The sequence below is a fragment of the Gracilinanus agilis genome, chromosome 1 (genome assembly GCF_016433145.1).
Source record: "Gracilinanus agilis isolate LMUSP501 chromosome 1, AgileGrace, whole genome shotgun sequence".
NCBI lineage: Eukaryota > Metazoa > Chordata > Mammalia > Didelphimorphia > Didelphidae > Gracilinanus > Gracilinanus agilis.
This window is the reverse complement of record NC_058130.1, coordinates 423,362,863-423,484,758: the sequence shown is the minus strand read 5'-3', so window position 1 is coordinate 423,484,758 and position 121,896 is coordinate 423,362,863. Positions and strand designations below refer to the sequence as shown.

The window sequence follows — 121,896 nt, the reverse complement described above, 5'->3', positions numbered from 1 at the left end:
CGATAAAATAAGGATAATAATACCTACCCTACCCACCTCCCAGGGGAGTTTGAGTTTTTATTATATAATGAGAGTGACAATTCATTGAAAAATCTAAAGAATTATTATGGAATCTACTCTCTCCAGGGTAGCATCAATGTGACATCTCAAATTCCATTCCCTACCTTGACCACTTGTTCAGTCATTTTCAACTATGTACAGCTCTTTATGACTACATTTGGGGTTTTCTTGGGGATACTGGAGTGGTTTACCAATTTCCTTCTCCAGTCCACTTTACAGATGAGGAAACTGAGGCAAAAAAAGGTTAAGTCACCTGCCCAGGATCACACAGCTAGAAAATGTCTGAGGCAAGATCTGAACTCATGAAAATTCAGGTCTGGCACTCTCGTCACTGTACTATCTTGCTACCCCTTGATCACTACAGGCTGCAAATCTCCCCTTCTCTGAATACTTATAGTGTGTAGCATTTTATTTTGGTACTTAATCATATAATCTATGTTCTCTAATTATTAATTCATAGCTTTTTGTAGTGTATCATTCCACGTGAATTATCTAGAATCACCTTCTTTAAATCAATAGCAAGTACTCTACCTAGGAGACCTGAGGGATTTAGCATTTTTATAATATTTAATCTATAGAAAATTTACCCACTTAAACACTGTGGACAGCCTAGGTCCAGGCTCCTCTAAGGCTGGGTTTAAACACAGGCAAAGTAAAGAGAAGAACTAAGGGAAATAACCATTTCAGTAATAATGGAAAAGGCACTGCATTCAGATCCTTACCACCAAGGTTCAAATCCCAAATCTACTAGTCACTACCTGGGTTACCCTGGCCAAGCAACATCAAGGTTGGACCAATTCCTTCACTTCGTAAGTAATGAAACTGAGTCTGCTAGATATTAACTGATTTGCCCACAATTAAACAGGTCAGGGTAAGAAGAATCAAGGAGCCCAATCGAATTCCTACCATTAATCCTGTTGCAGTGTTGATGTCACATTGATGCTACCCCAGAGAGAGTAGATTCCATAATAATTCTTTAGATTTTTCAACGAATTGTCACTCTCATTATATAATAAAAACTCAAACTCCCCTGGGAGGTGGGTAGGGTAGGTATTATTATCTTTATTTTATCGCTGAGGAAACAGACTCCAAGAGATTAGATAATTGCCCAGTCATTTGACAGTTTCGGAGTTAGCCACAGAATTAAGCTCCCTTGACTTCTTGCCCAGTGCTCTTTCCGTTATATTAAGATAGCCATTGATTCTATAACCACTATTCTCTTTTCCCAGATTAACTGTGGAGAGAAGACAATGATAACTAAATTGCATAGTTAAATAGCCAATTATTGTGAATTTCAGAAACACAGAATTTGAAAGGCTACCTGAGTTTGTGAATTCATTTTTTAATGTTTTTTTTAAAACCCCTACCTTCCATCTTGGAATCAATTCTGGGTATTGGTTCCAAGGCATAAGAGTGGTAAAGGCTAGGCAATGGGGGGTCAAGTGACTTGCCCAGGGTCACACAGCTGGGAAGTGTCTGAGGCCAGATTTGAACCTAGGACCTCCTGTCTCTAGGTCTGGCTCTCAATCCACTGAGCTACCCAGCTGCCCCCTCCATTTTTTAATGTTTTGATGACCAAATTTCAATATAATCAGTTTTCTTCCCAAACTTATGTGATTTTATGCATTTAAAAACCTATTCTAAGGCACCTAAAGATTTCACTTGACTGACAAAGAGGTCCATGACACACACACACACACACACACACACACACACACACACACACACACACACATGATAAGAAATCCTGCTCTACTCCAACCCAAATCTGATCAAGAATCCCTCTATACTCTCCCTAACAAGTGGTCATCCAGCCCTCACTCCATTAGCAGCCCATTCCATTTCTGAATAGCTCAAATTTTCAATTCCCCCTACATTGAGTTTTGTTTTGCCTTTCTGCAATTTCTATCCACTCTTCCTAGTTCTGCCTTCTAGGGCCAAAGAGAATCCTTTCCACATACAGCCCTTCAAATATCTGAAGACAGCTATCATGTCATCACTAAGTCTTCTGCTCTCCAGACTAAATAACTCCAGATGCTTCAACATATGGCAAAGTCTCTAGGGGCCTTTACTGTTCTGGTCCCACCCCCATGGGCTCCCAGCTCATCAATGCCTTTAGTGACAGCACTTCTGAAGTTACTACATATGCTATTTAGTACTTGGAGGCTATTTTGGTCCTTCAATCACTCAACAAACGCTTTTAAAAAAAGAAACTAAATGGATCTTTTTGAAAAATTATTTATATATTTCCATTTTAGGTAAACATATTAACAAAAGTTTTATTTTACATTGGCATTAAGAATTAAATGCAAATCAGTTTCAGAAATACAATTGGAAGCTTTTTCTAAAGGCAGTGGCAAATACTACAAAAAGTTACATTATAGTGCACCAGTTTTAAAAAAATTGAGCAAAAAATAATAGCCTTTATCATAAAACTGCTTTCCTTCTAAAGAAACTGATAAAACAGAAAATACACATTAGTGATCTCCTTTCTTCATCTCATTGCCTCATTACTATTACTATTGATTATAATTCTATTTTTTTAGCCATGTGTTGTAAAAATGATATAAAACAGGAAAAGAAAAACCTGTAACTGGCACCATAGAAAATACATTTTTGAAAGCAGAAATGACCAATTTTTATCTTCCAGATTCCAGTCTTTAAAGCTGGGCTGTAGTTCATAGAACAAAGTGCATTAAACTGAAAATGTCAGCTTCCTTTGAGAGAGGCTTTTCTCAGTGAGCATCTTCTTTGGTTGCCCTGGCCAAGAGGGTTGATTATTACCTAGGCTGCAGAAACATATGTTTCACTCAATAGCAAACTTTTTGTTCTGGGGTTAAGATTTCAGATGTTTTGAAGTACCTTGTTGCAGCCTAAAAATTTGAAATGAATTTTCTGAAAGTAATTCCACTTCCCCTGCTAAGTACAGCATATTGTGGTTCACATTATTCCTAAGTATTCCAAAGCACTAATAATACTTTGTACTTTTGCTCTATTTTTTACTTTTCAAAGAGCTTTCATATCTGTTAGCTCATTTGTGTCAGATTACAACTATGAAGGAAGGCTTATAGCCTTACATTGCATGGACAGGAGAATCATTAGATAAATCATGTAAGAACTGTGGCAGCCAGGAACAAGGAGAGGAAAATCCAGGTGGTAGGTAAATATAGGATATTCAAGTTCAAATACCATTTTGAAAAGAAAGTGTAGTTATGATTTGGGCCTAGCCAACTGGAAAGATCCAGAACTAGGTTCTGTATGCAAAAGAATGTGAATTAGAACACAGGATCATCAAATCCTAGAGCTGGAAGGAAGCTTAGAGACCATCTAGATTAATTCATATCAAAAAAGGATTTATTCCTCACAAATGACCATCTGGCCTTCACTTGAAGTCTCTTAAATGGAAGGAAAATTTCTGCTTCTAGGGACCTCCTATTCCACTTTTGGAGAGTTCTAATTGTTAGAAAGTTCTTCAAATCCAAAAATGGAGTCTCTGCCACTTAAACCCAAACTATTTTTTGCCACTCAGCACCCCGAGTACCATTCTGACTATACTCTATGTATGGGATCAAAAGATTTCCAGGACAGTCTAATTTGTAATCACAATAAGTAAAGAAAGAGGGGAATGCAAGACTGACCTTAGGTAAAGTGTTAGACTAGGAAGCTTCTCTTTTTATCCCATTTCTGTTCCCTTTTCTTTTCATCTCCACCTAAGCCCTCACTTGAGCATTTCTTCCTCTCCCCAGGTTCCTAATACTTCATGGCTGCCTTGGTCTGTGAGATACAAAGGAAAGTAATATGATATGTACATTAAAATTAAGATATATGGGATTTTCTGTGCTACTCCTCCTAGGATCATTTTCATTTGAAAATACCAAAAGGAGAAAATAAGACCCAAAAGGAAGATGTTAGATATGATATTAAGACAAGTAATCATAGGAGAAATTTATGGTAGAGAGCCTTTCCTCAATACACTCTGTTGGCCTTGGGGACCTGAATTAACAAAACTGTCAGAACGGTGCTAGGAAGACCTTTGGCAAACAAGAGGAAGAATAGCCATCAGCACTCACTCATAGCTTCTGCTGTCCTACAGTCTGGTGTCACTAGTAACAGGGGAAAGAAATTCTCTTTCTCATAGCCTACATCCCTGAGAGAAGCTTAATATTCCCATTAGGGGCAAAACTTCCCTGAAAAAAAGGAGATTGTGATATAGTAGGAAATGTACTGATGTGGGCTCAAAGAACCTATTTAAAATCTATTTGAACGTTATAAGGACCTTTCACATTCAAAATCTCTGATCCAATGATCTGGGAATAGGAAGGGGCCAGTGCAGACCTAAATTTGGCCTTTCAGAGGCTACCGCAACATAAAAGCTCATGAAGTTAGTCTGTGGGACTGATTTTGCAAAAGCTTGTAAAAGCAAAGGATAATTTTTTAAATTATGCTAGAAGATACATTCAGATAAATATCATCACCATCAAAATGGTAGCCAAGCACTAAAAGTAATCTGAGGGAACAAAAAAAAATGAATAGAAGCTGATTTGGATTTGATTGGCATTCTAGACCACTTTCCTTCCCTGGTTTTGAAACTTGTCCCAGTTTCAGTTACGTAAAGGGGTTTTATGCAATCTCAAAATAAAATTAATCATAAAAGTGCTATATCCCCTATATTTTTATGAAGGGTAAATGTTACATGTTCAAGAATAGGGTGTTCCAACTACATAAAGTTGAGGAATTCAGACCCCAATGGAAGACTGAACAAGAGAAACAAAAGATTCTAGAACTATGATCCATGATCAATAATATTTAAAAAATGAAAACATGAACACATCGCATTTTTTGGTTATCTCTTCATGCTGAATATTTTCCATCTTTGTTTTTCACACATTAGGCCTACTATTTGGTGGCAGGAGTCCTTGGTATGCACTCTGAACTCACAAGCAAATATGGAGCCTGGTGAGAATCTTTTAGTATTGAAAAATGAGCATACTACCCCATAGATTTCATTATCTTATCCCATCTCTAACAGCCCTTCTTTGGATTAGGATTAGACTCCTAAAAGATTAGGCAACCGATATATCCAACAACACTTTGGATATTTATGATATTAAGGATTTTCTGTGCTCTTCCTCCTAAGATCATTTTCATTTGAAAATATCAAAAGGAGAGGATTAAATAAGGAACTCTCTCCATTGATGCAAATCTTCAACTTGCTTATAATTTATAGTCTTAAGGGAGTTTACTAGAGAAACGCAAAGATTCAAATGGCTTACTGAGGGTTGGATTGACAGTATGGGTCAGGAGTAGAACTTAAACCCGGGTCTTCCTGACTCTTAGGCTGGTCCTTTATCCACTATGCTGTGCAGTCTATGCAAAATTTTAGCATTCCATAATAGATTCTATTAGTAAACACAATCAAATTCCATATGCCCATATACCTCCCCCCAAACTATTATGAATAAAAGCAAAAGCACCTCACTATTTCATACCTTTTAAAGCTATTCACTAAAAGCCCTTGATTTCTTGAAGCAACATTTAGTCTTGGTTGTCTTTCTTTAGTCACAAAACATATAGGCTTTAAACAATCAGAAAGCTTAAAGTGACTGTGTACCAACTACTCATTAATATCTTTTTACCTAGTGCTGATCCTTCCACATATCACAAATCATTTCTGAGAATAGGGCTGTTATTTTTTTATTATATTATAGTAAACTATACTTCAGGGTCTCACCACCTAGTTAGTCTTAACCATCCAAATCTTTTACTTCTCTCTGTGCTCACTTTTTCTTGGTACTAAACTGATGTTGCTGCCAGGAGATGGGTAGAAAAAAAACAAAGGAAAACAGAATCAGTGAACTCAATGAAATGTTCTTATGTCTTAGAAAAGGTTAGTGGGGGAAGAGTTCAAATCTAATTCAATTTTCCATGCTGCCATTGTTCGATCATCAGAGGTAACTCGGAGTTGGCTTTGTTGCATGTGTGCAGAAGAGACCAAGGCCATGTAGAAGATATCCAGCTCTTAATCATTTTAGAACTAATTCTAATACTTCAAAGGAAACAGAGATATAATTGGACATATTTTGTGCTTAAGACCACACAGATTTAGGAATTCCATAACACCTAGCATCCTGACATCAAACAGAGCTGAAATCGTGCAACACTACAAAGAAGACCACATTTTTAAAATGGCTTCAAATATAATCTGACAACCTAAGCATGTTGTATAAAGGAAATTCACTCTTTGGCAGGCCTCCAAACTCAGAACAAACATTTCAAGCCAACCCATGAGTTGGAGGGAATACATTTGAAAATGTTGGACACCACTTTGGAAAATAGGCAGAGCTTTTAAAAAATATATTAGAAATGACTATGAGGCTATTGTAAGAATGTGCATTCTGTAGTTTTATGAGGCATCAGGGTTGATAAGGCATTTTTAGGAAAAATCACTTGCACACCACTTTGGCCATGACTAGCCCACGGAGGAGAATCCAAAGGTTCACGTTTGATCATCTGGACCATTCCCGGAGCTTTAAAATCACACTGTAGCTTATAAGGCTGATGCTCGCTATGTCCCTTCATATTTGTTGAACTGGGACTATACAGGTGGTTGTAGTATTCTGGGTCTTGTAGGCCATGCATGCGTTCCAGATAGGCACAGTTGGGTGAGTAAAACGGTGTGATCTCTTTACCAGATCTACCGATGGCTCTATTGTTGGCATGAGCGTTCACAACACACTGTCCATGGTGAGGGGGGTAAGCATAGTGCTTGGGGTTTTCACAAGGTGACAAGTGCTCGGTGAAATCTGGTTCTGTTTTAAAATGCACTCTGTTGGGGAAACTAAGAAGATGTCTCTTGACCATACTGCTTTCCCCTAGCCACACCTGGTTTTGTGACATGGGGTAGCCATCCACTCCATTATCAGAATCAGAATCATTTTCCATTTTGATGGGTATATCTAGAGGCAACATTTGATTGTACAGAGTTTCTGGGGGTATCAATGCACTTTGCAATTTAACATTTTCTGAAGCATAGCTTCCCACAGCGAGATGCTGAAAGCTTGGACAAGACTGGCAATTCTCGATCCCACCTTGATGGGGATGGCAACTGGAAGGAGGGTTTAAATGACCTTGATCTCCATTATAGAAAGGCCTGATTATTCGGTTGGGGTAGGCACTTAGGGGCGTATTCATAGGTTGAGAATTGGATGAACTTCTGAAGGCAGAAATACTGTTTGTATTACATGTGTTTTGGACACCTGGGTAGGGCATGCAAGAACTTAGGGCCTCTTCTTGTAAAAAACATTTGTCAGTTTTATTTGGTTCAAGCTTCAGTTTTACACCATCCTGATCATGTTTTTCTGCCATCCAATTCAGATGCTTCATGGGTCCCAGTGTTTCAATGGAACAATTATACATTAGTGCTTCTCTTCGTCCTTTTCCACTGGTTGTGCTGCCTGCCATCTTCAGATGTTCTTCCTCTTCCCTATTGCTAAAAATGGAAAGAAATAAGCCATTAGATGATAGAAAGGAATTCAGTTAATGCTGTGATTCTACTGATTTTAAAACTGTTTTTAAGTGCAGGTATCGAATACCAAGCACCAAAGTGTGCTATATAATTGCCCCAATATTAATCAATTAATCTTTGGAAGTTTATCTGGCACTTCTTTTGTTCGATCCACTCTAGGATCATAAAGAAATGCTACACAAAGCACTTACCTACAGAAAACTTACAGTCAAATTAGGAATAAAACTTTATGACGTACAACTGAAACAATTTATAGATAAGGCACTGTTTTCTACTACTTTTTTGTTCCTTTTAGAATCTGTGATTTCACTGACTCCCAAGAATGCAACATCCCTCTGCAGTGTACCCTGGCAACTCTTCTATAATTTATAGTCTTAGAGAGTTTCCTAGGACCCTCTCTAGGAAGAGTAACCCAGGGAAGAGATTAAACCAATTGTCTATCCCAAATCTCTTATATATCAGAGGCAGGAACTGAATTCAGTCTTCCTGATTCCAAGACCAGTGTCCTTTCCAATAGTCAATGTTGCCTTTCATTAACATTACCACATTATATTCTAGTGTAATTAAGTATTAAACCAAGTACTGTCTTCATCCCATACTTCATCAACTTTTAAATGTCACTTTGATCCTTTTTTCTAAGGTTAACTTCCTTCTAAGGAGGTGGCACAGTGAATAGAGAACCAAGCCTGGAGTCAGGAAAATCTGGATTCAAAGCCAGCCTCTTACTAACTGTGTGATCCTGGACAAGTCACTTAATCCTGTCTACCTCAGTTTCCTCATCTGTCAAATGAGCCGGAGAAGGAAATTATAAGACCAGTCTAGTAGCTTTGCAAGAAAACCTCAAAAAAGGTCACAGAGTCAGACATGACTGAAACAACTGAATGATATCATAAACAATTCAGTCTACATTACATACATACCTATTTATTTGCTGAGTTTTTCCCCTTTTTTGCATCCCCAGTGCTTAGCTTAACACTTGCTACATAGTTAGCAATTAATAACTGCTTATGGATTGATTCTAAATCAGTTACAAAGTTGGCTCCTGTATTATAATGCCTCATTTGTAGTTGACAAATTTGTTGCTGAATCACTGATTTTGAAATCAATAAATAATAAATATTCATCTTGTCAAATGCTAGAACTAGGCCTGATAACTCCAATTCCATCATCACAATTAAAATGCACATTTTCATATTATCAATCTAGCTGAAAAATAGCATGTTGCAGATGGTGCTCAAACATTCTGGGTGCTATTAAAAGGGATAGTGCTCACATTGGGGTCCCATTTGAAGGATTCACAGAAAATATGACAACAATGGAAAAATGAGATTGGGTAAGAAAAAAAGGGGTCCTTGCTTCAACCCAGGTTCTTAGTATATTTTTCCAATGACTTTTAGTTGGTTTGCTGGTAGCTGGTTCTAGGAATTGGAAAAACAATTGCAGTTTTAATAGAAATATAAGTGACTATTTCTTTCCTGAATTTAAATTCATTACCAGACATAAAAGGATAGTGTTCTTATCCTTTTTGTTATTGCTATTGTTTGTCATTGGTCAACAATATTCATGTGTTCATCAGTGAGTTAGCAGAGAATTCTGTTCTATATGGGAAGCTAATAGCATAGTCAGTGCCACTTGGCAAAATATGCAAGCACTTGTCATTTATTAGATCCAGAATTAGTGGTAAGAAGCTAGAAGAGGGGAAATTCTCAGAACACTGACCAAAAAACAGTGTTATTCTAAAATCAAAAGTTGTTAATAGCTAAGACAATTTCAGAAAGGCTATTTTTCAGTGTGGAATATTTTGATACCTGAAACTGATAACTTATCTCATATGATATTTAGGATGCAAAAGTAATTTGAAATAAAAACAAAATATACTCCAAAATCAAATGAAATATGTAAAAAGGAGTAAATGAAGATGTGTTTGTCTTCCTGCAAATACACCCAAATTTCACTCTAGGGATATAATCTATTCATTTTCCAAGGGCAGTAATGAAGGCAGAAAGTTTTTGTTAAATAAACAAAAATCTTCCTTTGGGAAGACAAGTGAATGTATTAATCATTCTACATTTTCCTGACTTAGTCAAACTCAGAGATCACTCATTCATTCATCCATTAACGATTTTTTTGGCTCTGAAATATAAATGTATGTGTAGCTATTCAGAGCAGAGGAAGCCCACTGAGATAATCATGGAAACACCTACCAGTTCTAATTAGTCTACTTAAAGAGACCTGAACATACTTACTTTGTCCCTGGCTGTGAGGTTAGGAGATAGTCAGAACAACCACTCCTGTAGAGGAGTTGAGTGTTGGCTTGTACCCAGACCCAGTGATCATCATTTGCTTGTACTTTGAACACAGAAACACCGTTTTCTCCATTATTCTTTACTATAAAAGTTCAGAGGAAAGAAAATATCATTGCATGCACTCTTTTCTTAATTGCAATCCCTATTCTCCCACACACATATACATATAATCTAGGCAATCACAAATACACTTAATTTCTAATATTAATTGACTTTACAAGCTATTCAAAAATACGAAGGCCACTTTGTATAGCAGTAAAAATTAATTGTCCACTTCAAAGACTGGGAAGGAAATCTCTCTGCCCCTTAGAAATTTAAATAGAACCATTGTCTTTTCACCCCTCCCCCTCAAAAAAATCCAGTTCTGTGCAATTATTACCCAATGGTAAAAAAATGATTATAGAAAACTATAGCATAAATGTCCTCGGTAAAGGAGCCTCCACAGCTACAAAAAAGGTCAAGGTAAATATATTTAAAACATATTTGCTCTCTTTCCTAGAATAAAATAATGGATTTGTAAAAACTATACCTCCTTGGAAATGTGTTCTTCCCTGTAATTCAGATTCACATAGTGCTGTAGTTTTTGCTCTGTGAAAAATAGAAAATATTGAAGCAACTTGTTAATAAAGTAAATATCAAATGCAGACATTCACAGCGGGACAATTAAAACTAAAAGAGCCTTTTTTTGGTTACTTTTTTGAAAGTGATTTAAAAAGTTGGACAATTGGTCATGGGAAAAAAGAAGGGGGGATTCATCTTTTCTGATCTCAAGAGTAGAATGTTCTAGACAAGTCAGCTAATTTGGGTCACATAAAGGAGGAGACAATAATGGTCGTAAGGGTACACACTGCCTTGCACATAGTAGAATACTATTTGTTGAATATGATGGAGAATGAGGGCTGGAATTGTGATTTCATTGGTATAGGGAACCCCGATGTGAGGAAATCCCTCCTTTTCCAACGTAGGTTGGCACCTTTTCTGTAACTTGCAATCTAAAATGGCCATCTAAAGCACTGAAAAGGTCAGTATCTTGTAACTTATTACTATGTGTCACAGCTGGCACATGAACCCTGGTTTTCCTGATTTTGTCCACTAGGCCTACACGGTTTTTCTCTAAAATGGTCTTATTTTATCCAGTTCTATCCACTGGAGGGCAGTGAAGTTCAATTTTTTGTTTCTTAAGTGGAAGTTTTTTGGAGAATTTCCTTTATTTTGTTTATGAAGAATGGAAAAAAACGTAAAGGGAGAATAATTTCAATTTCTAATTGAAAAAAAATTAAAGAGCAAGGAGGATAGAAGGTAAGATAAAATCAGCAATAAAGAATTTAAAAACATATCAAAATTGGGAGTGGGAAGGAAAATATTGGTGAAAGATACGAAAAAAGATATTAACCATTTGTTGAGCACTTTTTTATTAGGAATTCCTTGTTGTTCTTCCTAACCATATTTCTGCAAAACATGTAGAGAGGAATTAACCCTGACCTATGGAGAGATTAAGAAGGATAAGGGAGGCAGAAAAGGGAGTGCTTAGGCTATACAAGTTCACACAAAAAGCCATAGAAGGGAACCAAAAGCAAAGACAGAAATTAAAGGGAAAGGATGAATTAAATGTCCAAAAGCATAAAATATAAACATAATAAGCAAATTGAAAATTAATGCCTTGCATTTATATATTGACATAAAATGTGTATATATTTGAGATATATAAATATCTATATATAATACATGCATAAGCATATTCCTCCCCCACATCTTGTGATTCCATCAACTCAAGCAACTCACAGTGTGGAAACTCCCTCTACCAATGCACATTGACACATATAATGCACACATGTATATACATTTTTTCGTGCACAAATTTATGTGGACTTTTTAGCGTGTTTTCACAGCCATAATTTCATTTGATCATCACAACAGCCTTCACATGTTAGGACAGAAAAATGAAATGTTAGTAACCAGGTCAAATAATAACCAGCCAAATTAGGAAAAGAAGTAGGAAAAAAAATAAGGAAAAGTATTTTAAAAGGTAAAAAAAAAATAATAGCTTAGTGAAGTATATTAAGAAGAGGGAAAGAATAGAAGCAAAAGAAAGTCAGAAAGGACTTTCTTGGAATCATAATGCCTTAAGTGTTCTCAGAAAATGATACATGATTGAGGGGTTCGTCTGTATGTTAGTATAACACACAGTGTTTTTCCAGGGGATAGCAACTAAAAGGCCACTCCACTGTCCTGTGCTATAATGCTATATCTTCGGGTAAAACTAATCAGTGAAGTGTGAGCTCTACTTTAGAATGACTTTGCATTCTTGAGCTTATTCTCTGAGAGTCTCAGAACTGGAAGGTCACTTGCAAAACAGACAAAAGGGGAAACCCTGACAGCATTCCAGAATAAAAGTTGACATGCTCAACACTTTGGAAGATATTAGCACACCATGAAAACTATCCTTCCAGGCTTAAAATGGCAGGACTTTGGCTTTGACAGTGTCCCCAGTTTTGACCATATAACAATGGCAATGTCAAGGAAGATGGTCAGAAGGAACTGGAAATTGAGGGGTCAACCATTATTGGGGAATGGCTGAACAAGCTGTGATATGTGATTGTCATGTAATACTAGGTGTTATAAAAAATGATGTGCAGGACTGTCTCAGAAAAACTTGGAAAGTCTTATATGAACTGATACAAAGTGAAGTGAGCAGAACCAAGAGACCACTGTATATATTAACAGAAATAATGTACAGTTATTAAATGTGAATGACTTAGCAATCCTAATCAATACAATGATACAAGAAAACTCCAAAGGATTCATGATGAAAAATGCTATCTACCTCTAGAGAGAGAGAACTGATGAACTCTGGGTGCAGATTGAAGCATATTTTTTTCATTTTCTTTATTTTCCTTACTTTTTTTGCAACAAGGCTAATATGGAAATATGTTTTGCATGACTTTACATGTATAATTGATATCATATTGCTTTCCTTCACAATGGCTGGGAGAGGGGGGCCTGGAGACAAGAAAATTTGGGACACAATTTTTTAAAAGAGAAAATGCAAAGAAAAAGAAAGATGACCAGATTCACCCGGGTATATAAAGTCTGAAAAACAATGTCAGTGATTTCCAAACTATAAATATGACTCAAGAGTCTAGGTACAATAAATGCAGATGTGCTTGAAATGGGTGAGCTGCCTGAAGGCAAAAACCAAATAATCACCAAGGTTTTAACTTTGATTATTGGTTTCAGATTCTTCCAAGTTTCCAAATTAGTGGTTCTGGAAAATAGTTTCACGGAGGAAGGAGAGCTAATAATGCAAATAGAAAATTACTGGGGTGAAAACTGAGAAACTGAAAGGTACTAAAGAAAAAACTCAGAAAACGAGCATACAGAAGAAACCAGAGAGCTAGCACACTGAGTCATCTCTTGAAACACTTAGTGAAGTGGGTAGCAGGATTCACATTTATGATAGGAATATCAAAATTAGCTCATATTTATAGCATACTATGATTTGGATTTTTTTTGTTCTTTATTTTTCATCACAACAGCTTTCTGTTGGTGTGGCTAGTGCAAGATGACTACTACAAGATACATGCTGGCTGTGTGAGACTGGGCAAATCTCAGAACTCTAGGAATCCAAAATTATAAACTGAAGAGAAGTTGACTTCCATTGGTAGAGGGAATTTTTCTCACCTGTACATTCCCCATGCCAATGAAATTACTGGTGTAGGCCCTATTCCATAAAACATCAGGGTCCAACCCTCTCATTTTACAGATGGGGAAACTAAGGCATAAACAGGCAAAACAGTTTGCACAAAACTAATTAGTGGCAGGGCCAGGGCTAGAACTCTGGCTTCTTTACTTTCAGGCTAATTTTATTTCTACTTTACTATGTAGAAAGAGTATCACCAAAGAAAATACCTGGCCAGTGAAATCATGTTATAAACAAAAATCACCCATACCTATAAACTCTACAAAGTGAATGTTTAAAAGCTGAAAATTGGCTTAGGATGCCTGACTGGGAGAAAAGGCCTACAGTAAATTCCTGTGGAATACAAAAAGGGGAAATGTACTCAGAATGGAGGAGAATCAGAAGAAGATATTCCAGATTTTTAAATTTGGTGTCAGAAGCATGAAGCTTTCCATGATCTGTATTCTAGCTGGCCAAGTCTGTGCAAAATTTCCAAAAGATCCTATAGAACTACTACTTTGCCCTGGATTACACTGCAGTACAACCCATATAAGGAATGACTTCAGGTTCTGAGCACTGTCCTTGACTGCATTGCCATCAGAAAGAAAAAAATTGATTGTAGATTAGGGTTGTTTTTACTTTAAAAAAAAAACAAACCTTTTTTTTTTTTTTTTTTAAACCCTTAACTTTGTATTGGCTTCTAGGTGGAAGAGTGGTAAGGGTGGGCAACGGGGGTCAAGTGACTTGCCCAGGGTCACACAGCTGGGAAGTGTCTGAGGCCAGATTTGAACCTAGGACCTCCTATCTCTAGGTCTGACTCTCAATCCACTGAGCTACCCAGCTGCCCCTTGATTGTAGATTAGGAAAAAAAAGGAAAACAAGGTGTTCAAGGAAAAGGAGGATGAGGAACCCTGAGATTTATATTCATGTTTTTAGAAGCAATTTGCTCAACCAAATTATCACTTTTTTGTAAATGATATGATAAATTACTCAATCAACTTAAAAATTAATCGAACTGAGAACTTTAGCAAAATTGCAGGATATAAAATAAAGCTACACAAATCTTGAACATTCTGTATATTACTCACCAAATTCAGCAGGAAAATAGAGAAAAAGAAATTCTACTTTAAACAACTACAGAATGTGGAAAACACTTGGGAGTAGACCTACCAAGATACAACCAGGAACTCTATGAATTTTGTTTTTAAAGGGAAATACATCAATAGTTGGGGAAACACTTCCCCCCCAATAGCTCAGTGAGGTTGTTATTAAAAATTTTATTTTCATTCTACAGATAAAGAAATTAAGATTCAAGAGGGTTTGAATGATTTTCCCACAGACACAATGGTTATGAACTGAGTGTCTAGGACTTGAACCTAGGTTTTCATATTCTAAATTATGTGCCCTTTCTATCATATTCCACTGTATTTTTTTTTTAAGAATCAATACTGTTTATTGATTCTGAGGCAAAAGAACAATAGGGGCTAGGCAATGAGAGTTAAGTGACTTGCCCAGGATTACACAGCTAGGAAGCGTCTGAGACCAGATTTGAACCCAGGATCTCTCATCTCTGGGTCTGACTGCCCCCTCCACTGTATATTTTAAGGGAAAAGTCATTATGTATATGTACATGCATAAACACAAGCCAGTTTATGTATAAACAAAAGTGTATATGTATATATTTGCATGGGTATATACACACATATGCTTATATATGATATACATGTTTATACACATAAATATATGTGTTTATATACATATACACATGTTTATATACACAAGTATATGAATATATATCAACACATTCATATATATTAATTTATATACACAAAATATAATAATCAACACAGTCTTGTATGGTAGGATTAGAAAGTCCTAATGGTGAAATTAGGTAAAACGAATTTCCGACTCTGACCCCCTTTGAGCTTCTCAGGTCCATGTTCTGAATTCAACCTGGGTTTTTCCTAACCTCCCACTTTTAATTTATATACAGACAGGGGCTACAGAAAAAAAATTAAGGTAGATTTTCCTAATCAAAGTACCCAGGTTCACAGTTGGGTTCTTTTTGGTTATTGTTCTGAATTTGTGATTTTATCTGGGACCTGGAACTCCTGGTGAGGAAATTCCCTCCATCAAAGCAGATCAGCCAGCATTGTGCTTGCCTGAAGCTCTAAGGGATTAAGTGATTTATCTAGCCAGGGTCACGGAATTAGTATAGTTCAGAAACATGATTTGAACCCACTTCTTAGTAGGCTTGCCCAGTTAACATCTTGTGCTGCCTCTCTTTGTTATTGCTATATGGAAATCCTCATGAAACAAAAGGAAGAAGAGGTTGAGAGATTAAAAAACCTTTTTGTAATCTGTAGCTGCAAACGGTAAAGGGAAAGCGTTTGGCCCAATATGCTTTAGAGCTCTGAATTCATAATACAATAAAAAGTGTGAGCCAAACCTCAAATATGTCTGGGTTCATCCTGTCTTACTATTTGCCTCTCTACATAGTAGGGAAATACTACTTTGACGAATAAGTACTATATTTCAAATATCAGCCTGGAAATACTTATCCATGTAATGCAGAATTAACCCACAGCCATTTAATTTATGGGCTTGACCAGACTTTTTTTTTTTTTATAAAGAAAAAAATGAGGCCATTCTGTCAAAGCTCTCCCCTTCCCCTTCTTCAGCTTCCATCCCTGGGAGACCTTCTACCACTTTCTTCTCCCCATTCCTGTTGCACATGATGAAATGACCTTATTCCTTACCATGACTAAGCCCTCTACTTATTCAGGTGATTCCATTCCATCCCATTTCCTCCAACAGATTTTCCACTCTGCCATTCCCACTATTTTCAAACTCCCTGCCTATTGGCTCATTCTCTACTGCTCTCAAACATACCAATGTCTCCCCTACCTTGAAAAAAAAGCCATTCCACAATATATACACCCCGCCACACGCATCTTTCTATCTCTTCTGCCTTGTGTAGATAATCTCTTTGAAATGTCCAAAATGTCCATCTACAATAGGGGCCTCCACTTTTCCTTTTCTCACTCTCTTCTCAGTCCCTTACAATCTGGCTTCCAATTTTATCATTCTACTGATTGTGCTCTCTTCATCTACTAATAACCTCCTCATTGTCAAATCCAATAGCTTTTTCTCAGTCTTAATTTTCCTATATTTCTCTGCAGTCTTTAAGACTGTTAATTCCTCTGTCCTCCTCCTTGATACTCTCTTCTCTCCAGATTTGAAGGGCATCACTTTTTCCTGGTTCTTTTCCCATCTGACTACTCCTCTGTCTCCTTCACTGGATCCTCCTCTAGGTCATGTCCTCTGACTGCAGGTGCCCTCAGGGTTCAGACCTAGGGCTTCTCTCTATACTCCTTCATTCAATCATCTCATCAACTCCCCTGGATTTAGTTACCCTCTCATGCTGATGACTCTCAAACCTACCTATTCTGCCCCAATCTCTCCTAATCTCCAATCCTGCATCCCCAACTACCTCTCAAACATCTCAAATCGGGTCCAATAGAGATCTTAAATTCAATATGTCCAAAACAGGACTCATCTTTCCCCTTAAGCCTACCCCAACCTTCCCAGTTACCACTAAGGGTGACATAATCCTCTCAGTCCTCAGGCTTACACCTTAAGAGTCATCCTAAACTCCTCACAGCCTCTCACAGCCCATATCCAAGCTTTTTCCAAGACCCATCTAGTTCGCCTTTGCCAGCTCCCCCAAATATTACCCTTTCTTTTCTTTCCTCTCACACTTGTTATAGGGAAATCAGAGAGAAAGCAGGAAGTACCAAGGCAGAGACAGAGAAAGAATTCCAGAACTGTGGAGACAGTGGCTCTGCTAGGACAGTTGGGTGCTGGACTTGCTCTCTGGAGGAAGAGACATTGTATGTGGACTTCTCCTTCAAGCCTTTTACCTTCTAGGAAGTGGTTGAATTTGGTTTAAACTCCACAGGTGGACTGTGTGAGTAAAATTCTTACTCTCCTTCCTTTTGGATCTATACCTGCTACTGTTGTGATTCTACTGGACTCCTGCCAACCCCAAAGGACAACTGTTTGTGAGCCATCTCCCTTGTTGACCCAGTGTACCTGTGTACCTTTCAGCTTATTAGATAGATATTTAGTGTAATTAACATCTATTTCAATCCTATTGGACTTTGGTGGGAGGAATTAGTTTAAGAGCCAGTTAGATCATCCCATTCCCCTTCCCCTACCTGTCCTAGTTTAAATAAAACTCTGATTTACAACACGATGGTAACTTGTCAGTTTCTCCCTGGAAGTCTTCCCAAACCAAAGGACTTTAGATAACTGGCTCTAAGGACTATTTCATCTAAGTATCTAGAAAACCACCTACAACCATATCTACTATATTTATTTTTTATTTCACACTGCCACCACCCTAATACAGGCCCCTACCCCCTCACACCTGGATTACTGTAATAGATAGGTGGTTGGTCTGTTTTCCTCAAGTCTCTCCCCATCCTCCATTCAGCCACTAAAGTGATTTTCCTAAAGTGCAGATACAACCATGTCACACCCCTATGCAAACTCCAGTGGTCTCCCTATTGCCACCAGGAATAATACAATACAAAATGCACTGTTTGGCATTCATAGACCTTTGTAATTTAGCCCCCACTCTGACCTTTCCAGTCTTTTTTCACTTTACTCCCCAGTAATCCCCATCATACTGGCTTCCTGGCTATTCCATGAACAAGATATTCCATCTCTCAGCTTTTGACATTCTCTCTGGCTGTCCCCCATCTGGAATGTTCTCCTTCCTCGGCTCCTACTGCTGACCTCCTTGGCTTCCTTTAAGTATCAACTAAAACCTCACTTTTTTCCAGGAAGTCTTCCATAATCCTTCTCAATTCTAATGCTTTACCTCTCTTATTTACTTCCTATTGCATAGTATATGCTTGTTTACATGTTGCTTCCCTCATTAGATTGTAAACTTCTTGAGGGTAGGGTCTATGTTTTGCTTCTTTTAGTATCCCCAGAGCTTAGCACAATGCCTGGCACATAATAGATAATAAATGTTCACATAATAGATACTTAATAAATGTTTGTCAATTAAACACTGATTAATTGATTGTTGATTAAATGATTGACTAAACAATTAAACATTAAACATTTATTGTTGATTAAAAGAGTCAATTTGCACTAATAAGAATTATTTGAACATGGCAATGGCTATAAGAAATTAATTCTGCTACTGACTACAAAGATAACTACATATAGTTAAAAAGATTTTCCTAAGATAATCTGACAATATTCAGAAATAAATGGGGGCAAAGAAACTCTATGGAGCCTGCCAATTTTGTATCAGCTCCTCTGAATATGGCTGGAACCACATTTATTAGTGTCAGATTTTGATGCCAGGCCCTACCCTTTTGGGTGGGAAGGATATGTTGTTAATGTGAAATGTCTACTTCAAAATGTTTTCTGATTGTTTCTAATTACTGCAAGCTAGTAAAATGCACCCTGGGGAGGGTAAGAGAGGGGATGTGAACCATATGAAGTATAATGGGGGTAGTGAAGTGGTTGTATTCAACATGAGGAGAAAAGGGACAGGTATTCAATATCTATTAATTTTAAGGGAAATTTCCCTTCTCAGCTTCCCATTCTAGGGTGGGCCACTTACAAGGGATGGGGCAATACAAGAAGAAATCTGACTTGACAGGTCTTCTGTTGGAAGAACAACATAATAAAATCAGGGTTCACCACTTAGCCAGGGAGATCTATTCCCAGGTCCTGAGCCACATGGTTGATTTTAGCCTATGGCAGCAGGAAAAGCTGGGAGCTAGCATGGGCCAAGTAAGCCACTACTTTCTGGCCAAGTGAATTTGGCTTGAAGCAAATCATACAGAAAGGAGGAAGAGACAGATGAGCAAGAAAGGGAGAAGAAAGAGAGAGAGAGAGAGAGAGAGAGAGAGAGAGAGAGAGAATGGTTATTTTCAGATGTGAGGTGAGAGAATTAAAAGGCCTAAAACATAGGGAGGAGATAACTTGGAAGGCTAGAGCAGGAAGAGCTTTCTTTTCTAAGAGCTAATAGGAAGGAAAAGAGAGAACTTTTCCAGGCCCATAGCCAACTAGTTGAGGAGGAAGGAGGCAAAGACCTGAAGTTCACAAGAAAAAATAGAAGTGGGGGGATTTTAGAATATAGGTACCCTTCCATAGCTCATCCAAGGTCCTGTATTCCTCAATATAGACCCAAGGGGGTGAAAGAAATAAATTCTGGAAGGTGGAGAAATCAACAACCTTATCAAAGGATATCTACCAACTCGAGGAAATCAGGTTTAAAAAGAAAATGGGGAGAGAACAAGGATCATAAAATGTCAGAAAATGAGTGTTGAAAATTGTATCAACATAAAATGTGAGGAAAAATTAAGTATTTTAAAGAAGAAAATGGAGAGATATGCATCAAATAGCATGTATCATTGGTAGAAAAGTCTTTAACATAACACCTGGCACACAGGAAGTATTTAATAAATATTTATTAAGGCAATTGGAGTTTTGTTCCAGAACACCTACATTTAGAGGGCATAAAATTGTTTAAATTTGGTTTTTCAACAGATAAAAATAACTGGCTTAGCACCTAGTTACCAAAAATAATTTAATTAAAATAGAGAACTACCAGATGTTCCCATCTGTGAACTGCAGTAACTAATTTCTTTTCTAGTTCAACTGAATTCATGTGAAGTTGATTTTAGGATGCATTCAATGTTATGTGTCCCCAAGAAACACAGTAACTAATGTGCAAGTGATACATGCCAACCTTGTACCTAAACTCTGAACATAGAAGATAGCATGATACTATGGAAAGAACACTGACTCCAGAGTCAGAACCTATGATTCAAATCTTGCTCTAATGTTTACCGCCTGTGTGACCTCAGACAAGTCATGTAAGCTCTGTTATGCTGTTAGGGTTGTAATAAGAAGTCAGTTCTTTCTAGCTCTCAGATTATGATCCTATCATCTTGGTTTGTTATTTTGTTTTTTCATTTGTCCTTAATTTTTGGCCAGTAAAAAAATTTTTTTATTCTCTCATGTCTTAAATTACTGATTAGAAGTGGGCAAAAGAAGTGGGCACTCCATGGGAGATATGTGCTCCTTTCTACAGCATGGGCAGCACATGCCTTCTCCCCACCAATCTACTTCACTCTCATCTGATATCCCCTCTCCCCAAGCCAAAAGAGTTTCCTTACAGCCATGGATTTCCTTTAGAACTAAACACAGGACTTCCAAGCTAAGATGGCCTCAGAGTAGAAGCAAGGGTCTTCTCCTCACCACCAAGCAATATAAAGTGCCTCAAAAGGACAAAAATCAAAACCAGATAAACAAAGGGGCTCTGCTGTAGGGTGCAGCCTTGAAAGTAGGCAGGGTTTGGGCATTTCCATGCTATAAGGGGGTAAAATTAAACCTACCAAAGCCAAGCTGATCACCCCTCCCCCACTCTACCTATGGCACCAGAGTCAGAGGGAGACTGAAAAATAGCCTCAGGGCAAAAACCACTCTGTAGCTCAATACACAGAGACCTGCCTACCATCTTCACTCAGACTTCTGACTGGAAAGGGAAGAAAAAACTAACACAGCAATGGCCACCAACACCCAAGAACCACAATCTACAACTACAAAAAACAAAACAAAACAACTCTGACCCTGAATAACTTCTATAGCAAAAAACAGCAGACTACAGAGGAGACAGAAGGACAGCAGAGAGTGACAAACAAGCAAACACATCCAAACTTTTCCCCCGCAAAAATGAAAATTGGTTATAAGCGCTCCAGAAACTCAAATTGGAATTTGAGAATGAAGTAAGAAAGATAGAAAAAAATGGCAAGAAAAATGGGAAATAATTCAAAAAGAAAATAACAGTTTGAAAGACAGAATCTCCCACTTGGAAAAAGAAGCCCAGAAATCAAATGAAATGATAAGCTAATTAGAGACCAGATTTGACCTACTGGAAGCCATGAAACCAGGATAGAACAAACTGGAAAAGAAAATCAAAAGATCATAGCTGAAAACCAGTCTTTAAAGACTAGACTTGGGCAAGTAGAAGCTAATGATCTCACAAGACAGCAAAAATTAATAAAGCAAAGTCAAAAGAACTAAACATAATGGTACTAGAAGAAAGAGGAAGAGTATGGAAGATTTCTTTCACTACCTCATTCCTATTATGTCCTCCTCCATGAATTCTTTTTGGGTATCTGGCTACTTTCATGATTGGTAAGGAATCCAAAAAAGGCTTTGAGGAAATGAGAATGGATTGTGACTAGTTCTATTCACTTTAATAGAAAAATTCCTTGTAGGATTAGTGTGGGGTCGATGAGGTTGGGGATTCCAAGCCTAGTGCTTTACCTCTATAACTGCTCCCTCCACATTCATATCAAGCTTCAGAGTTAGTAGACAATCTAACTTTTGGACTCAGTTCCCCAAATTTGAAAATCACCACAAAGGGAAAGTTCAATCAAAATTAAGTTGGATTTAGAGCCTGTAGGAAGAAAACTCAGGGAGTGACCCACAAGGGCCTGAGGAATTCTACACTCAGCCCAAGGCATATCTCCTGAGAGGTGCTATAACTAGATTAAAATGTAATTGGGAAATATTTAACAAAATACATACAGGTTCAATAAAACATAGAGGGCAGACTGCAGTGATCCTTATATACAAATTCCTGCCCCTATTTCTAAGTTTGACATCAACTGCAATAGAAGGCCATAATTCAAAACGATTTCTGTCATTTTCATTGCTGCAGAATTTCATTTTTTTAAATGAATTGAGCATTTCTTTAGGCAGCACTCTATGAAAAGCAGGGGAAACTGTTGGCCACAGACTTTCCATGAGCAAAACGGTTTATTAAATAACACAATCTCTAACAGTCTTGAACCAAACATGGAGTGATCGTTTTCTTTTTCCCAACTTACTTATTTACTTCACAACTACTCAAATTTATCTTTTGACTTCTTGTTGAAAATGAGAAAGGGATATACCCAAAATCTTGAGAAAGACTGAAGAAATAGGTTAATAGGTCAAAATATTTCTTCATAGGACCATAAAAAATGCATTCTTCCACATATTTCAGGACTTAAACACCATTTACTGCTATTGATGATAATAAAGAATAAATTGTGTGGGGCTCTAGGTGGCTCAATGGATTGAGAGTCAGACCTAGAGCTGGGAGATCCCAGGTTGAAATCTGGCTTCAGATACTTCCTAGGGGTATTCTTGGGCAAGTCCCTTAACTTCAATTGCCTAGTCTTCACTGCTTTTTCACCTTGGCACTGAAACTTGGTATTGATTCTAAGATGAAAGGCACAAGTTTAAAAAATAAAAGGGAGAATAAATTGGCATTTACTTGGCATCTGTGGAGGCTGCCACATCAGCTTTCTGCTTGGCTCTCAGAAGCACATTTTTCATTTTCATTTCTGTCACAGAAGGGAGAAGGATTGGCACCACCACACAAAACAACGAAAGCTGAGGAGGCAGGAGTGTTCCTGATGGCGTCTTTTTCTTTTGTCCAAACAGAAACTTGAGTTTTCCTTGAAACTGCATTGTCTAGTATATGGGAAAGAAATAAGAAACAGTCAGGCAACATTCAATATAGAGATTGCTACAAGACTGAATTACAGAACACACTCATTTGATATTAAGTTACTGGTTAAATGGTTATCTTTAAACAGAGAATGGAAAGGAAGCTCATTGAATTAACTCTGTTTCCCTTCAGAGATCCACAGGAAATGCTAGTGGCAATATGTTCAGCCAATATGCTCAAACTACATTCATTCAGGATTGTTTTGCCAGGGATATGTAGTTTTTGTAATACATACTGGATGGTTTCACAGACTTCTCTGCAGATGTCCTTAATGCTTTCAGCTCACAGGGATAAGTATCTGTACCTCCCTGCTCTTTAAGTATGACTTGAGATAAGGACTAACTTCTCCATAGCATATAGGATAATAGGCACAGAAGTAGAAAAGGCCATTAAATTCAAGCCCCTCATTTTATAGATCAGGAACCTGAGGCAGAGAAGTTAAGTCAAAAAGTATTTTTAGTAAGTGCAACATATGTGCCAAGTACTGCATTAAGTGCCAGAGGATATGAAGAAAAGGCAAAAGATAATCTCTGCTCTCAAGAGGTTCATACTCTAATGAGAGGAATAACACACAAACAACAATCTACACACAAGATAAATGTATGTGTCTGTATGTATGTAAAGATATACATATATCTTATATATAGTGTGTATATATATCTTGCATGTGCATAAATATTTAATTTTTGTTAACATGTATGTAGGTATATATAGGAATTAAATGACTTGCCCAAGGTCACATAGATAATAAGTATCCTAGGTGAGATTTGAACTTGGGTCTTCTTAACTCCAAGTCTAGTATCCTATCCATTATGCAACAATGCCTCTTTATGAAGCCAGAGATCTGAGCCTGAATCCCTAGTCAGGGATTTTCATTTTTTAATCCCTAGCACTTAGCATAGGATTTTGAATATAGTAAGTGCTTCCTAAATATTTGTTGAATTGACATAACTTTACAAATGGCCATCAATTCAAACATCTCTTTCTTTTAAAACATTTTTTTTAATCCTTACATTCTGTCTTGGAATCAATGCTAAGGATCAATTCACAGGCAGAAGAGTGGTAAGGACTAGGCAATTACAGTTAAACAACTTGCCTGGGGTTACACAGGTAAGAAGTATCTGAGTCCAGATTTGAACCCTGATGCTCCCAAATCCAGACCTGGCACTCTATTCACCTAGCTGCCCCTTCCTATGAGCTATTAACTGTTAAAGAATATGAATACAAGATCATCACTTTTGGCAATTGGTGAAGCTAGACTCTTACCATGCCAAGCACCAACACATGAAATGTAATGAAAGAAATGAAAAAAAAAAAAAGCGAGCAAACATTTTTTTATTTATGTCACATACCCTCTCTCCCAAATCCTTATCAAAATAAAATGAGTTATTTTTACTTGAGTTACTTGTGGGTAGCATTGGGACATGAGGCAAAAGAAAAGTCACGATTGGAAGAGCTAAAAAATTAGCATAAAAAATCCACTCCAAAATGAGTGAGAAGTGAGCAAGATTTAGAAGCTCCAGATGGAGCCAAAGACCAGGAACCAGGTAAGCAAACACCTAGTTATCAAAGGTGAAGGCTAGACAGCAGGTAAAGTCAGAGTCAGGACATATCATCATTAACAGTCAGAGGAAGCAGCTGGTTCAACTCTAGCCAGATGAGTAAGGCTCAGGAGGTCAGAAAGACTTGTATGGCAGAACAAACAGGATCCTGGACATGTGAAGTAGCCAAAGTGATGGGGGAAAGGAAGCAGGAGAACATAAGTATCCGAGGCAAGAAGAGGTATCACGTGAATAAGATATATGTAAGGTAAAGCAAGGCAATGGAGTCAGCTTCAAGTATACAACTTAAATGGCTCTGGTTGAAAAGGGCATAACAGTGTGGAAAGTGTGGAGTCTGTAGAGGAGGAAAGCTATATACTAGCTGATATCCGGTGTATATGGCCTGAGGGTGCAATAAGTTAAGGCCTATAGTTGAGCCATAATTGGGATGGAATTTTTTTCTGAGTGCCATTACCCCGAATTCTTTTTTTTTTTTAATCCTTCTTCTATCTTAGAATCAATACTAAGTATTGGTACAAAGGCAGATGAGTGGCAAGGGCTAGGCATCAGGGTCAAGAGATTTGCCCAAGGTCACACAACTACAATCTAATTGTTGATTTAAGCACGTGTTGATCAAGCAAATACTTTCAGACCAAATTGGAAATTGCTACCTTTTCAATAGCAAATATCTTATTTTTTTCCCTTGAATAACAGGCATATGAGAAATTATTAGCTGAGTGAATCTGGAATTTAAAGGAGACCAAATTTCTAAACTTGGCTTTCAAGGCCTTCTACAACCTGCCTCCAATTTACTTTTCTAACTTTATTTTTCCATGCCAACCCTTTATTTGTCCTTGATTCCAGCCAAACTAAGCATATCCCCTTTCACCATAAGCATCCTTTATAAGATCCCACTTTGCCTTTTGGTGTGTGCCTATGCTTGGACCTGTGTGGGAGGAGAAAGTTCTCCCTCTTCCTATTTTTACCTAGCTTCCATAGTCCACTTCAGAGGTTTTTCTTGGGAACACTCTCTTCCTCTTTTGTACTTTGTATGTCTGCAGTTTCATTTTATATCACATGCTTTACTCCCTTAGTTAGATCATAAACTTCTTGAGGACAATGACTGTTTCATTCATTTTTGTTTCCTCAATCCATAGTATAGTGCCTTCCACATAGAAGGGTCTTCAGTAAATATCTGTGGACTGGACTGGGTCAATTAACTACTGGAGTCCAGTCAGTTTCAATTACAACCAATCAACAAAAATGGAAAGGTCTCTACCTTTTATGTTGCTTTAGCTTTAACCAATTATGACATTATATTTATGCTTCTGATGTTAACAAGTCATTTATTCATAAGCATAAAACTTTGAAACTAGAGAGTTGAAGCTGAAGGGGACCTTGGAGATCATTTAGTCCCACTTCCTAATTTTCCAGAAAATGAAACTGAGTGTAGATGAGGTGAAATGACTTGGCCAATGTCATACAGCTAGATAAGTAGCAAATTGAGAATGGGATCGAGTCAAGTATTTCTTCTTTTACACCATGATGTCATGCCACCAGATTTCAGTTACCTAGACTGATTAATGCATCAGTTGAAAAGCCTTTGAGCATTCCTAGCAGCTTGTAATTAGAGAATAAATATAAAAAGAGCACAACTCAAAAATCTGAAAGTCAGCACCTTCTTTGAAAAGAGGAGCCCTTGCACTTCTAGTGATGACACTATGGGGAACACATACTAGGGAAGGGTTGCTCCTGGCTCTCTGCTGTAGTCCTAAGACTTTCATCTCTCTCACTTCATGAACTTCTGTCCAGCTGTGTCTCCTCAGGGTTGAGGGGAAAGAAAGCCCTGGAGATGTCAAGATAACTAGTCAAAGGGTGGTAGAAATCAGGGGGAAAGGGTGAGGAGGTAGGGATAGTACTTCATGGCCACAGAGCAGTGATGGTGAACCTATGGTACAGGTGCCAAAGATGGCACACAGCATGCTCTCTGCAGGCAGGCAGCTACCTCCTGCCAGAGTTTGTTACTAGAAAGACAGAGGGACTCGGGCAGAGCTGCTCCCCTCCTCCTCTCCACTGTTCCTGATGACATTTTTTCACATCACCCCTCTGCCCAGCAGCCCAATGGGAGAGCTTCCTCCCTTCCCTGTATAGGGTAAAGGTGGGGGCAGGGCTCACCCAGAACTCCATTCAGGTATAGGACTCAGTCTGGGGATGGTGTGGGGGGGGTTAGGGCCTGGCACTCTGTTTCTAAAAGGTTCATCATCACTGTCATAGAGTCTGGGCTTCTCCATGGAGGTAAAAGGACTTCTCAAAAATATTGGTCACTTCTCTCCAGGTCCACTGAGCACTAAGCAAGACAAAATGGTCTTACATTTTAACAAGGAAAATGCATTTAGATAGGACCAAGAATATCCTATCTAGAAAGTTATGTAATGTTTAGTCCATAACAGGGAGTTTCTTCAGGAAGGTTGTGGATAGAGGTCTGAAGTCAGGAAGATCCTGAGTTCAAGTTGTTCTTCAGACCAATTTAGCTCTGTGACTGCTGGCAAGTCACTTAACCTGTTTGCCTGTTTCTTCCCCTGTAAAATGCAGATCATAATAGCTTACTACCTCTCAGAGTTGTGAGGATCAAATGAGATATTTGTAAAGTGTTCAGCACAGTGTCAGACACATAGTAGGTGCTTAATAAATGATCCTTCCCTTTTTCCCCTACAAGTCTTTACAGTTTGAGTTGATATCTATGTGTCTAGGATAGCTTAGGTATAGACCTACCTGAAGGAAGAAGAATGATAAGACTTCTTAAGATCCCTTTTAATATTTTGCATGGAAATAGAAATCAGCATATACTGCATATGTGTATATACTGCATATTTGGACATCATGAAAATGACGCAAGGAAAATCATTCACAGTAAATAATTGAAAATTCAAGTTAAGTAACAGTACATTTTGCTGTACTCACACCCCTGCTTTCATACCAGGACTAGTGTCTACTTTGAAAATATGGACATTCGATTCAAATCAATAAGCATTTATTAGCCACCCACTATGTACAAGGCTCTATGCTTGGTTCTGGGAATACAAGAACAAAATGAAAAATAATCCCTACCTGACTGGAGGGGGGCATATTTACAGATATAAATAAGTAAAAGAGGCAACAAGGAGCACAACAGGAAGGGCAAAGGTTCTTATGAGGAAAAGGTACTAACAAAGCTTGTATAATGGAGTAAGAAGAAAAGAAAATTGAGTTGTTTCTTGTTCCTAGCTTAAACTCCTTTCCCCCACATCCATGTCAGCAGGACATGATGAGGAACACATAATAGGTTAGCTGCCTTTAAGAGGCTAACAGGTGAAGTTGCTTTTCTTTAATATGAATGATTGTACATTGCATTCTGATCAGCTGGCTCTTGTGACTCTCTTTAACTGGCCAATGGTGAAGGAGGGGAGGAACTGATTCGCATTAATAAAAGAGAGTTTGGTGCTTCCCATTCTTGGCACTTGCTAGTTGGCTGTAACACCTGTAAAACTGGCTTGTGAGTACCCATTCTCATGATAATGAAATAAAAGACCCTTTGCCATATAATGTTGAGTTCAAGATTCTTTTGAGTAGTGTTATGTAGTGGTTGTTCCTCTCAGTTCTTAACTTTGAGTCTACAAATTAAATTTTTAAAAAAATTTTATAAGCAATCACTTCCTTCATAATTGATAGATCCTGGGGCCAAAGCAACCCCTTTACCCCTTCCCCCCAGCATCTTCCCGAGTTTGAGACAGAAACTGTCACAACAGCAAAACCTGGCAGAACATCAGGATTTCCTTGTCAGGCCTAGACAAATGACCTCCTGCATCACTGACCATCAAGCCTGAGAACTTCCCACCCTGTCAGGGCCTTCCAATGAGCTTCACCCAAGTACCCCAACTTTGCCCAATAGAGGCAACACAGATTACCTCATCCCAGACCACCACCCTATAAAAGATTGTCCTCTTCTCCACCCAGGTGGAGACCCCTGGCCACCTAGGTTATGGGCTCCCTTGCTCTCCCTACCCCACAATAAAGCTTCACTGCATTACTCAATCTCTCTGTGTCATCTGCCTTGTGTCAGACCTCATCAGTCAGGTCTGACAGTAATGTCCTGTATTTTCTGCATGGAAAAGGGAGTCCATAACACAAAAAAAGGTTAAGAACACTGAAACTCGGGGGAATTAAGTAAGGTTTTCTGTAGGGGCATCCAAAAGAAATATTGAAGAAATCTAAGGATTCTAAGAGGCAGAAATAAAGAGGATATGAATTTTAAGTTCAACAGAAAGTCTGTGTAAAGGCACCCAAAAAGGGACAACCACTAAAAGCTTAGCTATTGTTTTCACAGTGAATTTGAAGATGGTTCATAAACCCACTCAACTATTCAAGCATTTTTAACGATTAACTATCAATTGCATCTACTAGGGATTAGTTTTGTTCCATTTGCCCTAAGAGAATTGAACTAGGACCAGAGAGAAACTGAAGTGAGGTAGATTGTAGAGTCAACATAAGGAAAAACTTCTGGCAATCAGAGCCAACCAAAAGGGAATAGAAGTTAGTGAGCCATCCCCTCCAAAGAGGTCTTCAGGTGAAGGCTGGATGACCATATGTTGGTTGAGCCTGCTTTAGAGAGAATTCCTATTCAGGTACAGGTAGAGTTAGATGACCACAAGGATACCTTCAAACTTTAACATTCTGTAACTTTATCTTCATTTTCATTATCCATAAACTGAAGAATTAGAACTAGATAATATCTGTGGTCCCCTCTAGTTCAACAATCCGATCACCAAATATCTTCCAGACATCATGTCTGGAATAGTGGAATACACACATGAGCATGGAGTGAATGTTTAATTCCCACTTTTAGAATATAAGTTTCTTGAAGCCAGAGACTGATTCCTACTTCATCTTTGCAGCTTTAGCACTTCAGACTAAGTACTTAGTAAATGCTTATGGAACTTAGTTGCTAATAACCAAATTAATAGCTAACATTTTTATAGCACTGACTATGTGCCAGGCACTGTGTTAAGGGTTTTACAACTATTACCTCATTGGATCCTCACAACAACTTTGGGAGGTAGGTTCTATTATTATTCCCACTTTACAGAAGAGGAAATTCAGACAAATATAGCAGTTAAGTGATTTTTCCAGGGTGACAAAGCAAGGAAGTGCTTGAGGCCAGATTCAAACTCGGGTTTTCCTGACTCTACGACCATGATCACTCTGCCACCTAGCCGAATTGAAATGGATTAAATACAAAGAATAAGAAATAAATATAAAAAATAAAAAATAGACTGTAACCTCCAGGAAGGTGCTATCTGGTAGGGGGAAAATACACATATAGCTCTATTTTGTGGATTCCTTCCTACCTCTCAGTTATGAAAACCCCCAGAAGCTCAGTCCTCAATTATGCTATTTTCTACACTAGCTTACTACCTTCAGAAAAATCAACCATGGCCATAGCCTCAATTATCACCTCCACTCAAGTGATACATATGTCCACTCCCCTAATCCTGTGCTTCAGTTCTGTATTTCCAACTCTCCTTGGGATGTCCCATTATTTCTTTAAAATCAATCTGTCCCACACCAAGCTCATCATTTTCTTATCTTCTCCCCAAAACCAAATTAGTGTATCTTCTCAACTACATCGTTTACATCAGGGTACTATCATTGTCCAGTGGTCAGAAATTTTGCAATCATTCACTAAATATTGTTGATTCTTTTGTCTCTTTTATGTGCTATATTTATTCTGTTGTTCCTATTATAACTATCCTCAAAATGTCTTTTGAACTTATCATTTCTTCTCTATTTCAACTCTCATGATCCCTGTTCAGGTTTTCATCATCTCATTCTGGGATTATTTCAACAACCTCCTGACTAGTCATCCCCAAATCCACCTCTAATTCATCCTGCATACTGCTGATATGTATATACACATAAATATATATGTGTGAGTGTGTGTATATATATATATATATGTATGTATGTATAGATGTCCATTTTAGGTCTGGAGTAATGATTTTATTGGTATAGGAAACCACCTCCTCCATCCATCCTCAGCAACAAGTATTTATTAAGCTCTTAGTAAGTGCCCAACACTTGTTAAGCCCTGGGAATACAAAGAAAGGCAAAAATAGTCTTTGTATTCTAAAGAGAGTGACAACACTCAAAAGGCAACTCTGTATGTTGGTTGAGCCGGCTTTAGAGAGAATTCCTATTTAGGTACAGGTAGAGTTAGATGACCACAAGGATACCTTCAAACTTTAACATTCTGTAACTTTATCTTCATTTTCATTTTACATAAACTGAAGAATTAGAACACGTACATATGGGAGAACACCTCAGAGGGAAGGTGCTCACAGTAAGAAGAACCAGGAAAGACCTTTTCCAAAATGGGGGATTTCAGCTGAGCCTTGAAGGAGGGAGAGGTGAAGAAGGAGGGCATTCCAGACAGAGTGGACAGAATTGGGAGATGGGATGAATGTGTGAAGAACAAGACCAATGTTGCTGATTTATAAAGGACATGAGGACAGACAAATGTAAAAGGAATAGAAAAGGTAGAAGGGGCCAGACTGTGAAAAGCTTTAAAAGCCAAACGGAGAACCCTGGAGATAAAAAGGGAGCCCCTGGAATGTATTTAGTACTCATGGGGGTGACATAATTGGACTCTGCTTTTGGAAGATCACTCTAGCACTCAAGCAAAGGATAGACTAGAGTGCAGAGAGATCTGAGGAGGTAAGAAGGCCACGCAGAAGGCTATTACAGTAGTCTAGCTATGAGATGATGAGGTCCTGTATTAGGGCAATAACCATGTTGAGTAAAGAGAAGGGGACATATACAAGAGATATTGTGAAGTTAGAAGCAAGAAGACTTAGTAGCAGTTTGGATGTATGGAGTGAGCACAAGTAAGTAGTTGAGGATGATATCGACAGTTATGCATCTAGGTGACTAGGAGGATGAAGTGCCCTCAACAGGGGGACATGGATGCTAGAAAGAAAGGAAGGCTTGGGAGAAAAGGTAATGAGTTCTGTTTTGGATATGAGATGTCTATAGAACATATGGTTCAAGATGTCCATTAGGTAGTTGGTGATCTGAGCCAAGAGATCAGGAATTGTACCAGTAATTTGTCTGTAATTATAGAGTTAGATAGGTGCCAGAGGTGCTGAGAAGAAAAGTTCATAGGGTCATAGGATGATGACTTTTCCATGGTTATGGAATCAGTCTGTATGTGTCAGAGATAGGACTTGAACTGACGTCTTCTTTACTTCAAGGTTAACTCTTTATACCAATCTAAAGTTAAATTAATCTTTCTAAATTACTAGTTTCATCATGATGAAATAATGAAAGCTATTATGGTTCCTTATTTTTTATTTTCCAATAGAAGCCCAAACTATTTGAGTATTAAAGGCTTTCTATAATCTAGTCCCATCTTCTTTATCCAAACTTAACTTCCTATTACTCTTCAAAATAGAGTCTCTAGAATGTGTTACTGTCTTACATGTCATACTGGTCACTTCCATTGTTTATATTGTCATACCCATCTGGAAAGACCTCCCTTTCCCCCTCTTCTAATCTAAAGTTTACTTCAAGCCTCAGTTAAAATCTCATCTGCCCTACGAAAATGTACACTCTGATAATCCCAGCAGGAGTTAATGTTCCTTTTCTCTGAACTCCTACTACTCAGAATCATAGACTTAGATCTTGAAAGATCCACAGAGGACATCTAGTCCAACCCCATCACTTTATAGATGAGAAAAACTGAGGTTCTGAGGTGAATGAAGGGCTTTTCCCAAGGTCACACAAGTGATAAATGGCAGATTCGAACCTAGGTCTTCAGACTTTGAACTGGTGCTCTTTTTACTGAATCACAGTACTAGGCAGAGCTATACAGTGTAGGGCTTTATGCTTCTTTAATTGTTTTCTGTGGGTCATGTTTGTTCTACCCTGCTACACTGTAAACTCCTTAAGGTTAGGAAGTATACCTTATATGTCTTACATTTCTCCAGGGCCTCTAATACAGAAGAGAATTCAACAAACTTAGTGGATTGTTCCAACCTGAAAGCCTTGCTGCAAGTTAACTAATCATGTTCAAAAGGGAACTTGCCTTGCTTTAAACATATTCGGAACTTTCCTGCTTCTATACTTTCTTTGAATTTGTTTTTCTTCCTAACTAGATTACTTTTTCTCCATCTCCTTCACAAATGGATCCTTTATTACTCCAAAGCACACTGATCTCTCCCTCCTCTGCACTCATAGAACAGATTATCTATGCTACACATTTGGTATTTAATTAACAATCTAAAACAGCATATGGTCTTTTCCTGTGTATAGGTTTTATCACCACAATTATACTCTAAACCAGATTTGGCCCTCTGGACAAATCCAACCCACAGAATGGATGCCTACTGCCCATATTTGTATAGTCCCAGCATTTTTTAATAAAATTTTACTATATTTAAAATATAAAAAATCATTCTTTGCCTGAAAGTGATATAAAAGCAGGCAGTAGGCCAGATTTGGTCCCTGGGTCATAATTTGCTGGCTCCTGTGAACTTTCAGAAGAAAGAAACTATATCTTAGACTTTTCTATATTCCCCATGATGCCATAAAATTAGTAAGTGTTCTGTAAAGATTTGTGGCCTGAGAGGTACTATGATTTATATGATTTTGATTTCCAAATGGTATAAATTTTTAGGATGGCATCATAAACTAGAGAATTTTTAGAAATAATTTTTAAAACATTTATGTGATGGTAATTAAGAAGGTCCTACAGATGAAATTTTACGAGACAGGCTTAACTAATAAGATAACTAGCAATCTTTATGTTGTAAAGATGTGTTTTTCTGCTCAAACTTTTCCTCTTCTTGGAATCCTCCCCTCCTGCATGTTATAGTGCTAATACAAAGGATTCATTGTCTCTTTGTTTCTTTTTCTCTTTCTGTCTCCCCTGCACTACAAAAAGGAAAAATAACTTACCAATAATTGGATGCCATTGTCATCCTCTTCCCTCTGACCAATAGTGTTATGTTTCCACCTACCAGGAAGCATGAAGGCAAAAAAGACTGTCAATCACCTGCTGGTAGGAAGAGCTCAACCTCCTTCCACCTTGGTTTAGAAGTTTGACCTATTTACATTCTAGTGCTGGGGCTCAAACTGAAAGCAGGGAGAGAAGGGTTGATGCAGGATGGATGAACAAAGAGAACCATACGACATTAGTTTTTACTGATTTCAGTAATTCTCATTTGTCATTTTAGTCCCTCTCTGCCCCCATGTTGCAAAGGAAAACATTCTGACCAAGAGTGAGATAATTATTGGTAATAGCAATGGGAATATGTTAAATAATTAATATGTTTAGTGCGATTCACATTATATAATAGCTTAAGGTAGATCCATTTGATAGAGAGAAAATAATACCTCTAATCTACGATGAATAAAATCTAAAAAGATGCACTAATTAGAAACAAAGTACTCTACCCAGAACCAATCTAGTCCCACATGCTATTTTTTAAATCAAAGTAGCAGATTAATTTCCCCTTATATTGAAAAGAAGAATGCAGCTTTTTCTATTCAACTTCCCCAAAGAAATAAGCCAAAAAAGCCGTTTTGGCATATTTCAAGAAACGGACAAGCCACATGACTGCTTTAGAGTCCGAGAGTAAACATTAGTGGTAAGTCAAGAATTCTCAACCCTCTGAATCCCTAGCATATTATGTTGCACCATGAGTCATGATTACAGTGGACTACATCTTTAAGGACTTTATTTTTAAGCCAACTCTGAGAGAAAGCAAGAAAGCTCAGTTTGTGTGGATAAAAATGGAATATGGTACTGATCAAAAGGATGCTCTCCAGATATTGGCATCTGTTTCATTCATTTCTACCAAGAAAGTATAGATGAGGACCAGAGATGAAAGTCTGAGCTCTTCTCCAGCTACTGTTATTCTTTAGTGGCTAGACCCCAAAGGCAACAGAAGATTAGAGATGCTAAAAATAGAACAATGGAAAGTGTGATGGATTTGGTATTGGAGGACTAGGGTTCAAATCTTGGCTTTGCCACTTACTGTGTGACCTTGAGGAGGTCATTTCAAATCTTTGGGCTTCAGTTTCATCATTTATCAAATAAGAAAGTAGAACTAGATCATTTCTGAGGTCCCTTCTATCTCTAAATCTATGATCCTCTCATCCTAGTTTCCTTGCTAAAGCAGGGAAACTATCTTAGCAAAAACTCTCCCAATCAACAAATAGATTCCATTTTGCAAAGAGTCACAAACATACAGATCCTATCACACCTCTTCTGCCAATAGCAACCAAAAAGAAATTTGAAAAAATGAGATAACTTTTCAGATGAAGTTTTCTTCAGAAGTCATATGAGATCATATTCTTTCAGAATCTTAAACTTCATCTCACTCATTCTCATTCTGCCTCTTTCTGATATTCCCTTCACTTCCTGGAGAAGATTTCAGTCTTCTGAGAATTTTACCATAAATTGAAACCAAAACCCTTTTGAAATTTAGGTTAACAGGTCATTCTTTTCAGCCTCTATATTAACTAAAGCTCCCATGCCCATCTCCTCTTTCTATGATTTGTTTTATACAAACACTGCATGCATATGTATCTGAAAACGTCATCTGTAAATCTCAGCTTTACTCTTACTCTGATATCTAGGAATCTTAGGCATTTTATGGAGATGCATTTTTTGGCTAGCAAGTTTATTTTTAAGCCATCCATGCTTATACATCTCCTGTTAATCTCAACTTTGCCTGCTTTTCCAGTTACTTCCCATTCATGTGTAAAGAATTTGCTTTTTTCTTTATTTTTCATTTAAAAAATAACATGAACTAAACATTTCTCTTGGCCTTTTCATAGTTCCTTTCTATTTTGACTACCCACACTTATGAAATCTTAATTCTCTATGTCACAATTAAATTCAGATCTCAAAGAGGGTATAGAATAAGGAGAAAAAGTATTAATTTAATCTTTCATAAATGTGATCAGGAGATATAGGATGTCTCTCAGGAGAGGAAGCAGTTCTATAATATATTGCCACACACTGGCTCAATTTAATCTTGGCTATTAAACAAAACAAGACAAAACAATATAATGTTGGTCCTCCTTTGAGAGTCTCATGTCTCCAACCCTTGTATGAACTATGAAAGTATTATCCTATACCACTGTGTTCTTCCATTTTGATTTTCTAACATGTGTGAGGTACCCCGAACACCAGTAAAAATGTTAATCATGCTTTCTATGTATACAAAAACTTTTACTGAAGTATCTCACAATCTCTTACAGTTACAAAAAGCTTTAGTGCTTTACTATTGGCAATAAAATTAAGCAAAGAACTAAAGGTTCTGATTTCTAGAGGCCAAGAACTTTTTCTTCATCTGGAAGACAAGAGCAGGTGCCATGGCATGAAGAAAAGGGCTCGACTACTGGAGTGTCAGGAGCTGGATAGGAATCTTGGCTCTGATGCTGACCAAATGAATAAACTTGGGCAAATAAGTCACTTAGCTCTTTGAAACAGCAATTTCATTTGTAAAATGGGGGCAGTAAAACTATGCCTTGTATACCTTGTAGAGCTGTTGTAAAAAAAAAGTGCCTTGGAAACCTTTCATTATTATACAAATATGAACTAATGTAATGTGAACAAAATATTAACAAATGTATTTCCAAATGGTCATGCCGCGAACTTGAGAGAAGTGAAAAGTCTGAAAAACAAATTAGTGGCTTTGGCTATTTATACCAGCAGTAACTGACAGATTTTTCTTCTTCCTTGTTTCCTGGCAGGTAGAGTCATGAAGCTATTGGTCAGGATGCTTTCCTCTGTAGGATGGGGGAAGTATAGTTTGGAAGGAAAAAAAAAACGTACATACTATATTTTAAATAAAAACACATATAAACCTGAAGGTGCATTATAAGTAGTTCATGGCAGGATTCCCAGGATTTTCTAGAACTTTTATCCCTGTGTGGCACAGTTGATGGACAGTTGTCCTCAAAGCCAGAAGGATCTGGATTCAATTCCTGTTTCTGATTGTGTGACCCAGGAGAAGTCATGTTCCTTTGTAATGTTCTAGGCCAGTGATGGGCAAACTGAGGGGGCCAAAGGAAAGGGAATGCTCATCTGTCAGTCTAAGGCAACTCTTTCAAAGTTTCATTGTATTGTATACTACTTATTGTATTGGTCAGATTAGGAATAATGTCATGTGGCCAGATAGAACATTTCAGGGGGCTACATCTGGCCCAAGGGCTCTAGTTTACCCATCACTGCTCTAGGCAGCTTTCTAAAACTATCCATAAAGGAAAAGGAGTACATCTATATTGATAGAAAGAGTTTCCCCAACTGGTAGTTCCTTATATCACTGAAATCATTGGGCTATTTCCTATTCCTATCCTTTAACCACCATATCATCAAAGCTGTCTTATTCAATGGTGATAGTGGATGAATTGTCAATTTGCTAATCATGTATACATTTTTTTCATTCATTCATAATTATTTACTGCTTCACTATATGAACCAAGAACTGTGTATTTATTACATGTGGTATTGAAGATAGTCAGATTATAGGCATGAAGATTTGGAACTGTGTGGTAATATTGACAAGTAGGGAATAGGATGATATTCACTTTAATTAGAAGCTTTTTGGAGAGACAACATTTATTGGACCTTGAGGGAGAAAAGGGTATTTTTAATACAAATTATAAAAGTGTAAAAGCCCACCATTAAGCACAACTAGGATGACAGACTAATTGTTATTAAGTAATTATCATTACTTAAAGTAAAAAAGAAGAAATATGATGGAAAGAGTGCTGGGCTTGGCATTAGGAAGATGTGGATTCAGATCTAGCCTGTGTATCTAGATAGACTCTAGATGTTTGACCAAGAGCAAATCATTTAACTTTTATGTGCCTCAGGTACCAACTTAGAGTTTATCTACTATGTCATAGATGTATTAAAATTTGTATATTAGAAGTCACTCATGGCTAATTCCCTATACAAATCAAATCATAGATTTTCTTTTTTTGACTTTGTCAAGAAGTTTACACAACCCACTCCCCACTCCTTTTTTCTATTCCCAATCTCTTCTTCCCCACTTCACAGAAGTTATACTTTTCTGTAATTAGCCATATTGCTTCCAGATCACTTCGAAAAATCATAGATTGAAATGTTTAGTCACAATTTTTCCCCCCTCTTTAATAAACTTTACTTACCAGGAAACCAGAAGTGCTGTCCAGAAGGCAACGAACTCGGCAGATGAAACAGCGGGTTAGAAAGGCAGAGTACTCCGTCGACATGCTGTCACATTCCTGAGCTTTAAGCAGCTTATCAAGAATGTATTCTTCTCCTGCCAATAACAATGAAGGACAAAGTATGTCTAACAATAAATTCCATGTAAAAACACGGACAGGTGAACAAAAGAAAAGTAAAAGATCATGCCTTTGCATTTTTGTTTTGCTTTTGTTTTTCTTCAAATGAGGAATTTGCAAAATTTGACTCAGACATGTAGCTTATCTAAAGGAATTCTTAAATTTAAAAAGTTGTTATTACTTCTTTGAGTTTGGATGTGACTTTTTCTAACTGTTTATAGTCATTGTATATGTATCATTTTATTTCATTTTGGGATCTTGGTGAAATGACAGGCTTTCTTACCTGTATTCAAATTCCTACAGGTTAAATTCAAAATGTGCCTTTTATTTTCTGCCTGACAGAATAAAGTACTTACCTCACTATGTATGCCTTCATTTCTCCACTGGTAAAATATTAATGATGGTCACATATGCCTTTATCCTTCCTTTTAGCCAATCCCAAATCTGAATTTCCTCGAAGGACTGCTTTCTCTTTGAAGTCTTTCCAAACTAACTTGCATCTATCTTTTCCTTCTTCTGGTTTAACTTGTTTAATTACTTATGTATATCCATAAGCTCAGTGGAGTGGTAGGGATAAAATCCTTGGGAGTTAGGTAATTTGGCCTTGAGTCCTTAGTTTCCCTTTTTTTTTTAGCTTTTAGGGTGACTTTAGGTGAGCTACTTTTACCTTTTGGACCTCAGTTTCCTTATCTATACAGTGACAAGGTGGGGTTGGATGATTTCTAAGATTGGTTTTAGCACTAACAGTCTATCTTACCTCCCCAAGTATAATGTAATCTTCAAGACTTGAAAACATATCTATTTGTTTTGGATTCCCCAGGACCACCTTCCATAGTGCTACATGCACAGTAAATATTATGTTAGAATACATGTTACTGGATGAATGAACTGAAGAGCTGCACAGCTCTTACAATGATTTTTTAAAATTATTTTTATTTTGTATGTCTTAAAGGTCAACAGAAGTGTTAGGCCCTTCTATCAAAATAAATATATGTTTCTAAGGAATTTTTTATCTTAGGAAAGAAATGTAGACAGTAAATAATGATTTTATGTTAGAAAAGTATCATATGAAGGTTTGGTAGTCTCTAGGTATCCAGCAAGATGCATCTATGAATGGCTCATTTTAGGGAAGAAAAGTTTCCAAGAAAAAAGCAAATTTTGTAAGTAAATTTGAAAATGAGAAGTCAAGTAGCATAGTTTGTTGGATAAGTGGATAGAAAGAAGTAGAATATTCCAACCCCTCAGAGACAAAAACTGGATAAAGAAACTAGCTGCTCTCCTGGAATAACACAAAGGGAATAAAATATCACAACAGAAGAAAGGGAGAAAAGAGATGAGAAGGATGTAGAGTGCTAGAGATCACAAACTGAGGCTAGAAAGGACCTCGAAGGTCATCAAGTCCAAGCCTTCCTATTTTATTAATAAGGAACCTGAGGCACAGAAAGATTTAGAGATGTATCCAGACTCATACAGCCAGTAGATAAAAGTCAGGATTTGAACCTATGTCTTTTTTACTCCAAATCCAAGGGTCACACTTTGTCACACTCCCTCTCAAGGAATTGTTAACCTAGAGCAACAGGGAGAACAAGGATTCATGACAAGAAATACCCAAGATTGGTCATTGCTTTAGATTTTCATGAGAGCTGTCAAAGAAACTCTTGGAAATCATTCTAAATTCTTTGGGAGTTCTACTCAACCTGCTACAAAAAGTGATCACTAAATATTAGTGAGAAGAAAACAGAATTGAATGACAGAAGCTTGGAGTACAGTGATATATGAGGTAGGATATTCAGTGGTTTTCAGGATAGTTGCTCATCTGTTTGGGAGGACCATGACGGAAGAGGGGAGGGGTTCACCATGCTCATTTGGTAGAAACCATAAAAGATAAATTCCATAGAGATAATTCTTGGGCATCCTACCAAATTAATTGGATGCCATAGAGGCATCCCTTCTGCCGCCATCCCCAGCTTAAAGGTGGTTGGGAGATTCTTGGGGTTTGGGAGATCAACAAATAGGCTTGATGACTCCTGGCTACAAAAATAATTCCATATTCCATCACAGAGAAGGAAGTCATCAGCTTCAACCCCAGGAACCAGTGGAGAGCTCTCTCTCACCAAGCTAGCTTACTTTGATATTTTGCATGTCAGGAGAATAAAATGAGGTCAAACCTGGATTGACAAGGAGTTTTCACCAACATTGGTTTGGACTCTCCAGCACACATGAATTCTTCACCTATTGCTCGATTGTGACCCACCTGTTTCTGACTGCAGTGGCTGCCCAAACACCATCTGGGGAGGATTCATGGCCCAGTGAAGCTGTCTGCAGAAATCTTGGCGGTCATCCACATGAATATAATCGTATATGTTTTGATGCATTACATCAGTCTGAAACAGTTATAACAAAGAATTTTTAGACTAAATCTCAAAGTAAATTCCTCTGTTTCTGTCACTGGTTAGTAGCTGTAAAATTTCCCATATTCAGCTGCTGATGATCATCAAAATCCAACAAAAGAGAATCCTGTGTAAAAGATATAATAATAACTCGAATTTATACATTGCTTTCTGGCTTACAAGAGTTTTCTTCACAACAACCCCGTGAGTAATAAAAGCATTATTTTTTCCCCAATTTAATAGGTTCTGGGGCAACAGGTATTATCAGTTAGGACTCAAACTGGAGTCATCTGACCTCCTAAGGCATGAATTCTTTCCTTTATGCCATACTGGTCTGGCTATTAACTGAGGTTAATTGAGGTTAATGTGGCTCAAGGAAGGAGGAAAAGCAGGCCACACAAACCTTGAATAGTAGAAAAAGTCTGACAAATTAGGAGGCCAGGGAATAGATCCATTGCATAAATGTGATAGGCATTTAATAAATAACTTGTTTGATTATTCATGCCCTCTCCCTATCACTCTTCCCCACAACTGTTGTGTCTTTAGTAGGGTAGCTAGTAAAAGCTGCGATTGCATCCTTCTAGCTAGCTAATGGACCTGCTGCCTGCTGCCAATTTATTCCTCTCCTTAGATACCTTCACATTTTAAATAGTATATGAGAAGTGGACACTTAGAAATAGAATATTTTCTTAGCCACAGGTTTAGTTGTACTCTAATACTCTCATATTTTCTGCTAACATCCCTTTTTGGCATCAGATTCAATCTCTTCTAGTATTTCTACCTACATTTCCTCTCCCCTTGAGCTTCTCAGCACTATTTTGTTTTTCTTAAGAGTATGTTTCAATCTAAAATTATAAATCCATGCCTCTTCCTCTATTCCTTTCTCTTCAGAACATCTCTGGTACCAGTTCTTTTACAATGTTGCCTAGAAACATTTCCTGGCCCAGAACCACAATAGGAAACTCCCTTACAGGGTTCTCCAAAGCTCTCTTTGGAAAGAAACAGACAAGTGGATTAGGGAGAAAGCAGGAAATTCAAATACAAACCCTGACTAGTTTTTTTTTTTTTAAGTGCAATAACACACACAACTTCAAACTCATTGTGTAATGGTTGCTTATCTTCATATCATGTTCTTAAATTACTTTGACAGAAGAAAAAAAGTGTGACAGTTCTATTACTGCACTTGATTATTCCCCTCCAAACTTTTCCTGATTAAAAAAATTTCATTTACTGTTTGAATCATGAATTTAACACTTATACAATACTTTCTTTGTTAACTTTTTCTTTCAGTTTACATTTTTAAACATTGTTTTAAAATTTATTTTTTTTAGTTACATGTAAAAAATGTTTTGACAAGTGTTTTTTGACATTTTAATGATTCAGATTTTCCCTCTCTATCCTTTCCCTACTTCCAGGTCATACCAATGCTTTTATATAATATATATTTCGATATTGTTCATGCCATGACAGAAGACACATATTACACCTACAATAAAAAACTCAAGAAGGATATGAAGTGGAAGATGGAATACTTTGATTTGCAGTCAGACTCCAACAGTTCTTTCTTTGGGTGTGGACAGCATTTTCATCATGATTTCCTTATGGTTATCTTGGAAATTTGCTTTGCTGATAATAGTTTATATCTTCACGATTAATTGTCACATAATAGTTCTATTACTGTATATATTGTCTTCCTGGTTCTGGTCACTTCTCTTTGTATCAGTTCATATAAGTCTTTACAAGGTTTTTTTTTTTAATTCAACCTGTTCATTATTTCTTATGGTGTAGTAATATTCCAATATAACCATGTACCACAATTTGTGCCTCCATTCCCCAAGTGATGGAAAACCCCTCCGTTTCTAATTTTTTGCCACTACAAAAAGAGATGCTAAAATATTTTTGTACAGGGGGCAGCTGGGTAGCTCAGTGGATTAAGATTCAGGCCTAAAGATGGGAGGTCCTAGGTTCAAATCCGGCCTCAGACACTTCCTACCTGTGTGACCCTGGGCAAGTCACTTGACCCCCATTGCCCACCCTTACCACTCTTCCACCAAGGAGCCAATACACAGAAGTTAAGGGTTTAAAAAATATATATATTTTTAGGGGCAGCTGGGTAGTTCAGGGGATTGAGAGTCAGGCCTAGAGACAGGAAGTCCTAGGTTCAAAGCTGGCCTTAGACACTTCCCAGCTGTGTGACCCTGGGCAAGTCACTTGACCCCCGTTGCCCACCCTTACCACTCTTCTACCTAGGAGCCAATACACAGAAGTTAAGGGTTAAAAAAATTAAAAAAAAATATTTTTGTGCAGGAAGATCCTTTTCCCTTATCTCTGATCTCTTTGGGATGTAGACCCAGCAGTAGTATTCCTGGGGACAAAGAATATACATAGTTTTATACCCTTCAGGCATGATTCCATATTGCTCTCCAGAATGGTTGTATCAATTATAGTAATTCTCTTCTTTAAAATCAATTTTTTAATAAAACACGTATTTTTCCTCCTCTCCTCCCTCCCAACTGGGACAAAGGAAAAACAAATCTTTCCTAACGAGTATACATAGTAAAAAAAAAAAAAACCCAAGAACTTCTTATTTTGGCCACATCCAAAAATTGTTGTCTCAGCCTGCTGCCCAAATCCACCATCTTTCTATCAGAAGGTAGGTATGTGGTATTCAGCATCATCAGTCCTCTGGAACCACAGTTGATTACTGGGATGATAGAGTTTTTAAGTCTCAAAATTGTTCTTTTTTATGTTTTTCAATGTTGTTAAAGTATAAACTGTCCTCCTGGTTCTGCTCAATTCACTCTGAATCCAATCATATAAGGCTTCCCAGGTTTCTCTGGAACCCCCTCATTCATCATTTCTTACAACATAACAGTATACCATGACATTCATATACCATAATTTGTTCAGCTATTTCCTAATTGATGGATATCCTCTTAGTTTCCAGATATTTGCCACTTAAAAAAACAGACCTGACATTTATACATATTGGACCTCTTCCTCTTTTTGAAATTTCATTAGGGATATAGGCCTGGTGAATTTACTTTCCAAGTAGCAGTAGCATCTCTAAAACCAGACCATGAAGGACTTAAGATCAAAGTTTCTGTGGGCAGCTGAGTGGCTCAGTGGATTGAGAGCCAGGCCTAGAGATGGAAGGTCCTAGTTTAAAATCTGGCCTCAGACAATTCCTAGCTATGTGACCCTGGGTGAGTCACTTAACTCCCATTGCCTAGTCCCTACCACTGTTCTGCCTTGGAATCAATATGTGGTATTGATTCTAAGATGGAAGGTAAGGGTTTTTGGTGGGGGGAGATAAAAGTTTCTCATGGGTACAACTAGTGACTCAGTGGTAGAGAGCCACTCCTAGAGATGGGAGATCCTAGATTCAAATTTGACTTCAGCACTGCCTAGCGTGTGACCTTGGGAAGTCATTTAATCCCCATTGCCTAGCCCTTGCCATTATTCTGCCTTAGAACACTACTTAGTATCAGTCCTAAGACAGAAAGTAAGAGTTTTATTTTAAAAAAAAACCCACAAAAACCAAAGATTCTCATTTTTTATTCTATTAATCCATTGATAAGCATTTATTAGCATTTACTATGCACCAAGCACTTTGCTAGGCCTCATCCTCTTATTCACAAAGTATTCAATAAAATAATTTCTGGTTGATTATCTGGTTTGTATCTCCAGCCTCTCATAATATCTAAAACACAGTATTATTTAATAAGTGTTTGTTGACTGATTAGAGAGCTGCCTAAGGCACCATGAGATAAAGTGACTTGCCAATAGTTCCATAGCTAATATATGCCAAAGGCAGAACTTGAACACGGACCTTCCAGACTCCAAAGCCTCCTTCTCTCACCACTGTACAAGGCTGCCTCTCATCTATAAATAAGATTGCACATTTGTATAGTGCCTTAAGATTTACAAGGTATTTTTATTTATGAGATAAACAGTAAAGGTTAAGAGTCAGAGCTGGAGGTTAAACCAAGCCCTCCTGACAGTCATGGGGATATGGCAAGAACAACGAAGATCAGAGTTCGCAGCATTATTAACTTAGTGGTCCTGAACAAACCTGCTCTTCTGACTCTGATTCCTCATCTGTGAGATGAAGGAATTGGAGTCACTGAACTCTAAGCTAAAGTTTTCTCTGAAGCTGTCATGGTTTGTGATCCCCAGTCCAGTGCTCTTTCCACTACTATTGTGTGTAGAAGGCGAAGTGGCACTGGATAGTATAAGGATCATAATAGAAAATAAGTATTGTTTTATTAGTTTAGAGATAAGAAGTAGAGAAGCTGTCTTGAGGAAGAATTGGAGTTTCAAATAGAGCTGAGAGAGCGTGTTAATTTCAAATGCTGACAGTCTCTCTTTTCAGTTACTCTTCTCTGGGTGTGGCAGTTGACATTTGGTCTCTGGCAGTTGACAGAATCATACTCAGGGACTTTTTCTCTCTCGCAAGGCTGGAGAAGGTAACATCTTTGCCTCTCTCTCTGTCTGAGTGAAAGACCTGAAGGAGCATAGTGTTTTCTTTTCCAACTTGGGAAACACTATTGATTATCTGTTACTGTTTATAGATTGATTAAACTCTGAAAAGACCAAAGAAACCCTGGTCTTCGGTTTGGGCTCTGCATCTGTTAAGGCTCAGAGTCCTAACTTGATTCTTATTGAGACTCAACCAGCTAGCCTTTGTTATTTTTAAAAGTTAAAGATGAAGTTAAGAATTTTAAGGATAATAGTGGTAGTTTTATTTAGAATAGTATAAGTTTGGGTTAGTCAGATAAGGGAGAATTAGTGTATCCTGTGAAAAACAGGAGAAGCGGTTCCTTGTGGAACCAGGGAGTTTAGTTGGGTAGAGTTAGAAATCCCTTAGAATTTGAAATCCTTTTTTATCCTTATATATTTTCAATAAATAGTTTATTTTTCTAAAACAAGAGTCTCTTTAGCATCCCTTGTGCCTGGCCCTGAAGGGATGTTCATCTATGAGATTCACTTCACTTTATCACTGAAGATACTTTTAATTCCATCTATCAAAAGTATATGAAACAGTTTAAACCTATAGTGCCAATAGTTTTTGTCCTTTTATTTTGTAGCTTGCCCAATATTATTTCAACAATAGAGTGCTAGGTCTGGAGTCAGAAAAACTCATCTTCCTGAGTTCAAATCTGGCTTCAGACACTTACTCGCTGTGTGACTCTGGGCAAGTCACTTAACCCTGTTGACCTCACTTTCCTCATCTGTAACATGAACTGGAGCAGGAAATGCCAAGCTACGCCTAGTATCTTTGCCAAGAAAACCCTAAATGGAGTCATAAAGCATTGGACATGTCTGAAATGTCTGAATAATAACAACAGAACATATAACAAAACTAAGAAAGTAAAGATCTCAGCTTGAGAAGGTGCAATTTGAAAACTGGGTGAAATGCTGCATTTATGACTGTTTTGTCTTTTAAATTGTCATCACATCACTCATTGCCCTTATTTCCTGCCTGATTTCTTATGGGATTTATTTTGATGACTGATGGGAAAGAAAAACCACATATCAACAGGAAAAGAGAGCAGGAGACAAGCAATAAGAACAGTAGGGAGTAAAAGAAGATTGTTTAAATGATACAAAATAAACATTAATTCAAATCAGTACAGTTGGTTTACTTGAACCTTATGGAGTGGGTTAAATTAAATGTTTCCCCTTTGCCCTACAGAGCTGGTCATTTCAAGAGTATTCATTTCCTTAACTGACTTTAAGTCCATAAAAACACCAGGTAGGTTTACTAAAAGACCAACTAACCTCTCTGCTTTCTTTCCTGGAAATCTTTATTTATTACTCACTTTAGAGTTTGGCTTTTTGGCCTCGCCCATAGATGTATCAGCCCATTTTCTGTGATATTCCAACACCAACACTGAAATTAGAGGATAGGGAGAAGCACCTGGCACATAAGTAGAAAGTGCCACTAATAGACTGAGAGCTTCAGTGTCACAGACTTGCTTATTAATGATCCAAAGACTTCCAAAAATGAATATTTTTTCTTAATAGGGAAGCTCTTCACATTTGTAATCTTTTTTTTTAAACCTTACCTTCCATCTTAGAATCAATATTGTACATTTGTCCCAAGGCAGAAGGGCAGTAAGCGCTAGGCAATGGGGGTTGGTCTTGCTAGGAAGTGACTGAGGTCACATTTGAACCCAGAACCTCTTGTCCCTAGGCTTGCCTCTCAATCCACTGAACCACTTAGCTGCCCTGTCTTTTGCAATCTTTTAAGTTTCCTGTGTTCTTGGAAACAAAGATATAAGGAATATATTTATATATCTGGAATAAACATTGTAAAGGAAGTAAATGGATTTAGCCTTAGGTACTAACTTAATCTAGGCATTGGAGGAAAAAAGGATTTTCTCCACAAAATTCATTTAAGTTCAGTTGTTTTGCAGTCACGTCCCACTCTTTGTGACCTCATTTGGGTTTTCCTTGGCAAAAACACTGGAGTGGTTTACATTTCCTTCTCCAGCTCATTTTATGGATGAAGAAATTGAGACAAACAGGGTTATGTGACTTGCCCGGGGTCACACAGCTTGGAAGTGTCTGAGGTTATATTTGAACTCATGAAGATGAGTCTTTCTAACCTAGCCACCCATACAATGCCTTACACTGCACCCTTCTCAAACCATAGAAAGCCTTTTTCTGAAGGCTTACCAGTAGGTGCTAACAAATAGAGGTGGGGGATCTTCCCCACCCCCATTCTGCCTGTAAAGAACATGACAGCAAAAAGGATAATGCATAGACTTGTAGATTTAGAGCTGAGAGGGACTTTATAGGTCTTCCAGTTCATTTTGTAGATGGGAAAATTGAGACCCAGAGAGAATTGCTGCTTTATAGCACACATTCCATTCAGATATCTACTAGCTAACTCACTGAACAAACAGTTTATGGACAACATCCCTCACGAACATTTACCTGTTTGTTTAAAATTCACTGCAATAAAATTAACCATGGTGTCTGTCTCTATCAGCTAGCAATTTTTTTACAGTACTTGGAGGTCTTGGAGAGAGTCGTCAGGAGCTCAGAGGGTAAAAGTTCCATCTAGAGACACAGTTAATGTAAGCAATGGGATTTAAAACCAGGTCTCATTCAGAATATCTATTTAAAATTTTTTTTATTCTGTTACTGTTTGGCTAGGCTCTCTAGGTCTCACTCTCCTAATTTGTAAAATAAGGAATTTGTACAAGATGACATATAAGGTCTCTTTCAACTCTAAACTCATGGATCTTACATAGGATTATAGGAATGTTAGGAAAGACTGAAGAGATCACTTTTATGAGGAGAATGAGGCTCAAGAAGATAAGGGACTTGCCTGACTTGTGCTACCACCACTGTAATGCTTCCCACTCAAACTTCCCTGCTTTTGACTTGCTGGAAGTTTGACATTTTATCTATATGATTTGACCAAATGGATGTAGGGAGCTGCCAGGCAGCAATTTTGGGGCTTCTGTGTTTGAACTTGCTACTGAATCATTTATCGGTTTTTCTATTTGGAGGTTTCCTTTCTACACTGTAATAGCATAAAACTCTCCTTTCATCAAAGGATTAAGATTCCAAATGCTCTGAAGGCTGACACTTCTAATTCTGGAATCATTCTCCTGAAATGGCTCATGATAACTCTGTCTGCCATTGGGACGTTTTTGTGCAAAGAGTATTGTAATGAGCCAGGGACTAGAAGTTCTCAACAACAAGTCACTCATAGTGCCCACCTCATCTTAACTCATGGTATGAGGATGATTGCATATATATTTGAATACATATATACGAGGGAGCCTCCCTCAGCCCAGAGAGAGCAACAAAAAGATAATGACTGGGCTCAATGCAAAAGTTTTACCACTATTGTATATATAAAACTAATGGCTATGCTTTTTTAAAATTAAGTTTAATTTTTTTATTTTAACTTTTAAATATTTTTCCATGTTTATATGATTCATTTTCTTTCCCTACCTTCTTCCTTCCCCCTTCCCAGAGACAACAAGCAGTTCCATTGGGTTCTACAAATGTTATTGCTTGATACCTATTTCTATATTATTCATTTTTGCTATAGAGTGATTTTTTAAAAAGCCTAAATCCCAAATCGCATACACATATATACATGTTATAAGTGATGTCACATATTTTTCTTTTGCATTTCTACTCCCACAGTTCTTTCTCTCAAGGTGGATAGCATTCTTTCCCATTAGTCCTTCAAGAGTGTCCTGGTTTGGTGCATTGCTACTAGAAGCAAAGTTCATTACATTGGATTATTCCACAATGTTTTACTTTCATTATACAATGTTCTCCTGGTTCTGCTCATTTTACTCTGCATCACTTCCTGGAGGTCATTCCAGTTCACATGGAATTCCCCCAGTTCGTTATTCCTTTTAGCAAAATAGTATTCCATCACCAACAGATACCACAATTTGTTCAGCCATTCCCCAATCTAAGGGCATCCCCTCATTTTCCAATTTTCTGCCACCACAAAAAGCTCAGCTTTAAATATTTTTGTACAAGTCTTTTTCCTTATTATCTCCTTGGAGTACAAAACGAGCAGGGTTATGTCTGGATCAAAGGGAAGGCATTCATTTAAAGCCCTTTAGGTTTAATTCCAAATCGCCTTCCAGAATGGATAAATTAATTCACAACTCCACCAGCATTGCATTAGTGTCCAAATTTTGCCACATCCCCTCCAACATTTATTACTTTCCTTTGCTGTCATATTAGCCAACCTGTTAGGTGTGAGGTAGTACTTCAAAATTATTTTTTTTCTTTCCTTTTTTTTAAACCCTTACCTTCCATCTTGGAGAAGAGTGGTAAGGGGTCAATGGGGGAAGTGTCTGAGGCTTAGATTTGAACCTAAGACCTCCCGTCTCTAAGCCTGGCTCTCAATCCACTGAGCTACCCAGCTGCCCCTGTCTCAAAGTTGTTTTGATTTGAATTTCTCTATAAGAGATTTAGAACACCTTTTCTGGATTATTTGTCTTTATACACTCATAGGTACATATACTCATATGCATTTATCATTCTCTGAAAAAAACATACTTTTTTCATCATTCTTGACATAAAATACAAATCTACATTGGGAAATTAAATGTAAAGGGAAGACATGAATGAAATACAAAATACATATAATAAAAATTGTAGAACTTGAAGGTAATCAGTGTGGTTATTGTTCTTACTCCATAGTTATTCTACCCTGAGAATTAGAGTTTTGAATGTAAGAAGCAGAGCAGAGCCAACCAATCTCTTTGTTTTGATTATTATCAAAACCTTCTCAGATAAGAAAAGGAAACTTTGAGACTTTAAATTGTTTCATCTAAAATACTCTTTTTTCTTTGAATATTTATTCATGATGTTTATTTTTATATCACCTATTTAAAATTTTTTATTTTTTTGCATAATTCTTGTTGTCTCCTTCCCCTCTTTTCTTCCCCTCCTCTCAGAGCTGACAAGCAATTCCACTGAGTTATACGTTATATCACCTATTTTGTCAATATAATCTCCCCTCTGCCAATTCTGGAGAACACTTACTTTTAACAAAGGACACATAGGAAGAAAAATTAGTCCAGTATTTCACAGCTATTGTCCCCTACACCTTTAAAAAATGAAGAGTAGTACATTCCCATAGCTCTTCTTTGGGACCAACTTAGTCATCATAAGCTCATAGCATTCAATTTTCTCTGTTTGTTTATTAATTTTCTTTGCATTTACGTTTTTGTAGTTGTTGTGTATATTGTTTTCCGGTTTCTGCTTACTTCATTTTACATCAATTCACTTAAATCCTTATTTGTATTCATATTCATTACTTCCTAGATCAGAGCAATATTCCATTTGCATTCACATTCCACAATTTATTTTGGCATTCCAGAATTGATGGGCATCATCTTTGTTTTCAGTTCTTTGCTACTACAAAATTTGCTGCTTTAAATACTTTGGCCTGCCTGGTTGTTTTCTCCTTATCTTTGACCTCTTTGAAGTATATGGCTAACAGTCAAATTTCAATCAATCAATCAATCAATCAACATTTATTAAGTGCCTACTATGTGCCAGATCTCAAGGTCAAAGGGTAAGGCTATTTTAGTCACTTTCTAAACAACTGCAAATTGCTTTCCCAAATGGTTGGACCAATTTACAACTCTACCAATAGTTTATTATTAGTGTCTTTCTACAATCTCCCCAACAATGACATTTGGCATTTTTTGTCATCTTTGCTATTTTTCTGGGCGTGGGGTGAAACCTAAGAATTGTTCTGAATTTGATTTCTCTTTATTTTTAGTGATTTCACTTGATCATTCAAATGATTAAAAGTTTGTGATACTTTTGAAAAGTGTTGTTCATATGTTCTGACCACTTACACTATAGGGAATGGCTTTTGGTCTCATACATTGCTAATTTCCTATATATCTTGGATATCAGAAATGACTGAAACAAATATTTTCCCTAGTTGACTCTTGCCCTTCTTTTCAAAGATGTGTTAGTATTATTCATGGAAATTCCATTTAATGTAGTCTAAGTGATCAGTTTTCTCTTTTGTGATCAACTCTATCCCTTGTTTGGTTAAGAATTCTTTAATAAGTTTTAGTTATGGGGCAGCTGGGTAGCTCAGTGGATTGAGAGCCAGCCCTAGAGATAGGAGGTCCTAGGTTCAAAGCCAGCCTCAGACACTTCCCAGCTGTGTGACCCTGGGCAAGTCACTTGATTCCCATTGCCCACCCTTACCACACTTCTACCTAGGAGCCAATACACAGAAGTTAAGAGTTTAAAAAAAAAAGAAGTTATAGTTATGAAATGTATCTGATAGGATTAACTTTTAATTTTTGTAATATCATTTTTACTATCCAAGTCTTTTATCCATTGTGAGCTTTTTGTAACATAAGATTTTGATCTAAAACCTAATTTTTGCCAAACTCCAATTTCCCCAGCATCTCTTGTCAAAAACAGAATTTGTCCTTAAATAATTTATATTTTTAGGTTTCTGATCACTAGGTTATTGAATTCAGTTGTTCCTATTTTTTCCTGATCTAGTCTGTTCCATTGACCTGCTATTTTCTACGTATTGATTCTATTTTCTATTTATTAATCAATACTAAATAGTTTAGAACATGATTCATGTATAGTATAATTTAAGGTCTGAAGGCATTATTTCTCCATCATTCCTACTTTTTTCCTCATTATTTTGTCATATCCTTGAGATTCTAGAGTTTTTGTTTCTTTCAAATGCATTTTGTTATCATTTTATTTAGGTTTATAAAATGTTTTCAGTAATTTTATGGGTTTATTGTTTAATCTGTAAATTGATGTATTCTATTATTGCAGCTTAGCCAGAAACAGTGATGATTCCTCTGGCTATCTGAATTCTTTATTTCTTTAAGGCAAGGCTTCTTAATTTTTTATATACTGTGTACTCCTTTGTCAATCTATTGAAGCCTATGGACCTCTTCTCAGAATACCTTTGGGTTGTTTGTTTCATGGTTTTTTTAAAAAAATAATAATTGAAGGAAATGACAAATCATAGTGAGAGATTACTGAAAACTAAAGATGTCATTTTTTTCCCTTCCAAGTTCACAAATCCCTATAAAGGGTTTGTGGATATCAGATTATGAAACCCTGCTTTAAGGAATGTTTTGTATACGTAAGGTTTTGAGTATGCTATGGTAGACTGACTTACAGAGATATTATGCATCTCATGGTTTTTGTTGAATGTAATATCTTTTCTATTATTTCCTCCTGTATTTTATTATTGCTATGTAGAAAGTCTGCTGATTTGGGGTGTATCTTGTATTCTCTCAGTTTACTAAAACCTCTGTTATAATTTGTTTCTTTTGATTCTCTAGAACTTTTACATAAATAATTATGTCATCAGTTCTCATCCTTCTTTATGCCTTTAATTTCTCTCCCTAGTTTTATTGCTATTGCTAGAAGTTCTAGAATTTTTTCAAATAATAGAGGAGAAGGAAGGCATCTTTGCTTTCTTCCTACATGCCTGGGAATATATTTCATGTTTTTACACACATAGTTTTTATTGTATTTTTAAAAAATAGTACTTCTATGCTTATATTTAGAGATTTTTAGAATAAATAAGTATTTTACTTTGTAAAAAATTCTTTTTTTGTCAATTGATATGTAATGGTTTTAGATGTTTTTGTTTTGAATATGATTGTATTAACTGTTTTCCTAATGTTGAACCCTTGTGGTATCCCTGATACAATTATAACTTGATCATTTTGAACAATATTTTGGATACATATTATAATAGTCTTTTTTAACCAAGATTTCATTTAAAATTTTTGAATCAATATTCTTTAATTATGTAGGTCTATAGTCCTCTTTCTTCATTTTTCTTTCCCTAGTTTGAAATTAGGATTGTATTTTACTTTAAAAAAAGGTAGTAAAGACTTTGTTTTTATTAATTCTTAGAGTAATTTTAGTTATTATAAGTTTTAACTATTCTTTATATTTGTTTTGCAACCTTCTATAAATCCACATGGAACAGATGTTAATATCTAATTCAATTTCCTTTTTTTGAATTTGGAGTGTTAAACATCTATATTTGGTGTTCTGCTAATATGGGAACTTTATATTTTGGCAGATGAAAACCCATTTTGTTTGGATTCTCATTTCTGCTTAGTAGATCCTGATATTTCTTTTTGTTTCATTTCTGTTGTGATTTCATTTTCTTTTTTTTTAATTTGTTAATTTCATTCACTAACTCTCCCTTTTAAACTAGGTTAGCTAAGGGCTTACCAATTCCAGAATTAGTGTTTTCAAATAATCAGCTTTCAGTTTGGTTTATTAAGTCTATCATCTTTTTAAAATTGTTTTTTCTATTTCTAATAATTTTCCTATTTTTAAAAAAATTTCCAGTTTTTCAAAAGTTCCCCAGTTTGCTTATTCTGTATATGTCTTTTCTTCTTTTTAAAATTTCATTTTTTAGTTCATTAATCCTCTTTTAAAATTTTGTTAATGTATCTTGTCAGGGTTAGAAATTTTCCTCTGAGTATTGCTTTGGCTGCCTAACAGAAATATTGGCACACTGTCTCATCATTTTTATTCTCATTAGTATAGTTATTGTTTCTATGATTTGTTCTTTGTTCCCTCATTATTAAGGAAGTCATTATTAAGTCTCCATTTAGATCTCTATCTTTTGTTTGTGCTCTTTGCTCTAGTTACTTTTTATTATGTTGTGGTCCATAAAAGATGTGTTTCGTATTTCTTTTCTTTTTATATTTACTTTTAACTTATTTGTGCCCTAATTCCTGGTCTGTTTTTCTGAAAGTACTATGAGGTGCTGAGAAATATATATATTATCTAATGTTCCCATTCACTGTTTTATTCATTAGATTAAATATTATCATCCAAACCTTGAAATTAATTCATGAAATTTTTTTCAGTGTCCAGTGAGATTGTTCTTATGATTTACAAACATAGTAACAATTCACAAACTTGTGCAATAAGCAGAAGTAGGAAAACATTTTATACAGTAACAACAACATTGTGGAATGATCAACTGTGATAGACTTAGCTATTATTGGCAATGCAACGATCCAGGACAATTCTGAAGGACTTAGGACAAAAAATGCTATCCACCTCCAAAGAAAGAACTATTAGAGTCAGAATGAAGATGAAAGTATATGATTTTGTAATTGTTTATTTGGGTTTATGTTGTAGGATTTTGGTTTTATAAGATTACTCACAAAAATGAACAATATGGAAATATGACCTGCCAGCACTGGGACAGGGAAGGGAAGGGAGGGAAGGAGATAAGTTGGATCATATAACTTAGGAAAACTTGTGTGGAATTTTGTTATTACATGTAATTGGTAAAAAACAAAATATATATTAACATTTTAAAAATAATTCACAAACTTCCAAGGTGAAAGTCTTATTCTGGTAGACAATAGCCATAAAAGACATGGAGAACCTCCTTCACAAGTATTTTTATAGTACTCAATTCAAATTTGGTGAGTTGGAGAAATTAGAAAATAAAAAATATATTTTATAATTATATCTATTAATTTACAATCCTAGTTATTTTGTGTGGATGTTAAAACCAATTTTTCCACTTTTTCAAAAATGTATTAATTTCACAATACAAATTGAAGACAGTAGTCATGATATCTTAGATACTCAAATTTCCTTCATTTATAAGTGAAAAGAGATATAATAAATAAGCCAGCACTGTAACCCATTCTTTGTCATGATAAATTTGAATTATTTTAAAATAATGTCCGTGGGGGTGGAGAAGAGGGAGGAGATCAAGTAAAAAGGGCCACTAGAACAAAATATATTTTTATTAAATAAAAAATTTGTAATGAAACCCTGGTCTTGTCCTCTTCCTCTCTTTTGGACGAGGCTTCATCCAAATTAGTCACCAAGCACAGTACTACATATCGGAGAGTATTCTAAAAGCATGGGATACTAAAAATGGCAAAAATAGTCTCTGCCCTCAACGAATACACATTCTAGTGGGAGACACAATATACGAGATGGGTGCATGCAAGATATATAAAATGTATACAGAAGGTATTTTCAGTGGGGAAGGAACTAGCAGCTGGAAGGACTGGGACAGGGTTCCTACAGAAGATAGGTCTTGAGCTATTAGATAAAGGCAGAGGCAGAAGTGAGAGAAGAACATTACAGCCACGGTGGATGGCAGGGTAAGCCACAGAGATGAAAGATGGAGTGTCATATGTACAGAACATCAAGGAGGCCACTGTAACAGTATCACAGAATATGTGAAGAAGAGAAGTATATTAAAAGAATGGAACAGTAGGAAGGAACCAGATTATGAAGAGCTTTACATGGTAAGGAGGAAATATTTTATCCTAGAGGAGTTTTTTGAGGGAAAGAGTAAGCATGGCTAGACTTGTCCTTTAGGAAAATCACTTTGGCAGTCGAGTAGAGGATGGGATGAAGTGAGGAGGTATTTCAGGCAGGCAGACCAGTTAGAAGGCTACTGCGATCATAATGGAGAGAAATGATAAAGGCTTGAATTATGGTAGTGGCTATAGGAGTGAGAGAACCAACAGAAATGAGAAATGTTGTGAAGTTGGAAGTGACAAGATTTGGCAATGGACTGGACATTTGGAGTGAGTGAACCAAACTACAAAGAGCGGATCTTGACAGCTCTGTGATCCATGTCTCCAAGGTGGTCCCAGAGAACTGGATGGCTCTAACGTTGACCTGGAGCCTTGGAGTGACCTGGTTATGTTTAACAATACATGTGGAGCTTTTTTGAAGCATGCCAAAAATAGCCTGATGATTTTGGTTACAGCAGCTGCCACTAAAATAAAAATGATGTCTTTATACTTCCCTAATGTAAAGTTCTATAAAGATTCACTATCGTAAAGATGACAAATAAAGGACCTGGTGACTGAATATGGGGATAATGTTTACTGGTAGTTTGAATCTAAAGTATTTCCATGAAGTTATCTTTGATCCAAATGTTAATAAAGTTACCTTTTAAATTGAGTTTAAGCTAAAATGCCTGTTTAGAATTCTCAATGCAGCTATTTACTTTTTGATGATAGTTCAAAATGATGGTTCCTAAGGTTCCAGGGAACTTGACTACCTCTTTGTTGAGAATTAGTGTCACTGTTGACAACAGTAGAGAATCTGTGGCAAGAACTCAAGATTCTTTTAAAGGAGGGTCCTAATTTCCAACTGTGAGAAGACATATATACATAGTTATCAAAGCCCAGAAGCTTCAATTACTTACTTCTTCTAATTGTGCCCATCATATTTCTGCGTATTATCTCTTTAGCTCTGTAAATCCTAACACATCTCCAAACAAATCATAATTTCAGTGCTAAATCTGAATGAAGTGACATTTGGAAAGTTATTGGGTTGTCCAAAATAGAAATTTTCTTGCCCCCTACTTCCAAATTTTCTTTCCGATCAAGTACACCACTATCCTTCCAGCCACTCAGGTTTGTAACCTCAGTGTTACTCTCAGTTCTTCACTCTCCCTCACAGTACATTTCTAACAGAATGTGAAATCTCATTCTTTCTTCATCTACATCCTCTCATATATGTCTTCTCCTTTTTTAACACAGCTATTGCTCCTCTCTTCTCAGGACTACCGGGAAGTCTTCTATTTGTTCTCTTTGCCTCAAATCTCTCCTTATTCCAGTCCATCCTCCTTAAGCAGTTGCCAAAATGTTTTTCCTAATGCACAATTCTGATAATGTGAATCCTCCCTTCACTAATAATAAACAAACTCCAGTGATTCCCTATTATTATGAGGATTAAATATAAATATTTCTATTTTTGACATTTAAAACTCTTTATAACTTAGTTCCTTCCCATATTTCTAACCTTTTCATTAAAATGAAGGGGTGGTTCTCAGGTGCAGTAATCTCCCACATCAAAGATACTGGGTAGACTGATTCCAAAAAATCATAATGATATATAATGGGAGTGACCTGCTCCCTAATTTGGAGCATGTGCAGACTTTCTCTAATGTAATTACATTCTGTAATTCTGTTTCCTGCCTGTTAACCACATGATGATCTAGATTTTCTGAATAGCTGGAAATGACATTCAAAAGGCACCCCCAGGAGAAGTCAAGATCTTGCTTCATTTGAGGATATTTGATCCACATGGTAATAGGGAGCCACTGGAGTTTGTTAACTGGTGAAGGGAGGATTGGCATGATCAGAACTGTGCTTTAGGCAAATCATTTTGGCTACTGTGTCAGAAAGATGGACTGAAGAACAGAGAAACCTGAGGCAGAAAGATTCTTCAGCCCCAAAGAAAGGATATAGCTACTATCCTTAGGAGAGAATATCATATATTATATTATTTGTATCATTCTTTACTCCCCATCTACTGTTCTGCATACATAATGCTCCTCCCATCTTCTTGCCTTTTGATTGGCTATCTGACATGCATTCTCCCCTCACCTCTGCTTCTTAGAATCTCTGATTTCTTTCAAGAATAAGATCAAATGCCACCTCCTTCATGAATTCTCTCTTATCTCCCCACTTCAACTTCCCTCCTCATCCGTAGCTTCCAGGGTTCTCCTTCCCAAACTTATTTGTATTTATCTTCTACACCAGTGATGGTGAACCTTTTAGAGATGGAGTTCCAGACCTCATCCCCATCCCACTCCCCCAGACCTAGTGCTATGCTGGTCCCCCTCAGAGATGGCATGCTGTGCCCCTCCCTCCATTGAGTGTTGGGTGATCCCTGCCCCGCCCCTTACCCTACTCATGGAAGGGAGGAAGTACTCCCATTAAGCTTCTGGGCAGAGGAGTAGGTGAAGTGAGGTATGTCCTCAGTGTAGCGTATATATAGAGAGAGGGGAGTGGCCTGAGGTCTCTGCTCCCTTCCAGCTCTGCTGCCTATGAGTTGCCCACCTCACCCCCTGTGTGCTCCTATTGGGCTGCTAGGCAGAGAGGTGGGGGATGTGAAAAATGTCATCAGGCATGATGGAGAGGAGGAAGGGAACAGCTCCTCCAGAGTTCCTCTGCCTTTCTAGTAATTTCTGAGTGTGGGGGGGGGGGGGGAAGGTGGCTACATGCCCACAGTGAGTGCTGTGTGCTGTTGTTGGTACCCATGCCATAGGTTCACCATCACTATTCTACACAGTCCATATTTACTCCTATGTCATCTACCCTATTAGAATGCTCTTTGAGGCAAGGAATGTTTCAATTTTGTCTTTGTATCCCAAGAGCTTAGCATAGGGCCTGGCACATAGTAAATGCATAATAAATGCTTATTGATAGATTATCTTTTGTCGGAACTAAATATACGAGGCTAAAAATTTGGTATGTTGACTGCCCAGCATGGTTTTCTTCCATCCTCTCCCAAATTCTAAGAAAAAAGGAAATCTATTAATGCCCTAAAATGGGGATTCTAAAAATGTTCCTTCTAAGCTCAAATGAAATCTTGTTGACAGAAAGGGAATAGTGAGCAGAAGAGGAGACAAGGAAATTCTGCTGATTACATAACCCTACCAATGAGCTGGACCTCTAAATTCAGTAATTCCTTTAAATGTCCCTGTGATGGTCCCAAAAAGTATTCTGAGAAAAACTTGTACTCTGACAACAATTATCCTAAGAGGAGACTTAGCTGTACAAAAAGTATTTTAATCCCAAAGAAATTCACAATGAGGAAAAGCAAATACAGAAATCATTGTGGGGAGATAGGGAGAATCTTCAAAAAGCTTAAAACTATTCAACATTCACAAAGTTGGCTCTATCATTAATAAAAAAAAATGGGGAGAGTTTTTAAAAGGTTTCTCCTTTTACCTGATGAAAGCCCAGGTAGTCCACGATTGTTGATGATGCATAAAATATCATTCCTTCTGCACTCACCACCAGAGCAAATCCATTAAGAGACTGGAAAAGAATAATAAATCTGAAATTATTTAAACATCAGAAAATGCTACTGAATTCATTCTTAATCATGACACATATCCTATTCCAAATCTTGAGATTTCTACCTTCACAACAACTTTTTTATATGTATCCGGTTCTTTTTACTCATGCAGCTACCTCCTTTATTCAAGCCCTAAAAACTTCTCATTTGGACTAATGGAAGAGCTTTCCAATTGATCACCTGCCTCAAATCTCCCTCTTCCCATTCCAATCCATCTTTCATTCACTTGCCAACAATTTTCCAAAAACAGAGCGGAGAGGTTGAGTTCACTCAACAGACTCCAATGGTTCCCAATTACCTCCTGTATCAAACAGAAAATCTTCTCTTTGGCATTTAAGGCTTTTCATCAGCTGATCCCTTTCTTACCTGTCTTTTCCCTTATACCAGTTGGTTATTCATATTTAAATGTTTCCTTGGTTTCCGTTTTTTGTTTGTTTTCTGTTTCTAGTCCTTCTACAACTTTTCTTCCCTCACTACATTCTATGACCCAGCTATTTGGGGCTTATTTGATCTTCTTAAATGTGTCACCCCCACTTATCATATCAATGCCTTTGTCTTGGCTATCCCTCATGACTGAAATATATTCTCTCTTCACTTCTGTCTCTTAGTTTCTCTTGCTTCTTTCAACACTAAATTCAGATTATAATATGTAGAAGGCCTTCCTCTCTGAGATTACCTTCCATTTATTCTGTATATATCTTATAAAACCCTAGTTAGTTTTAAAAAAGCAACCTTTAACTTCTGGCATAGAATTGATATTAATTATCTGTCCCAAATTAGAAGAGCAGTAACAGTTAGGCCATTGGATTTAAGTGACTTGCCCAGGATCACAGAGTTAGTGTCTGAATCCAAATTTGAACCCAGGACCTCCAACTCCACACCTATTCACTGAAGTACCTGGCTGCCCCTGTACCTAGTTATTTTGATGTCACTTCCCCTATTGGAGTAGGAACTCCTTTAAGTCAGGGACCATACTTCTGCCTTTGTCTTAATCCCCAGCACTTAGCACAATGCCTGGCACTCTGTAAACACTTAATACATCCTGTTGACTAACTGGAATCCTGCAGAATATAAAATGGCATCCATTTGCCTTTATAAAGAGTACGTTTTCAATCATTTCTTTGTTATTATATTCATCAGCACCACTTACAAAACCACATTTCAACCCTAAACCATTAATAGGTGGCATGGGAATTGGGGTGGAGCTCCACTTGGCTAAAGCCATCTGTGTTTTTGCTGGTGAATAAAAATTATAAAAGACAAGAGACAATGAAGTAAAAATTAAATTTTCACTTTCCCGTTGGTTGATTTTTCCTTTTTATACACTTTCTGCTCTAGGGAGTTGGAGTGGTAGTGCTGGTGTTAGTGGCATTGTTTGACTGAAATATATATTTAAGTAAACAGCAAGTCTACTGGAACCACACTTCCCTCTATTATACTTCAATAACTATAACTGATGGTAAAATATAATGCAAAGGAAGATCAATGAGTATTTCATGGCCTATGCTTATTTCATTGCTTCTGGGATTCTGATACAGTTTTTTGTCATATCGATAAATAGGCCTCTTTTCTGTCTAAGGAACTCTGCTACTAATCATTTCAAGCAATACTACATAGAATATGCCCATCAATTCTAGGCCAAAACAACATGGTTAATGTGGAAATATGTTTTGCATGACTTCATATGTATAAAAGAGTTTCATATTTCTTGCCTTCTTAATGGGTGGGAGATGCAGTGGAAGGAGAGAGAGAATGTGAAACTTAAAATTAAAAATAAAAATAAATCCTAAGAGAAAATAAATACTATTGTCTCTATTTTATTTCTGGGTAACTGAAGGTACAAATATATTTCATGCCTTAGATCACAAGGAAAGTCAACAATGGGTTCAGTAAATTAATGCTGGGTCCCAGAGATGATGAAACATTCCTTCCATGGCTCAGGAACAACATCATTGTCTGGTTTTAAGAGTCTGTCAGATAAGGTTCATACATTAGAGGGCTTTGTTTTATTGCTTTCCTTTGTTTCAAGGAGAGTTTGATGGCAGGAAGGGGGTAAGTTGGCAAATACAAAAAGATCAATGAAAGCAAAAGATGCAGAAAAAGATGCTACTTTGGAAACCTGGGTACTGCTCTTTTAGTCCATACTGACCTCTAGTTTCTCCATAGCTGCTTTTTTGTAGCCATCCACCATAGATGACTATATTGTACCTACAAACTTTTCTCTGAAGAAACTATAAAATGGGCATCTTCTGTCCAACATAGAGTGCCTGATTTTGACTTCTCCAAGATTATTTATTTTAAGAATACCTAGAAACTAATAATAATAATAATAATAATAGTGAACATTTACATAGTGCTTACAATGTGCCAGGCACTGTGCTAAGTGCCTAACAATTATTACCTCATTTGATCCTCACAATAATCCTGGGAGGTAGGTACTATTATTATTCCCATTTTTACAGATGAGGAAACTAAAGCCAGATTCAGTGACTTGCCATGGGTCATACAGCTAGTGTCTAAGGTCACAGTTGAACTCAGGCCTTTTTGACTCCAGGTCCTGGGGATTCTATCCACTGCACTATATAGCTGCATTATTTGGTTCTGGGGTATAAAAGTACTTGGCAAGTATAAAGCACTTTAGAAATATCAGATCAAATATTATTTTTAAAAAGGAGACTTTCACATTCTTCTTGCACAAATCACCTATTGCGCTACATTTGGTGCCAATATCATTGTCTGTTTTTAAGAAGAACATTTGTTGTTCTCTCTAAAGAATCCTCAAGAGACAAAAGCATTAAAATAAGGACTGTTGTGTTCCTTTCCAGACGAGGCTTATTTGTATCCATTTCTGATCTTGGAGTTTGCTTACCTCTTGGGGTTTTCAGAACTCTTTTATCTAGCTTGCAAGGACACTGGTGAGTCAACTATTGAAATTTAACAAGCAAATAAGTAAATGCGTGTTATCCATCATGACTTACTCTTGGAATATCTCTTCCAAGAATCCATTTTCACCCCAAACCTTTCTACCTAGGGTTTCTTTTTTCTTGACAGGTTTCCTCACAGAAGGATGGAAGGGTCCATCCATTCCTTTAAGAATTTTTGTATAACAATATTCCTAGATTTCCTGCTTAGGAGAGCATGTATTATTTGCCTTTTGCTTACATAGCTGTGGCCTCAGGATCTAGGAGGGAATGAATGAGCCTCTTACCTCCAGGAATAACATGAGTATCTGATGACATAGTCGATCTGGTCTGAATGACTTGATTTTATCATGTGCAACTAGGTATCCTTAATGTATCTAACTATTTCCTTATTTATATTGATTATCAACTCTATTAGCCTTTCATTGTGGTTCAGACCTTTCCAGTCCAAAGGTTATTCATTCTCTTCAGCAAAGGAAAAGAGAAGCCAAATAATAAGGGAGCAGCTCTGCCTCCTCTCTGTTGTCTCTGTTTCCCCCACATCCCTGCTCCATATACAGACAATAAGGTACCACTTTTGCAGAAATAAACTTGCTTTCTATAAAAAAAAAAGTTGTGAATCACCAGAAGTGAATAGTAGTCATATGTTTTGACAGGCTTAGGGATGTTCTCTTGTATCTTAGGACAACAGAGCTCTCTACTATTATTGGGTTGATCAACAGATGCCTTAGTAGGGAGAAACCAACCACCACTCCTCTTCTTCTGATACTTACTGGATCATCTCTTCCTTTATGGCACCAATGAGTCTGCTCTATCTTTTCTCATAATACCAAGAGAAGCTTCACCCTCCAAACATCCAGCTCCTTCCTCTTCAGGAAGTACCTTAAACTTGTCTTTAAGCTGCAGATTTATGGTTCTTCTCTTTTTTTTTTCTGTTCCCTATTCTTCCACTCTCTAATGTGCTGGTGCAGAGTTTCCTCTACTATTTTAGACCCACTCTCCCTCCCATTAAAACTAATTCCTGGGGACAGCTAGGTGGTGCAGTGGACTGAGAGTCAGGCCTAGAGACAGGAGGTCCTCTTCTGAGCTGTGTGATCCTAAGCAAATCACTTAATGCCCATTGCCTACTCCTTATTCCTTTTCTGCCTTGGAACCAAAACAGAGTATTAACTATCAGACAGAAGGTAAGGGTCTTTAAAATAAAACTGTGATTCTGGGGGCAGCTAGGTGAGATAGAGAGCTAGGCCTGGAGATGGGAAGTCCCGGGCTCAAATCTGGCCACAGACACCCCCCAAGTGTGACCCTGGGCAAGTCTTAACCCCCATTGCCTAGCTCTTGCTTCTCTTCTGTATTGGAACCAATACTTAGTATCAATTCTAAAATGGATGGTAAGAGTGTAGAAAACAAAACTGTGATTCTACTCCTTATTGATATTGTTTTAGGGACTCTTCCTCGTTTCTGATCACCTGAGATGTGAAGAAGTCTTCCTCAAGCCCTTTACCCTTCTCTTCTAGGAGAGGGGCCAAGCTACACTTTGGACAAAGATAGCAGTCATTAAAAATCTTTCCTGCTATTCCTACTGATTGAAATTCTCATCCTTGCCTTTCAAACTGCTTGTGAGTATTTACCACTCATTCCCTAAATGCTTTTTAGAACCTTTACAAATATTTTTATTACCTCGACATTTTTCCAGCCACACAGAATTTCCTTTTCTTCCTCAAAATAAGCTGACAGTCATATCAATTTTCTCTCTCCTCTCACTGATACGTAATTTTGTTCTACCAGTTGCTTTTTTTTTATTTTACCAATTTGACTGAGAACAAATGTGAATTTGAACCCACATAAAATATCCACTCATTAGAATATCTTGAAAAACTAACATGAACTGCAGCTATTAGTAAATCTAAATTCTTATATAGCTGAGGGAAAATTCCATCTGGTCCCACTGCGTTAAATTTTTTATGAGTAGTAACTGGAAAATCCAGTGTGCTTGCCTGGGTTTCTTCCAAGTGGGGCTGTTGAAGAGTTTGTAAATATGTTTGAATCTTCCCCAAGAGGCTTTATTCTCAGAGGTATAATGTTTCTTGGAAAAAATTCTATGAAACATTTGGGATTTGTTTATTTGTTTTTATCATTTAACAAAAGCCCAAATTTCTATGTTATGATAGTTCAAAAGATAGTCAACAAAAATGGAAAATCTAACCTAGCATTTGGAACAACTTTGGGAATATCATTATTTGTAAAATAGCTCCAACAGAAGAGAGATAATCTCCTCCTTCCATCTTTCAAATCTTTCCAAAAAGGACCAGATAATACAACTGATAAAATGGGAAGATACCTTACTGTTGCTTTTTTGTTGTTCAGTCATTTCGGTTGGACATGACCCTATTTGGGATTTTCTGAGCAATATACTGAAATGGTTTGCCATTTCCTTTACCAGCTCATTTTAGAGATGAGGAAACTGAGGCAAACAGGGACAGATTTGAACTCAGGAAGTTGAGTCTTCCTAACTTCAGGCAAGGCACTTTATTCACTGTGCCACCTAGATGCCCTCTTATTGTTGTTTAGAGATAAATAATTTGGTATATATTTAGAAATAATTTGGTATATATCTATATATATTACATTAAATTGTATTATTAGTACATTTATTTTAAAAACAAAAATCTCCCCCACTAATTTGAAAAAAAAATTAGGTATATTTTTAATTTCTAGAATTATTGTTCTATTGTAGGACGATAGGATACCAAAACCTATGAAGGACAGAAATGGTCCCTATTGATGGTCTAGTAAAGCATTTGTGTCAGCAAGATATATGTAGAGGTATTGAAAACACCTCTTTTCCAAATTCTCTATGGCTCATATTACATTTCTTTCCCTGGGTTTAAAAAAAGGAGGAGAGAAGAGACTCAAAACTGAGAAGGATGTGAAAAACTGTTGAATAATGTAAGCCCACAAGACAAAAGTCCCACACTCCTTGTTTGGATTTAATAACCCATTCTCCATGTTGCAATGTGCTGTAGTGAATAGAGAACTGGCTCAGAACTGGGACCACCTGGATTCAAATGCACATTAGCTGTGTGACTCTAGGTAAGTCACTTCATTCTCAGTAACAGAGGCAACTCTTAAGACTACAAGTGACAATCTGTGTTGGTTGGAGGAGTTCACTTACTTGGGCTTTCTTTCTACCAATGAAGTTACAGGTTCAGTGAAATCACTTCCTTTATTTTCTAATGTACCACAATATGAAATCCTGTTTATTTTAAGCCCTAAGGATTCTGAGCCTAGGACAGATGTGTCGAAGAGGATTTTGCAGCTGAACAAGAGAGGAAAGGGAGGTGCTAGAGATATCAGGTGAAAAGAAAGCCAACTTATTTATTGAGAAAGAACCACAAATGTGATCTTCTACTATAACTCACAGACGCACTTTTTGGTTTCAGCACAGCCTACAATATTACAGGTGAGCTAACAATTTCCCACCTGTAACCAAGGACAAGAGGACATTATAATGCCAGGCGAGGACCCGGAAAGAGTTTCAGAGAACAAGGGAACTAAATCTGACTGTTTGTGTATAATGTCAGAATAAACAGTTGAAAAGGGAAGAATTCATTCATGACTAATTTGTATATGCTAAACTCCAAACATATGTTTGACTGATAAAAACAATTTTAAAAAATGAAAAGAGAGAGTTGTTGTTGTTTAATCTAAATATCAATTTATCATTCCTTGGAATACCAGCAAAGGTTTCATCCTCTCAAGATGTTCTAACTTTCGCTGAAATCTCTATACTTCATGTGGGTCCTATTTCTGTAATGTTGTCAGTGAAGAAGTGGGAAAGGTATACTATGGATATGGGGATAAGGGGAAATAAACTGTATCTTTACCCTACCTTCCATCCCTCAGAGAACTCCTAGAGCTGTCACCTGTGCCTCAACAGGGGTGAAAGAAGGTGATTTGTGGTACAGTGGAAAAAATGCTAAATTTTTTTTGAGCTAGAACTCAGGACCTGAGTTCACTTACTACTCCTGCCACCAGAGTCAAGTTGTTGAAACTCTCTAGCCCTCAATTATCCTCACCTGTAAAACGAACCAGACTGTTTAGGCTGGATAAGTTTTAAGACACTTTAATTCTAAATCTATGATTCTATATGAAGATCTCTAGAAGTGTAAGGAAGAAAATGACAATATGGGTCAGTGGCCCCTTATGAACATTCCTTAATCACTTTAGTCCACCCATTCTAATGATTTGTTCTATAGATGTGATGCTGCCAGTGACCACGACAGCTATCCCCAAATGAACCCTCTCCCCAGCTCCTGATGATAGATGGAGGGTGTTCGTAGCTCCTTTGGCATTTTATTTCTCTTGCTTTGTGGCTGCAGACTTTCCCAATTGAATGGGCTTACTGCATTCTAATGACATTCTACTAACAATAGTTCAAAGACTGAAGAAATTTTCAAGGCTCAAGTATATAAAGCCTCTGCTTAAAAAAGATTTTATGAGATTAGTCACAACTAAAAACAACCTTAATTTTAACTCATAAGGCTGAAATGAAGAAAAAAAAAAGGCTGTAAAATGCCATTTGGCAAGTCATATGGATTCAATGACAGATAGAGTTGCTGATCCAGAATAATCTCAGCAAATGCTTTGAAACATGTGGGACCATCCTTTAAATATGCATCATGAACATTTGTTTTCTTTCCTTTTTTAAAAAAAAATCCTACACGATTTTCTTACATCGTACATGGAAAATGAAATCACTTTTCCAAGTTGGGAAAAAAAAAGTTTGGCCTCAAGCTGAGGACTGAATGTTTATTTTTTTAAAACCCATCTATATTCAATTACAGAATGTCACGACAAGTTGCACCTGCCATTTAAACCAGTACAACCCTGTTGTCAGTTCAAAGCAAGTGCGACATTGCCCTGGTGCCCACCTTGGCTCTGAGATAAGAATTATTAGCTTTGCTTTTTCCTAGGCACTAATAATTAATAAGTGGGTTCTCTGGAGTGACTAAAGGCAAATATTTTGAGGAAGATGGGACTTCCTTTGGCAAGAGCATTTAAAGATAAAGGCAAAAGTCTTTAAATATCCTGAGTTTTTTCTAGTCCCATGGCAGAAAATTAGCCAGTAAGTACTTCAAAGATATTTTTGTCAAGGTCACGGCATAGAAAAAAAAGGAGGAAAAAAGGAACAATTCTAAACAACCTCTCTTATTGCTCTTCCTTGAAATAAAGGAAAATTCACTCACATTTTGGTCCCTTGAGAACTCATTGCCATGGTTACCAAACTACAACAGCCAAGGCCTGCAGCCATGCCTTGCTGTGAACAGCTTTTTCAGTCACGCAAGCCGGGCACTAATTTTCCAGGGTCAGTTGGCTTTCATATTATCTGGAACTATTTCACTTAACAGCATGCAGAGAGAGAGAGAGAGAGAGAGAGAGAGACAGAGACAAAGACAGAGACAGAGACAGAGACAGAGACAGAGACAGAGACAGACAGAGACAGAGAGACACCAAGAGAGAAGAGACAGAGAGAGAGAGACACAGAGAGACACAGAGACACAGAGACAGAGACACAGAGAGAGATGAGAGACAGAGACAGAGAGACAGAGAGACACCAAGAGAAGAGACAGAGAGAGAAAGAGAGAGAGACACAGAGACAGAGAGAGAGAGAGAGAGAGAGAGAGAGAGAGAGAGAGAGAGAGAGAGTTGCATGCAGGGTGTAGTATATATATTCTAGTGATCTGAATAATTATCTCTTTATGGATTGTGCAAATAGTAAACTCATCCTTGAGTTTCTTCCATGAGACCATCTACTAAAAAGGGATTACTGGAACCATTTCATTGCCAATTTGTCATAGGATCAAAGAGATGAAAGAGAAGTTAGAAGCTTAAACTTTTACATCTACCTCTAGGCTGCATGCAGCAAAAGTCATCTGAGAAAGGTGAGAATAAATACTGGTTTGGGAAGCACTATCAGAAAAAATGATCCCAAGCCTTTTTTCAGCAAACTTTTCAAAACTCTAATGGTCACTTCTTCTTAATGACTAATCTCTTCTGGCCTCAGATACGTTCTTGCTGTGTGGCCCTGGGCAAGTCACATAACCCTAATCAGCTAGCCCTTAGCATCCTTATGCCTTAGAACCAATACTTAGTATCCATTCTAAGACAGAATGTAAGGGTTTAAAAAATGACTAACCCCTTTTTGCTGCAATTTAGACCTAGTTTATTTTGTTCTATCTTCAGGGGAAGAAGAAGGACATCAGGCCACTGTGTCATTTGATTAAATAAATATTCATTTAGCACCTGTTAAGGGGTAGGCATTCTGTACAGGATACAAAGGATACAAAGACAAAACCAAAACTGAATATACTCTCAAAGAGTTCTGCTAGAGTGGATAGGATAGTTTATACAAATATACCCCAAAGCAAGCAAGTAGTAGATGAAATAAAAGGCAGGTAGGTGGCACTATAGTGCATGGGACACCAGGCCTGCAGTCAGGAAGATTCATCTTCTTCAGTTCAAATCTGGCCTCTGAGATTTCCTAGCTGTATGACCATGGACAAATCATTTCACCTTGTTTACTTCAGTTTTCTCATCTGTAAAATGAGCTGGAGAAGGAAATGGCAAACCACTCCAGTATTTACAGCATGAAAACCCAAATAGGGTAATAAAGAGTCAGATATGACTGAAAAACAACTGAACAACAAATTGGATGAAATATTTAAGGAATAGCTAGTCGTCCAGTTTGGCTAGAAGATCAGATTTATATGAAATAAGCCCAGAAAGATAGTTTGGAAAAAGATTGTAGAGGGCCCTAAATGCTCAACTGGAAGTGTTTGTATTTTCTCCTAGAGGCAACTGAAGGGTTTTTTGTTTGTTTTTGTTGTTGTTGTTGTTTTTTAAGGAAAAAATAATAGTTGATCTGAGTCTACATAAGAGTAGAGTGGAAAGAAAGGGGTGGATGTGAGATGTGTTATGGATGCAGTCAACAAGATAGTTGGCAAACTGATTGACTATAGGTAGGTGGGTGAGGGAGATGGCTGAGTTAATGAAAATAGCTTGCATTTAGAGTGAATTAGAATGGAATGTAATAATATGTATTAAGGTAGGCACTGTGCTTAAGAGCTTTACAAATATTATTTTATTTGATTCTCACAATAACTTTGGGAAAATGAGGCTATTATTATTTCAGATTTCACCACTGAGAAAGTTGAGATAGATTAGATGACGTGATTTTCTCAGAGTTGAAGAATCAGAGTCTGAAGCCAGCTTTGAATTCTCATCTCCTAGCTACATCTATGTGTCACTTTAATGTTTGTTAAGCACATTATGTACATTATCTCATTTGATGACTGTGAAGTTACAAAACTTGGTGACTCGAACGGAAGTGGAACCCTCAGCAAGTCTGGGAGAGGTGTGAGTTTAGAGGGGAAGAAAATAAATTCTGCTTTAGACATAATAAGTTTGAGCTAGAGATAGGGTTTCCAAATGGAGATGTCCTAGCAGCAGTAGAAATGCAGGACTGTAGTTCTTAAGAAAGATTATGGAAATACTTTTCCAGTAGTTAATTAAATCACTTCTCTAAACATTTCTATTTTCTCTATATAAATGACTATTGAAAATGTATCTATTCCTTAACTATTCTTCATAATTTTTTTTAAAAACACTTGCTCTTATGATCAACCTTTAACTTTATTTTTGAAAATAAGTATTTCTTACATGCCTACCCTCTATGGAGCATTGCACTAGTAGTAATAGTATTCCAGAATTAAAAGATAAAATACTTACAATCTTACATTATTACATGTTAATAATTGCCTTTTGAGACCTCTTCTGAAGAGTTTTATGTATCATTTCTGGGTCATGATTATCAGAACAAGGCATCGTATCTGAGAAGTGTCCACTACTTGGAATACTTTACTATTTCCAAAATGTATTCATAGCATTTGAATTGATTAATGAGAAAATTTTCCTGTAAGAAAACAACTTTTTAATATGAAATAAGGATAAATATATTTAACATGAGAAATTCTGAATATGTCCTAGCTTAAGACCTCCAAGAGTATTCTTGCCTGAGAGAACTACTCTCCAAAAACAAACCTCCTGTGGTATAGTGAAGTCAGGAGATGTGAGGTCAATCCTTGCCTCTGCTACTCTTTGGGTCTTGTTTTTTTATTTATAAAATAAGGGAACTGAACAGGAGGCTCTCTCCATCCCTTGATTTATAATCTATGATCCTTAGTTCCAGGATAAATATTACCACTATCTGGTGCATAGTTATGAAAGATATATAAATGTTCTTGGTGGATAAAGAGGGAGCAATTACCCCCCAGGTATGAAAGGATAAGCAATCCCATAACATCTCCTATCCTGAATTTTCACATTTTTAATAGTGACACAATTAAAGAATCATAGATTCTAGAGTTGGGGAAGCTCTGAGGCCTTCTAGTCCAAAATATTCAAGAACAGGAATATCTGCTCTATAATATTAGATGAGTGGTTGTCCAGTATCCCCTGGGGTAACCCTCAAGGAGGGAGAAGCCACAATCTCCTGAAAGGTTAAGCCATTTTTTCCTTACAATTATCCTTTTAGTAACTTATTTCCATTGCTCCTAGTTTCAACCTCCAGAGCCAATATGAACAAGTCTAATCTCCGTTCCATGAGACACCTCTTCAAATATTTGAAGGCAATTATTCTGTCTTCCCTAAAACTTCTTTTAAGCTTCTAGATCCAGTTCTTTTAACTGTTTTTTAAAAAATATATCATGATCACAAAGCTTATCATCCTGGTTGAACTTCTCTTGATGTTTTCCAAGACCTAATCTTGATACCTCAACCTAAAAACAAGACTTCTTATGTGGCCTAATTTAGGCAAAGTATAGCAAATTTCTCCTTTCCTAATAGAATCTAAGATTACTTCAGCTATCTTGGCAATACCTAATCCTTGTTTATCTTTTTTCAGACAACTTGCCATCTAGCCATGCTTCCAATATCTTATACGTAGGGAGATAATTTTTAAAATCCAAGAGTAAGACCTTATATTTCTTTTTCTCCTTATCAACTGACATCTGCTCTGAAGGCATGGATGCTTTAGAATTTCAGATCACAATTTAGCATCTCATAAACTCCCTCATTTTATTCCCTATAATTCTCATGCACTACTCCTCTTGAGGAATGTTTGTATTTCCTGAAAACCTGTCGACTAGGCAGCTGTAAAGATAAAGCAATCTACCTCATTTTGGTATTGTCTACTTAACTTCAGTTCTCTTCAAATTGGGCAGAGGATGATCCCATACACTTTCTAGCTACTTCTGAAAGGAGAGAAACCTCAGGGCTATAACTCAAGTCCAGATTTCCTGAAAGACTGGTATCCAACACATTTTTTAAACCCAATGAAGAGTCTTTATTTTATACCATAAACAGGGAAAGTGAGGCGGGACACTTTCACTTTGAGCTTATGTTGTTTAACAACTTTTCATAAGTCTACCCTGACTTTGAGGAAATTAAATGAAAACTACAGAATTCTTAATTGGAAAATATCTCAAATATGAGAGGACCTTTGGTTCTTTTGGGGAAGTCACCTCAGGCCCATAATTCAAGTCCAAATTGCCTAAAAAACTAGTATCCAACACAACTGATTTTTTTGTGAGAATGATGGGGGAAAGAGGGAAATAGGAAAGTTGCTGGGTTGCTGGGAAGGGATTTTAGAAATCTTAAATTAAGTTTATCACTGGGTTGTGCTTCCTCAATGTCAATTCAACAAACTTGATAAATGTTGAACTGAATGGTCCCATCTTCCTTCCTGACACAACTCAGCTATACCTTCAAAAATCAACAGATTGAAATCATATCATGAAATTATTGAGGCTTGGAGCAGGAAAGGTGTGCTATTGTTCTTGCTCATATAAATAAATAATCAGAGAATCAATCTGTAATTGATTTTGTAGGAAGCTAAACTTCATGATTTTGTATAAAAATTGTAAGTACCGTTACATATATTTTTGGAAACAGTATCTTTTTTATTTCTGCTTATTGTTTGTTGGTAAGGACCAGCTTATGCTCAAGGTAACTGCTTTTGTCCTATACAGAGAGAAAGGCTAAGAGACAGATTTAGGAAACAAAACCTTCTACTAAATAAGTTTGAAAAGGTTTAAAGGAAAGGTACAAGGTTTAGAATAAATTCCCTAATACTAAGGGGATAACGAACTTGAACCACACCCAACTCAAGGCTTCTCAGGAAGACCACTTCCTTTTGGGAATTCCCAGGCCTGCTCTATCTCCTTATCTCTATCTAATTTCTATGTATATAAAGCTATTTCTAAAATACTTATAAATATATCTATTTCTTAATGTGCTATCTCCAAGTCTCCAATACCAGGCTAGTCAGGTTTTGGCCTAGTCAGCCAGAGATGGCTTCCTGGCCTAGGTAGGCCCAAAAGCCTTATCTTCACTCTACAGGTTCAAAAAGAAAAAGATCTTTCTTCTTTCTGTTAGTTTCTCCTGTACTTACTGCCAAACTCACTTTCTCTCTCCCAACTGCCAAACTGGTATTCCCAAGCTTTCAAAGGGAAATCCCAGAGAGCCAACAAAACACCAACCTCCAGAGCCAACGTCAACTTCCAGAGACTCTGACAGTTGAAAAACCAACCCTTCTCAGTACCTCAGAATTCCAGCAGGAACTCTGGCTCCAAGTTCCAAACTAGGCCTCAAATCCTGAGACAGTATTCCTTAGGCACTAATCTCTTTTAATTAACCCCAAATCTTATAATATTTCCAATAGTAGGGCAAACTTCTAAGAATAATAAAAGTAATATATATTATTTGTTATACTATTATATTTATGTTATATAGTAGTACAAGTAATATATTTGAATATTGTTATATTAATATGTTAACATATTATTATATATTATATATTATACTATTCTCAGAAGGCTGCTTTGTATACATACACATATGTATACTTCATGTTTTAATATATAGTTATAAACACATATGTATAAAAAATAAGTCTATATAAATGTATATATTTATATATAAATGTATAAGTATATGTAAAAGCCCCTCTCTGATCATTGGTGACCTACCATCCTTTAAGGTTTAGCTAAATGTCATCTACTCCATGAAGTTTTCTGTAATTCCCTCGCTCCTCTCCCAACTGCAAATGATATCCTTTATTCAATAGCAGAGAACTTTGTACTTTTATTATACATCCACTGTATTTCATTGTATTATGTTTATTTGTGTACATTTTTTTAATCACCCCTTGAGAGACAGAACAAAGTTTGATTTATCTTTGTTTCTCCCCCAAAGAGTAACACATTAAGTTGCACATGGTGCTTTAAAAACATTTGTTGGAAAAAAAAATGTCGAGTATTTTTCAGGCAGCAACTTTCAGATCCTCCTCACTAATGATGGGAAGCAAAATCCCCATGACCAATCGAGCTGGAGGATGAGGTATAAGTGCCTATCCTGAAGCCAACTGGGTGAAAGGAGCTGAAGAGAACATTAACAGTAGTGAGTGGCTGATTGTCGGGCTCCATGGATGAGACTGCCTCTCCTCCAGCTGGAACAGGGCCATGACTTCAATCCCTAAGGCAAGTTTTCCTGCCTAACAGAAGTACAGTCATGGCCCCCAACCAGTCAGGTGGCATAGACGGGGAGGAGGGGGAGGGTGTGGAGAGACAGCAGGGAAGGAAGCTCAAAATGTGCAAATAATCTACAGTGCAAAAAATAGCTACGTGGCTAATTGGGAGTTGACTATATTTCTTTACTAGCAAATCAGTTACAGTAATTCTGCATTCATGCACAATCTTGTGCAGCAACGAATTTCCTTTCTCTTGAAACTTGAATAAAAACCACATCAAAAAGAGTTTTAGAACAATAGCTTTAACTCTAAGAACAAAAGGTAATAAAATTTGGGATATCTCCTCATAGAAAGGTCAAAGAGAAGCCTGGAAAGACGAAATGAGTAGATTACAATCTAATTCTTCAGGGACCCAGGAGAGACTTCTGAAGAAACCCAACTTGGAAACAGACACAAAGCACCACGAAGTGCCAGAAACACAAACTGAACCGGTTCTTCCAGGGCAGAAGCGAACTGCGCCTGACTTTTGAGAATACGTGGAGATACTGCAGACCCCAGGGTAAACCTCGGGCACCCATCCTCCCTCATGGGCCACTGCCAATTCCCTCTCTCCTGTTTCCCTGCCAAAGGTCTCAGATGAGTGGTTTGTACTTGCTACCTCCATTTTGTCACCAAATTTCTTTCTATATAAACCCATTTCTAATATCCTTAATCCCTGAAATCTGGTTTTTCTCTCTTCCATTCTTCTAAAATAACTATGAAATTGCCAGCAATCTCTTCCTCTCCAAATGTGAAAACCTTTAAAAAAATAAGTTCTTATCATGCTCTTTGAGTTCTCTGGGACATCTGGGCACCCCCTCCATCTGAATGTTCCCTCAGTTCTATGGCTTCCACAACATTCCACCGTCTTGATGTTCATCCTACCCCATGGTAGACTTCTGTTGCTTTTCATTTTCCTTTTCTGTTCTCCCCTCTTTCTTCCTGCCTCCATGGGTGACCCCTTCCTAGCCTCAGTCTTTAGCCCATCTTCCTTCAAGGAAACAGTTACTAAGCAGCTACTATAGGGATTTTATGGGAATAGGGATGGGACTGGGGCCATGATTTTATTGATACAAAGGACATAATGGATGAGAAGTCTCCTTCTGCTAATGCATGTCTGCCTTACTTTGCAATGTATAATCTGAGAGTTGTCGGAGCCTTAAGATGTTTAAGAGCTTTGCCCAGGATTACACAGATAAAACACACATAGACACATCTCAAAGGTGAGATTTGAAGCTTCCATCTCCTGACACCAAGGTCAGCTCTCTTTTTACTGCTCCATAATGTCTATAATCTGGGGATACAAAGATAGAAGAAAAAAAAACCCAAACTATCCCTAGTCCAAAGGATCTTATATTCCACTGAGGAGACATAAATCCACTGGACCACCTCGTTGTGCACACACACGTTTGTGTGTGCATGTATAGGAAGGGTGTATAGACACACATGCAGTGCTTAGGTATATGCACGTATGTAGTTATATGCAAGGGTATATGTATATGTACTGTGTAGGCTGTATGTACACATATATACAGGCTCTGTACCACACATACAGGACAAATACAAGGTAGTTAGGGAGGGAGGGCACAAGGTGGTCCTTGAGCTGTGTCTCAAAAGGAGTAAAGGATTCTATAATGTGGAGGTGAGGAAGGTGAGGAAGGAGTGTATCCTGGGCATGTAAAGTACAAAGACATGGGGATGGAAGACCAATGATGGGGTGTGAAAAATAGAGAGAGGTCTGGCTTGGCTCTTAGAGCACAGGGATCATGTGTAATGAGGAAGTAAAGATATACCAAGCTCCTGGTGTAAAGAACTTGAAAAGTGAAATGGAGAATTTGTATTTTCTCCTAAAGGCAAAAGGGAAGCCTGGTGTTTATTGAATAGAGGTGTGACATGGGTAGACCTATGCTTAAGGAAAATCACTTCAAAAGCAGTGTGGATGACAGATTGTTGAAGGGAGAGACTTGGAGCAGGGAGGCCAACTGGGAGGCCATTTCAAGCTATCTTCTCTGCAAGTTTTAAGAGAGTTTGGATGAGGAGCACTCAAAGGTTAAGTGACTTGCCAGGATCACATTCATTCTGTCCTAGAGGCTGGACATGAACTCAGTTCTTTTGGTTCCATGGCAGGCTCTTCATGCATTATGGTCATTTTGCCTCTCATATACTCTCATGCCATTAATCAGATTTTCATTAATTATTTAAATGTCCCATGCTCATTTGAACTAGATTGTAAATTTGAAGGCAAAGACTACATTTTACTCATATTCCCTGAGAAGCGCACAGTTCTTTCTATGCACACTGTAAAATATCTGTAACAACAGGAATGCTTTCTCTAGCCTTTGGATGTTCTCAGGAAATAGCTATCTAGTACAGTAATGGGCAAAAGAAAGGAAATGCTCATCTATCAGTCTGTTTCTAAGGCAACTCTTTCAAAGTTGCATTGTATTGTATCCTACTCATTGTGTTCATCAGATTAGATAATGTCCTGTGGCCAGAGAGAACATATGCCGGCCATAGTTTGCCTATCACTGATCTAGTATATTATCCAATGAAAAGATATATGTAAAGTATTTTTCCCAAAATTAAAGCACCAGCTAAAAGTTAGCCATCATTACTACTACTACTATTATATTATTGTTCTCTCAAATTAGTGATGTTAGTTCCAAACCAGAGTACCCAATTGCTACTGCATACTGATTTTCTATATATAGCTCAACTGAAAGATGTGTTGCTAACCCAATTAGCCCTTGGGTTCTCAAGCAGCTTCTTCATATTGTTTTGCTTTTTTTTTTTTTAAGAATAATTCCAGACAAAAATGAGGGAAGGCCCTTCAATTGGGGAATGGCTGAACAAATTGTGGTATCTATTGGTGATGGAATTCTATTGTGCTCAAAGGAATAATGAACTGGAGGAATTCCATGTGAACTGGAATGACTTTCAGGAATTGAAGCAGAGTAAAAGGAGCAGAGCCAAGAAAACCATATACACAGAGGCTGATACACTGTGGTACAGTCCAATGTAAGAGACTTCTCTGCTAGCAGCAATGCAATAATCCAGGACAATTCTGAGGGACTTATGAGAAAGAACACTATCCATATTCAGAGGAAGAACTGTGGGAGTAGAAACACAGAAGAAAAACAAATGCCTGATCACATGAGTTGATGGGGATATAACTGGGGATGTAGACGCTAAATGATCACCCTAGTGTAAATATCAATAATATGGAAATACGTCTTGAAAAGTGACACTGTAAAACCCAGTGGAATTGTGCATTAGCTATGGGAGGGGATGGGGGGAAGGGAAAGGAAAGAACATGAATCTTATAACCATGGAAACATATTATAAATTAATCAATTAAATAAAATTTTCTAAAGGGAAAAAAACTAAATAAATGTAAGGATAGAGTATCAAAAGAAAAGAATAGTTCCAGACAGATGAGAAAGGAAAGCAAACTTCATCAACAAAAACTCATCAAGATTGGGTATGTAAACTCTAAGCAATCACCCTAATGAATAAATTTAATAATATTAATAATAATGAATAAAATTAATAATATGGAAATAGGTCTTGATCAATGACACATGTAAAACCCAGTGGAATTGCTTGTTGGCTACAAGAGGCGGGTAGGAGAAGGGGAGAGAAAGAACATGAATCATGTAACCATGGAAAAATCTTATTAATTAATTAATTAATTAATTAAAGATTTTCAAATAAAAAAACTCATCAAGAACTACCTGGGAAATAAAATATTGCCTCTGAATCCATGCCTGCTGGCACATTTTTTTTCTGCTCCTTTGCAAACAATCAAATGGAAGGAAGTTAAAGGCAATAAATAAGGTTCACTTTGGGATTTGTTCTCTACCTTTACTCTCTGCCCTCTTCTCTTACTCAATTCTATTTGGAGGATGCCTTCCTTACTGCCTATTACACCGAGACACAAATTACCCTCTCTGACTCCTTAAAGTCAAGGACAAGCAATGTAGATGCTTTTGTGGGAAGCCAATAAGAGAATAGATAAAAATCTGAGACTCCTCTTTTGACCCCTTTTGTGATCCTTGTGATTTCTTGTTGAAAAGTATTGTGGCCTTACTGAAAAGCTTTAAGTTCCTAGCTAACCAGTAGTTAAAAGGTTAACACTCTTCCCCTTTGGCCAGGAATGCAGCTGCCTGGTACAGCCAAGGCCTAAACCTTAGCAGGGGTAATTCAACCCTGAGAAAATATTCCCTGACTTGGCTTTCTGATAAGAAAGGACCCAGTCAAAATTCAGCCTTGGCCTTGTTCTATTCTGAAGCCAATAAGACCTTTTGTATTTTGATATGACATAATTTGTAACTTCTGCACATCTGTGAAGTTTTTTTTGGGGGGGTTCTTTTGTGTGAAATGAGTCTTGAAATATATATATAATAAACACAATGCTCCTGGAGACAGAGCTGAAAGCATGAGCTAAAAGATCTTCATGTCCCGTTATTTCCTTATCAACTAAACTGTCCTTATCAGATTATCAGAGATGATAAAAAGATCTCAGGATGCTTTCATTGACCTTCCTTAAAAAATAATCAAGGACTGAAAAGATTTTACTCTCATCCTATTCTGAATTGTTGGGGCATTTTCAGTTCCCTGACATTTCTTTGGAAATTTCAATGGGGTTTCTAGTAACTATGCGGAAATAACAATATTTATTTTTTCAAAAAACAACCCTCCGACCCAATTTGGTGTTTATTGAGTGTCCACATGGCAGTTGGTGCTTAACAGTGCATGTAAGACATGGCCCAAAATTTGTTTATATAACACCCTAAAGCATGGAGCCTCTGGACAGCCAACAAAAGCCATAATTAGAACAAGGCAACCCTGAATAATCATTTCCTGGTGTGGAGACTATTACTCACAAATAGATTCACAATGACCATCATTCCTGCTTGCACAATCTTAAACCTGGAAATGCTGAGTGTTTCATCTGGGAAGATTTTTCATATTTGCCCAATTATATCAATTCCTTTGCTTGGACAGCAAACATTTCTTTGTCATAGTTCTTAGCATTTAGAGCTATAAGGGACTTATGAGATCATTTAGTTCAGCTTTCTCGTGTTAGAAATTCAGAAAACCAAGGTCAGAGATATTAAATAATCTACCCAAGGTCACACAGGATTTGAACTCAGTTCCTGTGACTCTAGGTCACCTAGTTTTTAGATTCTAAAGAGTTCTGTGCCTTCAGGACTATGCTAGGTTTTAAAAAAAATTGGTATTTCAGCTGATTCTTGAAGGAAGATAAGTGTTCTAAGAGATGGAAGTGAAGAGAGAGGGCAATTCAGGCACTGGACTGGGAACAGTCTGAACAAAGGCATGGAGATGGGGAATGTACAAAGTAGCATTTATCAGCTGCTTATTATGTGCTAAGCACAATGCTAAGACCTAGGGACACAAACAGAAAAAAGCCATTCAGTTCCTTCTTTCTGGGAGCAAACATTCTAATTGGGGAGAAAAATACATAAAAGAAAAGTCCAACTACAAGGCAAATGGAAAGACCTAAGGTTGTAACTGTGGGGTGGATAGTAAGAGTCCTTAAGTTACAAACAGTGCCAAGTGTCTAAAGGATATAGAGAAATGGTAGATGATAAAGCCCAGGGAAGATTATAAGGCCTGATGGTCCTCTATCTCACAAGAAAGAATCTCCCATCTCATTCTGGATCTGAGTTGTGGGTGGCCCCAAGCTGAGGGAGGGAGGCAAGAAGGGAAGAAGGATAAAGGAGAATGGTACTCCCATGGCAGGTCTTCTGGCAGCCATGCCATCTCATGGGGAGTATACTGTAGAGGGAATGAACTGTAGAACAGTTGGAGAGAGCTTAGATTATGAGGAGGCAATGTGAAACAGTGAGAAAATGACCTAAGCCTCAGTTTCTTCAAATATAGCTTTTCCCCCCAATTTCCTCAGTTGCAAAACTTAAGCAGCTGTATGATGAATGGATCGGAGAGGGGGAACCAAAGTCAACAGAAGCAAATAGGAAGCTCTTGGAATAGTCCAAATAAGAGGTGCTAAAGACCTGAACTTTGGCAACTATAGTATGAGTAGAGAGAAATGAACAGATTTGAGAGCTGCTAGGGAGGTAAAATTAACCCTTTCAGTTTTACAAGTAACACTTTACTGGTGTTTGGTCCTTTAGGTTATTAGAATTTTTTTTTCAAACAGTAAATTCCTATATGATAACATTTCCATTAAGTTTTAGAGGGACACAGTCATGCTATCAGCTTCCTCCTTCCTTAGACGCTGCTCCTGGTTGATTGTTGTTTTAAATATTTACCTATTTAATTGACTTTAAGAACCTTTCCACTCCAACTGATATATGTGAAAAGATGTCAAAAGGTAATTTTGCAGGGAAGAAATCCAAGTTATCAACAGCCATATTTTAAAAAATTCTACAAAGTACTATAAAAGAAATGAAAATTAAAGCAACTCTGAGGTTCTACTTCACACCCATCAAATTGACAAAATTGACAAAAAAGGGAAATGACAAATGTTAGAAAGGCTGTGGGAAAATAGGCACATTAATATATAGTTGGTGGAGCCACGAATTAGTCTTGTTATTCTGAAAAGAAGTTTGGAGCTATGCCCAGAAAGTTACTAAACTATATACTCTTTGATCCAGGAATACCACTACTAAGTCTCTGCCCCAAAAGGGATGAAATAAAAAGGAAAAGGTCCTCTATGTACAAAAATATTTATAGCAGCTCATTTTGTAGTGGCAGAGAACTAGAAACTAAAAGAGTACCCATCTATTGGGGAATGGCATACAAACTATGGTATATCATTGTAGTGGAGTACTATTGTGCCATAAGAAATAATGAAAGAGAAAATTTTGGAGAAAACTGGGATGACTTGTATGAACTGATGCAGAATGAAGTGAGCAGAACCATAACAATGTAAGCAATAACAACAACATTGTAAAGACAAACAAGTTTGAAAAACTTAACAACTCAGATCAATACAATGAAGAAGCCTGCTATTCACCCTCCTGGCAGAGCTGATGGACTTATTGTAAAATGTAACACACAATTTTGGACATAGTTAATGTGGATTTTTTTTTTGCTTGACTATATATATTTGTTTAAAGAGTTTTGTTTTTCTTTTTCATTAAGGTGGAACAGGATAGAGAAAATAAATGCTTAATATTTGAAAAAGAAAATATATCTCTGTTTTTTAAAAAGAACATTTTTAATGTGATCTAAATTCGATTGACTCTTTCTTAAGATGCAACCTTTCCAACTGCTTGTATTATTCAGTTTGATTCAGTAAACATTCATGAAGTGCCTAGGAATTGTGGATACAAAGAGAAAATTGAAATCTTTGCCCTTGAGAAGTTTGCATTGAACATGGCCTTCTGAGCTGTAACTTTCTTTTCAATAACATTACCTCTTACAAAGCAGTAACTATAGGCCAGTTTTAGTTTATGCACTCTCTTTTGCAAATTTGACTATGAAAAAGGCAAACTCCTCTTTTATCATGAATTTAAATGCCTTTCCATTCTAACAATTTTTAACTCTCCTTTAGGAGATGATTGCTTGTTTAATGTGTCTCTTGTGACAGCTACCATCCTGATCCAGCCAAACAAATTTATTTTTCCAAACATTGGTTATTCAAGGTCAAAGTCTCAAATCCTGAGATCCATGACAGAGTTTCAAATTGTTTTATGAAACATTTGGAAAAAACTCAGCTAATTTTGCTGTGAACGCTATGGCTTTTTAAAGCATTTAGTTGTAGAAATGTAAAACCCTCCTGAGCCTTGTGCTTCAATTTTATTTGGTGAAAAAGAAAAGTTCACTAAACTTTTTGTGGTGATTTAAACCTCTTGAGCCAAATCTATCCTCGGAATGAGTTTGTAAATTTTTTTTGAAGTTGAAGTATGCAGAGAGCTATATGGCTTAGAGGAAAAAATAATAGACTGATAGCCCTGAGAATAAGGCTCCATAAGTAGCTCTACCTCTAACTAGATTGGTGATTGGCATTTCACCTTGATGGGACTCAGTGGTCACATCCATAAAAGGAAAAGAATAATAATAATAATAATACTGGTACAATTTAAGTCAGGGTACATGAGGTCAAATGAGATAATGAGCCTAAAATGATTACTATAATGATGTCAATGAAGGTGTTTTTGACTCAGAATACATTGCCTATTTGCTGCTTTGGAATATCACCATGCCTTACTTTCTGTCTTAGAATCATTATTCAGTAATGGATCCAAGGTGGAAGAGCAGTAAGGGCTTGGCATTTGGGGGTTCAGTGACTTGCCCAGGGTCACAAAGCTAGGAAGTGTCTGAGGTCAGATTTGAATTGAGGACCTCCTGTCTCTAGACGTGACTCTCAATACAACAGTATAGAACTTTAAACTGATATGGAATGGCAGGAAGCTTCCTGAATGAGGCATTAACTTCCTAAGTCAAATATTATTGGTTCCTATTCCATCTAAGATGAATAGTTTGAGAGGCTTCATGACACATGGAAAGAGTTTCTGGGTTTGGATTGAAAGAATATGGATTCAAATCTACTTACTGTCTGTGTGACTTTGGGCAAATCACTTACAGGATCATAAATTTAAAGCTACAAAGGCTCTTAAAAACCATCTAATCCAACTCCCTCATTTTATAGATGAGGGAAACTGAGGCCAGGGGAAGTGAAAAGATTTGGTCAAGATTACACTGGTACCAAATGTTGAAAACAGGATTTCAGCCTTTGGACCTCTGGTTCCAAAATCAGTGCTTTTTCTACTCTAGCACTCCACTCTCTTTTTGGACCTCAGATTACTTATCTATTAAAGGAGGAGGTTAGATGAGATGGCTACCAGTTGGAGATTAGAGAAAGTTCCAAAGTCTAGGTTTTATTCCTTTGACAACCTGCACTATAAAAATTATCATTCAAATTCCTTGAAGACAGGAATTATTTCATCATTTTTAGTCTTTAAATCACTAGCACTCAGTGCCTTGAATATTGTAGCTTTTTCCCCAAAAACTTTGCCTTTTATCTTGGAATTAATACTGTGCATTGGTTCCAAGGAAGAAGATCAGTGAGGGTTAGACAATGGGGGTTAAGTGACTTGCCCAGGGTCACACAGCTAGGAAGTGTCTGAGACCAGATATGAACCCAGGACCTCCCCTCTCTAGGTCTGGTTCTCAATCCTCTAAGCCACCTAGCTACCTCCATGTTGTTGATATTTTTAATATGCCTATTGCAATGATCAAGAATAATCTATAAGGGGCAGCTAGGTAGTACAATGAATAGAATGCCAGGTATGGAATCAGGAGAACTCGGGTTCAAATATGGCTTCAGACACTGCGTGGACCTGGACAAATCACTTAACTTCAGTTTCCTAGTTCTTACCATTCTTGTGTTTTAGAAATGATCGCTTCTAAGATAGAAGGTAAAGGTTAAAAAAATTTATATATAAGTAATGATATTTAAATTAGTTCTTTTAATCAACAATTACATTGGAGGAGGAAAAGCATGTTTATTTCTATTATCTTTATAGAAAATGTCAGGTAAAAGTATGCCTAATAAATTTTATTGGTCAGATATGTGACAATGACTAAGGTACCACTGCCCCCTGGTGTTAGCACACCCCAGTCAGGAAAAGTATTGGGGAGGGGTGGAGGGTGGGTATGGGGGAGAGAAGTTGTTTCAAGTACTGAAATTATAATCATAAACTCTAGAAATACCACTTCTAGCTGTCAAATAATCTGGCTATGGTACTCAACACTTATAGTCTCTCCAGAAGCAAAAGATGGGAATTTGGAAAGATCTGAGAGGAAAGGTCTATCAGGATGATTTGATATAGGTTAAAAATTATTATGAGAGAGTCTTAGATTCAAGAAGACCTGGGTTTGAGTCATCCCTCCCTCTGAATTACTTGCTATGTGACCCTAGGGAAATGATTCAATCTCTCAGAGTCCTGGGGAACTCCTTAAGATTATATAAATTGGGGAAGGGCAGTTAGGTGATTGGATTGAGAGCCAAGCCTAGAAGTGGGACACCCTGGATTTAAATCTATCCTCAGACACTTCTCAGATGTGTGGCAAGTCACTTAACCCACATTGCCTAGCCCTTACTGCTCTCCTGTCTTGGAACCAACACACAGTATTGATTCTAAAATGTAAGGTAAGGGCTAAAAAAAAAAATTCTATAATTGGCTGAAATCTGGATTTGCCTTGATAAAGGAAGTTCCTCACTGTGACTTCCTCACACCCAGTAAAATAGCAAGTCCAATCCTATTCCATGTCCTTGTAAAGAAAAGTCTGGAACACTGAGATATAAGAAAAATCTAAAAAATTCCATCTGGAGGCAAAGAGGATATTCAAGAAATGAGAAACAGTTTTTAAGTGTATATAGAGCAAGAGTTCTTAATCTTTTTTGATTCATGGGTCCATTTGATAGCTTAGTATAGCCTATGGATCCATTCTCAGACTAAAGTTTTTAAATACACAAAATTAAATACATAAGATTTCAAAGGAAATAAATCCTACTGGAACATAGTTATGAAATTTTTTAATAAACAAAAATTTTAGGAATACTAGTTAAAGAAACCTTGATATAGATGCCAATCATATAAGTAGAGTTGAATCTTTTTTGTGAGGACAAGATGGAATTGCAGGCTTAAATTAGTTACAGGTGGGAATTAGGCTAAACATTGAAAAGAACTAAGGATTGAGGATTTTTTATTATATTACCAAAAGGAGACTGGAGAATTACTTTCTTTAGAGATTTTCATGAAAAATATAGACTTTTCTTAGCTGATATCCACTTCGGTTATTTCAAACTCAGCAGTGATTCCCAAAGTGGGCACCACCGCCCCCTGGTGGTGATGCAGCGATCCAGGGAAGCAGTGATGGCCACATTTTTTTTTTGGTATTACATTCTATTCTGAGTTCAATAAATAGTTTCATAATTTCCAGAGCGTGCTAAGTAATATTTTTTTCTGGAAAGGGGGCGGTAGGCCAAAAATGTTTGGGAACCACTGGTTCAAAGGAAGTAATGAATAAAGACAGACAAGTAATGTGATGCATGGTGGAAGAAGATTTGACTTTCACTCAAAAGACCTTGCCTTCAAATGACATTTCTAACATTGCCTCTTTGACCTTGAGAAGACTACCTCCTGTTACAAGCAAGATAGTACAATGAGAAAAGTATTGAATTTTTGAGACAAAGGACATGACTTCAAATCTCTGAAGCAAGTCAAACTAGATGTCCAGTTCTAAATATACAATCCTTTGATCTCTCTTTGTCTCTTAATTTATCTTTAAAATGAGGAGGTTGGACTATGAGGTGATAAGTTGCATAACTTAAATTTCTTCTGGCCACATATTCAATGCTTTTCTGACTAAATGCTAAATACTTCCACAATGGGGAAAAAGCATATGTGAGACCTACATATAATACGTTGTTCCTCCAAAGTTGAGTCTGAACTTTTCCTAATTTTCAAGTACTGGTTTTTCATTAAGTGAAAACACAAACATGCTGGGCTAAAACAAGTATTAGTCCATTTACTACAACCTTCTGCTTCTCCCAAATGCCTTATATGACTCTAAATTTATTTTGAAGAATATTTGCATTGAGAATACATTTCTATGCTTAGGAGATTAAGGGAAAGATTTTATCAAACTGTTATGTTTATAATAACAGAGTTGTTGGGAAGCTGATGGGCTGGCCTGAGCTAGAAACCTGCAGGACACTCTCCTCCCCCCCCCCACATACGCTTGAGTGAGTAGGGAGGGGTAGGTAATCCTTGCTCTCAAACCCCTCCCACCAAGCAGTTGGAATCAGTTGATAATGGAGGCAGGGCAATGGCTACTAGCTAGGCTCAGCAAAGGCAAATCTCTAATGAAGTTCACCTTCTCAACTTATACTCCCCTCAGGTTTGATTGAGGAACAAAGGTGAAGCTAGATATCTTGTTGATAAGGACAGAGGAGGATCTGACTTCTTTGGCTGGCCACTGAAGGAACCAAGCTCTTTGGTAGCTGTGAATATGCCCAAAATAATAGTCGGGCACAACTACTAAAAGATGAGATTTTATAATGATAAAAGAAGGAAGGAATAGGCCGGGAAAGGGTATTTAGGTTTTGGATAAAATCTGGGAAGCCCTGAACTATTAGGTAGAAACTGCCCCTTCCCTGCAGGAGGGAGTGGCAGACCTTTAGCTAACTTGCCCTCAAAGCTTATAGTAATTACTCCTAATATCTAAATAGCTAAATAACTATTATGTTGTTGCTGGAAAGGTCTAATCCTGCTAGATAGACAAACTCCTGAGTAGAAACCAAAATGGCTTTTGCCACTATGGCCACCAAGGCAATCCCAAATTGGGACCAGTGAGCAAAGTGACCTGCTCACTTCAATCCCCAGGAATCAACTGTTTAACTCCTTTCCAACTGTCCCCTCACCCAGAGTTCTGGGGGGGGGTCCCCTGGAATTTTGGGTGAGGCTTGACCTTGTATCTTGCAGGAATTCCACCCTGCCATTTTCCATGTTACACAAATCTGAAGACTCTCAATCTAGACCAATGTCACACTTGTGTCTAAAATTGACTTGAGTTAAACATCTTGATTTCCCCCTAGGGCAATTCCATTCTGTACCCTAAATACATAATTGAACTATCTGAGAAAACTTGGCAACTCATAGTCACAAAAATCTGTGTATCCTTTGAATGTGGGTAGAGTTCTTTTCCATAAATCCCTCAGAATTATCCTGGGTTGTTGCATTGCTGCTAGTACAGAAGTCCATTACATTCTATTTTACCACAGTGTTATCAGTCACATTCAGAGGAAGAACTACAGGAGTGGAAACACAGAAGAAAAACAACTGATAAACACATGGGTTGATGTGGACATGATTGGGAATGTAGACTCAAAAGGATCACCCCAGTGCAATTATCAATAATATGGAAACAGGTCTTGAACAATCAATAATATGGAAATAGGTCTTGATCGATGACACATGTTAAAACCAGTGGAAATGCGTGTCAGCTATGGGGGATGGGGTTTGGAGGGGTGAAGGGGAAAGTAAGAACATGAAGCATGTAACCATGGAAAATTTTTCTAAAAAATAAAATAATAATTAAAAAAATCTGTGTATCCTTGACAAAAAAAAAAAAGTCACAATCCAGTCTCAGACACTAGCTGTGTAATCCTGGGCAACTCACTTACCTTCTGACTACCTCAGTTTCCTCAGATGTAAAATGGAAACAAAAAAATTCTTGGGTTATCAAATGAGATAATATTTGTAAAGTGTTTAGTCCAGGGACTGGCACATATTAAGTACTCTATAAACATAAGCTATTATTATTAAATGCCAAATGGACCAACTATTCCTGTTGATATTTCTTCCCTGGCACAAGCCACTCCTATAAGCCCCCAAGAATAGTACTCCATCTCTGTAGTACTACAAGAGTTTTGCTCCCAACTACTAGCAGCTATAGTTAATGAAGGTAGGTATTATTATCCCCATTTCTTAGGATGACTTATAGGAAACTGAGGCTCAGAAAGGTAAAGCCAGAATTTACTTGATATGGTGAGCATTGTCCTATGCCCAGTATTTATACAGGTATACAAACATTTCTTTTCCACTTCTCCATCTCCCCTGCCACAATCCAAACGAACAAGGCATACGTATGTGCCTGTAAGGGCAACCCACTAGCCTAACCACATTAAAGGAAATGCTGTAATGCAGGCAGCTCTTGGTCCTGTGCCTTTTAATAATCTCCAACTACAGAGAACAGTTTGATTCTGGCCCAGGTCCAGGATTGTGGTTCAACAGCAAGGCAGGCTTGGGGGCCGGGGTAAGGGCCACGGCTCTCCAGCCTCGATGGACTCCAGGAAGCCCAATCCAGGCCTGTGCCCTCTCCCTGGGGAAACTGAGCCTTTTCTGCAGTGTTCGTTGTAGTTCCAGGCCAAGGCAGTCCCCCAGCATCTGCCCTTGGGTGCATCCCAGGCTCATTTCCACTTGGCTACAGGTAAGCTAAGCAGTCCATCAAATGTGAGCCTTCTCTGTGTGGGAAGAGACATTTCCAGGTCTAGGTGAATGCCAAGGATACTTTTACAGCTCAGCCATACCGGACTCTAGATCAAAACACCTAATTTTATCATTAAGTTTTTTTGTTAATCTTCTAAAGTAATACATACATGTAGCCAGAGGCAACATATCTCATCAGTAAGAACCCCTACAAACATTTCTCCCAGTTCTCCAGACTCAAAATCCCACAGTTACCTTTAAAGTCCTTCATTATTCACATCTAATCACTTGCCAAATTCAACCTCTTAAATAGCTCCCCAAAGGGGGCACAATTGGGAATGCATGGCTCAGAGGACCTCTTTTCTTTCTCTAACAATTATTACTTGTATGATTGCTTAAGCTCCCAAGGCCTCAGTTTCCCCATCTTTAAAATGACACAATTGGATTAGATGACCTGTTCCAGCTCTACATCTATGAGTCTATGGTCTTTCCTCTCATTATACCTTAGCCGGACTATTCCAATTGCTTCCTAACATGTTTCTTTACATGATCTAAACCAGTGATGGGCAAACTTTTTAAAGAGGGGGCCAAAGGAAAGGAAATGCTCATCTGTCAATCTGTTTCTAAGGCAGCTTTTTCGAAGTTTCATTGTATTGTATCCTACTCATTGTATTGGTCAGATTAGGAATAATGTCGTGGGGCTGGATAGAATATTTCAGGGTGCTGCATCTGGCCCGCTGGCCATAGTTTGCCCATCATTGATCTAAATTATCCCCTGATTCCCATCAAAATCATTATAATGCACAACTCTGATCACATCACTCTCCAGTTGGAAAAAAGGAAAGTTCCAGAATGCCCACCTTGTAAAGGTTAAATTTCTTACCTGGCATTCAAGGCTTTCCACTATCTGGCCCCAGATCAACTTGCCAGCTTTTCCTCATGCTTCTCCCCTTCATGTACTCCAGCTCAAGCCAAGTTTAACTCTAGCTCTCAGCACTTGTTAAAGCCATTATTATATCTGGGCTTTTGTTCAAAGTTAATCCTCATCCCCAGAATTCAGTCTCTCTGACCCCCCACTTCACCCCCAATATCCATCCATCCACTAAGACCCAACCAATCCTTCAGGGAACCAAGGCTTCCCAAGAAGTACTCCCTCCCTCCCTGGATCCCCTCTGTACAATGCACTGCTCTTATTCACTTATATTCTAATCTTATTTATATGAATCAAATCTCTCAGAATAGATTTTAGAGTCTAAAATTCCTTCAGACTCCTTTGGAGCAGGAACTGAATCTTATCTTTGTATCCCCATCGCACCAAGCAAGGTGCTTTGCATATAATGAATAGATCTTAATGAGTGGTGGTCAAATCCAAAGACCCTAACTGTTCTTGCTTAAATCGAGTTTGCTGAATCTTGCCCTGGACCTTCCATGTGTTTTAAATTAAGGTGTATGGAGTGAATGTAAGCTTTTTTATTTTCTTTTCCCCTCCAAAATCCAAACAAAACTCTCCGATAATGCTTGGTTAGGATAAGTCTGAAATCTGAAATTCAAAACCCTGTTCTACCTTCAAGACCTCTGATTAAGACATGCTTAGACTTAATAGAGAATTTTTGTCCTTGTAAAAGTCTAGAGCAGCAGGCACTTTCATCTCTCCTAGTTTTGTCTAACTTCTTCCTTTCTCAGATGGTTTAAGGCTTCCTGTTATCTGACTTGCCCCATAGGAGGAATGGTCACATTGTCTGATCCTGACATTTCCTTTTCACCCAGGGGGGAAGGGATCTGATGGGGATCTAGAGTAACCCCAGAAAGTCCAGTCAGAGTCTGTCTGGGTCTTTTCTGGAGAATCTGGAAACATCATTTCTTGAATCCAAATTTGGTTTGGGGGCAAGTCTGCAACGACTCTGGGGGGCTCAGTCCAAAACAGACCTTGAAGGTCTGTCCTAGACCTCCAAATTATAACATTTGTACTTAAAATAAAAAATTATAATAAAATTGTAGTCTAATTACCATCTAGGATGTGACAGTCTATGAGAATACAAGAAGGAGTATAATGATTTCAATAAAATTATAAATTCATATGATATATAGCAGTTATACAAAAAAAAACCCTAAAACTTAAAATTAAAACAAAAATCCTCAATAGAAGTGGGAAAAAAACTTTAAAAAACACCGTAAACATATTACTATTTTCTAGGATACCATTACTAATTAGCAAGATAGAAATATAAATTCTGACAGTCAAGAATATTTCTATGAAACATCACATCTTAGATTTATCTTGACTAACCAATTTGTCTCAGCCAACTACTCCAACTGAATATTTTTCATCCAGTAAATAATTTTTAGGGAATGTCTATTCTTTTTCTTTCAAGAATCACTCAAGCATCTACTAAGTGCCTACTATGTACTAGCTACTTTTTTAAGTGCCTGAGGATTTGAAACAATCCATGGCCTGAAGGAACTTACAATCTACCAGGGGGAACCACATTTACACATGTAAGAAGACACCAAATATATATACAAAGTGAATATAAGATGATTGGTTTATTGTAAGGTTAATTACTGTAACATTTTAAGTAAAGTGGTGCCAAAGTAAAATAGTAACTGTAAAAGAATTATGAAAAGTAAAGGAACAAACAGATTTTCCTTTATAAGATGTGTTAGCTTGGATTCTTTGTCATTATGGTTACCAATATACTGGTGGTCACATGATATAATAACTTGGCTTGTTAAGATCCAATAAAGTCCAAAGCACTGCAAAATTTGTTTAGATAAACTCGATAAGGTTTCTTATCAGAACTGGCTCACAAACAAACCTCAGAATGTAATAAACTTCCTACCCACATATATTCAATCTCTGTCAAATTTCTTCCTTTTTTCCATTCATTTTTATTTTTGTTCTGAATTTTACAAACGAATAATAGAATGGCAATTTGCATATACGCAAAGAAGATTGATTGCATATGAGGCTGTAGACTTCTCTCAACCTACAACATACTTTTAAAAACATATATAAAATCAATCCATAGCTTTCAAAACTTTTCTTTTTCTGGCCTTCTTTTTGGCTTTATGATTTTTTTTCTTCCTCTCCATTTTAAAAAAGATTCCTCAATGACCACTTTTTTTGTACTCTATCCCTATCACCCTTTGCCCTTCCCATCACCCAAACCTCTCATTGGGAAAAGAAAAAAAGAAAACCAAAGCCATTGTTAAAACTACATGGGCTGTGTCCAAAAATGTCTGTCTCCTTCTACATCTTGAATCCATCACTTTTCTATCAGAGGATAGTACTATGTTTCATTTTTAAACCTCTGGAATATTGGTTGGTCATTCCATTTATTGTATTCCTCAAGTTTTTCAAGTTTTTGTCTTTATAATGTCTTTGCTATTGTATACATTGTCTACTCTTCATCAGTACATAAAGATTTCACAGGTTTCTCTGAAATGATCCATTTTGTAATTTCTATCATTATAAACATATTCCATTATGTTTATATTCTGTAATTTATTTAGTCATGTAGATGGACATTCCTTAGTTTCCAGTTCTCTGCTACTACCAAAAAAGTTGCTATTTATATTTTTTGCATACACAGGTCCTTTTCCTTTTTCTTTGATCTCTTTGAGTTAGAAAATTTTGAGGTTAAATTTCAATTTTGTTCTTTTTCCCATAAGTTTTATATTGAAAACTTGAGGGAAAAATTAAAATCAAAACATACTTCATCTAAGGAAGGAGATAATAAAAGGGAGAGCTAGAAAAAAGAAAAGAACTGAAAGCTGAGTATTGATTTATCTAATAATGATATTCTATATGATATACAGTATATGAATGTAATGGAATCTTACTACATCATTAGAAATTACAATGGAGATGTTTTCAGAAAATACTTGGAAGACTTATATGAATTGATATGTATTAAAATGAGAAAGAATAATTTATGTAGTAACAATAATATTGAAAAAAGACCTTTCAAAAGATTCGAGAACTCTATTAATGAAATCTCTACAACTCCATAGGACTTTCTATCAGAAGCATGTTGGGATCAAAGTATAGAAAGAGAATTATATTTTTAGATATGGTCACTATATGGATGTGTTAGCTTGGCTCTCTTTATTTGTAAAAAATACTTTTTTTTTTAAATTTGCAGTAAGGGGTATTTGAGAGGGACTAAGGCTAGAAACAGTGATTCCAAAAAAATAAGTTATTAAAGCATTTTTAAGTGCACAGAAAAGAATGCAAGGAAGTTTAGATGGCAGAAAAACAAGACAGCTTTGGAAACAACAGTTGAATATATTAAATACTTTTTTATTTGAAAATTTTTATTTAATTAAATGATTTAGAATATTTTTCCATGGTTACATGATTCATGTTCTTTCCCTTCCCTCCTCCTAACCCACCCCTCATAGTCAACGAGTAATTCCACGGGGTTTTACATGTGTGATTGATCAAGACCTATTTCCATATTATTAATATTTGCATTAGGGTGAGCATTTAGAGTCTACATTCCCAATCATATCCCCATTGATTCATGTAATCAAGCAGCTGTTTTTCTTCTGTGTTTCTACTCCCACAGTTTTTTCTCTGGATGTGGATAGTGTTCTTTCTCATAAGTCCCTCCAGAAATGTCTTGGAACATTCCATTGCTACTAGTAGAGAAGCTCATTACATTCAATTGTGCCACAGGGTATCCATCTCTGTGTAAAATGTTCTCTTGGTTCTGCTCCTTTCACTCTGCATCAATTCCTGGAGGTCATTCCAGTTCACATGGAATTCCTCCAGTTCATTATTTCTTTTAGCACAATAGTATTCCATCACCAACAGATACAATCGAAGGGTATCCCCTCATTTTCCAATTTTTTGCCACCACAAAGAGCGCGGCTATAAATATTTTTGTACAAGTCTTTTTCCTTATTATCTCTTTGGGGTATAAACCCAGCAGTGGTAAGGCTGGATCAAAGGGCAGACAGTCTTTTAAAGCCCTTTGGGCATAGGTCCAAATTGCCATGCAGAACAGTTGGATCAATTCACAATTCCACCAGCAATGCATTAATGTCCCTATTTTGCCACATCCCCTCCACCATTTATTACTTTCCTTTGCTGTCATGTTAGCCAATCTGCTAGGTGTGAGGTGGTACCTCAGAGTTGTTTTGATTTGCATTAAATACTTTTTTAAAAAAAAGTAAACAAGATTCCAGATTCACACATAATCATCTTTTAATGTTCTACTTTGTATGAAAATATAATCATCTTTTAATGTTCTACTTTGTATGAAAACTCTTGTGGGGAGGTGGTGTTTGTTAAGTTCAAAATTATAAAAATAGACAAGCATAAGAATATTATTTTTAAAGATAAATTTAAAGAAATAAAGTCTAGGGAAAATTTTATTATCTTTTTGCCAGTCTTTAAATACTGTCAATTTGTTTCAATCTTACTCTCAACTTCACATTAGAACATTCTTATACAGTTTATCCTGCTAACCTTAATACATAATCCAGGTATGTCTCAGTCTGTACACAGCAGCTTGTTCTCAAAGTCCTTCATGCTTTCATAATGTAACAGGTCTAACTAATTGCCTATAAGCTAATCAAGATATAGGTATTAGTTTAATTTCTTTAATGTGCTTTCTATTCTGGGAATCCATAGAATCATGGAATTTTTAGAGCTAGAAAAGACCTTAGTTTTCTAGTAATTCTAGTAATACTAGAATTACCCTAGTATCTCATTTCACAGATATAAAGCCTGAGTAAAATGACCTACCCATTGCAAAACAACTAGTTAATGGCTAATTTTTTTACTTTAAGAGAATCTCTAACCCTAGTTAATGGCAGAATATGGGCATCTAGTGGATAGAGTGCCATCCCTAGACTCAGGAGGACATGAGTTCACTGAGGACCTTAGACATTTACTAGCTATGTGACCCTGAGCAAGTAATTTAACCCTGTTTGCCTCAGTTTCCTCATATCTAAAATGAGATGGAGAAGGAAATGGCAAACCACACTAGTATCTCTGCCAAGAAAACCCCAAATGAAGTCACTAGGTATTGTACAGGACTAAAGAGACTGAATAACAATGACAAGAATCAAATTAGAATCTGAGTCTCTTGATCTAGCCCTTTTGAATAATACTTGACAATTTCTATGGTACTTGATGGTTTACAAACGGCTTTCTAAACATCATTTTACTTGTTTCACATGACAACCTAGTACTACCATTGCTGTTAACTCCATTTTACAAATGAGGAAACTGAGAAAAGTTAAGTCACTTGACTGAAGTCCTATAGCCAGTGTCAGAAGAAGTGTTCAGCACTCTGATATAATTGGCTTCTCTTCCAGAAGAGAAGCAAAAACCATTAAAAAATGTTAAGACACATAAAGTATTTCTATACCAGTGATGGGCAACCTTTTGAGCTTGGTATGACAAAATTTACCAGAAAAACGAGCATAATTCAGATGGTGTCACTTTGAGAAAAAAAATCATAATTTCACAATATTTATAGTTTAAATAACAAAAATGTATAATTGTAATATATAACTGTATTTAATAAACCAAAATAGGTAAATTAATATAGGTAGAATTGTCATCTATAGTGCACAGAGTCTACGCTATACTACAGCAAATGTTTTATCCTCTGCATGCGGCCCCATACTTCTTTGTATGCAGCCGTGTGTCATTGAAAATGGCTACACATGTCAGTGCTGACATGCATGTCATGTGTTTGCTATCACCACTCTGTACTAACAAAAAAAAATCACTACTCTTTTTTCTAATCAGAAGGGGTTATGTGGTTTTGGAGAAAGATTGCTGAACTCTGAAGTCCCAGGTCCTAAATTTGAATTTCTGACTGTCACTATCTCTCTGACCTTAGCCAGGTCATTTACCTCCCTTTAAGGAGGTTGTATTAAATGACTTTTAAGGTTCCTTTCAGTTCTGCCATGAATGTTTTCTTGATAGAAAAAAAAAAGAACTTGTTTTAGTCAACTGAATTTACAACTCTCAGCTTTTCTGCCCAAGCTGCCAGAAATAGAACTACAATAGACCTACTCTAGGCAACAGAGGTGACCCCCAACTAACTTCAGACTTTTACAAACTCCTCCTGATACTGACTGCCAGAGCAAAAGAGTTTCTTAGAACTGATATCTAAAGGAAATAATCATTCTAACATAAAATATTTTTCAACAGTAATCTAAACAGAACACTTAGATTTTAAAATATAGATATAAAGTTGGTTTCATTACATGCCACTTCTAAAACCCATTCATTCCCCAAATCATCCCCCTTTTGACCAATCCAATTCAACAAATATTTATAAAGACCCTAAAAAGTCAGGTACAAGAGAAATAATGACAAAGCAAAACATATCCTGTCCTCAAGAAGTTCATGTTCTACTGGGGAAATGTAATACAGGCATGTAAACAGATATCAATTTCAGTTGACAGAAAGCACTCGTAATTGGAGTTGTTAGAGAAGGCTTTGCAAAGAAAATGGTCCCTAAAATGAATTAAAGTTTCTGAAATATGAAGGTGAGGAGGAAATTCATTCCAAGTTATGGAGGTTAGCTTGTGCAAATGCACAGAGGAAAGTGGCAGAATTTGAGCTTGGGGCAGTCTAATTTGATGGCAACATAAAGTGTATGAAATGAGGATGGCAAGGAAATGCTGGTAAGTGTTTAGCAACAGGATCCTTGTTGGCAAAACTGTATTTAACTTCATTATTAGTATTTCCTCCAACACTGTCTAAAAAAATCAACAAAATATTCTGTCAAATCCTAACTTATAGTTTGCCCATTTTTAAGGTGTAAATTGTCATAATGAAAATTCAATAATCAACTCTCTGGAGTCAGTAGGAACTGGCTCCAGTACATCACTAGATCATTATGGAGGTCCTTAGAAGCTACTGTAGGGAGGTTTTATTTTATATTTGAGACAAAGGAAGCTGATAAAAGGTTTGGATGCAGAGAAACCCACACCTTAGAGAAATATTTGTATCTGTATGGAGAGCAGCCTCCTAAAAGGAAAGAGATCAGAGATAGGGAAACCAGTTAAGATGATATTGCAATGATCCAGGTGAAAAGTAATGAGGTCCTAAAATAGGGTGGTGACTATGTGAGTAGACAGCAAGGAATGGAAGTGAAAAATATTGCAGTGATACCTGATGATTAGATGCATCAGGATGTTTCTGAGGTTCCAAACCTGGATGACCATGAGCATGATGTCACCCTTAAAAACAATGGGAAAATCTGTCAAGGTGAATTCTATTTTAAATATACTGAGTTTGTGGTGCTCACAGGATGTGTAAGTTGAGTTTGAGTTTTCTTTCATAAAATGACTAATATGGAAAAAATTTTTGCACTATTTCATATGTGAAATTTATATCAGATTGCTTTTAATCTCAGGAATGGGGGTTGGCAGAAGGGTGAGAATTGAGCTCAAATTTTAAAAAAAAGGTTAAAAATTGTTTTTCATGTAATTGAGGAAGAAAAAATTATTTTTAAAAACCCTTAACTTAGGTCTTAGAATCAATACTGTGTATTGGTTCTAAGGCAGAAGAGTGGTAAGGGCTAGGCAATGGGGGTCAAGTGACTTGCCCAGGGTCACACAGCTGGGAAGTGTCTGAGGCCAGATTTGAACCCAGGACCTCCCATCTATGGGCCTGGCTCTCAATCCACTGAGCCACCCAGCTGCCCCTCCCAATTTAAAAAAAAAAAGGACACATAGATTGAAATGTCCCAGTGGGCAATGAAAGGTGAAGAACCAGAGTTCAGGAGAGAATCCAGTATATATATCTTCACTTGTGAAGAGATGCTGATTAAACCAATGGGAAAAGATATGATTACCAAGAAAAAAGGCTCTACAGCAAGAAAAGAAAGTCTTGAGGACCTCCACACATAGGAGGTAAGGGATAGTTGGATGATCGTGCAAACGAATCTGTGAAGTAATCAAATAGGTAGAAGAACTAGGAGAAAGCAAGACCATGAGAGCCAATAGAGGAAGACATAGTATTCAGGAAGAATAGGTGGTGGACAGTGCCAAAAGCCAGATGCTTTAGATATGTCCAGTCAGATGAGGATGATAAAAGAGTTAGTAAATTTAGCAGTTTTTTCCTAAATTCATTTTTTTTTCCTTTTAAATGTTCTTTAATTAAAAAAAAAACCTTACTTTCTGTCTTAGAATCAATACTAAGTATTGGTTCCAAAGCAAAAGCATAGTAAGTTCTAGGAAATTGGGTTAATTGACTTGCCAAAGGGTCACACAGGTAGGAATTATCTGAGGCCACCTTTGAACCCAGAACCTCCCATCTCCAGGCCTGGCTCTCTATCCGCCAAGCCACCTAGTCACCCTTTCTTTTAAAGTTTCTTAAAGAAATCAGTAAAGTTGAGTTCTACCACTAACTAGCTATATATAGTGTGGGCTAATTTTTTTAATATCCTTAGGCATCAATTTACTCATCTATAGAGTAATTGGGATAGGATCAGTAGATGTCTCTTCCAACTGTTTAAGTCTATATTCTTCAAAATATCATATTTTTTCCTAGTTCATCTTCTAGGGACTGAACATAGGAGCTGTGTTTCCTCCATCTCTCTCTTCCCCATTTTACTTTGTTTTGGGTTGGGGGTTTTTTTTAACTTCAAAAAGAGTCTCTAACCCCAAAGTTTGAGAATCACTGTACTGGAAAATGCTATTAAAGATAACCACAACCCTCACTAGATAACCCTATAATGATTCAAATCAAAGTAAACTTCCTGAAACTTAAACTCAGGAAATCCTGTGGCCCAGATAATATGTCAAATGAGATGCTAAAATGTAGCCATGATCACATTTAGAAAGCTCGTCAGTAACTGTTTAATCTAATTCTCTGATCTAAGCATTTGTTTCTCTAAGATACAGTCAGAAGAATTAATTATTCCAAGATGTTGGAATATAAAGCACCATAAAGAATAGCAATGACCATGTAGCAGCAGCTTGCAGAAAGTAGTCTGCAGCATCTGGAATGAAATTATCAGATAACACCTAGCCAGTCAGTCTTAGCCACCAGGGGCAAATCTGATCGCTCCTGGGTAAAGGCCCTGAACACAGGAGATGCTTCCAGAATCATCGGATTTGTCTACTCTCAAGATGGAAATGAAAAATTAACAAGAAGTAGACCTATTGGGAAAATCGTGCACTGCCTCAGCTGAGGTGGTGGAGTTATCACAGGGTCAGCCAACAGATGCCTCCCTGAGGCTGTATTTTGGGGAGAGTCCTGAAAGATTTGAGAGCCATGGTCATAGCAAGGTGGAACAGAACCAGGACATGATTCTCAAGCCTAAAGTGGGGCCCTCTGATGCAAGCTTCCCACGGAAAACTCAGAAGGCTGTAATTCTAGGAAGGGATCATAGCAATCTGTTAGAATGTCATTTTTTTTTATTTGACACTTAAAATTCTCAGAAAATCCAATAAGATTCAGCAGAAATGCAACAATACTCATATTGGTCTCTTCTCACCATGCCTTCTTCTCAAAGCTGGGTTTCCTTAGCCATTGCTCTTTCTACCTCCACTGACCAGAATCAACTACGAGTCAGTTCTTTCTCGGGTTGTTTTTTTAGGGGCACAAGCTCTTACTAAAATGGAATTTTGGCAACATTAGCCTCTGATCAGAACTGGAAAGAATAGCAAATTTGCTTGAGAGGACCACAAACATTTTATACAGCTTTGTCTAATGGGGAACAATGAAATATCCTGTCAACTTAAGATTTTTGCTCCTTTTTTATACTTAGGAAGTCATAAGGAAAAAGAACCCCAACAATTTAAATATCTTGCACTCAAAACAAAACTTAGATTCATTCTAATTTATTAGCCTAAAAGGTTTTTTTTAATTAACACTGGTGAAATATACAGATTTAAAGTAAGAAATGAAATTATTATTGAGTTTCCCTTCTTAAAATCCATTGGGAAATAAAGCAGAGAAATGTTTCCTAGTTTCTGTTATTTCCTTGTGCAGAAGGTAGATCAGTAATCCACAAGGAAAATTTCTGTCATGGCATTTCCCACATTTAATTAAAAGTGAACTTGTGCATGTTATGCAAAATGATCCCACACCAAATGATAACCTGCTTGACAGAGACCTGTCTTTGTTATGGGACCTGGCAGTGTTTCTGGGTATCCTATATGAATGTTGCACACACTCAAAACAAGATGCTGAAATTCTATACAATAAATCAATGAAAATAAAGACTATATCTTATTCCCAATATTTTTGAGAATACATTTCTAGGTTCCCTGGATCAAAGTCAAACCTTTCAATGTAATATTCCAAATAAATTGCTTCCATTTTGCTCTTCCCAGTTTAGGTATCAGTACCATATTTCTTTCATAAAGAGAGCTTAGTAAAACTCTTTTACTTATTATTCCAAATAATTTATTTAATGTTGGGATTAATTGTTTGATCAATTAAATGTTTGTGAATCCATCTGGTCCTGGGTTTTTTTGGAAGTCCATTTATGGCCTGTTCAATTTCTTTATCTAAAATAGGTTTAAAGGGGCAACTAGGTGGTTCTGTGGATTGAGAGCCAGGTCAAAAGATTAAATAGGTCCTGGGTTCAAATCTGACCTCAGACATTTCCAAACTGTGTGACTTTGGGTAAGTCATTTAAGCCCCATGCCCTAGCCATTATGGCTCTTCTGCCTTAGAACTAATATGCAGTATTGATTCTAAGATATAAGATAAGGATTTTAAAAAATAATAATAATTGAATTCATTTCATCCTCATTGGTGGTATTTCTGCCATTTTCAATTAATGCTAATGACTTTACTTTCTTCTTTTAAAAATCATATTAACCAACTGTTTGTTGATTTTTTCATTAAACCAACTCTTAGATTTATTTGATAATTCAATGATTTTCTTATATTCAGTTTTAATAATGTCCCCTTAAATTTGGGGGATTTCTAATTTGATGTTTAGTTGTGGATTTTTAATTTGTTCTTTTCCTAGTTTTTTTAATTGCATTCCCGATTCATTCATCTGTTCTTTCTCTATCTTATTAATATAAGCATTTAGAGATATTGGTTTTCCTCTAATTACTGCTTTTGCTGTTTTGGTATGCTGTTAATATCTAAATCAGGAAGAGCAAAAACAGAGGGGGAAAAAGTATAGACCAATTTCATTAATGAATATAAATACAAAAATCCTAAATAAAATACTAGCTAGGAGACTACAACAATAATTCACAAAGATTGTGACCAAACAGAATTTAAACAAGGAATGCAGGGTTGGTTTACTATAAGGAAAATCATCAACATAACTGATCATATTAATAACAAAAGTAACGAAAATCATATAATTTTATCAATAGATACAGAAATACAACATTCATTTCTATTGGAAAGCATAGGGATAAAATGGGGTTTTTCTTAAAATTGTATGAAGCATCTACCTAAAACCATCATCAAGTATTATTTATAATGGAGATAAAGTAGAAGCCTTCCCAAAAAGATCAAGAGTGAAACAAGGACACCCATTATTTCCAATGTTATTTAACATAGTATTAGAAATGCTAGAAATAGCAATAAGAGAAGAAAAAGAAATTGAAGGAATCAGAATGGGCAAAAAGGTAATAAAAATATCTCTGCAGACAACATGATGGCATATGTGGAATTAGTTGAAACTATTGGTAATTTTAGCAAAGTAGCAGGATGTAAAATAAACCCATATAAATCATCAGCATTTTTACATATTACTAACGAAGTCTTGCATGAAGAAAAGAAAGAGATAACTCCATTTAAAATCACCAAAGACAGAATAAAATCCCTGGGAGTATGCATGCCAAAACAAAGCCAAGAACTAACACAAATATAATTATAAAACACTTTTTATACAAAGTCAGATCTATATAATGGGAAAAATATTAATTTTTCTTGGATTGATAGAGGCAATATAATTAAAATGACAATCCCACCTAACTAATCTATTTATTCAATATCATCCCAATTAAATTACAAAAAAATTTTTTATTGAGCTAGAAAAAATAATAACAAAAATCCATTCGAAAAAACAAAATAGCAAAAAATAGTAAAACAATTAATGAAACAAATGTAAAGGAAGGAGGTCTAGCAGTGCCAGATTTAAAATTGTATTATAAAGCAGTAATTATGAAAACTATCTGGGTACTGGCTAAACAACGAAAAAGCATACAAGTGGAACAGAAAAGACATACAAAAAGAGTAGTAAAAGAATATAGTAAACTTGTTTTTGACAAAAATATAGAACCAGGCTGTTAGGATAAGAAATTACTATTTGATAAAAATTGCTGGGACAATTAGAAAGTAGTTTGACAGAAACTAGGGATAGCCAATATTTTATGCCATTCACTAAGATCAAAATGGATACAATCTAGACATAAAAGGAGATATGATAAGCAAAGAAGAACAGGGAATATATCAGGCCTATGAACAGGAGAAGAATTTGTCAGTAAACAAAAGATGGAGAACATTGTGAGATGTAAAATGGATAATTTTGAGTACATTAAATTAAAATTTTTGTGCAAATAAAACAGATTTTATTTGAACAGTTTTCATGTTAAAAGGATTAAACAATTCCCTGCCTTCTTAAAGAGAGTATGTGGAATATATTTTCCTTAACAATTTTCTATCATCATTTTGAATATCAGTTATTGTACTAGGTTGTAATACAGAAAAGAAAAATGAAGTGTCTAGGACTGATGGACTATTAAACAGTTATGGTTTTTAAAAAGTTTTTGTCAAGTTTTTTTTTAATTTTCTGTTTTCCCTATCAGACTGTCGCTTCCTGTTACTGCTGAACTAACATCAGTTCATCTATTTATAGCAACTCTTTTCCCTTCTCATTTGCTACTCCCAATCACATTTGAATTTAGAACTCAGAAGTCAAATTTATTAAAATATGTGAAAGTAGGAGTAAAAATGTACCAAATGAAGGATATGGGGCTCCCTTACCAGTAAATTATTTAATGCATGTAAATTGTATTTGAGCTAAATGCTAATGCTCTACCAACGAAGTGCATATTAAATTCAAATCCTTTCTCTGCCACTTATTACCTTTGTACCCTTGGGCAAGTCACATGAACTCTCCAGGCCTCATTTTACTCATCTGCAGGGAGTGAGATATGATCTCTAAGTCACTTCTAAAATCTGTGACTTAGCTTAACTCTTTATTATATGTTGCCTTGTTATCAAATTTGAGTGGGGGGGGGGGGGGGGCTTGGGGAAAGAAAAGTATCTTGTCTTCCCAACTTGACTTCTTTCAGGAAAGAAAAAGCATCTTATGTTCCTTCTTATACCATTCATTGTGTACTCAGCACAGTGCCCAGAACAGAACAGAAACCTCACTGGACACCATGATGGATCAGTAACTTTTATAAACAGAACACTCTCAAAACATATAAAAGGCATATAAAAACTTATTTAAATAAAAATCAATACAACTAAAACTTAGCATGTAAAAAATTTAAGATACATTTTAAAGAAGGGTTACTTGTGCCTCTTCCAAATTTTCCCAATTCTGGCAAGGAAACTGCTAATTTTTGTTACTGTTCATTCATTTCTGATTCTTCATGACATCATTTGGAATTTTCTTTGCAAAGATACTGAAGTGTTTTGCCATTTCCTTCTCCAGCTCATTTTACAGATGCAAAAAACTGAGGCAAAAAGGGTAAAATGGCTTGTACAGGGTCATGCAGCTAGTAAGTGTCTAAGGCAGATTTAAATTTGGGACAATTAATCTTCCTGACTCTAGGTCCAGCTCTCTAATCCTTGTGCCCCTTGGCTTTATAATCTATGTTTAGAATCTTGGAATCAGTCTCAACTCTTCCCTCTCCCTCACTTTCCATGTCCAATCAGTTGTCAAGTCCTGAACTTTCTATTTCCATAATATCAGCTATATCTATTTCCTTTTTCCAGTAATCATTTATCACTACTCTAATGGAATTACAGCAGCCTTCTGTTTCCAATCTCTTCCCTCAGCAATCTATCTTCCATCTAGCTGACAAAATAATAGATGTAAGGTACAGGTGTAGCCATGTCATTCCTTGCTGAAAAAACCTTCAGTGGCTCCCTATTTTTCTCAAGGTTAAAATACCAACAGCCTGACACTTAAAGCCCTCTGATAAATGGCTCTGCCCCACCTTTCTAGGCTTTCATTTTTTTCTCCTTCATACAATATACCATCATTAGTTGTTTACTCAACCTGGCATTCTATTTACCATCTCTGTTGTCTGTCCATAGGCACATGCCCAGAATACACTTCCTCCTCCTCATCAATCCCACCTGTTAGACTCCTTGTCTTTCTTCTTGGCCCAGGGCAGGTGCTATCTCCTAACTCTCTCCTTCTCAAATGCTTGTGGGTGACATCTCCAGTTTATACATAAGATCATCAATGATCTGAAGTGCTCTATTTATTTTGTCTTTGTTGCCCCAGAGTAGACATTTAATAAATGTCTGTTGAATTGAATTGGTAAGAATATATATATCTATATAAAGTATATAATAAATTATATACATATGTACATTTATATGCGTGTATGTATGTATATCTAAAAACTGCTAAAGGTAGCTAAAAAGCCAGAATACAGTCTATTAAGGCCCTTCCCTAGTTAGCCTGTGGTTGCTTGTGAATTTGGCTGCTGGGTCAGCTACTACTTAACTCTCTTCTGTTTTACTCCCCTTCTTTTCTTTCTCTCTTTTTGAAACCTGGTTTAATAGATAGAACTCTGAACTTGGAATTGGGGTGGCCCAGACCCGAATCCTTCTCAGATACTGTATAAGCTTGGCAAATCACCAAACCTCTCTCATCCTCTGTTTACTTATCAGAGATGGAGAAAAATGAGTATCTATATTACAGGGTTGTTGTGAGGATCAAATGAGATAACACATGGAAAAGTACTTAGCAAAACTTAAAAGACTATAGAAGTAGTAGTTGTTCTTTTTGTTATGTTTATAAAGGTTACACTTTGGGGAACCGCCCCTGTGTAATTATGTTTAAAATCATGTTAAATTATATTAATCATAAATCATATTAAAAATCTTATTTATCTACTATAAAAAAGCACATGGTGTCAGAAGCAGATGACTAATGACAACACACGTGAGGATTCCACTTGAATCATTCTCATTAAAAAAATAAAATTTCATACTTGCTTTTTGTCTTTATGTCATGGTTGTTTCTCCCCAAGCCCCTCTAAATGGAACTCTTCCCATATGACCAGTAAAAACAATTCCATAAAAGCATCAAGTACAGAGGTTGTGTATAACAGTCTATCCCAATTTTCCCTCTCTTAGCTAGGAAGGAAAAGGTATCTTTCCTTATCTTCTCTCTGGGACCTAACCTAACCTAAGGCAATTTAAACAAAGGACTCTCTCATGGGACTGGACTGTAGGGACTGAGGCTTTAGATGCTTCTAACAGTTGGCAGCTCAGACACAAAGATTATGGAGTGATTTTATTGAAATTTAATAAGCTCTGAAAAATGAAATTCTTGAGATTTCTAGCATCGAAGAAAAAAAGAGTGGAAGAGTTTGAGCCTTGCTGAAATCTCTTAACTCATCCCTGTACTTTTGAAAGCCCATCTGAGTCCATAGGCAATGAGAGAAATGTGATAAGAATGACTCAAGAATTTGAAAAGGGACTGTGGAGGACCAGTAAGGGAGCCACATGGAATTTATAAGACACATGAAGTCATTCACACCAATGAAAGCAATAGGAGCTTCACAGAAGTCTGGAACAATCAATAATGTGGAAAGAGAAAGAAAGAGACAATAGAGGATGGGAAAAGGCTCTATAAACACAGTCTGGAAGTCTCTGGATGATGTTGCTGAAAGTAACCTCAAAGGAGGCTAATAGTTGGCTCAGTGGATTGAGAGCCAGGCCTAGAGATGGGAAGTCCTAAGTTCAAATCTGGACTTGGGCACTTCCTAGCTGGGTGTCTCCAGGCAAGTCACTTCAGCCCTGTTGCATAGCCCTTACCACTCTTCAGTCTTGGAACCAAATACACAGTATTGATTCTAAGGCAGAAGGTAAGGGTTAAAAAAAAAAAAAAAAGGAACAGAAAGTTAGGCAGAGAGGGCTACACAGCTGCCCTGCTGGGATTTAAACTCTGGTGTCTTCACCTGAAGACAGTCAAAGACAAGGAGATTATGTAGAAAGGAATATAGAAAAGGCTGTAAACTAGTCAATCTGTGCTCATTGTGAAGGCCTGGGACTTAAAGCCCTTTCTCCAACTGAAAAGAACCAGACTTTGAAGCCTCAGGTTGTCTATTTCTGGGGGTTCTATTCAGGGATTCTACAGTTATGAGTTCAAACAGGCATAAACTCTTTATTTTTTGATTTATATTATATGAATTATATATTTATACTTATCAGTTCAGTTTTAATGAGGCATACATAATTTTTTATTTTGAAACTTGACCCAAGATTTCTTCAGTGTAGGGATCTATAGGTGAGGCACTTTCTCTACCAATACAGATGAAAATGTGCTCAGCAATTAAGAAAGTTGCCTGAACCAGTATTATCAAACTCAGAAAGAAATGGAGGCGAATAACCCACATGGATGGATTTCTGTGGGCTATTTATTAATTCAGAAAACTACCTATTAGCATTACCTATGTTCTATTGTATTTTCATATATTTTTCTAAATATTTCCCAATATTACAAAATATAAAATATAAAATATTTTAATCTGATTATTGAATATTTAACTTAATTTGTCTTTTTAAATATTTAATCTATGATCCAACCATTCTGGATGGCAATTTGGAACTATGCCCAAAGGGCTTTAAAAGACTATCTGCCTTTTGATCCAGCCATACCGCTGCTTGGTTTATACCCCAGAGTTAATAAGGAAAAAAGACTCATACAAAAATATTTATAACCACGTTTCTTTGTGGTGGCAAAAAAAATTGGAAAATGAGGGAAATGTCCTTCGATTGGGAAATGGCTGAACAAATTGTGGTATATGCGGGTGATGGAATACTATTGTGCTAAAAGGAATAATAAACTGGAGGAATTCCATGTGAACTGGAAAGACCTCTAGGAATTGATGCAGAGTGAAAGGAACAGAGCCAGAAGAACATTGTACACAGAGACTGATACACTGTGGGACAATTGAATGTAATGGACTTCTGTACTAGCAGCAATGTAAGGATCCAGAGTAAGGCTGAGGGACTTATAAGAAAGAAAACTAGCCACATTCAGAGGAAGAACTGTGAGAGTAGAAACACAGAAGAAAAACAACTGCTTGAACACATGGGCTGATGGGGATATTATTGGGGATGTAGAAACACAGAAGAAAAACAACTGCTTGAACACATGGGCTGATGGAGATATTAGTGGGGATGTAGACACTAAACGATAACTCTAGTCCAGTGATTCCCAAAGTGGGCGCCACCACCCCCTGGTGGGTGCTGCAGCGATCCAGAGAGGCGGTGATGGCCACAGGTGCATTTATCTTTCCTATTAATTGCTATTAAAATTAAAAAAAATTAATTTCCAGGGGTATAAGTAATATTTTTTCTGGAAAGGGGCGGTAGGCCAAAAAAGTTTGGGAACAACTGCTCTAGTCCAAATATCAATAATATGGACTTAGGTCTTGATAAATGATACATGTAAACCCAGTGGAATTGTGTGTCGGCTATAGAGGGAGGAGGAGTGTTTGGGGGAGAGGGAAAGAACATGAAATGTAACTATGGGAAAATATTCCCCTAAAATTTCATAAACAAACAAACAAACAGATAAATGAATGAATGAATAGCTAAATAAATAAATAAATGTTTGATCTAAGTATTCCCCAGTTATATTTTAATCTAATTTGGACCACACTTGAGATTACTGGGTACAATGTGGTCATTCCATGTCTTCTTGTGTCCAACAAATCTAACCTGGGATATTGAAAAGTTGAGTGATTTGTCCAGGGACATATAGCTAGTATATAGTTGTTTGGCAGGATACTTCTTCATCCATTCTATCCTGGACATAGTATTTTGACCTTTGAATAGTTACTGAAAACCAGATTCATGTTTTGGGGAAATCTGGGCTCTTTGAGGACAGATTATACATAACATGACTTTCTTTTTACCTCAGAATATCACTTTTCTCCCTGGAGGAGATGCAACAGGGAATGGGTTGACATTGTAAAAGGAGAGAGAGCAAAGTTTGATGTCGGAGGTAACTTTCTGACAGGATTGTTTTTGTGAGACCTTGGAGTGTTACCAAGGGAGCTTGTGAAATCTTCTTCTCTTGAGGTTTGAGAGAGACAACAGTCGCTCTGAGAATGTGTTGGTCTTATTCAGCCTGGAAGCCCTCAAATCTTATGCTTAGCAACTGGAATTCCCCTGCAGACACTAATGAGTCTCTCCTTAATTGTTCCGCTCTCAAGTGCATTTAACATGGGACATTTTGTACTATAGTTATATGTGTATCTCTTCTCTCCACTAAACTGACAAACCTCTGAAAGCAAAGGCTACAATTTATCTCAACTTCGTATTCCCCCCCTCCCAGGACCCCGGACTGTGCTGCACTACACTTAATAAATATGTAATATACATTTCTCATAGTAGTTGTCCTGTACATCAGAGATCACAATAAGAGCATACATATGTATATACATGCATACAATTTTTTTCATATTGTTTCATGTGATACTCGCAATAATCCCATTGAGATAGTCTAAATATTAGCCCCATTTTGTAGTTGAAGAAACCAGGGCTCAGAATATTTAAACATTTTGATCAAGATATGACAGCTAGAAAGTCTGGAGGGAGCCAGACTCAAACCCAAGTCCCCTAACTTCAAATGTGAACTCTTTTTACTACCCTACAGCTAATCTTCTATTTTCTTGTGAAAGTATTTGGAAGCATCATGGGTCAGAAGGGATTAGTCTTTTGAGTTTTCACTCCATTAAATAAAGCCGCTAATGTTAAACTGTGTTCTAATTAAATCACTGCAGAGGCTTTAAGGAGTCATAAAGAGGAATACAAAATAAATGATGAAATAAGTGCATAGGTTTTCCCTGGACATCTTCCAACTATAGTGACTCCAACTCATATTCTTTATCTTGCAAACAATAACTTGTGCAAAGTTTGAAGACAGCACTATGGATTATACCCTCTAAATCTGCTTCATGATGTGAAATGTGAAAAATAGCGTTTCTAACCAGAAGGGAACAAATCCAATCTTGATATGTACATAAAGGCCTCACCAATTCAGATGCTTTGGCAGAGAGCAAAGCTCTAAAACAGAGATATAATCTTATTTTCAAGCATGGAGCAGACTATCAACAATGCCTTGTATTTGACATTTATTTCAGGTGTTCAGCAGATAAGTTGTTTTTATACTTTAATAGCTCATGACTTTTGTATGATTTCTTGAAATAAAGTATCCAGATTTATTGTTTGAAAAAATGCATGCATTTAATGAATGTTTGTTGAATTGCTGGGTATTGACTACTAGTCCCAGAACTTAAATATATGTGGAAGAAATCCTACCTTTCCTGCGTCCTTGCTTGACAAAATAAATTATGCATTTCTTTTACTTGAAAGCAAAATGCTGAAAACGTATACAATTTTTAAAAAGTATTTCTACCTTGTCCAAGGAGGGTCAAGCTCATCTCAAAAACTCAAATATAACAGAACTTAATCAGCCTATTTAAGGCATGTCCTTCAAAGTAATCATTATAAGAGCCATCTATAGAGCTCTTTAAAGTTTGCAAAAGGCAATGTATCTCATTTGAGTATCAAGGCAACCTTGTGGGGTTGGTAATAGTCATTATTATTGCAGCTTCACAGGGGAAGAAAACTAAGGTGGTGGTTGTTTTCCAGTTATGTTTGACTTTGCAAAGACTCCAAACAACGAGGTCTTCATGATTTCATAATTACATATAATATATAATAGTGTGTATACATATATATTGTGTATATATATGTATATATATATATGTGATATAAAAACAATGTAAGGGAGGGGATCAGGAAATGTTTAAGGAAAGAAGTGATAGTAGAGGGGCCTTTGAAGAAAGGTGAAGTTGAATAAAGATTTTAAGTCCTAGGAACTGCCATTGTGAAACATAGAGGACAGATAGAATATCCGAGTCTGAATTTAGCTAGCAGTCTAGTTTGAATGGAATGTAGAGGACACGAAGAAGAGTAATGTGTAGTAAGGCTGGGAAGGTAGGTAAGTAGAAGCCATAATGTAGAAGGTCTTAGATGTTAACTAAAGAGTTTGTATTTCATCAGTCAATATTTATTAAGTACCTACAATCTCATCTAAGGCATTCTCCAAAGTACTGGNTATATATACATATATTTATAACACAATATAATATGTAACATAACAATATTATAATCCAAATAATTTTATAAATATGTAATAAATTATAAAAAATATGTTTATCCAAGAGAAACAAATTCTCACATTAGCTATGTCCAAAAATCTGTCTCATCCTTTTCCCACCACCCCTTCCCCTTCCTCAAGAAGGTAGGTAGTATGATATAGGTTGAACGTATATTATCATATAATACATATTTCCCTGTTTGTCATGTGAAACAAGACACATATTGCTTATACTAGAGAAAAATTCATGGAGGAAATAAAGTGAAGAATGGTATGTTTCAATCTGCATTTGGACCCCATCTGTTCTTTCTATGGCAGAATGTTGTTTCTTAAAGCTGCAATACCCTCCCCCCAAGGTTCTTATTACATATCACAACCTAAACTTTGATGCCATCCTACTCTGAAGAAAATTTTAAAATTTTTCATACATTAAAGTATAGAAAAACATAAGAAGTTACTTTTGACTCTCAACAACAATGGAAAATGGAGGTTAATTCCCCCAGCAATAATCACATCTGGAATCCTATTCTGTATGGTGAAGAAATTTGAGTCAGAAGATGAGACTTCCACCCCAATTCATTTATTTTATTATTTATATTATTTATCTGGGTAATACAGCATCAGTCAGTCAAAAAACTTATTAAGCACTTACTATTTGCTAGTGACTCTGTTAAGTGATAAAGCTTTTTTGAAAAGGCAGAAACAGCCTTAGCCCTTACAGTGCTCCCATACTAATTAGGAATATAACATGCAAATATGCAAATAGCTCTATCCATACATGATTTAGAAATGGAAGATAATTTTCAAAGGGAAGGCCCTAGTGGGGGGTTGGAGTTGGGGTAGGGGAAGGAAAGGGGCCTGGAAACATCTCCTGCAAAAGAAAGTAGGGTTTGAGCAAAGTACTAGAGAAAACCAAAGAAGCCAGGAGTCAGAAGAGAGGAGGGACAGTCTACAGCCATTGGGAATGGTCAGTAAAAAGGTAGAGATTGAAGACAGTGCTGAGTGTGAGAAACACCCTGGAAGATGAGTGGATCTGATCGTGGAATGTGTGAAGGGAAGTAATGAGTGAGAGAGTTATAAAGATAGAAAGGGGCCAGGCTGGGAAGGGCTCTGAATGCCAAACAAAGGATTTTACATTTGCTCCCAGAAGTCACAAGGATACAGGGAAACTAAACAGAAGGCTATTGCAACAGTTCAGGACTGAGGCGATGAGGACTTGTACCACGGTAGTAATTGTGTGAGTACAGAGGTGATATATATGGGAAAGGTGTCAAGGTAGAGTGGCCTGACAACTGGTTGGATATGGGGTGGAGGGGGTTAGTGTGTGTGAAAAATCAAAAATGTCAACTAAAGTTACAAGGATGGATGACTGGGAAGATTGATGGTACCTTCCAAAGAAGAGGGAAGTAGAGAAGACTGGAAGGTTTGGAGGTAAAGTTAATGATTTCTTTTTGGGCATGTTGAATTTGAGCTACCCTGTGGGATGCCTAATCTGAGCTGTTCAAATGATAATGATGATGTGAGATGGGTAGACTTTAGGGGAGATCAGAGCAAGATATAGAATTCTAGAAATTATCTGCATAGAGGTGATAACTAAGTCCATGGGGTCTGATAAAATCACCAAGCCAGTGATAATAGGCTGTTCCACATTTCATAAATGAAAGACATTTCATTTCTCAGCTTTCGCTGTTTCACCAGGCTAATCTCCATGCCTGGAAAATGGCACAGAGAGAGAAAAGAAATGGAGAAGAGAAGGAGATGGGGAAAGGGGAGAGAAAAGAATAATCAAAGAGGGTCAAAAGTAAAGACATAGAGTATGGCTCTTGATGTGATAATACTCATTGCAGATCATATCATGTGTGAAGGTAATGTGGCACAGTGGATAGAATACTAGACCCCAAAGTCAGAACTCTGTGAGTCACACATTCTCTGAGACTCAATTTCCTTATCCATAAAATGGGAACAATAATATAGATAGCATGACCCCATAGAGCTATTGTGAGGATCAAATGAGATAAAATATATAATGTCCTCAGTAAGCCTTAAAAGTACTATGTAAATATCAACTATTATTACTATGATTATAATAGTTAGCATTTATGTAGAGCCTTAAGGTTTGTAAAATGCTTTACACATGCTAATTCATTTGATCATCAAAACAAGCTAGTGACATAGATAATATCCACATTATTGTCCTCATTTTATAAGGAAACTGAGGTTCAAAGAATTGAAGTGACTTCTGACTCTGAGTCCAGTACTCTAGCCAGAAGATCATGCTACCTCCACACATGATGTGATTTACGACTAGTATTCATGCATCATATCAATTTTGATAAAAATAAGAATGAAGAGTTTTTCTTAAATTTTTGGGAACAAGGCAGCCGGGTAACTCAGTGGATAGAGAGCTAGGTCGTAAACAGAAGGTCCTGGGTTCAAATCTGATATCAGACACTTTCTAGCTGTGTGACCCAGAGCAAGTCACTTAACCCCAGGTCCCCAGCCCTTACCAATCATCTGTTTTGGAACCAATATTTACTATTCTAATGAATTTATAATTCTAATGAATAAGGTAAGGGTTTCTAAAAACATTTGTTCTAAATTGTTCTAAATTTTTTCTAAAAAAAAAAAAAGTGGATCACAGAATGTATTTCAGGTAATTTCAAGCAGAATATCTGGGATGAAAAAATTCCCTAACCTGTCATTCCAAGGAGCATGGAAGGGTGGGATGGGGTGGAGGGGAGAAATATGCCATAATAGACAACCGACTTGTACAATGAAAAATATAAACTAACAAAATGGCTTCTTCTTTCACTTTAGAGCAGTGATGTACAAACTACAGCCTGCAGGCCAGATGCAGCCCCCTGAAATGTTCTTATCCAGCCGAGCAACATCATTCCTAACCTGACAAATACAATAAGTAGGATACAATACAATGAAACTTCGAAAGAGTTGCCTTAGAAACAGACTGACAGATGAGCATTTCCATTTCTTTGGCCCCCTCTTTAAAAAGTTTGCTCATCAATGATTTAGAGCATCTCTAAGAAAATGACTAATGTTTTACTAATAACAATAGTTTCACCAGCAAATTACATGTTACATGTGTGACCAAGTAAAATACCAGATGACCTTGGATGTCCTTCCTGGCTCTGAGAATTTATGCTTTGGTGATAAAAGGAAGAATTCCTGTTGGAAATGAGCCCCTCAAAGGTTTTACAGCTGTGAGCTTTTTGTTCTTAAAGCAAAAGATCCAAGGAATCCATATTGGAGAGAAGGGAAAAGGAACAAGCACCTACAAGTGCTAAAAACTGTGCCAAGCATCTTGCAAATATCACCTTGGAGATATGTACTATTGTTTATTCATTTAATCCCAATCCCATGTTATTCCAAGAGTCCATATTATCATCCCTTAAATGAGGGAACTGAGACAAATACTTCCATGTCTAACTTCCTTATTACTGGAGAAGACAACACTATCCTCCTAGTCCTGCAGGCTCAAAACCTAGGTATTATCCTCTTCTCCTCTCTCTCACCCCTCATATCCATGCTCTTCCCAAGGCCTGTTGATTTTTCCTCTACAACATTCCTCAAATACATCCCCTTCTCTGTGGCACTGCAAACCCTCTGGTGTAGGCCCTCATCACCTCACACCTGGACTATTGCCAAAAAGAGCCTGCTGGTAGGTCTACCTGCCTCAGATATCTCTCTACTCTAATTCATCCTCCATTCAGTCATTAAAGGGATTTTCCTGAAGTTCAGGATGTCTATCATGTCACCCCCTTTCCCTACTCAATCAATTCCAATTACCTCCAGAATCAAATACAAAACCCTTTGCTTAGTGTTCAAAACCCTTCATAACCTAGCCCCCTACTCCCTTTCCTGTATTTTTATACTTTACTCTCCACCACATATTCTTCTATCCAGTGATACTGGTCTCCTGGTTAGTCCAAGAATGAGACTTCTGTCTCTCAGCTCTGGGCTTTTCATCTGACTGTCCCCCATGCTGGGAACTCTCTTTCTACATCTCTGCCTAGTTAGCTTCCCTAGCTTCTTCCAGGTCCCAACTAAAATCTCATTTTGTACATGAAGCCTTTGCCAAGCAAGTCTTCTAAGTCCTAGTGCCTGCCCTCTTTTAATTACTTCCTATTTATACTGAATTGTTTGTGCATATTTGTTTCTTGACTCCTCCATTAAAGTATAAACTTCTTGAGGGCAGATACTATTTTTCCCCATTTTTTTTATCACCAGCACTTAGAACGATGCCTGAAACACAGTAGGCACTAATCACTGTTTATTGACTAACTTTCATATCTGAGGAAACAAATCCAGAATGGTTAAGGGCTTGCCTGAGGTCACTAAAATGGTAATCGTCAGAGACAGATTTTTTGAAGTCAGATGGTCTGACACTGAACCCTGTATTCTTTACATTTCACCACAGTAAGAGAGTAGAGTGTGTTCTTTTTTTTTTTAAGCCCTTACCTTCCATCTTGGAATCAATACTGTGTATTGGCTCCAAGGCAGAAGAGTGGTAAGGGTAGGTAATGGGGGTCAAGTGACTTGCCCAGGGTCACACAGCTAGGAAGTGTCTGAGGCCAAATTTGAACCTAGGACCTCCTGTCTCTAGGCCTGGTTCTCAATTTGAGTGTAGTTCTTCAAAAGCACATTTAGGTGTTTGTTGGGTGTGGGACCTGGATTTTTAACACAGCGGTTAAAGGTGATAGGATGTTTGGCAAAATGTGATGCTGAAAGCTATCGCCAGCTTTAAGTCTAAGGGAAAATGTAAAACATCAAATAATATAAATTATTTTGGGACTCTGGAAAACAACGTGCCATGATCAGAACTGGCATTTTAATTTTCAAAGTTTTATTTTTATTTCAAAATGGAGAAGTGATACTACCTTTTCTTTTAAAGGTTAAGCTGTTTTATATAATGGATATATAAATCAGATAATTTTCATTTTATACTATTGTGTCAATTTATTAGGCAGGAAAATAAAATCTTAAATCTAAAGGCAAGGGGCAATTAGATGGCTCTGTGAATGGAGAGCCAGGCCTGGAGATTGGAGGTCTGAGTTTCAAATCTGGCCTCAGATACACCCCAGCTGTGTGACCCTGGGCAAATCACTTAATCTTTATAAGGGTTTAGAAAAAAATTAAAGGCAGCATTTCTTCTGTATACATGGAAAAACCCCCACTATTTTAACAGCTAGAAAGCATTCATCATATATGGTGACATAAAGTAACGTTTGCACAAAAATAGCCACTATTAGCAAAATTCTCCCCAATAGTTAAGTGGAATTTCTCCTTACAAAGAAAATACTTTTAAAATATAAAATTTTTGTTAGTGTGTTTAAAAATATCATATTCTAGGAGAAAGAGATGGTTAAGTGACATGGTTCCTTCAAAGCCAAAGAGCAAAGGTAAACTGATCTTTTTGAGATGCATGCCAAGGGATAAATTGTCTATAAACATAAATTAAACATTGGCTGAAGCTACAACTCATGTATAATTGTATTTATATACAATTGATCTGTTAGCATGCCATGAGTTAATCTCTATATCATCTACAGCTCCTTTAGAGAGAGACAACAGTTGCCTGTGAAACTCTTCTGATTGGAAAAGAGAAGTCATGGGGATTCCATTCTAAAAGTGCATATTTATGGGAAAGAGCATAATAATGTTAATTCACAGCGTGTCAGACTTAAGGAAGAGAGAATAGGCTCATACTCACAGAGAAATGAATTTATCCTAGATATAATTTATTGATATCTATACCAATGATAAAACAAGGACACATGCCCACCTGTTACTGCCTGGATCCCCTTTGCCTAACCATAATGACATATATGAGGTCTAATAGGGAGCCTGTCAACTCTTCAAGAACCACAAGCTTACCTGAATATTCTCAAACATGAATACCTGCAATGTGTTTTAAAGATTAAATAAAGGGACACTTTATAAATTCATAATTCCAGGAGAAGAAAGCACCCATGTATTTATGAATACACCAATCTTGAATAAGCTAGATAAATTAGAACAATTTCTTTAAAAAAACAAAACAAAACCCTTACCTTCCCTCCTAGAATCTATACTAAGTATTGGTTCCAAGGCAGAAGAACAGCAAGGGCTAGACAATTGGAATCGAGTAGCTTGCCCAGGGTCACACAAGCAGGACTCATCTGAGGCCATATTTGAGCCCAGGAAGAACAATTCCTTTTCTATTTTGTGATTACTCCTATGAATTCATCAATAACTGTCACTTTCTGTCTGTGTGCTACTTCCTCTCTCATCTGACCAGAGTACCTCACCCAGGCATAGAGCACTTTGAGAAAGCTCTTTTCTCATAACCCTGTGTGTTAGGTAGTTCAAGTAATATTGTTATCCTCACTGAAAATATGAAAAAAAAAACAAGGTTCAGTGAGGTTATACAATTTTCCCCAAAACTATGCATATCTAGAAATACTAGAGCCTGGATTGATGACTCTAAATTTAATACCCTTTAAACTACACCATGTTGCTTCTCAAAATCTTTCTAGATATCCTGGAGCTGGTCCAGACCAGTTCTCAAGAGTCAGTTAAATTTTCAGTGTGAGCATTCCACCTCGGAAATTGGCAAAAGTTACAAATCGGGGCTCAATTTATTACTCTGTTCATTGTCTCGACTTTGGAAAATGATGAAGGAAATGTTAACAATGTAGATTCAAACTTAAAAGTATGTTGTGGATATACATTTTTTACTCTCAAAGAGTTGGTTGTTAAACATTTACCATCACCATTATTGTTTATAATTAACGGAAGGGAAAATAGTGAGAAAGCTATCGTAGGTAAGTTAAGACCCAAAGCATGGAAGTATTTACAGGGTCCTTAGCTCTAAATGAAATTAGAGCTTTGGAAAGTGGCAACAGTTTTAATATTAAGAGAATGTTAAAATAAAGGAGTCCAAGGAAACATCAAGACTATTTCTTTAACCAAAATAACTTAAAGCCTATTTTTGACAGGAGAGTTTTTCCATCTTTATATTGAGTTAAATCTGTCTTCTTGTAACTTCTAATTCTTACTCTAATTTTTCAATGTGGTGCCAACCAGATGAATCAGAAGTTCATAGATTTAGAGGCAGGAGAAACCTTAGAAGATTATCCAGTCCATCCCCAGAGATGAGGTATTGAGGTTAATTATTTGCTAAGGACACTCAACTACTAAATGTCTGAAGAAGGATTCGAAGCTAGGTCTTCCCAATTCAAAGTCCAACACTTCCTGGTGGCACAGTAGCTAGAGTGATGGGCCTAAAGTCAGGAAGACCTGAGTTCAAATAAAACTATTGGCTGTGTGACCTTAGATGAGTCATATAACCTCAGCATCAATTTCCTCAACTTTAAAATTGAGATAATAATAGCACCTACCTCAAAGGGTTGTTTTAAGGATCAAATGAGATAATATTTATAAAAGTGCTAAGCAGGATGCTTGACACATAGTAGACAATATCTGAATGCTTATTCCCATACTTTCCCTACTCCTTCCCATTGTCTTTTTCCAAATGAAAGTCCTTCAGATATTTGAAGACACTGATTATGTACCTACTTTCCCAACTACAAAGTCCCAATTCCTTCAATTTGTGATTTTTTTGGTCTAGTTTTGAGTCCCTTCATCACTCAGTTGTCCTTTTTCTGACTATGCTCTTAGTCCATGTGATACTTAGAACTGAATATAAAGCTTCAGATGTGGGCTGGCCAGGGCAGAGTGAATGAGATGTATCATATCCATCATTCCAAACACTATGAGATCTAATAACAGGTTTTTTGACCTCCATGTGATACCAATGACCCATATTATAATCTGGCCCACTAAAACTCCCAGTCTCTTTATTTCCTGTGAGGTGCTTTCTAATTATATTATCTCCATCCTGCATTTATGCAGTTGAATTGTTGGACCTATATAAGTACAAGCTTACCTTTAATGCATTAAATTCTAATTAAATTTGATCCATCATTGCAGCCTTTGAGTTCTTTTTTGGATCCTAATTCTTTCATCTAAAGAATTAGTGGTCTCAGCTTTGTGTTATCAAGAAATTCAATAACCATGTCATCAAGAGCTTGATCGAAAACTCTGAATTATATTCTTGAACAGAATAGGGCTCTGGGAATAGTTAGGTATCTTGGTGGCTAGAGAGCCAGGCCTGGAGATGGTCGGTCTTGGCTTCAAATCAGGCCTCAGATACTTCTTCATTCATTGTGTGACCCCAGGCAAATCACTTAACCCCAGTTGCCTGGTCCTCACTCAGTATCAATTCCAAGAGAGAAGGTTTTAAAAGCTTAAAACAAATTAAAAAACAATATGGATCTGTAGCAGTGCTCTAAAACTATCTCCTCAAGAAGACCTATGTTTACCAATTCCTCTCTCTCTTGATATTCCCTCTCACTCTGACTCCCAGAACTAAATGGGCCAATTTCAGAAGCACCATTTTCTATGAAGCTAATACCTTGATACTCTCTTGTCTCAGTAGTTATTATTTTAACTACCACCTAGGAAGGAATAGAAAACAGTTGCTCCATGCCCCCACCCCAGTGACTGAGGGAGCTGTTGCTACAGTTGCACCCTGACATATAATCTATGGCTGCTATTATAACATTGTCGTAGGCATTTCAGTAACTAATTCCTAAGTCAGCACTTGGTGATATTTATTTTGCCATTGTATTCAATGTGGCAACATTATTACCCACTCTTAATATACTTGCCCTAAGTCTGTGATGGCAAACCTATGGCACACACGCCAAAAAGGGCATGTAGAGCACTCTTTATGGGTGCCTGCTCTGTCGCAGTTCACATCTTTCCATCTTTTCCAAAAGGCTGCAAAGAGAGTCTATCAAATGCCTTCCTGAAATCTAGCTAAAGTTTGTCTATAGAATTTCCCCATTAGTCTAATTAAACAAGCAAAATAAGAATGATTTTTGACTGGTATGACTCATTTTTAAAGAAACCATCCTGGTCCACAGTGATTTTCAAAATAGCATTTAGCTATTGATATTTTTTTGTTTTTAAATAACCTAAATCTCCCTGCTCTCCAATAGTCATTCAAAATAACCAGTAACTTATTACTTATATTTCTAAGTCTCACAAATCACTCCTTCAGTAATATGTTCTACATTTCCCTCCCAGAAATAAGTGTCAAATTTGTGCTTCTATAAGTTGAAGATTCTTACTTTCTGTTCCTTAAAAGTACCTGAGACAGTATTTATCCATCTTTAGTGTTATGTTATATCCCTTGTTCTTTGTGATTAATAAAAATAAATAATAATAATCAGCATTTGCATATCATTTCTTTTTCTTTTTTTTAAACCCTTACTTTCTGTCTTAGAATTAATACTGTGTATTGGTTCTAAGGCAGCAGAACAGTAAGGACTAGGCACTGGGGATTAAGTGATTTGTCCAGGATCACACTGCTAGGAAATGTCTGAGGCCAGATTTGAACCTAGGACCTCCCATCTCTAGGCCTGGCTCTCAGTATACTGAGCCACCTACTTGCCCCCATTTATATAGCTATTCAAGGTTCACAGAGCACTTTACAGATATTTCGTTTTATCCTCACAGCAATGCTATGAGGCAAGTACTATTATTATTTCCATTTTATAGATGAGGAAACTGAGGCAGAAAGAGGTTAAATGACTTGCCCAGGGTTATGTATCTAGTATCTAACTCCTACTCCTATATTTTGCCATATATCTACCTAATTGGATCACTTACAGAATTAATGTCAAAGTAAAGTAGACAGATCCCTTCTCCTTCCAGGTACATATTAATTTGGGAAACCTCAAATTAACATTATCTATGCTTTATTGTACATTTATTTATCTATTTTAAATATCCCAAACACATTTTAATTTTAATTTATTTGCAGGAAAACACCTTTCTGAGTTCAAATCTGGCCTCAGACACTAACTGTGTGACCTGGACAAGTTATTTAACCCTACTTTATTAAACCTATTGTTTATTATTTATTATTATATAGTTATTATATATAATATATTTATTAAATATAACAATATTAAAAATAATATAATATAATTAAACCTATCAGTTCCTCATATATAAAATGAGCTAAAGAAGGAAATCACAAATTACTCCAATATCTTTGCCAGGAAAACTCCAGGTAGGGCCACCAGTAACTGGATATGACTGATAAACAATTGAACAACAACAACAAAAACAATTTAATTTACATACAATGGTCTTTTCTTAGTCCTCATCCTTCTTATCTTCTTCAGAATTCTTCTCCTGAGTACTCTTCCCCTCTTTGGTGACATTTAGTTGTCTTCTTAACTGTCTAACCAGTGATGGGCAAACTTTTTAAAGAGGGGGCCAAAAGGAAAAGAAATGTTCATCTGTCAGTCTGTTTCTAAGGCAACTTTCAAAGTTTCATTGTATTGTATCCTACTCATTGTATTCATCAGATTAGGAATAATGCCACACAACCAGATAGAACATTTCAGGGTGCCACATCTGGCCCACAGGCCGTAGTTTGCCCATCACTGGTCTAACCAATATTGCCCATTTCCCTTTTGTGGACCATGAGCCATATCATATCTTCTAACTCTATGTTCTCCCCAAAGATCCTTGATGTTCCTTATACAGGACTCTCCATTTCCTTTCTTTATGTCTTTGCTCTAGCTCTGCCTGGAATACACTCCCTCCTCATCTATGCCTCTTAGACCCTCTGGTTTCTTTCAAGAATTTAACTTCTATGTGTAGTTCCTCCTACTCCTCCCAGCTGTTAATGACCCTTGCCTTCTATTTTAAATCTATATATGATGCATGCACAAGCTCATGGGCACACACACACACACACACACACACACACACACACACACACACACACAATGTTGTCTCCTTGAGTTGCAATCCCCTTTGTCTTTCTATTCCCAGTGCCTAGGATAGTGTATTGTCCTTAATAAATGCTTATCAACTGATTGTTACTTTTCTTGGAGTTCTTGGGTTTCTATAAACTACTTTTGTTTTCTTCCTTTCCAGGCTACAAATTGTTCCCACGGAAAGGAAGAATCTCAGAGTTGGAACAGACCTCAGAGGCTATCTAGTCTGCCCCTTCTATTTAGGAGGTAAAACACAAGTTAAGTAATACCCCTGCTTCTCTTTACACTTCATTATCTTCTTTTTGTTCCAAGTCTATTTCTTCCTTCTTTTTCTTCCTCTCATCTCACAACTTTAAAATTCTCTTCTTTTATTGGTAGTATTTATCACAAAGCTCAACTCTTATAAGGTTTACAGCCTCCTGGCCTTTGCCTTATGAATCTAAGCCATTGATATCTATCAACTGAGGAATAGATGAACCAGTTGTGGTATATAATTTTAATGGAATATTACTGTGCTATAAGAAATGACAACCAGGAAGATTTCAGAAAAACTTATGAAGACTTAAATGAACTAATGCAAAGTGAAGTGAACAGAACCAGAAGAAAATTATATATAGTAATAGCACTATTGTATGATAATTAATTGTGAATTATTTAAGTATTCTCAGCAATACAATGATATGACAGTTAGTTCCAAAGGGCTCATGATAAAAAATGCCTTCTGCCTTCAGAGAAAGAATTGATGGAGTTTGATGAAGGCATTCTATTTTTCACTTTTTGGGGAGAGAGGTTTGCTGTATTTTCTTTTTCAACATGACTAATAAGAAAATGTGTTTTGCATAATTGCATATATATAACCTATATCAAATTGTTTACTCTCTCAAGGAAATGGAAAGGGAAAGAAGAATGGAGACAATTTAGGACTCAAAATTTTAAAAGACAAGTGTTAAAAAATTATATATAATTAGAAATAAATAAAATATAAAATGCAAAAAATAGCCCCAAAGATATGCCATTCAGGTAATAATAATAATAATAGTTATTATTATTATTATTATGAATCTATGGGGTGGGCTTGAAGTTGGAAGCAGGAATCTGTGCCTTAAAATACATTATTTTTTCCTGAATTAGACATTGGGATTAGGCCTTGTAAAATTCAGAAGGGGGGAATTCAACTTTAGGGAAATTTATGTTGATTAGCATGATGTCATATTTTTCCTGCACTAATATCGTGATAAGGTAATTTAGACAGCAAATTCATACAGATACTCACTCTATATTACTAGTTCATGTGATTTCTACTCATTAAATAGATAGTCACTAACATGGGAAGAATAATATACAACTATTGCAAGAGTTCCTTGAGTAGTCAGCTGTATGTTCCAGAAATAAAGATAGCTCTTTTATGAGCACATTATGTTATTCTAAAGAGGCATCTAAACTGGCTCTCAGTAAAATGGAAATAGACATGGTAAAAGTCCAAAGGGAATAGTCTATTTGTTATCCCTTGAACTTGACATTCCATCTACCATATTTGTGCCTTTCCTTGGGCTTCTTCCATGCATAGAATGTACTCCACATTTGAGTTTCTTAAAATTCTTAACTTTTTCCAAGGCCTGACTCAGGTGCTACTTCATATGGGAAGTTCTTCTTGAGCCAGAGAGTACAGAATGATTTTTGTTTTTGTCTTGGCTCTTCCTTACCCATAATAGGCATTTAACAAATTCTGATTGAATTGAAGTGAATAATAATAGCTATTTTGATGAAAAATGAAAATGGCCAAAGTTGGAGATGATGTGGAAAAATTAAGATGCTAATGCTCTTTTGAGAGAGTTGTGAATTGATACAACCATCTGGAGAGCAATTCAGGGCTATAAAACAGTACATATCTGATCCAGTAATACCATTACCAACGCTATATATTAAGGAAATGTTTTAAAAAATGAAAAGGGAAAGGACCTATATGTACAAAAATATTTCAAGCAACTCTTTTTGTGGTGGCAAAGAATTGGAAAATAAGGGGATACCCATCCATTTAGGAGTGGTTAAGTTTTAGTATATGATTATAAGGGAATACTATTGTGCTTGAAGAAATGATGTGCAAGAGGAATTCAGAAAAACTTGGAAAGACATCATGAACTGATGCAAAGTAAAGTAAGCAGAACAAGGAGAACAATGAACAGAATGACAGCAATAATGTATGATGAACTTATAACTTAGCTATTCTCAACAATACAATGATCTAATACAATGCCAAAGGAATCATGATTTAAAAATGTCATCTGCTTTCAGAGAAAGTACTGA

General features: G+C 36.9%; 1 protein-coding gene across 1 annotated transcript; it reads right to left on the bottom strand.

The window, feature by feature from the left end:
* Positions 1-6,435: 6,435 nt before the first annotated feature.
* AHRR (aryl-hydrocarbon receptor repressor) lies at positions 6,436-62,108 on the bottom strand. Its single transcript, XM_044681749.1, has 8 exons — positions 62,032-62,108; positions 58,740-58,848; positions 40,341-40,470; positions 37,931-38,064; positions 22,932-23,131; positions 10,421-10,479; positions 9,832-9,973; positions 6,436-7,549 (listed from the first exon to the last, which is right to left on the bottom strand). The coding sequence occupies exons 1-8, from the start codon at positions 62,106-62,108 to the stop codon at positions 6,436-6,438; spliced, it is 1,965 nt and encodes a 654-aa protein (XP_044537684.1).
* Positions 62,109-121,896: the final 59,788 nt, after the last annotated feature.

Bases quoted from the DNA above. Each gene is read 5' to 3' on its own strand.
- AHRR (XM_044681749.1), bottom strand. From the start codon at position 62,108: ATGTCATCAGATACTCATGTTATTCCTGGAGGTAAGAGGCTCATTCAT. The intron at 38,065-40,340 runs GTGGGTCACAAT...TGTTATTGGCAG, and splicing joins GCCACTGCAGTCAGAAACAG to GAGAAGAATACATTCTTGAT. The intron at 23,132-37,930 runs GTAAGTAAAGTT...CCCATATACTAG, and splicing joins ACAGCACTTCTGGTTTCCTG to ACAATGCAGTTTCAAGGAAA.